Source organism: Ceratotherium simum, chromosome 10 (assembly GCF_057802395.1).
Source record: "Ceratotherium simum simum isolate JZ-2026a chromosome 10, ASM5780239v1, whole genome shotgun sequence".
In the NCBI taxonomy this organism is placed as follows: Eukaryota; Metazoa; Chordata; class Mammalia; order Perissodactyla; family Rhinocerotidae; genus Ceratotherium; species Ceratotherium simum.
In genome coordinates, this window is record NC_141909.1 from 38,132,858 (window position 1) to 38,264,791 (window position 131,934).

General features: G+C 36.5%; 1 long non-coding RNA gene and 1 pseudogene across 1 annotated transcript; one reads left to right on the forward strand and one right to left on the reverse strand.

The window, feature by feature from the left end:
- Positions 1 to 14,364: 14,364 nt before the first annotated feature.
- LOC147916096 (uncharacterized) lies at positions 14,365 to 67,556 on the forward strand. Its single transcript, XR_015553345.1, has 3 exons — positions 14,365 to 14,678; positions 38,036 to 38,183; positions 66,140 to 67,556. It is a non-coding gene; the product is annotated as an uncharacterized LOC147916096 (long non-coding RNA).
- Positions 24,413 to 25,233, reverse strand: LOC101395568 (AP-1 complex subunit sigma-1A pseudogene; annotated as a pseudogene).
- Positions 67,557 to 131,934: the final 64,378 nt, after the last annotated feature.

Here is a 131,934-nt window from a genome sequence, read left to right on the forward strand (position 1 = left end):
TGGGTTGGTAGTTTTTGTTGTTGAGATGCATGAGTTCTTTATATATTTTGGAGATTAAGCCCTTATCAGATGTATGGTTTGCAAATATCTTCTCCCAATTGTTAGGTTGTCTTTTCGTTTTGTTGATGGTTTCCTTTGCTGTGCAGAAGCTTTTAGTTTGATGTAGTCCCATTTGTTTATTTTTCTATTGTTTCTCTTGCCCGGTCAGATGTGGTGTTTGAAAAGATGTTGCTAAGACTGATGTCGAAGAGCGTACTGCCTATGTTTTCTTCTAGAACTTTCACAGTTTCAGGTCTTACATTCAAGTCTTTAATCCATTTGGAGTTAATTTTTGTGTATGGTGTAAGGTAAGGGTCTACTTTCATTTTTGCATATGGCTATCCAGTTTTCCCAACACCATTTGTTGAAGAGACTTTCTTTTCCCCATTGTATGTTCTTGGCTCCTTTGTCAAAGATTAGCTGTCCATAGATGTGTGGGTTTATTTCTGGGCTTTCGATTCTATTCCATTGATCTGTGTGTCTGTTTTTGTGCCAGTACCATGCTGTTTTGGTTACTATAGCTTTGTAGTATATTTTGAAATCAGGGAGTGTGATACCTCCAGCTTTGTTCTTTTTTCTCAGGATTCCTTTAGCTATTCGGGGTCTTTTGTTGTTCCATATAAATTTTAGGATTCTTTGTTCTATTTCTGTGAAAAATGTTGTTGGAACTTTGATAGGGATTGCATTGAATCTATAGATGGCTTTAGGAAGTATGGACATCTTAACTATGTTAATTCTTCCAATCCAAGAGCACGGAATATCTTTCCATTTCTTTGTGTCTTCTTCAATTTCTTTCAGAAATCTTTTATAGTTTTCGGTGTACAGATCTTTCACCTCTTTGGTTAAGTTTATTCCTAGGTATTTTATTCTTTTTGTTGCAATTGTAAATGGGATGGTATTCTTAATTTCTCTTTCTGCTACCTCGTTGTTAGTGTACAGAAATGCAACTGATTTTTGTATGTTGATTTTGTATCCTGCAACTTTCCCATATTCGTTTATTACTTCTAAAAGTTTTCTGGTGGATTCTTTAGGGTTTTCTATATATAAAATCATGTCATCTGCAAATAGTGACAGTTTCACTTCTTCCTTTCCAATCTGGATCCCTTTTATTTCTTTCTCTTGCCTGATTGCTCTGGCTAGGACTTCCAGTACTATGTTAAATAGGAGTGGTGACAGTGGGCATCCTTGTCTGGTTCCTGTTCTTAGAGGGATAGCTTTCAGTTTTTCACCATTGAGGATGATATTAGCTGTGGGTTTCTCATATATGGTCTTTATTATGTTGAGGTACTTTCCTTCTATACCCATTTTATTCAGAGTTTTAATCATAAATGGATGCTGGATCTTGTCAAATGCTTTCTCTGCATCTATTGAGATGATCATGTGATTTTTGTTCTTCATTTTATTAATGTGGTGTATTACGTTGATTGATTTGCGAATGTTAAACCATCCCTGCATACCTGGAATAAATCCCACTTGATCATGGTGTATAATCTTTTAACGTATTGTTGTATGCGATTTGCTAGTATTTTGTTGAGGATTTTCGCATCGATGTTCATCAGTGATATTGGCCTGTAATTTTCTTTTTTGTGTTGTCCTTGTCTGGTTTTGGTATCAGGGTAATGTCAGCTTCGTAGAATGAGTTAGGAGCTTCCCCCTCCTCAATTGTTTGGAAGAGTTTGAGAAGGATAGGTATTAAGTCTTCTTTGAATGTTTGGTAGAATTCACCAGGGAAGCCGTCTGGTCCTGGACTTTTATTTTTGGGGAGGTTTTTGATTACTGTTTCGATCTCCTTACTGGTGATTGGTCTATTCAAATTCTCTACTTCTTCTTGATCCAGTTTTGGAAGGTTGTATGATTCTAAGAATTTATCCATTTCTTCCAGATTGTCGAATTGGTTGGCATATAGTTTTTCATAGTATTCTCTTATAATCTTTTGTATTTCTGAGGTGTCTGTTGTAACCTCTCCTCTTTCATTTCTGATTTTACTTATTTGTGCCTTCTCTCTTTTTTCTTGGTGAGTCTAGCTAAAGGTTTGTCTATTTTGTTGATCTTTTCAAAGAACCAGCTCTTGGTTTTATTAATTTTTTCTATTGTTTTTTTGGTCTCTATTTCATTTATTTCTGCTCTGATTTTTATTATTTCCCTTCTTCTACTGATTTGGGGCTTTGTTTGTTCTTCTTTTTCCAGTTCCTTTAGGTGCATTGTTAGATTGTTTATTTGAGATTTTTCTTGTTTGTTGAGATAGGCCTGTATTGCTATAAACTTCCCTCTTAGAACCGCTTTTGCTGTATCCCATAAATTCTGGCATGACGTATTTTCATTTTCATTTGTCTCCAGGTATTTTTTGATTTCTTCTTTGATTTCTTCATTAACCCAGTCGTTGTTCAGTAGCATTTTGTTTAATCTCCATGTATTTGTGGCTTTTCTGATTTTCTTCCTATAGTTGATTTCTAGTTTCATACCTTTGTGGTCAGAAAAGATGCTTGGTATTATTTCAATCTTCTTAAATTTATGGAGACTTGTTTTGTGGCCTAATATGTGATCAATCCTGGAGAATGTTCCATGTGCATTTGAAAAGAACGTGTATTCTTCGGTTTTTGGATGGAATGCTCTGTATATATCTACTAGGTCCATCTGTTCTAGTGTGTCGTTTAAGGCCAATGTTTCCTTATTGATCTTCTGTTTGGATGATCTATCCGTTGGTGTAAGTGGAGTGTTAAAGTCCCCTACTATTATTGTGTTACTGTCTATTTCTGTTTTTATGTCTGTTAATAATTGCTTTATATATTTAGGTGCACCTACATTGGAGTGCGTAGATATTTACAAGTGTTATATCCTCTTGTTGGATTGTTCCCTTGATCATTATGTAATGCCCTTCTTTGTCTCGTTTTACAGTTTTTGTTTTAAAGTCTATTTTGTCTGATATGAGTACTGCTACCCCAGCTTTCTTTTCATTGCCATTTGCGTGGAGTATCTTTTTCCATCCCTTCACTTTCAGTTTGTGAGTGTCTTTAGGTCTGAAGTGTGTCTCTTGTATGCAGCATATATATGGGTCTTGTTTTTTTATCCAGTCAGCCACCCTATGCCTTTTAATTGGAGCATTTAGTCCATTGACGTTTAAAGTAGCTATTGATAAGTATGTACTTACTGCCATTTTTTAACTTTTTTTTTTTTTTTTTCCTCAGTGTTTTAGTAGTCCTTCTCTGTTCCTTACTTCTTCTATACAGAATTGATGGTCACTTTAGTTTGACCTCTGTCTGAAAGCTGTACTCTTTAACTACCCTCCTCCCTCCTTTTATGTTTTTGATATCATATCCAACCTCTTTTTTGTGCATTTGTATCCATTACGTTCTAATCGTGGAAATAGATAATTTTTCCTATTTGTGGTCTTCTCTTTTCCCCTTAAATCAGTCCCTTTAACATTTCTTGTAACACTGGTTTCTTGGTGACAAACTCCTTTAATTTTTGCTTGTCTGGGAAAATTTTGATCTCTCCTTCCATTTTGAACGATAACCTTGCTGGGTAGAGTATTCTTGGCTGTAAGTTTTTTCCTTTTAGCACTTTAAATATATCATGCCATTCTCTTCTAGCCTGTAAGGTTTCTGCTGAGAAGTCAGCTGATAGCCTTATGGGGTTTCCTTTGTATGTAACTTGACATTCTCTTGCGGCTTTTAGGATTCTCTCTTTATCTTTAATTCTGGACATTTTGATTATGATGTGTCTTGGTGTGGGCCTCTTTGGGTTTATCTTGTTTGGGGCTCTCTGTGCCTCCTGTACCTGGATGTCTGTTTCCTTCCTTAGGTTAGGGAAGTTTTCATCTATTATTTCTTGAAATAGATTCTCTGCCCCCTTGTCTCGCTCTTCTCCTTCCGGGACACCTATAACACGGATGTTAGTGCGCTTTGATGTTGTCCCAGAGGTCCCTTAGACTGTCCTCACTCTTTTAATTCTTTTCTCTTTTACCTGTTCACCTTGGGTAATTTCTTCTAGTCTTTCTTCCAGCTCACAGATCCGTTCTTCTGTATCCTCTACTCTGCTTTTGAGTCCCTCTAATGAGTTTTTCATTTCCAGTATTGTATTCTTCATTTCTGATTGGTTCTTTTTTATATCTTCCATTTCTTTGTTGACATTCTCACTGAGTCCATCTATTCTTCTCCCCAGATCAGTGAGCATCCTTAACACTCTTAGTTTGAACTCTCTGTCGGGGAGGTTGCTCATTTCTGTTTCACTAAGTTCCTTTTCTGGGGTTTTGTCCTGTTCCCTTACTTGGAATGTATTCTTTTGCCTCTTCATTTTGCCTCTTTCCCTGTGCTTGTGTCTACGTATTAGGTAGGTCAGCTACGTCTCCTGCTCTTGGATAGGTGACCTTATGTAAGTGATGGCTTAGGAGGCTTCCAGTGTGCTTCCCTCAGTTCTCAATGTTCCAGGGTGACCCCTATGTGGGCTATGTGTATCCTTCTGCTGTGGCCTGTTTGCTCTCCCTGTAGGCGCCCAGGAGGCTGAGTTATGCTCCTGGCCAGCTGTTGTAATGCTCAGCTGCTTGTAGTTGTTGTGGGCCCTTCAGTCTCTTTATCAGCTGTGGGGAGCCCCAGCACAGTTGGCTGCAAGTTCTAATACCACATTTGTGTTGCAGTATTTCTTTTAAGTGAGTAGGCCCCCACCGTGGCAGGTTGTTAGGCTCAGGGCCTTACAATTGCTGTAAGCCTCTAGCCTATTAGGTCTCTTGTCAGCTCTCTGAGGATTGCAGCTGGGTGGGACTGGCCTCAGGCACAGGAGCACCCAATTGTTTCAGGTTTTGGAAGGTGGAGCAAACCTCCTATGTGGGTCTTTGAGAAGTACAAGTCTTCTGTGGCTGAGAAGCCCTGCCGCCCACAGGTCCACACACACAGTCAACACAGTCCTGCCCCGTGTGAGCGCCCCGACCCCCCCAAGCGGACCCAGTCTCTCCACGGCGGGAGCCCCACACACTCCGCCACCGCCCCACACTCTCCACCCGCTCCCCGCGCACACCCTGCCCCGCTCAAGTCAGCCCAGTTGCCAGGCTGCAGAGAATCCAGTCACCAATCTATGCAGGCCCGCACGTTGCCTGAGGGCTTGTTGTTGGGTGGGGCTAGTCTCTAGGGTGGGCTGCCTGCCCTGGCTGAGCCGGATCAAATCGGCGCTCCAGCGGGTGGAGCAGACCCCGGGCCAGCAGGTCTCAGGGAGAACTCCAATGGCGTCCGTGTCAGCACGCTCACACCAGGCCACAACAATGGCTGCCGCCAATGTCCCAGTCCCTGGGGAGGTCTCACCCCTCACCGAGATGCACTCAGGGCCTATTAGGTGAGTCTCTTGTCACCGAAGCACTGTGCACCTTTCTTTCTGGTGATTTTAGGATGCTTTCTGGAACGGGTGAGTTTGTGCATGGGCCCTTTAAGAGCCAGTTTTAGTTTCTTTGTGAACCGGGTTTTCTGGGGGTGCTACCCAATGCTTTAGTAGCAGGCAAAGTCAGATATTATGCTGCTGGTCTCAATTGTGCTGGGTCCACAAAATGCCCACAGCGGGGCTCCCGGCCCAGGGCCCCGCGCCTCCAGGGAGGCTGCGTGCCTGTGAGCTGCTCCCGGCGGCCGTGAAGCTGGCGGCTTGTGAAGGTGGCGTTTTTCCTCTCCAGAAGGGAGTCTCTGCCTCTTCTACCCCAGTTAGGATTGTCCGTTGTTGCAGGAGTTCCTCTTATCCAGTTTTCAGTTCTGTCTCAGGGGTAATTTTTCCACGAGTAGTTGGAGATTGTCTGTGGTCACGGGGGGAGGTCAGTTCAGAGTCTGCCCTCGCCGCCATCTTGACTCCGCCCTCTGAAAAAGTGACTTCTTTAGCAGGTTTTTCTTTGACTTATTTGTTTTTGATTTATTTGGGTCTTGGAGACCATGGCTCCAAAGTGCACTTCAAACATTGTGAATTATCCTGCTTATTATAATCATAATAATCTCCCTGGTACATTGTATCTTCTCAAAAGTTTTTTTTTTAAATGATTGAATTTTATTTTATTTTATTTATTTGTGTGTGTGTGTGTGTGGAAGATCAGCCCTGAGCTAACATCCGTGCTAATCCTCCTCTTTGCTGAGGAAGACCGGCCCTGAGCTAACAACTATTGCCAATCCTCCTCCTTTTTTTTTCCCCAAAGCCCCAGTAGATAGTTGTGTGTCATAGTTGCACGTCCTTCTAGTTGCTGTATGAGGGACACGGCCTCAGCATGGCCAGAGAAGCAGCACCCGGGATCCTAACCTGGGCCACCAGTAGCAGAGCGCGTGCATTTAACGGCTAAGCCACGGGGCCAGCCCTCAAAAGTTTTAAATATATGTTTGCAGCTGCTAATCACCAAGCAAACGATCTCCCTGAGACTGGAATGTCAGAAAAGCAGCAAAGAGAATGACTGACTTAAGGATTGTAAGGCTGGAGCCATAACCTGTGGCTGTCACAGGAGTAAGGAAAAAAGTCATGACCTATGGATACCACACAAAGGAACAAGAGCTGCAAGTAGTAGCTGAGAGTGGTGCTAATGCCTTAAATATTTATCACATCTCTCAGTTAAACTGAAAGTCTGATCAAAAGGGCATAATTGTTGGGGCCAGCCTGGTAGTGTAGTGCTTAAATTCTCGTGCTCTGCTTTGGCGGCCCAGGGTTTGCAGGTTTGGATCCTGGGCACGGACCTATGCACTACTTATTAAGCCATGCTGTCCCATATAAAGTAGAGGAAAATGGGCACAGATGTTAGCCCAGGGCCAATCTTCCTCAGCAAAGAAGAGGAGGATTGGCAACAGATGATAGCTCAGGGCTAATCTTCCTCAAAAATAAAAGGCGGGGGAGAATTATTAAAAAAGAAGCCACAGGCCCAAAATGAAGTCACTTGTGCTAGTCCCCACCTCAGCAAACCAAGACTTAATACCTAACTTAATTGCAATTACAAGCTTCCCCAGGAACGTAGTCTTAACTGATCAGTCTGGAATTTTCTGCTCATCACCAATGAGGTAATCTACCACACAGACCCTTTCTATCCCCCAAAGGAAGATGAGGTAATCTGCTCTTTCTTTATCCTTTCTCCCTTCTACCTTTAAATGCCCTCCATATTGTACAGCTCCTCAGAGCTCCTTTCTACTTGCTAGATGGGACGCAGCCTGATTCACGAATTTTCAATAAACCCAATTAGATCTTTAATACTTACTTGGTTGAATTTTTGTTATTTAACACTCAGGAACAGCCAGATGGAAGAGATGCATAGGGTAAGATACGGAGAAAGAGCATGGAGCTTCAAGTATACAAGGTCCTCTCCAAATATACGATTTTCCCCAAATCTCCACATGGTCACCAATGTGGAGGGTCTCTGAACTCCATCCTACAGGACTTTTATGGAAATTTCATTACATAGGCATGATTGATTAAATCATTGGCCATCATAGATTGAACTCAATCTCCAGTTCCTCTCCCCTACCCGGAGGTCTGGAGGTAGGGCTGAAAGTTCCAACCCTCTAATCACAAGACCGGCTCCGCTGGCATCCAATGCCCATCTTTAGGGGTTTCCAAAAGTCACCTCATTAAGATAACAAAAGATGCTTTTTTTGCTCTCATCACAGGAAATTCCAAGGGTTTTAGGAGCTCTGTGCCAGAAATTGGAACAAAGACCAAATATATACTTCTTATTATACATCACGATATCACAGTACTTTTCAAACTTCATAGAAGTCTACTTTATTTGAATACATCTTGGGACTTAATTTCAAAAGACATCCCTTTTAAAAAACAATGACCTATAAAAATGCTTCTCATCTTTTGTGACTGTAGAATCAAACCTGAAATGGAGTCACTTATGTGGGGGACAAAATGGAGCTAGCCAAAGCACATGCAGTAAAGAAAAACAAAACTTAACCTTACCTAACAACTAACCCTTGCCTAACCTGCAATAAATTGCAGGAATTTACAGCTCCTCTCAGAAATCAGCAGAAGACATCAGCCAAACCCCAAATGCCTAGTCTGTTCAAACTTGGGACAGCTCATTGGTCAACTCCTCTGAATTTGCACCATCAAATTAGAAAGGACCTACCAGTAGACATTCATGAGTCAGAATTTGCTTCCTTTGGTAGGGCCATATTTCCCTGGTTAGGAGTAAATGTAAATGAGAATATGATCAGAAAACTCCCTTAAACCTTGAACATATTGCAGAATCTGTTGCTAAGACAATAGCTGCCCAAGAAAGATCCTTAGATTCTCTGGCCAAAGTTGTTCCTGACAATAGGATAGCCCTTATCTTTTAGCTGAGCATGGATGTGTCTGTGCCATGGCCAACACCACCTACTGCACCTCGATTAACACTTCCATGGAAGTTGAAACTCAGTTACATACAATTACTGAAAAAGCCACTTGGCTGAAAAAGTGACTTCTTTTTTTTTTTTTTTTTTTTAATTTTTTGTTTATTGCAGTAACATTGGTTTATAACATTGTAAAAATTTCAGGTGTACATCATTGTACTTCTATTTCTTCATAGATTACATCATGTTCACCACCAAAATACTAATTACAACCCATCACCACACACATGTACCCAATTATCCCTTTCACCCTCCTCCCTCCCACCTTCCCCTCTGGTAACCACCAATCCAATCTCTGTCCCTATGTGTTTGTTTATTGTTGTTATTATCTACTACTTAATGAAGGAAATCATACGGTATTTGACCTTCTCCCTCTGACTTATTTCACTTTGCATCATGCCCTCAATGTCCATCCATGTTGTCACAAATGGCTGGATTTCATCGTTTCTTATGGCTGAGTAGTATTCCATTGTGTATATATACCACAGCTTTTTTATCCATTCGTCCCTTGATGGGCACTTAGGTTGCTTCCAAGTCTTGGCTATCGTGAATAAGGCTGCAATGAACACAGGGGTGCATGTACCTTTGCAAATTGGTGTTTTCAAGTTCTTTGGATAAATACCCAACAGTGGAATAGCTGGATCATATGGTAGTTCTATCGTTGATTTTTTGAGGAATCTCCATCCTGTTTTCCATAGTGGCTGCACCAGTTTGCACTCCCACCAGCAGTGTATGAGTGTTCCCTTCTCTCCACAACCTCTCCAACACATGTTGTTTCCTGTCTTGTTAATTATAGCCATTCTGACAGGCGTGAGGTGATATCTCATTGTAGTTTTGATTTGCATTTCCCTGATAGTTAGTGATTTTGAACATCTTTTCATGTGTCTGTTGGCCATCTGTATATCTTCTTTGGAGAAATGTCTGTTCAGGTCTTTTGCCCATTTTTTAATTGGGTTGGTAGTTTTTTGTTGTTGAGATGCATGAGTTCTTTATATATTTTGGAGATTAACCCCTTATCAGATATATGGTTTGCAAATATCTTCTCCCAATTGTTAGGTTGTCTTTTCGTTTTGTTGCTGGTTTCCTTTGCTGTGCAGAAGCTTTTAGTTTGATGTAGTCCCATTTGTTTATTTTTTCTATTGTTTCTCTTGCCCGGTCAGATGTGGTGTTTGAAAAGATGTTGCTAAGACTGATGTCGAAGAGCGTACTGCCTATGTTTTCTTCTAGAACTTTCACAGTTTCAGGTCTTACATTCAAGTCTTTAATCCATTTGGAGTTAATTTTTGTGTATGGTGTAAGGTAAGGGTCTACTTTCATTTTTTGCATATGGCTATCCAGTTTTCCCAACACCATTTGTTGAAGAGACTTTCTTTTCCCCATTGTATGTTCTTGGCTCCTTTGTCAAAGATTAGCTGTCCATAGATGTGTGGGTTTATTTCTGGGCTTTCGATTCTATTCCATTGATCTGTGTGTCTGTTTTTGTGCCAGTACCATGCTGTTTTGGTTACTATAGCTTTGTAGTATATTTTGAAATCAGGGAGTGTGATACCTCCAGCTTTGTTCTTTTTCTCAGGATTCCTTTAGCTATTCGGGTCTTTTGTTGTTCCATATAAATTTTAGGATTCTTTGTTCTATTTCTGTGAAAAATGTTGTTGGAACTTTGATAGGGATTGCATTGAATCTATAGATGGCTTTAGGAAGTATGGACATCTTAACTATGTTAATTCTTCCAATCCAAGAGCACGGAATATCTTTCCATTTCTTTGTGTCTTCTTCAATTTCTTTCAGAAATCTTTTATAGTTTTCGTGTTCAGATCTTTCACCTCTTTGGTTAACTTTATTCCTAGGTATTTTATTCTTTTTGTTGCAATTGTAAATGGGATGGTATTCTTAATTTCTCTTTCTGCTACCTCGTTGTTAGTGTACAGAAATGCAACTGATTTTTGTATGTTGATTTTGTATCCTGCAACTTTCCCATATTCGTTTATTACTTCTAAAAGTTTTCTGGTGGATTCTTTAGGGTTTTCTATATATAAAATCATGTCATCTGCAAATAGTGACAGTTTCACTTCTTCCTTTCCAATCTGGATCCCTTTTATTTCTTTCTCTTGCCTGATTGCTCTGGCTAGGACTTCCAGTACTATGTTAAATAGGAGTGGTGACAGTGGGCATCCTTGTCTGGTTCCTGTTCTTAGAGGGATAGCTTTCAGTTTTTCACCATTGAGGATGATATTAGCTGTGGGTTTCTCATATATGGTCTTTATTATGTTGAGGTACTTTCCTTCTATACCCATTTTATTCAGAGTTTTAATCATAAATGGATGCTGGATCTTGTCAAATGCTTTCTCTGCATCTATTGAGATGATCATGTGATTTTTGTTCTTCATTTTATTAATGTGGTGTATTACGTTGATTGATTTGCGAATGTTAAACCATCCCTGCATACCTGGAATAAATCCCACTTGATCATGGTGTATAATCTTTTAACGTATTGTTGTATGCGATTTGCTAGTATTTTGTTGAGGATTTTCGCATCGATGTTCATCAGTGATATTGGCCTGTAATTTTCTTTTTGTGTTGTCCTTGTCTGGTTTTGGTATCAGGGTAATGTCAGCTTCGTAGAATGAGTTAGGAGCTTCCCCCTCCTCAATTGTTTGGAAGAGTTTGAGAAGGATAGGTATTAAGTCTTCTTTGAATGTTTGGTAGAATTCACCAGGGAAGCCGTCTGGTCCTGGACTTTTATTTTTGGGGAGGTTTTTGATTACTGTTTCGATCTCCTTACTGGTGATTGGTCTATTCAAATTCTCTACTTCTTCTTGATCCAGTTTTGGAAGGTTGTATGATTCTAAGAATTTATCCATTTCTTCCAGATTGTCGAATTGGTTGGCATATAGTTTTTCATAGTATTCTCTTATAATCTTTTGTATTTCTGAGGTGTCTGTTGTAACCTCTCCTCTTTCATTTCTGATTTTACTTATTTGTGCCTTCTCTCTTTTTTTCTTGGTGAGTCTAGCTAAAGGTTTGTCTATTTTGTTGATCTTTTCAAAGAACCAGCTCTTGGTTTTATTAATTTTTTCTATTTTTTTTTGGTCTCTATTTCATTTTATTTCTGCTCTGCTTTTTATTATTTCCCTTCTTCTACTGATTTGGGGCTTTGTTTGTTCTTCTTTTTCCAGTTCCTTTAGGTGCATTGTTAGATTGTTTATTTGAGATTTTTCTTGTTTGTTGAGATAGGCCTGTATTGCTATAAACTTCCCTCTTAGAACCGCTTTTGCTGTATCCCATAAATTCTGGCATGACGTATTTTCATTTTCATTTGTCTCCAGGTATTTTTTGATTTCTTCTTTGATTTCTTCATTAACCCAGTCGTTGTTCAGTAGCATTTTGTTTAATCTCCATGTATTTGTGGCTTTTCTGATTTTCTTCCTATAGTTGATTTCTAGTTTCATACCTTTGTGGTCAGAAAAGATGCTTGGTATTATTTCAATCTTCTTAAATTTATGGAGACTTGTTTTGTGGCCTAATATGTGATCAATCCTGGAGAATGTTCCATGTGCATTTGAAAAGAACGTGTATTCTTCGGTTTTTGGATGGAATGCTCTGTATATATCTACTAGGTCCATCTGTTCTAGTGTGTCGTTTAAGGCCAATGTTTCCTTATTGATCTTCTGTTTGGATGATCTATCCGTTGGTGTAAGTGGAGTGTTAAAGTCCCCTACTATTATTGTGTTACTGTCTATTTCTGTTTTTATGTCTGTTAATAATTGCTTTATATATTTAGGTGCACCTACATTGGGTGCGTAGATATTTACAAGTGTTATATCCTCTTGTTGGATTGTTCCCTTGATCATTATGTAATGCCCTTCTTTGTCTCGTTTTACAGTTTTTGTTTTAAAGTCTATTTTGTCTGATATGAGTACTGCTACCCCAGCTTTCTTTTCATTGCCATTTGCGTGGAGTATCTTTTTCCATCCCTTCACTTTCAGTTTGTGAGTGTCTTTAGGTCTGAAGTGTGTCTCTTGTATGCAGCATATATATGGGTCTTGTTTTTATCCAGTCAGCCACCCTATGCCTTTTAATTGGAGCATTTAGTCCATTGACGTTTAAAGTAGCTATTGATAAGTATGTACTTACTGCCATTTTTTAACTTTTTTTTTTTTTTTTTCCTCAGTGTTTTAGTAGTCCTTCTCTGTTCCTTACTTCTTCTATACAGAATTGATGGTCACTTTAGTTTGACCTCTGTCTGAAAGCTGTACTCTTTAACTACCCTCCGCCCTCCGTTGATGTTTTTGATATCATATCCAACGTCTTTTTGTGCATTTGTATCCATTACGTTCTAATCGTGGAAATAGATAATTTTTCCTATTTGTGGTCTTCTCTTTTCCCCTTAAATCAGTCCCTTTAACATTTCTTGTAACACTGGTTTCTTGGTGACAAACTCCTTTAATTTTTGCTTGTCTGGGAAAATTTTGATCTCTCCTTCCATTTTGAACGATAACCTTGCTGGGTAGAGTATTCTTGGCTGTAAGTTTTTTCCTTTTAGCACTTTAAATATATCATGCCATTCTCTTCTAGCCTGTAAGGTTTCTGCTGAGAAGTCAGCTGATAGCCTTATGGGGTTTCCTTTGTATGTAACTTGACATTCTCTTGCGGCTTTTAGGATTCTCTCTTTATCTTTAATTCTGGACATTTTGATTATGATGTGTCTTGGTGTGGGCCTCTTTGGGTTTATCTTGTTTGGGGCTCTCTGTGCCTCCTGTACCTGGATGTCTGTTTCCTTCCTTAGGTTAGGAAGTTTTCATCTATTATTTCTTGAAATAGATTCTCTGCCCCCTTGTCTCGCTCTTCTCCTTCCGGGACACCTATAACACGGATGTTAGTGCGCTTGATGTTGTCCCAGAGGTCCCTTAGACTGTCCTCACTCTTTTTAATTCTTTTCTCTTTTACCTGTTCACCTTGGGTAATTTCTTCTAGTCTTTCTTCCAGCTCACAGATCCGTTCTTCTGTATCCTCTACTCTGCTTTTGAGTCCCTCTAATGAGTTTTTCATTTCCAGTATTGTATTCTTCATTTCTGATTGGTTCTTTTTATATCTTCCATTTCTTTGTTGACATTCTCACTGAGTCCATCTATTCTTCTCCCCAGATCAGTGAGCATCCTTAACACTCTTAGTTTGAACTCTCTGTCGGGAGGTTGCTCATTTCTGTTTCACTAAGTTCCTTTTCTGGGGTTTTGTCCTGTTCCCTTACTTGGAATGTATTCTTTTGCCTCTTCATTTTGCCTCTTTCCCTGTGCTTGTGTCTACGATTAGGTAGGTCAGCTACGCCTCCTGCTCTTGGATAGGTGACCTTATGTAAGTGATGGCTTAGGAGGCTTCCAGTGTGCTTCCCTCAGTTCTCAATGTTCCAGGGTGACCCCTATGTGGGCTATGTGTATCCTTCTGCTGTGGCCTGTTTGCTCTCCCTGTAGGCGCCCAGGAGGCTGAGTTATGCTCCTGGCCAGCTGTTGTAATGCTCAGCTGCTTGTAGTTGTTGTGGGCCCTTCAGTCTCTTTATCAGCTGTGGGGAGCCCCAGCACAGTTGGCTGCAAGTTCTAATACCACATTTGTGTTGCAGTATTTCTTTTAAGTGAGTAGGCCCCCACCGTGGCAGGTTGTTAGGCTCAGGGCCTTACAATTGCTGTAAGCCTCTAGCCTATTAGGTCTCTTGTCAGCTCTCTGAGGATTGCAGCTGGGTGGGACTGGCCTCAGGCACAGGAGCACCCAATTGTTTCAGGTTTTGGAAGGTGGAGCAAACCTCCTATGTGGGTCTTTGAGAAGTACAAGTCTTCTGTGGCTGAGAAGCCCTGCCGCCCACAGGTCCACACACACAGTCAACACAGTCCTGCCCCGTGTGAGCGCCCCGACCCCCCCAAGCGGACCCAGTCTCTCCACGGCGGGAGCCCCACACACTCCGCCACCGCCCCCCACTCCCCACCCGCCTCAAGCGCACACCCTGCCCCGCTCAAGTCAGCCCAGTTGCCAGGCTGCAGAGAATCCAGTCACCAATCTATGCAGGCCCGCACGTTGCCTGAGGGCTTGTTGTTGGGTGGGGCTAGTCTCTAGGGTGGGCTGCCTGCCCTGGCTGAGCCGGATCAAATCGGCGCTCCAGCGGGTGGAGCAGACCCCGGGCCAGCAGGTCTCAGGGAGAACTCCAATGGCGTCCGTGTCAGCACGCTCACACCAGGCCACAACAATGGCTGCCGCCAATGTCCCAGTCCCTGGGGAGGTCTCACCCCTCACCGAGATGCACTCAGGGCCTATTAGGTGAGTCTCTTGTCACCGAAGCACTGTGCACCTTTCTTTCTGGTGATTTTAGGATGCTTTCTGGAACGGGTGAGTTTGTGCATGGGCCCTTTAAGAGCCAGTTTTAGTTTCTTTGTGAACCGGGTTTTCTGGGGGTGCTACCCAATGCTTTAGTAGCAGGCAAAGTCAGATATTATGCTGCTGGTCTCAATTGTGCTGGGTCCACAAAATGCCCACAGCGGGGGCGCTCCCCGGCTCAGGGCCCCGCGCCTCCAGGGAGGCTGCGTACCTGTGAGCTGCTCCCGGCGGCCGTGAAGCTGGCGGCTTGTGAAGGTGGCGTTTTTCCTCTCCAGAAGGGAGTCTCTGCCTCTTCTACCCCAGTTAGGATTGTCCGTTGTTGCAGGAGTTCCTCTTATCCAGTTTTCAGTTCTGTCTCAGGGGTAATTTTTCCACGAGTAGTTGTAAATTGGCTGTGTCCACGGGAGGAGGTGAGTTCAGAGTCTGCCTACGCCGCCATCTTGACTCCGCCCTCTGAAAAAGTGACTTCTTTAGCAGGTTTTTTCTTTGACTTATTTGATTTTGATTTATTTGGGTCTTGGAGACCATGGCTCCAAAGTGCACTTCAAACATTGTGAATTATCCTGCTTATTATAATCATAATAATCTCCCTGGTACATTGTATCTTCTCAAAAGTTTTTTTTTTAAATGATTGAATTTTATTTTATTTTATTTATTTGTGTGTGTGTGTGTGAGGAAGATCAGCCCTGAGCTAACATCCGTGCTAATCCTCCTCTTTTTGCTGAGGAAGACCGGCCCTGAGCTAACAACTATTGCCAATCCTCCTCCTTTTTTTTTCCCCAAAGCCCCAGTAGATAGTTGTGTGTCATAGTTGCACGTCCTTCTAGTTGCTGTATGAGGGACACGGCCTCAGCATGGCCAGAGAAGCAGCACCCGGGATCCTAACCTGGGCCACCAGTAGCAGAGCGCGTGCATTTAACGGCTAAGCCACGGGGCCAGCCCTCAAAAGTTTTAAATATATGTTTGCAGCTGCTAATCACCAAGCAAACGATCTCCCTGAGACTGGAATGTCAGAAAAGCAGCAAAGAGAATGACTGACTTAAGGATTGTAAGGCTGGAGCCATAACCTGTGGCTGTCACAGGAGTAAGGAAAAAAGTCATGACCTATGGATACCACACAAAGGAACAAGAGCTGCAAGTAGTAGCTGAGAGTGGTGCTAATGCCTTAAATATTTATCACATCTCTCAGTTAAACTGAAAGTCTGATCAAAAGGGCATAATTGTTGGGGCCAGCCTGGTAGTGTAGTGCTTAAATTCTCGTGCTCTGCTTTGGCGGCCCAGGGTTTGCAGGTTTGGATCCTGGGCACGGACCTATGCACTACTTATTAAGCCATGCTGTCCCATATAAAGTAGAGGAAAATGGGCACAGATGTTAGCCCAGGGCCAATCTTCCTCAGCAAAGAAGAGGAGGATTGGCAACAGATGATAGCTCAGGGCTAATCTTCCTCAAAAATAAAAGGCGGGGGAGAATTATTAAAAAAGAAGCCACAGGCCCAAAATGAAGTCACTTGTGCTAGTCCCCACCTCAGCAAACCAAGACTTAATACCTAACTTAATTGCAATTACAAGCTTCCCCAGGAACGTAGTCTTAACTGATCAGTCTGGAATTTTCTGCTCATCACCAATGAGGTAATCTACCACACAGACCCTTTCTATCCCCCAAAGGAAGATGAGGTAATCTGCTCTTTCTTTATCCTTTCTCCCTTCTACCTTTAAATGCCCTCCATATTGTACAGCTCCTCAGAGCTCCTTTCTACTTGCTAGATGGGACGCAGCCTGATTCACGAATTTTCAATAAACCCAATTAGATCTTTAATACTTACTTGGTTGAATTTTTGTTATTTAACACTCAGGAACAGCCAGATGGAAGAGATGCATAGGGTAAGATACGGAGAAAGAGCATGGAGCTTCAAGTATACAAGGTCCTCTCCAAATATACGATTTTCCCCAAATCTCCACATGGTCACCAATGTGGAGGGTCTCTGAACTCCATCCTACAGGACTTTTATGGAAATTTCATTACATAGGCATGATTGATTAAATCATTGGCCATCATAGATTGAACTCAATCTCCAGTTCCTCTCCCCTACCCGGAGGTCTGGAGGTAGGGCTGAAAGTTCCAACCCTCTAATCACAAGACTGCTCCGCTGGCATCCAATGCCCATCTTTAGGGGTTTCCAAAGTCACCTCATTAAGATAACAAAAGATGCTTTTGCTCTCATCACAGGAAATTCCAAGGGTTTTAGGAGCTCTGTGCCAGAAATTGGAACAAAGACCAAATATATACTTCTTATTATACATCACGATATCACAGTACTTTTCAAACTTCATAGAAGTCTACTTTATTTGAATACATCTTGGGACTTAATTTCAAAAGACATCCCTTTTAAAAAACAATGACCTATAAAAATGCTTCTCATCTTTTGTGACTGTAGAATCAAACCTGAAATGGAGTCACTTATGTGGGGGACAAAATGGAGCTAGCCAAAGCACATGCAGTAAAGAAAAACAAAACTTAACCTTACCTAACAACTAACCCTTGCCTAACCTGCAATAAGTTGCAGGAATTTACAGCTCCTCTCAGAAATCAGCAGAAGACATCAGCCAAACCCCAAATGCCTAGTCTGTTCATGCCGTCTTTGGACTTCCTTGTTCCCCTGACTCAGCTACCTTTATTCAAATAAGGAAGAGGACCACTAGGCAACCAATTAGCTGAAAAAGCCAAAGAACTTCCGTGTTTACCCCATAAAAACCCTTTAGTCTGTGAGCAACTTGGAACTCACTTCTCCCATAGTCTGAGTTTCCTGGCTTGCAGGTCACAACCCTTGCAATAAACTCATCTTTCTGCTCTGTTTTATTCAGTGTGCAGAGTTTGGTTCTTGACATGACAGTGACATTTAAAAATGCCAAAAAAAAATTTTTAGTCTTATAGGACATGGTCTCTGGAATTTAGTATACAGTAATTTGGTAGAGGAAATAAGTATTGAAAAGACAAAACCTTCTATGAAGTTGGGACTTTTGGGAGGAAAACATTATTTTATTAATCTAAAAACTAAGGGTTTTTTTGATAATTGAGAGTATTAGCCTTTAGGATAACACTTCTCATTGAGTCTGAGAATTAAAGCTATTTTATTTTTACATTAAATTATTTGAAAAATATAATTTGTTTTTCTTCATAGATAAAAGACTTATTTTGAATCACTTTGAAATAATTACTTATTTTTAATTAAGAATTTATAAACATCCTTAAATAAATTTCCTCACATACATTTTCATAGCAGTTAAAATGTGTTATTTCTATTTTCAATTTTTACTGACTTCTCCTTGCCTTTCAGGAATCTTCCTTTATGTCCATTACATTTTGTAAGAGGTAGGGAACAGCAAAACTATAATTTATATCAAAGCAAAATTCTCAGAATTTTTTTGAAGATTTTAGACTTTTAAAACATGGCTTATCTTTGAAAAATCAAGTAACACTGCTGTTACTCAGAAGCACTGCCTGTCAGAATTAAATGTGGCAAAAATGTTAAAAATCCATCTCATTTTATGAAGTACTTTATTTCAATCTCCCTGTTCAGGACACTGATTGACCAAAGCTACTTTAAGCGGCAAATATGGAGACACCAACACCATACAACTAACTAAGTTTTCTCTCTCATCTTCCAACATTAAAATTATTACCCTAAGCACACACATATTCAGGAAAATATTTCTATACGTACCTATCTCCTGTTACCTCTTCTTGATTCTTTGTTCTCACTGTTCATTCCTACTTTAGTTCCTAGTTTCTATTATTCAACCTCAGTCCAGACATTTGTTCCTTAGAAAACAATAAAACAGAATCTTTCCTAGAGGTCATTCTGTTTTTATTGTGTTCAGAACCCAGCTTCCCTCCTAATTTTCTATGCTGGAGGCTTACCCTAAATATCCATACATACCCAGGGATGTTTCTTTTGTCATTAATTTTATGGCTGACAGCAGAAATAGAGTTGTTTCCTTCCCAGCATGCATTCATCCTGCCCACTGTGGGCAGCAATGCAGTTGAGATGAGTTCGACCATACTGTTAGCTTTAGTTTGCTCTGTAATCTCATCCCATTTGCCTCTGTGATTGATTTAAACCATGCCTATCTCAATTAGACTGAATAAGCCTGGAGATCTGTGGTAGGCTGAATAATGGCCTCTCAAAGATGTCCATGGCCTAAACCCCTGAAGCTGTGATTGTTATTTTATATAGCAAAATGGACTTTCCATAGGTGATTAAATGGACTTTCCATAGGTGATTAAATTAAGGATTTGAGGAACAGAGATTACCCTGGATTATTCTTTTGGGCCCTAATGTAATCACATGGGTCTTTATCAGAGGACTAAGGAGAAGTGAGAGACAGAGGACAAAGTGATGTGATGATGAAAGTAGAGATTGGCGTGATAGACTCTGAACATGGAGAGAGGGGTCACAAGTTGAGGAATACAGTCACTGGAAGGAGCCACTAGAAACTGAAAAAGGCAAGGAAACAGATTCTCTCCTCAAACTTCTCGAAGCCACCAGTCCTGCGGACATCTTGACTTTAACCAAGTGAAAGTGATTTCCAGAACTTCTGATTTCCAGAACTGTAAGAGACTAAATTTGTGCTATTTTAAGCCACTGAATGTGTGGTAATTTGTTACAGCAGCAGTAGAAAGCCAATATAAGATTAGGATCCAATCAATGAGCTTTTCTTGTGTAGTTGGTTACAAAAGAAATTTCATCTTTTCTGTATGGTATATAGAACAGAAAAGAAGTATGAAACTATTTTAGCTATTAACCACTATGATCGAGGTCACCTTGAATTTGAAATTGACAAACATAGGAGAGTAAAACTAAAAAAATTACAGAGAAACACAAGCATAGCCCTGATCAAAACATGCTTGAAACCTGCGATGATTCAGGACTCTTGTAGTTTCATAAGCTTATAGATTCCCCTTATTATTGAGAAGAGTTTTCAATTACTTGCAGTGGGAAGCAACCTAATTGACATAACGATTTTGCACAAAACTTAAAAATTTAAAGACAACATCTAATATGATTTCATAGTTGGATGAAGCAAGAAGGAAGCTGTCCTGATTTGGACCAGTGTAACTGAATAATAAGAATCATGAATGCAGGCATGGTATTATGGTCCCTGTCTTGTTCACTGCCATATCCTTACTGTCTAGCACTGTTCAACGAATATAAACAGGTGCTTGATAAATATTTTTGGAATAGGTTGATGATTGAATACAAAAAGTACACAGTATAACTATAGTACCATTATCAGCTAATATTGCCTTAAAAATGTGTTTTGTACTATGAGAGACTGAATATACAAACACACAAAGGCCAGACAATAAATGGCAACATAACTCTGACCCACAGCCTCTGTAGCAACCAGTCAGGAAGCAATTGTCTTCCACAGCAGTCGTCCCCAAACAGTCAGAATTTGGTCAATGACTGCCAGCTTCCCTATTTTTGCCCTATGATTCCAACTCAGGATCAACCAAAGAAAGCCAAATATGCTCCTGAAACCAATTACATAAGAAGTCTAGCTTCTAGCTAGCCTGCCTCTAGCTTCCCCTTGCCAGCAACCACCAATCAGAACACACCTGAAGCCTTCTCTTTTTCCACTATAAAGCTTTTTTATTCCCCTGCCTGCCTCTGAGTCTCTGACAAACACAGGTGATGGTGGCTGACTCCTTGGCTACAGAAAACTTTGAATAAGTAGCTTCTGTTTCTTTTCATGCGGGTTGTCTTCATTTATTTCCACAGCTATACGAATGAGACTGACAATAATCTTTCTTCAGGTTGTCCATCGTCTTAATTACTTATGTCTAAGAAACAGTTTCTGTGAAAAGGTATCTTCTCAATAAAATTTCATCAAATAAATGTATCGAACAAATTTTTTTTAAGTGTAAAGTAAATAGATGGGCATTAAACAGTTCTTCTTGTCCAGAAATGATCTTCCACCGATCTATACTTTGCTTAAAGGTTGACCACTGGGGTTTCATTTAAATTATTTATTAATTTTAAAAAAATGTATGCAGAAATTAAAACTTCCAGGAATTGGGCTAAGTACAAAGGCACAGTGATGATCACACAGATCTGCTCCTGACCTCAGGGAGTTTATGTTCCAGATGGACAAAGAAGACACTGAATGGCATGTTTACATGATTATATATTTAATTATAATTTTAGTAAGGGGCAATGCTGGAAGATAAAAGGATATGGTACAAGGGTTCCAGGCTTGATGCCAGGGACCAAGAAGGGCTTTATGAAGTAGTGGTGGAGGATCAAATTGCCCTTCCCTTTAATTAACTTATAAAACTTTAGAAATTAGTCATGATTCCAGGAAGATTTTGAAACTCAATGACTGTAACTGAATTCCCATCATTCTGGCAGAATGGGGCATAAAAATAGAAATCATTTTGGCTTATTGGAAAATAAAGTTACATTTCTTACATTAGGAGAGATTTTGGACTCTGATTCAACTCTGATTCATACCTGCTATTCTTACACACCCTAAGGTGTTAAAATTGATTATGTCAGATTCATTTATTTCCCTTGTTGAAATATCTGTGTTTTTGTGGAGAACTAGACATTTGAAAACAAGTGAGTAAAGACTGATTGAAAACCCTGTGGCTTTTGTTTCCTGCAAAATATAGGGCAGACTCCTTAGTGGAGTCATTAGGAATGCTCTTCATAAATTATCCCCAAACCTGTCTTCCCCTACTTTCCCATGACTATTCATCACTCCTTTTGACACCCTTAGTATTTTCAACATGCCAAGCTTCTATGCCTTATACATGAAACCTGTTTTCATAGCTCCATTTTTCTGTTCATGTGCTTTAGTCAACCTCAATTGTCTTGTTTTTTTCCTTACTTGTACATTTACTACATATACCCAGGCTAAAGATGATCTCCTCTGTGAGGCTTTTTCCAACCAACCCACCTCAAATAAACTGTTATAATGTAGCACATTTTCTAATCACTAATTTAGTATTCTGAAGTATTAAGGAAAGTATCTGGAGAAGAAAACCATACCTCTAGTTGTTTTCATTAACAACATTTACTCCATGGTTGTTCAAATTTCTATTTGACATTTTTTACCTATATCTAATTTATTATGAAACTAATTTAACTTAAAACAATATAATGCTTCATATAACTGAAGTGTAGTCCCAAAGATATAGATTATTATTTCAATAATATTTACGATTTTGGAAAACCATTTATTTGGAGAAGTTAATGGAGCAGTTATGAGCATTAATTTGTAACATTTAAGAGGCCAGTTTCTGAGATCAGACTGTTTCAACTCAACTTTTAGATCTGCTACTTACAGCTGTGTGACCGTGAGCAAATGACTTCAACTTTTTGTGTCTCTATTTCCTGATCTCTCAAATGGGGAGATTTAGAGTACCTGACATAGAGTGTTACAGTGAGTTATAAATGGATGAAAAGAAGTTAGAACAGTGTCTGGCACTTGGTAATCTCTTCACACATTTTACCTATGAATTCTATTAGTAGTCATGCTTGTAGCCGTAGGAGGAGGAGGCGAGGGATCAGTGTTGATGTTAGTATGTGCCAGACAATATGCTAGTTATTCTTCCATCAAGGAGTTATAGTCTACTGAGGGGACAAAAACATTAGCAGATCAATGCACACCACTGTGATCGGTGCCACAACAGAGAAGGCACATAGGAGATCGGGCACGTTGTGGGAGAAGCACTAGAGAAAAAGAAACATCTGGAGTGAGTTATGGAGTTCTAATAGAAGTTAGCCAGAAAGAAATGGAGAAGCAAGGTCCCTGGCACATGCAGGCACACATGAATGCAGAGGGCCTGGGAGACCACAGTACACTGAGCCTTTGCCTGTAGTATTTCAGTGGTAGTCTACACCGTGGTCAACAGAGAAGGATAGATTTTAGATTGAGAAAGGGTTTGTGTTCCATTCGACGATGTCTGGATTTTTCATAGAAGGTGTAGGAAAAAAAAATTTAACCATGGGAATTTTATTTTTTGGTGATTAATTTAACAATATTACTTACCATTAGTGTGGACAATGGGCTGGGAGATGATGAGATAGGAGCAGATAAGTCAGGTAGAAAGTTATAGCACTAATTCAGAAATAACCAGGGAAGCTCTGGAGAGAAGTAGGAGCAGTATATGGAGTAGGGACATACCATTTGAAAAATATCAAGAAAGTTGAGAAGAGTGGAGAAGCTAGAGGTGGAAATGGGAGTTTATAAGGTTTGGGAATGTTTGCATAAATTGACTATAGTTAAGAGGAAGTTTAAATTGAAAAAAGATAAGAGGGAATATATATCTGGCTACATGGTACTGAATGTTAAGTATTTTCTTGCTTAAAGTAGTTTTGGTCAGTCAACTTGTGTCCCAGACTTGGAGACCACACTAAGTTAATACAATAAGAGCGAGATAAATATCTGTCACTGACATTATGAGGACATTGAGGATATAACTTATGACCTATTATAAATTATAATTTATATAACTTATTTTGGGAATTAAAATAGGAGGTAAACAAATACATAAACTCATTATTTTCCTGGCATTGTGTTGATTATTTTACACACACAACACAAGAACAATCTTATGAAATGGGTATCAATATCCAATTTTATATATAAGGAATATGAAGTTAAAAACATTTAAATCATTTCTTTAAGGTCAGAGAAGAAGTGAAAGAGCCAAGATTAAAATCTTAATCAATCAAACTCTACATATTTTATTCATAAACCACCTCATTACACTCCTGACAAAGTAAAAAATAAAAAAAAAGACTAGATATACAGCGAATCCAGTTTTGTATAGGAAGGCTACATTTCTTCTATATGAGAGGAGGAAATGTTCCTTTAGTATTAGCACATTAATATTGTGCTCCTAATAACATGCTGGCATTGTGATAAGAGTCAGACTTTATTTTTAAAATATGAAAATTATAGTCTTTGCATGTGAGAAACATAGTCTTTTGAGGCTTAGACCTCAAAGAACATTTAGAGAACACTACTGAAAGTATAAGAAGGCAGACAAGTGGAGCTAAAATGGTGACACAATACTTAACCAAGAGCACAATTTTACATAGTCTGAACTTACTTTCAGCTGTATAAAGATAAATAGGATGTATCTCAGGTTTTAGCTTAGGAGATTTAGATTATTATGAAGAAATCAAAGAGACCCTAATGGCTTTTCCACTTGACATCCTTTACATATCAACTTTTCCTTTCTCCCAGAAATCCTTTCCTTTTATTTCAGAGGAAAGGGAATAAAGTCAGACACTTCCTCCACCCCACCTCCGAAACTCTTGCCTCACCCAGAACATGGAGCAAAGGACGGACAGGGCCCAGTCTCCCATAAAGCCTGCAATTTCCCCAACCCTCTCTTCTCTCAAAGTGGCAAGGTTAGGAAAAAAGTGAACTATGTTGTTCCTCCCCTGTCACTGGACAGAGGTCCCACTGCAGCCAAAGAGGAAGGCGAGGGGGCAGATGAGGGAAAAGGAATTCCCTCTCACTACACAGAAGACCTCCTCCCAGGCAGAGAAGCTGCCCTGGTTGTCTGGGGGGAGAAATGGAGGTAGCTTATGGGGCAGGGAGGAGAAAAGAGTGGGAAAATCTTTTCCTTTTAACCTCACGTATTTGTATATTTACAGTTATAAGGGCAGGGAGGAAGTTTGGGGTAGCATTAGTTCTTCAAAGGCAGAGAATGAGAGCCAAATAGCACCCCTATTTTGGTCACATTTTCCTGCCTCCCATCTCCTAAAACCTTCAGTGGGAAAAGAAGAAACAGGAGATGTGGGTAGAGGGAGGGAATGTTTGAGAGTTTCCAGCCCACAGCTCACTCCAATAGAAGGTGAGGCAGCCGCGGAAGGGCAGCTGAATTCCACCAAGCAAAGAGCCCTCAGAGAGACATGTGAGAATCGGTCACTCGTGCCCTGCCTTTCCACCAGCTCCCCACATCTCCACCCGGCCCAGTGGGGGCGTTCTACCAGACGCATCTCCTCCAGCACACCGAGCAGCGACTCATCCTCCTCCCGCAGCAGGCCTGCCTGCTCGACAGCCTTCAGCACACACTTCTTGAAGGTGTCTTGGACATCACCTCCCATCAAAAACGCATCCCAGATGAAGCAGGCCTTCTCAAAGTTGGAAATGATGTCCAGCTTGCACATGCTGTGGAAGTATTTGTCCAGAAGCTCCACATATCGGTGGGTCAGCTCCAGCGTGATGAGCTCCTAGTCGGGACACTCGATGGCGCAGCAGAAGTAGAGGCTGGCATATCTCTTATAGACGACTTTGAGGTCCCTCCTCTCCAGGAAGCTGCACATCTTGGGCTTGCAAGTCAGAATGGCCTGTATAAGTTCCTGAACCATCTTCGTTCGCTGCTTGTCTGACATGGCCAGGTACCACTTTGCAGCCGCAACTTCCCCTGCTAGCTGAACAGCAGCACGTATCGCATCATGTCACAGCCTCCCGCTCTGCGCGTCCCTCCTCAGGCACCGTGGGAGCCAGCTCCACTCGCTTCCTTGTCTTTTTCCTCCTTCCCTCCCTCTTGCTTGAAGCCTCGCTGGTGCCCAGAAGCTTCCAAGACGTCTGGCTCTAAATGATGAAAGATGAGAGGGGTATCTCCTTGCGGTGAGCACCTTAGGGGCCAACAGTCTTTTGACAAGGCTAACTGGTCCCCTGCTGCCTTTATCCAGAGTGCACAAGTCAGACTGCTTGGGTCTTTGACGTTCAGGGATCAGTTCTTACTGAGGACATCTGACATTTGAGTTTTGCCCATGAACTTAACTACTTGGTGAACTTGAGACATGATTTTTATTCTGCGGTAAAGTTGTTATAGAGAGAGAGAGAGAAAATTCGAAGCAGCAACAATTTGTTATGTATGTAGACATCTTATGAATAAGCACATACATCTTTTATCCAGTTTTCCAAGACATTTTAGAACTGACTTAAGATAATGGTAATTTAATTTGAATTGCTTTTGAATGAAATACAAAGTCTTTCTTTACTCATGATTACTTGATTCTAGGTTTCCAATTTGTCTTTGCATATAATTACAATCTCGCAAGTTTCTTTCACAAATGAAATACCAGGTGGATTCTGTAAAGTTTGTATAAAATATAATTGAACAATTTACACTATCAAGTATCTGTTCTTCCAGTTAATCAAGGTTTTAAATAGTGAACAAACTAAAACTTCAGTGGTAAAACAAAATCTTGTGCTATCTCTAGAAGAATGGAAGCTATGTAATAATATGAAGTTGAGCATGTAAGTTTTGGCGCTAGAATGCCTGAGTTGAAATGCTGGCTTTACAACTTACTAGGTGTGGGACTTTGGAAAATCATTTCACTTAATTGTGCCTCAATTTCTTTATCAATAAAAATGTACTTTCATCATAGTATTGTTGTAGGTATTAAATGACTTAAAGAGGTATTGCATCTGAAGCATTTAGCATATTACTTGGCATATAGTTAGCATTCAATAAACATTATTATTTATTTATTCCATTCCAACAGGGAGATTTAGGGAGGAGGTGGGCCACCTAGTTCAGTGAGTTTCTCGCTTTATTTTTCTTATTGCCAAAAATAACCTGATAGGTCCAGTGGGATACTGAAGCTGACTGCTAATGGGAGAACTGATTGTGAAATTTTCAGGAAATTTGGGAGTTGGTTAATATTATGTTGATAGCTTGAAACTGGCTATGATGGGAGTATTTATACCAATCATTCCTGGAAGGCAGTTGCTAAAACTTTACCAGAATGGTACTGAAGGTAGCTTTGTTATCGAAGTCTATAGTTTTCTCCTACTCTGATCTACTGGTCAAATGTAAAGGATCTTTAGACAGATTATAGAAAATATTTCATTCATTTAAAAAAAAGAAATTAGAAATTTAGCAGTTTCTTATACTGTTAAATGTTTACCTACATGACCCAGAAATTCTACTCCAAAACATTCACCCAAGAGAAATGAAAGCATATGTCCACAGAAAGAATTGTTCAAGAATTCTCTAGCAACATTATTCATAATGACCAAAAACAGAGTTCTCTCAACAGGAGAGTATATAAATAAGTTATGTTATGTTTGTACAAATGAATACTATACAATAATAAAAAAATGAATCATTGATGCATAAAACAAAGTGAAAGAATATCACAGAAATAGAGTTGATTGAAAGAAGCCAGACAAAAAGAAGAGTGTGTAGCATATGACTTTATTTATATAAAGATTAAGACCCCGGACAAAGATCACCTATGGTGAGAGCAATTCAAAGAATTGTTGCCTTTGGAGGGTGGGTGGTGGTGGTGATGGTGATGGTGGTAGTGGTGATGATTGACTGGAAAGGAGCGTAACAGAAGTTTCTGGGGTGATGAAAATGTTTTCTATCTTGAAATGGGTGTTGGCTACATGGGCACACACATTTATCATATCTTATCAAAGTGTACACTAAAGATCTGTACATTTTACTCTCCACAAATTATATCTCAGCAAAGAAAAATAAAGCAATATTGTTGAGAAGAAATGCTGATTGATGATAGATATGGGTGATGATCAAATTTGATAATTAGAAAATAAAGTTAAGAATAATAAAGTTAACTTTGTTAGAAAATAAAGTTAATTAGAAAATGAAGTTAAGATAATAAAATAAAGATAATTAGAAAATAAACTTTTCTTTTTGAAAAGAAAAAACAGTAACGGTTAGGTGTACAATTTGTCTAATCCATCTTTCAGTCACTATAATTTTTTGAATTGTGTGATGTTGGACAACTTAATCTTATGAATATTTTAGTTTATATTACTCTAAAATGGGTTTAAATATAATATCTTCCTCAAAAGATAGTTGGCTGGACTAAATGAAATAATTCATCAAAAGAATTTAAGATGCCTGGCATTTAGTAAATACTTATAAAGTGATTTTATAGCTATTTTTATTATTAGAAAATAAAAATATAAAATAAAAGATAAAAGTCAAAGAGAATATGCCCTGAATTTCCAACTCCATCTCATGAAAGTGCTGGAAAGAATGGAGCAGGTAAAATAAAGAGCTAATAGACTAAATTTCCCCAGGGCTGAACACAGAATCTTCAGATTGAAATGATCCAGGAAGTGGATCAGCACCAAGAAGAAGGATCATCTTCTAAATAAGAAGAAACAAACTTAATCAGCCTTGCTGCAGTTTCGATTTTCAGTTAAAAAGAGACAGTATTACCGCAAAAGGGAGAGTGATATGGCTACTTTCAAATAGGTGAGAGACAGACAAATTGTCATCATCCTTCTAACTAGCAATAATGTATATTCCAGAAAACAATGGATTTGTGCCTTCTAATGCACATGGAAAATAATTTTAAACCTAGACTTAAACGTAGGAATAGAATAAAAATTTACATGTAAGTACTCAGAAATTCACTTCTGACATCCTTTCATTTTCTAGGAAATAAAAAATCTTTACTATTTTATATTTAACATTAGTAATAATGAAGATGAGAATGGGATAAGCTTTGGGGGAGGGAGGGGGGTTAATTTATTTCACTGTATTCTTCTCAAAAATCACTTTTACTTTGATTACATGTTACTTTCATAATTTCAAATAGGTATTTAGATAGGTTAAATGAAGGCATCATGTAAGTATCATCTCCTTTCATTGATTATCGTAAATTTAGTATGTAGTATCATAATTTATCTCTTTTTTTTTCAATTTTTTATTTATTGCAGTAACATTAGTTTATAACATTGTATAAATTTCAGGTATACATCATTATACTTCTATTTCTGCATAGATTACATCATGTTCACCACTCAAATAACAATTACAACCCATCACCACACACATGTGCCGACTTATCCCTTTCGCCCTCCCCCCAGCCCACTTCCCCTCTGGTAACCACCAATCCAATCTCTGTCTCTATGTGTTTGTTTATTGTTGTTATTATCTACTACTTAATGGAGGAAATCATACAGTATTTGATGTTCTCCCTCTGACTTATTTCACTTTGCATGATACCCTCAGTGTCTATCCATGTTGTCACAAATGGCTGGATTTCATCGTTTCTTATGGCTGAGTGGTATTCCATTGTGTATATATACCACATCTTCTTTATCCATTAGTACCTTGATGGGCACTTAGGTTGCTTCCAAGTCTTGGCTATTGTGAATAACGCTACAATGAACACAGGGGTGCATGTATCTTTATGCAATGGTGTTTTCAAGTTCTTTGGATAAATACCCAGCAGTGGAATAGCTGGATCATATGGTAGTTCTATCCTTGATTTTTTGAGGAATCTCCATACTGTTTTCCATAGTGGCTGCACCAGTTAGCACTCCCACCAGCAGTGTATGAGTGTTCCCTTCTCTCCACATCCTCTCCAACACATGTTGTTTCCTGTCTTGTTAATTATAGCCATTCTGACGGGCGTGAGATGATATCTCTTTCTAGTTTTGATTTGCATTTCCCTGATAGTTAATGATTTTGAACATCTTTTCCTGTGTCTGTTGGCCATCTGTATGTCTTCTTTGGAGAGATGTCTGTTCAGGTCTTTTGCCCATTTTTTAATTGGGTTGTTAGTTTTTTTGTTGTTGAGATGCATGAGTTCTTTATATATTTTGGAGATTAAGCCCTTATCAGATGTATGGTTTGCAAATATCTTCTCCCAATTGTTAGGTTGTCTTTTCGTTTTGTTGATGGTTTCCTTTGCTGTGCAGAAGCTTTTTAGTTTGATGTAGTCCCATTTGTTTATTTTTTCTATTGTTTCACTTGCCTGGTCAGACATGGTGCTTGAAAATATGTTGCTAAGACTGATGTCGAAGAACGTACTGCCTATGTTTTCTTCTAGAAGTTTCATAGTTTCAGGTCTTACATTCAAGTCTTTAATCCATTTGGAGTTACTTTTTGTGTATGGTGTAAGGTAAGGGTCTACTTTCGTGTTTTTGCATGTGGCTATCCAGTTTTCCCAACACCATTTGTTGAAGAGACTTTCTTTTCCCCATTGTATGTTCTTGGCTCCTTTGTCAAAGATTAGCTGTCCATAGATGTGTGGATTTATTTCTGGGCTTTCGATTCTATTCCATTGATCTGTGTGTCTGTTTTTGTGCCAGCACCATGCTGTTTTGGTTACTATAGCTTTGTAGTATATTTTGAAATCAGGGAGTGTGATACCTCCAGCTTTGTTCTTTTTTCTCTGGATTCATTTAGCTATTTGGGGTCTTTTGTTGTTCCATATAAATTTTAGGATTCTTTGTTCTATTTCTGTGAAAAATGTTGTTGAAACTTTGATAGGGATTGCATTGAATCTATAGATGGCTTTAGGAAGTATGGACATCTTAACTATGTTAATTCTTCCAATCCAAGAGCACAGAATATCTTTCCATTTCTTTGTGTCTTCTTCAATTTCTTTCAGCAATGTCGTATAGTTTTTGGTGTACAGCTCTTTCACCTCTTTGGTTAAGTTTATTCCTAGGTATTTTATTCTTTTTCTTGCAATTGTAAATGGGATGGTATTCTTAATTTATCTTTCTGCTACTTTATTGTTAGTGTATAGAAAGGCAACTGATTTTGGTATGTTGATTGTGTATCCTGCAACTTTACCATATTCGTTTATTACTTCTAAAAATTTCTGGTGGATTCTTTAGGGTTTTCTATATACAAAATCATGTCACCTGCAAATAGTGACAGTTTCACTTCTTCCTTTCCAATTTGGATCCCTTTATGTCTTTCTCTTGCCTGATTGCTCTGGCTAGGACTTCCAGTACTATGTTAAATAGGAGTGGTGACAGTGGGCATCCTTGTCTGGTTCCCGTTCTTAGAGGGGTAGCTTTCAGTTTTTCATCATTGAGGATGATATTAGCTGTGGGTTTGTCATATATGGTCTTTATTATGTTGAGGTACTTTCCTTCTATACCCATTTTATTCAGAGTTTTTATCATAAATGGATGCTGTATCTTGTGAAATGCTTTCTCTGCATCTATTGAGATGATCATGTGATTTTTATTCTTCATTTTATTAATGTGGTGGATTACGTTGATTGATTTGTAAATGTTAAACCATCCCTGCATCCCTGGAATAAATCCCACTTGATCATGGTGTATAATCTTTTTAACGTATTGTTGTATGCGATTTGCTAGTATTTTGTTGAGGATTTTTGCATCGATGTTCATCAGTGATATTGGCCTGTAATTTTCTTTTTTTGTGTTGTCCTTGTCTGGTTTTGGTATCAGGGTAATGTCAGCTTCGTAGAATGAGTTAGGGAGCTTTTCCTCCTCCTCAATTCTTTGGAGGAGTTTCAGAAGAATAGGTATTACCTCTTCTTTGAATGTTTGGTAGAATTCACCAGGGAAGCCGTCTGGTCCTGGATTTTTATTTTTGGGGAGATTTTTGATTACTGTTTCGATCTCCTTACTGGTGATTGGTTTATTCAAATTCTCTACTTCTTCTTGATCCAGTTTTGGAAGGTTGTGTGAGTCTAAGAATTTATCCATTTCTTCCAGATTGTCGAATTGGTTGGCATATAGCTTTTCATAGTATTCTCTTATAATCTTTTGTATTTCTGAGGTGTCTGTTGTAATTTCTTCTCTTTCATTTTTTATTTTCCTTATTTGTGCCTTCTCTCTTTTTTTCTTGGTGAGTCTAGCTAAAGGTTTGTCAATTTTGTTGATCTTTTCAAAGAACCAGCTCTTGGTTCTATTAATTTTTTCCATTGTTTTTTTGGTCTCTATTTCATTTGTTTCTGCTCTAATTTTTATTATTTCCCTTCTTCTACTGATTTTGGGCTTTGTTTGTTCTCCTTTTTCCAGTTCCTTTAGGTGCATTGTTAGATTGTTTATTTGAGATTTTTCTTATTTGTTGAGATAGACCTGTATTGCTATAAACTTCTCTCTTAGAACAGCTTTTGCTGTATCCCATAAATTCTGGCATGTCGTATTTTCATTTTCATTTGTGTCCAGGTATTTTTTGATTTCTTCTTTGATTTCTTCATTGACCCAGTCATTGTTCAGTAGCATTTTGTTTAATCTCCACGTATCTGTGGCTTTTCTTATTTTCTTCCTATAGTTGATTTCTAGTTTCATACCACTGTGGTCAGAAAAGATACTTGGTGTTATTTCAATCTTCTTAAATTTATGGAGACTTGTTTTGTGACCTAATATGTGATCAATCCTGGAGAACGTTCCATGTGCATTTGAAAAGAACGTGTATTCTTCGGTTTTTGGATGGAATGCTCTGTATATATCTACTAGGTCCGTCTGTTTTAGTGTGGCATTTAAGGCCAACGTTTCCTTATTAATCTTCTGTTTGGATAACCTATCCATTGGTGTAAGTGGAGTGTTAAAGTCCCCTACTATTATTGTGTTACTGTCTATTTCTGTTTTTATGTCTGTTAATAATTGCTTTATATATTTAGGTGCACCTACATTGGGTGCGTAGATATTTACAAGTGTTATATCCTCTTGTTGGATTGTTCCCTTGATCATTATGTAATGCCCTTCTTTGTCTCTTTTTACAGTTTTTGTTTTAAAGTCTATTTTGTCTGATACGAGTACTGCTACACCAGCTTTCTTTTCATTGCCATTTGCGTGGAGTATCTTTTTCCATCCCTTCACTTTCAGTTTGTGAGTGTCTTTAGGTCTGAAGTGTGTCTCTTGTATGCAGCATATATATGGGTCTTGTTTTTTTATCCAATCAGCCACCCTATGCCTTTTAATTGGAGCATTTAGTCCATTGACGTTTAAAGTAGCTATTGATAAGTATGTACTTACTGCCATTTTTTAACTTTTTTTTTCTCGGTGTTTTAGTAGTCCTTCTCTGTTCCTTTCTTCTTCCATAAAGAATTGATGGTCTCTTTAGTTTGACCTCTGTCTGAAAGCTCTACTCTTTAACTCCTCTCCTCCCTCCTTTTATGTTTTTGATGTCATATCAAGTCTCTTTTTTGTGCATTTATATCCATTACGTTCTTATCATGGAAATAGATAATTTTTCCTATTTGTGGTCTTCTCTTTTCCCCTTAAATCAGTCCCTTTAACATTTCTTGTAGCACTGGTTTCCTGTTGACGTTCTCCTTTAATTTTTGCTTCTCTGGGAAATTTTTAATCTCTCCTTCCATTTTGAATGATAACCTTGCTGGGTAAAGTATTCTTGGCTGTAAGTTTTTTCCTTTTAGCACTTTAAATATATTGTGCCACTCTCTTCTAGCCTGTAAGGTTTCTGCTGAGAAGTCAGCTGATAGCCTTATGGGGTTTCCTTTGTATGTAACTTGACTTTCTCTTGTGGCTTTTAGGATTCTCTCTTTATCTTTAATTCTGGACATTTTGACTATGATGTGTCTTGGTGTGGACCTCTTTGGGTTTATCTTGTTTGGGGCTCTCTGTGCTTCCTGTACCTGGATGTCTGTTTCCTTCCTTAGGTTAGGGAAGTTTTCATCTATTATTTCTTGGAATAGATTCTCTGCCCCTTTGTCTCTCTCTTCTCCTTCTGGGACACCTATAACACGGATGTTAGTGCGCTTCATGTTGTCCCAGAGGTCCCTTAGACTCCCCTCACTCTTTGTAATTCTTTTCTCTTTAACTGTTCAGCTTGGGTAATTTCTTCTAGTCTTTCATCCAGCTTGCAGATCCGTTCTTCTGTATCCTCTACTCTGCTTTTGAGTCCCTCTAGTGAATTTTTCATTTCCAGTATTGTATTCTTCATTTCTGATTGGTTCTTTTTTATATCTTCCATTTCTTTGTTGACATTCTCACTGAGTCCATCTATTCTTCTCCCCATATCAGTGAGCATCTTGAACACTCTTTGTTTGAACTCTCTGTCAGGTAAGTTGCTCATTTCTGTTTCACTTAGTTCCTTTTCTGGGGTTTTGTCTTGTTCCCTTACTTGCAATGTATTCTTTTGCCTCCTCATTTTGCCTCTTTCCCTGTGCTTGTGTCTATGTATTAGGTAGGTCCGCTACGTCTCCTGTTCTTGGATAGGTGACCTTATGTAAGTGATGGCTTAAGAGGCCTGCAATGTGCTTCCCTCAGTTCTCAATGTTCCAGGGGTGACCCCTATGTGGGCTACATGTGTACTTCTGTTGTGGCCTGTTTGCTCTCCCTGTAGGCGCCCAGGGAGGCCGAGTTCTGCTCCTGGCCAGCTGTTGTAATGCTCAGCTGCTTGTAGTTGTTGTGGGCCCTTCAGTCTCTTTATCAGGTGTGGGGAGCCCCAGCACAGTTGGCTGCAAGTTCTAATACCACATTTGTGTTGCAGTATTTCTTTTAAGTGAGTGGGCCCCCAGTGTGGCAGGTTGTTAGGCTCAGGGCCTTACAATTGCTATAAGCCTCAAGCCTTTAGGTCTCTTGTCAGCTCTCTGAGGATTGCAACTGGGAGGGGCTGGCCTCAGGCACAGGAGCACCCAATTGTTTCAGGCTTTGGAAGGTGGGGCAAACCCCCTCTATGGGTCTTTGAGAAGCACAAGTCTTCTGCAGCTGACAAGCCCTGCTGCCCACAGGTCCACACACAGTCAACACAGTCCTGCCCCATGTGTGAGCCCCGACCTCCTGAAGCGGACCCAGTCTCTCCACGGCGGGAGCCCCACACACTCCACCACTGCCCACACTCTCCACCTGCTCCTTGTGCACATACTGCCCCGCTGAAGTCGGCTCAGTTGCTAGGCTGCAGAGAATCCAGTCACCAATCTCTGTAGGCCCACAAGTTGCCTGAGGGCTTGTTGTTGACTAGGGCCAGTCCCTAGGGTGGGCTGCCTGCCCTGGCTGAGCTGGATTAAATCCGTGCTCTAGCGGGTGGGGCAGACCCTGGGCTAGCAGGCCTCAGGGAGAACTCCAATGGCATCTGTGTCAGCACGCCCACACCAGGCCACAATGATGGCCGCCGCCAATGTCCCAGTCCCTGGAGAAGTCTCACACCTCACCGAGATGCAATCAGGGCCTATTAGGTGAGTCTCTTTTCACCACAGCACTATGTACCTTTCTTTCTGGTGATTTTAGGATGCTGTCTGAAACGGGTGAGTTTGCGGGTGGGCCCTTTAAGAGCCAGTTTTAATTTCTTTGTGAACCAGCTTCCCTGGGGGCACTCCCCAATGTTCCAGCAGCAGGCAAAGTCAGACCTTACGCCACTCGTCTCGATTGTGCTGGTCCACAAAATGCCCACAGTGGGGGCGCTCCCCAGCTCAGGGCTCTGCGCCTCCAGGGACCGCTGCGTACCTGTGGGCGGTTCCCAGGCAGCCGAGAAGCGCTGCGGCTTGTGTAGGCGGCGCTTTTCCTCTCCAGCAGGGAGCCTCTGCCTCTTCCACCTCAATTAGGATTGTCCCCTGTTGCAGGAGTTCCCCTTATCCAGTCCTCAGTCCTGTCTCAGGGGTAATTTTTCCAGGAGTAGTTGTAAATTGGCTGTGTCTACAGGAGGAGGTGAGTTCAGAGTCTGCCTACGCCGCCGTCTTGACTTCCCTCCATAATTTATCTCTTATGCCTTGAGGAACACGAATCACAGTTAGTGCTGCCACTATATTTTACATTCATATTTTGATAGAGTTAAAAATTAACATATTGAGAAAATATATTGTTCTTAGGTGGTCAGTTTCATATTTATTGACCATTGTATACACCTCTGTAGCTATCACATACAACAAGATATAGAAAATTTCCATTGCCCCTAAAATTTCTTTTTGTCTCCCATATCTCGTTCCTCCACACCTCACTTCCTGCAGCCCCTGATCTGATTTCTATCACTAAAGACTAGTTTTGCCTATTACTTGACTTTCATAAATCTTATATACAATATGTATTGTTTTGTTTCTGTCTTCTTAGCCTGTTTTTGAAAAAAGATTTATCCGTGTTGTTTTGAGTACCAGTAGTTTATTCTTTTTTTATGGTTAAGTAATAAGCCATTGTTTGAATATACCACGAGTTGTTATCCATTTATGCATTTCTCTGTTAATGAGCATTTGAGGTGTTTCAAGTTTTTGGCTGTTATAAATAAGGTTTGTCTAAAAATCCTTGTACAAGTTTTTTGAGAACATATATTTTCATTGCTCTTGGGTAAATGTCTAAGAGTGGAATTTCTGGCTCATAAGATAGATATATATATACGCTTGTTGTTATGTAATAACAATATGTTATTTTGTTATACTGTTAAGAAATGCCAAACTATTCTCCAAAATATTTGTACCACTCACCACTCCCACCAGCAGTATGTGAGAGTTCCAGTTGCTCCACAACTTCACCAACATTCTGTTAGACTTTTTAACTTTATGCATTCTAATAAGTGGGAAATGGTGGCTCATTGTGGGGTCAATTTGCATTATTTTGATGATCAAAGACGTTGAGCACTTTTTTATAGGTTTATCAGTCATTTGTATATCTCATTTTGTGAGGTTTCAGTTCAAGTTTTTGCCCCTATTTATCGTATTTTTTTTGCTTTCTTTTTTTATTGTTGATTTGTAAGAGTCTTTTATGTATTGTGGATATATATTCAGAATATGAGTCATTCGTCAGATATATGTAAGGAAAATAGTTGGTTTTTTTTTCCTTCTTTGGCTTGTCTCTTCCTTTTCTTAATGGTATTTTTTTAATTAACTGTAATTTCTAATTTTGGTGAAGTTCAATTTTTCACTTTTTCCTTTTTTTGTGACCTGTCTAATAAATCTTTGTCTACCTAGCAAAGATTTATTTCTTAAACCTCTGATTTTGGTGGAAATATTCTACCACCTTAATTATCTTTCATTTCTTACTGATTGTCCACAACCACCTTCTGATTCAAAGAATGATATGTGACAACATGAACTAACCAGTGAAAGCACCTTGCTACTAGAAGTTGCTAAATAAACCTGGTTGCTCTAAAAGATTATTAAAATTCTGAAGTACCACAATGTTTCCGTAAGTTATGTTTTTGTGGAGGACATTATATTTGAGCTATTTCTCTCAGAGAGGGAGAGGAAAAAAATCACATTTTAAGTCAAATTTTAAGCAAACCATTTTATGTGGATATAAAACCCCAAATACACATCTCATTGGCTGAGTAACTCTTTCAACTTCACAGGCTAATGATGTAATTAAAAGTTACAGAAATTCTAATCTACAAAGTGTTTTAAGGCAACGATTATACAAATGCAAACTCATGTCTATTTTGCAGAATACATAGAGTTACTACAGATGGATTTAAATCCACACTAAAATATAAAAGCACAGACTTTCTTGGCAATGTTGTTTTTTTCTAAGTATCAAAGAGAGATAGTTATGTATAGTCATAAGCATTTTTGCAGGAAAACATCCTGCACTTTCAAAGTGATGCTTGATTGTGTAACACAAATAAAACAACATATGAATTCGTAATTCAAAATGGCATTGCTCTTTAGCACATCTTTATACTCTCAACTGATCATCAGATAATGCAAAGAAGAGACTTTAAAAGAGTAATCAGTGCCCCAAAACTTAAGAAAATCTTTGTGCAAATGTTTATCTTTCTTATGATTAAAAACTCTGGAAGTAAAATACCATTCTTTCCCTCCTATATCATCTGTATTTTTAATATGCATAAACTCACACTTTGTACGTATGTTTACCGTATTTTGAAATATATATGAATAAATAAAACACAGACAGATGATCATGCTTTATTGTTCTGCCCCTAATTTCTGAAAAGCAATCAAGTAGCATGTCACCCCAAGATCAGGACTGTTAAACTAATATTTTTGCCCCAAATGAACTAAAATCTATAATTACTGATGTACTTAAAGTTAGCTCACAGGATTCCTAAACAGGATGTGTGGTCCCTGGTTTCTGGGTTTTTTTTGATCCTGGAATTCAAAGCCGTATTTTTTTATTTCCACTTTACTTGTTGTAATTGCGTTTCACAGTTACTTACTGAAAATTTCTATTCATTAGTTTGTATGTTTAGAAAGCTAAGCAAATTCAAGATCTTATATGTGTTCAATAAATCATTACAGGCTTTTCAAAGCTTGGATTATTACTAGAGGTAGATCTTGATCAAGGACCCCTATATGGAGTAAGTTAGGTACCCCAATAAGAGTACAGAAAATAAAGGCAGTTGATGAAATAACTTTTGTTTGTGAGCTGGTTGAAAACATTATGTTTTTTAATTTCTTTATTGTAGGCCAGGAATGGCATATGCTGAAACATGGCACAGGTAAACCACAAAACCTTATATAGTTTACTCTTGGCTCTGGATGTATCAGTTTTCATAAGTTTTTCCCTTTGAACATGAAATGCTCGGGTTTTTTTTGTGTGTGTGTGTGTGAGGAAGATTAACCCATGGCTAACATCTGTGCCCATGTTCCTCTACTTTATAGGGGACGCCGCCACAGCATGGCTTGACAAGCAGTGCTTCGGTCTGTACCTGGGATCCGAACCTGCGAACCCCAGGCCGCTGAAACAGAGTGCACAAACTTAACCGCTATGCCACCAGGCTGGCCCCCATGAAATGCTCAATTTTTAAAGGTATTTTCAAAAGCATAATATTTAACCAATTTTGCACACCACAAAGCAAGAAAGAATATGAGCAACCACCTTAATTTTCAGGTGTGTGTACCATGTAGCATAGTATATAAATTATTTGGTTAGAATGTTGTCATAGTTACACTAAAAATAAGAAATTATACCAGAAACATAGACCAAATATTAACTTTATATTATTAAATAGTGCAAGAGTGGGGAAGATATGGCAAGGTTTAGTTTTATTTGCCAGGTTCAAAAGTATATTCTACATATCTTGATTTTAGTTACTTATTTCACCACATCCCACTCTTTTTCATCTCTTAGAGCATAAAGGAGAAATAGCAGACAGTATATAAATTGAACACACATGCAAGGAAGAAACAAAGAGTGCCTGAGGACGTTAGGAAAGATTTCAGAGAGCCTTGAGTTATGACCAGAAGGACAGCAGCTTTTTCCAGATGGACAATGCAGTTGTAATTCTTCTTCTTTTTTTTTTTTTCTTTTTTGGTGAGGGAGATCAGCCCGGAGCTAACATCCCATGCTGATCCTCCTTTTTTTATGCTGAGGAAGATTAGCCCTGGGCTAACATCCATGCCCCATCTTCCTCTACTTTATATGGGATGCCGCCACAGCATGGCTTTGACAAGCGGTGCGTCAGTGCACGCCTGGGATCTGAATCCGCAGCCCAGCGCCGCCAAAGCAGAGCGTGTGCGGTTAACCACTTGCGCCACCGGGCCGGCCCCCTGTGATTATTCTTTAGACTCTTTCCTCCAGCTGTTTTCTTTGTGATTTTTGTTGAAAGTGTTGATTCTGATACTTGTAATATTTTTTCCTCTGGGCACACTGTGCGTTTGGGAAAATGGTTACTGTATCAGTTCTGCCTTGGTTACTCCAGATGCCCAAAGGGCGCAGCCGTGAGGAATTTATGGAGGCTTTTTCTCTTAGCATGGCACAGGAAAGTTTATTCCTATAAACTTTCTCAAGCTCATTTGGCAAAACACCTCTCTCTCTCTTATTGTTGTTAAATCTCCAGTGACCGTTTATTATACATGCAAGGGCATAAGGAAATAAGCATCATTTTCATGTTTGGTCTAGCTAATCTAGTGTCTAAAGAAATAGTTTCTTATATTCTTTCTACAGCTATAAGGAGACAGAAAAAAATTCTGTAAAATATCCATTTCAGGAATTTTCCTGAGGCATAGTAGTAAGTAGCTAAATCATCACCCCACCACTTATTTTTGTGCACTTACTCAGCTCTCGGTGTAATCTGATTCAATTCTTCTTCAGCCTTAATTGCCATCTCTTTTTCCAATGGTTAAGTTATATATTAAGATTTGTGCAATTTGTAATGAACTACACAGAAAGAGAACTGTTAATGTATCTAGTATTAAGACTCTAGAAAAAAAATGTAACATTTCCTAAATCTTAATATGGAGAAAAAGTACATATTAAATACTTGTTTTAACGTGTATTAAATATAACCTTCCTGTAAGATGTAAATGACTCAATTTCAGCAAATCATGTTCATGGAAAAAGTAATATGAGAGTTAAAAGATGAAATAGGACTATTAACTTGCAACTCATTTATGTGCTATATTTCATGTGCTTTTTTGTAAGCAGTTTTAATCACAGAGCATATAAAATTATTTCTAACCAACTGACAAAGAATCTAAAATTTAAGGTAGAAGAAAGAATTTTTACTTAATGGATTTGCTTTTAAGATTATTGTGTTTCCTAAGGAGGGCATTATACCTAATCATCTGATTTATATGCTAATTTTACAGACAAGATGCATGTTTTTGCAAATTGTAGGAGAAAAAGTAAACTAAGGAAAGTTTTCCATTTTTAATCTTACGGTAAATATTTAGTAACTACTTGTGTATTGATTGCATGGAATGCAGTTCACCTTATGAAATATATGACTTGGTTTAAGCATCCAATGACTAAGAGTTTAATTAAGAATACAAATTAACTTGTTTTTGTTGTTAGTTGACTCTCTATTTCAATTGGCTTAGCTTTCCCCTAACAATGTCGAACTTTACCTGAAACATGGGCTTGTGGACAATAACAACAGTTAAGAAATGCCCTCCTCACCCCAGCCCCCTGGATCACCCCCGCCCATTTTGTGTTCTAGGAAATGGCCTACTGCAAAGAACTAACCTCATGTTACTTAGATAAGATTCATAGGTGGACCCTCTTGTTTATATACAACAAGGCTAGACACAGACACTCCGAATTCCCATTCTTTGGTTCATAAATGAGTAGCTAAACTGGTTGTACCACTGACTAGCATGGACAAAATGCCCAGTAACCTGACTTGACCCAAATTTAGTCAGTTTTCCCCAGACCTCTGAACTTTGGTCCCTCTTTTATGAGTCCCTCCTGAGAATCAGCTGACCTCACCGAAAAACATTCCTGATCAACCATCTGATCACACGACCTGCTCATCCCACTCTGCCACAATAGGTTCTTTCTAGCCTTGTTTACTCATCCCTATAAATGAATTCATTTCTGCCTGACCTTTGAAAGGTTTATGGATCTTTTAAGTTCAGAGTATCCTCCCTATTGTCACAGTCCCCCTCCCCCTATTGCAATAGTCTTTTCTTCTTACCTGAGTCTGGATTTGGTTTTAATTGATAATCTTGTTTTAAATTATGATCAATTTCTGAATTGAGAAAAATTGTTATGGACAATAATTCATGCAAACCCATCTGTACAAATCAGAAATAGAATTAGGATCACTCTCAAATTTTGAGAGTTTAACTTACATATTTTTAGGAAGAAGGAGAATCAGAATAATTTAGTCTTCATTTTAATGCTGGCCCAGGTTTCAAAACACTTAATTATATCCAATTTACTATTATAACTAAATGAAAAAATGAAGCAAGTATCATAAAATTGAAGTAGAAAATGAAGCAAGCTCAAGACTTAGACTTGGCTAGGATAGGATAGGGATGTTAGGGTAGAATTCCGGTTTAAATGTCGACCTTGGGAAAGCAAACGTGCTTTACTTGTTCAGAGGAAAGTTTTAGTTCTAATCAAAGGCCCATCTGTGTATAGGGTGTAGCAAGTCAGAGAAGAAGACAGGAAGCCATCAAGTATACTTGGACAATTTATTATATTATATCCCAAGAACCTAGCCCAAGGCATGGCACATAGTGTATACTGACTCAGTATTTATAGAATAAATTTATAATATCTTTTTTGACACAAGCAGACTTGCTTATTTTACTTCACTCAAAAAGCATGATGTTGGGGCCGGCCCCGTGGTGTAGCGGTTAAGTGCGCGCACTCCGCTGCTGGCGGCCCGGGTTCAGCTCCTGGGCGTGCACTCGACGCACCACTTGTCAGGCCATGCTGTGGCAGCGTCCCACATAAAGTGGAGGAAGATGGGCATGGATGTTAGCTCAGGGCCAGTCTTTCTCAGCAAAAAGAGGAGGATTGGCATAGATGTTAGCTCAGGGCTGATCTTCCTCTCAAAAAGAAAAAAAGAGCATGATGTTGTGGCTGGCCCAATGGCCCAGTGGTTAAGTTTGGTTCGCTCTGGTTTGGCAGCCCAGATTTGGTTCCTGGGCATGGACCTACACCACTTGTCTGCAGCCATGCTGTGGTGGTGACCCACATACAAAATAAAGGAAGACTGGTGCAGGTGTTAGCTCAGGGTGAATCCTCCTCAAGCAAAAAGAGGAAGATTGGCAACAGATGTTAGCTCAGGGCGAATCTTCCTCAGCAAAAAAAAAAGCATGATGTCAGTTCTTAGAATAAGATTGACAAAAGGGAGAATGTACGTATTTATTTATTGAGGAGAGGAAAGGGGCTGTTAGGGAAATTGGAAAGTGACAAGTATATGTCTTTATATCACTCATTTTCAAGTTTAATCAGCAACTCTAAATTTTATGCTTAGTCACCTTGAGATGAAGTTTTGCATGGCATTATGTATCTTCTGCCATTTGTATTTTGAATTTATAAACTGATGTTATGATAGTGTTTTGTGAACTAGTAAATATGAGTCCAAAAGTCCAATCAAATATGACTAACAAATTCAAAATCAGAGTCAAAATCAATTTGTTTAGAATCACAATCTTGACCCTGTAATAGTTCTCACCAAAAAAGTAATATGATAAGGTCATTGTCAGTCGTAGTACTGGCCACTCTTGTGTCCTCCCCATTGCAATATTCATCCTTCATTTATATTGTCAAATTATAGAAAATAGGCACCTTTTATGATATTATTTATGTATGGAAATTTATTCTGAATGTTATGCACATACTTATCCTACAAAAGACCTTTCTCCCTCTAACCCTTTTCTTATTCCATCCCACACTATACTGGGTTGACAGTGTTGCTTCAAAATTGTTGTCCATTAGGAACCTCAGAATGTGACCTTCTTTAGAAATAGGGTCTTTGCAGATGTAATCAAGTTAGATGAAGTCATACTGAATTAGGGTGAGCCCTAAATCCAATATGACTCTTGTCCTGATAAGAAGTTGGATGCAGAAACACAAACATGTGTCAGGAAAACCATGGATTCTCGGACTGGAAGCTTGAAGAGGCAAGGAAGGATTCTTCTCTTGACACTTAGGAGGGAGTATGACACCTTGATCTGGACTTCTCACCTCCAGAACTGTGAGAGAATAAATGTCTGTTGTTTTAAGCCACCGAGTTTGTGATACTTTGTTACAACAGCCAAAGGAAACTAATATACACCCCACACCCAAAAGAACCCTTGTGCAGGGGGTTAAGGAAAGGGAATTTGTGAATAAAAGGAGAGAGCTCTAGGAACTCTCATCACTCACAGAGGGTCGTATGCTTCTAAGCGCTGACAGTGAGTGATTTTTGGCTCTGAAGGGTGGCATCATTGATTACTTCTATTAAAGAAAAACAGAGTTTTCTATTTTTTTAATAGAGTCTCATGTAGGTAAGGTAACAATAGTTGCTGTAACACATCAAAAAATATTTAATGGGTATAAAATGATAAAAACAATACTTCTCACTCATGTAACTGCTCAAAGCAAGTATTCCTGATTGGAAGCCAATTCTCCTCCAAATGTAAATTCAATAACCAAGGGTCCTTCTCCTGCTTTGCTCTAACATCATCAACACATTGCTTCAAATTCAATATGGAAGGGGAAAGAATGACAGTGTGGGAAGTTTTTGGTGGGTCATATCTGAAGGTGATACACATTTTAGTAATTGTATTTCATAGCCAGAACTCAGATTGCGTTGTTACAACTAGGGATCCAGTAAGGGACCTGGAGAATTGTAGTCCATATCTTACACCCAGGAAGTAGAGAAGGGAGGTTTGGTGAAGCATTAGCTAGTCTCTGCCACAGGATCAATTCATTTCAATCAACAATTACTGAGTAATTATGATGAGCCGGGAACCTGTGCTGTCAGTCTGTAACTAAGGAGTTATTGGGGATTGTCTATAATCAGAATTCATAATAATTTAAGCAAAGTTTAAATTATTCTTACTATATTAACTATTAAACATAAGATTGATGTCATACTACATTTTCTATTTTCTATTAGTATTTAGGTTTTAAATTTTAATTTAGCTTCACTGGTATATTCTTGATATTGAAAGTTATTCCACTTTTATTCATTTATAAACATTTTTTAATTCTCTCCATACAGACTTTCTGAAATTTTTAAAATAAAAATCACCCTAGTGTGAATACAAGAGAGAGATTAAGCAATATTTAAATGTATAGTCACTTCCGACCCATAATCACACCAGTCATATTAAATTTTGATTCAAAATTGGAAAAGCAGGGGTAAAGGAAATGGGAATTTCAAGTCTCTGGGAGCTAACTGAAAGAACCTCAATGTCAGCTGCGACATTTGAAAACATTGTTTATAAGACTCTCTCTAGGTAACATTACAAGAAAGTATCCTTTTGCAATATCTGGTGATCTTAGCATAGGATTGAATACTCTTGAACATCAAAAGCATCCCTTTTTTTTTTCAGGAAATACTTTTTGTCCCAGTGATGGGCATAGTATTTGTAGACTAAATCGTCTCTTGGTTTATGAAAGTTAAGGCTGTTGACAATGTTCTCAGTAGTTTATACTCTTCCATTTTAGCACAGAGGGCGTCAGATAGGTTTCTGCACTCTTCAGCTGAGCCGGTACCAACAGGTGCTGAGAAGGCAGCCCCTGCAGTATTTGGACATAAAGTGTGGAGAAAGAATTAACTCAGCAGGGCCTTGATACACAGTGACACTATTGTCATTTCAATCTCTTGCACTTAAATTAAGAGTTTAATAAAGAGGCTACAGAGTTTATTTTCAAAGTATTTTGATCAATGGACTTATTTCTGGCTGTCCTGGGACAAAAATGCCTGGAACAAAATGTGTATTTCTCTCTCTCTCTTTCTGTCTCTGAAAATTGTCTTTCCAGCTCTTTATCTTAGAAAAGTTATATTTTATATGGAAGTGAAAAGCTGAAGAATTTATTGTTGTATATTAGTTTCATGTTTATAATAGAAAGTAAAACATCTTTTATTAAAACTGTAATTGAAGGCTGAGTTGAGTTTGTGATTAAAGAAGAAACAACCCTGAAGTAAATGGCAATTATACACAAAAAATTAAAAAAAAAAACAGTATATCTAAGAAATGTAGTATGTACAGTGGGTAAAAAAATGTTACCACTATCCTATTTCAGGCTAATTATTAGCTGTCAGTACCTATCCTAACTGATGCTGAAATTGGTATCATGAAATAAGCAAGTGGCAGAGTCTAAAACTGAGATTGCCTAGGTGGAAGTAGTTTGAGAGACAATAGGAATCACAATAACCCCAAGCAGGGAAGTTGCAATTCTTATTTTCTGTTATCAAACAGGTGGAAAAATTCTCTTTGTTGTATTTTGTAATATAAACCATGTATCTAACATGATTGTACATTGTGAGATTTGGTAGGGAAAATTCAGGAGGTTAGAGGGTTGTTAGCTTTTGCCCTTCTTACAGATTCAGTAATATCCTATAATAAAGATACAGACTTGGGTTGAAACTGACTCATCGGAAAGAAAAGGCATTACTTTTTGCCTCTGGCCAAGCTCCAAGGATGGTTGAGAGTGTAATAACCTGGAGCCTTGTTGGTATGAAAAAGCTAAATTATTTAACAAAAAGCTTGTTAGTGTTAGCAGAGTTAAAGATGCCAGAACCAAAATTGGCAGTAAGATTGAGATATGGGAGAAGCCTGATTCCCACAGGCCCTTTCCATGAATCTCCTGTTATATACTACCAGGCAGACACAGGAGACAATTATTTTTATGGTATAAGTACAGATGGCAGGGACAAATGCAGGTTAACTATGCCTCCCCATCCCAAGCCATTGTCTCAAATCTTCCAGAGCAGATGCCTCAGTGTAGATCATTAAATTGAAGGCTAGGGAAGTGAGTGTATAACTGAGAATTGTTGCTAGGAAACAGATACTCCAAGTTCCAGCCCTAAAATCAGGAAACGTGGCTCAACGCAATATCTGGCTTTAAGGGAGTTGCTTTCCCAGTGTCTAGGATTAAGAGATTGTGATTAGTCTTTCACTTAGCAATTTCAACACCCCATTCACAGTTGTTCTCACATACAAATGAAGACACGTGTGTGCACACAAACCTGCAAGAAGTGAGATAAATAGAATCAGCACCCAGAACATGCATCCTTTCCAATTCTCATCTCAGATGTGGTTGTGGATAACACTAAATAAGGAACTCCTCTCAGAGGTCAAAACCAAGAGGCATGGCGGGCGGGGTAGGAGTAATGGACAAAGAACCTCCTTCCAGAAAAATATCTAGGATTCATCCCACTACTAGGGTGAAAATTTTGTACTGTTCTTTCGAACAAGATATGAGCTGTGAAGCAATGTGCACTTTGCTTTGTTTCCAAATAATACCTTTCTCCAATGATTTTTTTTTTTACTGTTGTATAATTTTTATCCTCCTTTTCATGTTGTATTAATTGGGGGTAATTAATATTTATTGATCTCCAGATCACATGGAGACACATACTGAGTTGACTTGAAAAGATCATACCTTACCTGGAGAGGGAGATAGATGCAGTGTCAAGGTGAAACTTTGAGGAGGGGATTAATGGTTTTTACATCGTCAGGAACATTTTTGGAAACACGTGTATGGGAAGGAGGATATATTTGGATGTCGGTTCTAAAGTATAATTTTCAAAAAATGTTAAACCATAGTTCTCCAGTAACTATAAACAAATATTTCAAAAAAATTATTCGACATATCAATTAATGAGGCACAGTAAGATATTAACATAGATCCAAAGAGCATTTCAGATATTACAGACAATTAAATAAAGGAATGTCAGCACAAGATTGCTGAGCTTGGTATAACACTGGTCAGTGTCCTACGGAGTCATAAACTATAGTCTTTGCTTTTGCCACCAGACAGGAGTTATTTACATCTCTATTGGGCAAAGTCTACAACTTAACATGCTATTTTACTAAATCTGGGACCCGTGATCAGCAGTAAACAATGAGTGAAAAAGTACATTTCCCACTTTAAATATCTTACAGTTTTATTTGTCAATTATACCTCAATACAGCTGGGGGAAAAAAAGTGAAAAGAAAAAGTACATTCCCCTGAGACTTAGGTTGGGATCCCTGTATGATCTTGAAAAAACAGACCACCTGTTTTGGGGGCTTTATTTACAGGTTTCGGGGGATTTTATCATCATTGTGTGGATCAAAGATTTTTGATTAGCTGATTTTAGCCAAATTACATTATATTATCTTTGTTTTAATAATGATATCCTTATTTTCCTTATGAGAATCAACCCTTACCCACTTTCTATCCATGTGGCTTCAGGGACTGAACCAACCATGAGGACCAGAGTGGACATAAAACTAAGAGAAAAAGAGCATCACTTTCTTTAGGCCAAGTGACTTGTTCAGGGGTATGGAAACCAACTAGATTCAATTGTCCATCCAGAAGAGGTGTAGTTATTACTATTATTATTATTATTAGTCCTAGAACTTAGAGTTTTGAAAATTTCTGAAGCATATTGCTGCCAAGAGAGATGAGCCTGTTTAATAATAGAGTCAACTCAAGGAAGTGGATCTGAGCATTAGAAAACTAACTTGTATGTGGTGATATTATTGGAGCTTTGTGGCAAACCATGCTCGAATCTAGAAATATCTGGACTTTGCAGTTGTGTGAAATAAAATATCTCCTTAATTTTCAATCAAAGTATACTAGCTTTTCTTTTAACTGATATTAAAAACTTCCTTAGAATGGATACGTGGAAATTTTCCTTTCTAATCTTTGTGTTTTAGAGAATATCTATATTTTGTCTTCCGACTTAATTGAGAGTTTAGTAACATCCTCTGATCAAAATTATGTTCTTCTGAATTTTAAAGACATTTGTAACTGGTCTGGAAATGTAGGGAGATATCTGATTCAAATTTAATTGTTCCAGTATAGAGGACCTGCTTTAAAAAAAATCTGGAAGGCTTTTGCATTTTTTTTGTCCTCCTTGAAATTCTGAAATAAACTTCTCAGTAATGAATTGTTTACACTCATCCTGCTTGGCCTTCTGTATGCCATTGGAAATTAAAGACCCCTGTTTTCTTTCAGTTTGGAGAAATTCTTGATTAAAAAAAAATTCCTTTATTTGTTTTCTGGTTTTGGTCTCACTTTCTGAATTATATATTTTAATTTCTGGTTTGACTCTCTCTTGCCTTTTCTTTCTTTGTGACCTCACCCCTTTTCTTTTTGCAATATTTTCTGGGAGATCTCTGCAAATTCACAGTTCAAATCATTCTATCAACTACTTCATTCTTTTTTCGAATGACAGTTAAATATTTTTATCTTCCCTTAAATTACATTTTCTATTCCAGCTTGCTGAACCACTCACCTTGTTTCTCCCAGTACAAGATTTAGCCTGTGCAACAACCTGTGTATAAAATGCTCTTCTACCTGCTTTTACATAATTAATTCCTACTTATCCATCATAGTTCAAATAATACAGCACATTCTCAGGAAATTCTTTTTTAATTCCAAGGACATTTTTGCTGTTGTTAAATCTGATACTTTATCTTCATTGCATATAACTCTTTCTAAATGTTTTTATGGGGTTATTTAATGATTTTTCTTCAACTAATTTTGCACTTCAGAAGAAAAATGACATGTCTGATTACAGACTATTGTAATACCAGTGTGGAATGTTATAGATATGTGTGGAATGAATGAATTAATGAATTATGACATGGGGAAGAAAGTTCCTTTTTTATTTCAGCCTCTTGTCCAGTTCTTGTTCCCTTCTTCTTAAAATAGTCATTAGGGATCTCTTGGGGCCGGCGCTGTGGCATAGCGGTTAAGTGCATGCGCTCCACTGCTGTTGGCACAGGGTTCAGATCCCAGGCGCGCACTGACGCACCGCTTGTCAGGCCATGCTGTGGCAGCGTCCCATATAAAGTAGAGGAAGATGGGCACAGATATTAGCCCAGGGCCAGTCTTCCTCAGCAAAAAAGAGGAGGATTGGTGTGGATGTTAGCTCAGGGCTGATCTTCCTCACCAAAAAAAAAAAAAAAAAAAAAAACTCTTTAGGGATCTCTGTCATTATCATGGTTACTGATTAATTTCTTAAGCTGCCAGCTCCACCGTCCCCATTAATGGAATGTTTTTATTTTTATTTTTTAATGCTGAGACATTTGCTCGGTAGCTATTTTAAGAATCTTATCTGGATTTTCTTTGTATTCCAAACTATGATCACAGTATTATTCTTGTTATCATTTTTAGTTTCTCTCTCTTTCCTCTAAGCATGGTATGCCTAACTCCATCTTTCCACAAATGCTGCAAGGAATTCTTCACTGGCCATTCTTATAGTAGCTATATCATCATACAGTCAAATTTCAATCTGAGAACATCCTCTTGATCATCTGTTATGACACTTACAGTAGCACATCTCCTCCTTTGTAGAATGTGCAGCTGCCGTTTGCACATTTCTGAATTCTGACTGCATCTTGCAACATGTGCATTTGTTGATTCCATATATCTTTTGATATGTTGTACATCTCATGTAAGCCTCTCAGCAATGAGGAATCTGAAATTCAGAGAATTTAAGCAAACTTCTCAATATCCCTCAGTTAATAAGTGACTGAGCTAGCTTACTCTCATGCAAGTCTCTTTAGTATGGAAATCAATTTTAAAATCAAAATTTGCCTTGCTTAAAGATTAAGTCTAAATTCTTAAGCATGATACATAAGCCCTTTTATGACTGGCCCTTTTTTATAGATCCTGCTTCATTTCTTTCTATTTTATACCACAAACTTCTTACAAAGTGCTCCACACAATATATCATTTCACAGTTCCATTATTTTATTCATACAGTTTCTTTTGACAGAAATGCCGGCTCTACATTTTCTTTAACCTTTATAGTTCTCTTTCTTCAAGTCTCAGCTCATTTCTGCTCTTGATGCTTTCTGAGAATACCTGGATGATTTAAGTGTTCTTCTTCTGTGCTCTCCAGTGCTCTGAATGTTTGCCATCTTATGTTTACTATCCTATGTAGAAATCAGCGATATTTTGTCCTTGTCTACTGCACCAGGATTGTAAACTACTTGAGAGGAGCACCTTTATTTTTATTATTTCAGCATTACTATTTCACCATGCCTGTTATGTAATTGATGTGAAATAAATAATATATTGAACTAAATTTTTTAATAAAACCTGAGTCAAGGAAGGGATGACAAGGTCTGTCTAGGGGAAAAAGGGATCCGATTATATTTAGCATGAGTATAGTTAATTTATATGTTAATCAGATGTGGAGGGTCCTATTTTCAAAATTTTCAAGAAAATGATCAATTTTAAAGTGACGTAATACTGATGATGACTGATTATGATGATGATAACTTTTACTTAATACTTACTTCTTCTGGGCTAAGCTTGGTAATACATTGAATAATGTATTTCTTACAAGAGCCATGCAACAGAGGCACAATGAGTATCCTGGTTTTCAAGCGAGGAAGTTGAAGAACGGAAACGTTAAGAAAATTGCCAAATGATGATCATTTAATAAATGATGAAAATGGAGACCAAAGTACTATAGCTGGCCCCACACTCCATGAACATAACCACAGCACTGGAGCTTTAGTGTCTCAGTTTACATATAAGAGTAACTTTAACAGAGATTCATAGCGTGATGACAATAACTTGAAGTCAGATAAGAATAGTGCTTCCAGTAATCAAAGCAAAACTGAAATGAACAGTTCCAAAAGTTTTAAACTCTGTTCAAAAAATTTATTACAACTGAGGACTGTATGCGTTCATAGAATATTAAGAGAATTGTTATAACAAATGTAACCACAAGAGGGCATTTTCATAGTCCAATGGAGTTCTTGTTGGAGAATGGACTTAGTTTTGGAAGTCAGTAGGAAGTAAGAATATTGGAGGTGAGTGTGAGTCTTATTTATTATTTGGTTGCTTAGCAATTGAACCTTCTTAGAACTAGTAAATTCCCATTTTCTAAATCTTGGCTGGTTACAAAGCCTCTTACTCTTAAGGCTAAAAATACTTGCTTTCCTGGATGCTAAGGCATGGGCTCATGGCATTGGCTTGAGCAATCAGATCCAGGTAGTTAAATTTGGTGATAGTGACAGAAGGAATTAAGAAGAATTGAGAATTTTTTCTAATAGTAGTAGCCTTTCCTTTAGGGGAAGTAATGGATGTGATACCAGTTCTTTGCTGAAGTATCAGCTATAGAAGTGACAGTATGCAGCCTTCAGTGGTAGCAACTCACTGGTTTGGTTCCACTGTATGACTAGAGTTGTGATTCTGTTTGTATAATCTTTTTTTATGCGCATATTCTGAATTTTTTCTACTCTACTATGATATTTTGTGATTTAATATTACTTTAATTAATTCACTTGCTTCGAAAATCAGTCTGAATTTATTACCACTGCTAGTGAAGAAGAACCTTGACTGACATAGATACCTAGACTAACAGATTCTCCAGGAAACTGGGGAATCAAGGACTGATTTTCTAGTTTGCGTAAGAATAAAGGAAGTAAAACAATCTAGCCAATATTTTAGCTGGGGCTCTGACAGCCGATGGCCAAGTATATAATTAAAATACAACTTGTTACCAGGCATGACATTAAACTTTTGGGGAATTGAGTTGTTACTGGCATAAAACATGAAAGGCATAGGGACAGATGACTGCTTCTAATGTCACCTGATGACTTAAAGAAAGAAGATGAATTTAAATTCTTAACCATACACCCCAGGGCATGAAGTGAGTTTCAGGATTTTATGATTGTGCTAAAATAACTTGATCCTCTTGCAACTATTTGTCAGAGATAACTGGCATTCAAAACAAAACAAACAAACAAACCTTCAAAATGTGACCCTAGAGGTTGCTATATCTCTGGGTCAGTCAGGAAAAAAGAAATCACTTCACTTATTTTCCCGGAGAATGATTATAAGAGATCAATATATAGGTATTACAAAGTGAACAAGAGATCTTGACTAGACATAGAACTCATAAGTACATGAAGGAGCCATCACCACTAGGGCTGGAAGAACAAAGGGAAGATGCTGGGGTTATTAAAACCTAGACGCTTGTAGTAGAAGCCCCTACAAAGGAAGAACTCTAACCTCTGAACAGGAGCTGGTGCCTCGGGAGGGCAAGAAGACAGTCTCCTTGAAGCTGAGACTTGGGCAGAAGCTGATTCTGGCAGAGTAGAAACAACTAGAAACTGAAACAAAATGCAGTTGCCCAGTAAAAAACCATGAAGACGATGCTGATGGGAAGGAACAAAACTCTTCAACTACTGTCTTGTCTTTTCTAGTCTCCCACCAGCACCACGTATTGATGAAACCTACCGTGGAATCAGTTGGGGAAAAAAAATTCAGTTTGAATTTCCAGTACCACAAAGTAGAGTACAAAAAGGTGGATGTGGAATTGTGAGACCGTAGCTGAGTAGACAGCACACATAATAACTTACAGTGTTGATTGAATTTGTCGGTTCTTGAATGTGAAAATTTAATTGATCACTAAAGAATAGAGATCTAAGAACTAGAATGTAGAAAATGTGTGGATTTATGGAACTCCTCCCCTTAGCTTTTGGCATTTTTGGATATGAAAGGTGTAATATAACTTATTTAAGTATGCTTCTCCTGTTCATTTATCAGGTGGTCCAAAAGTCTACCAAGCCTGAGTATTGCCAAGGATGAGAAAACAATCTCCACCTGGTCCAAAATGCAAAGCAAGCCACTCTTAAGAGGTATTGGAAATATCTATGGCAGAATGGACTGCTTTATGGAAGATATAACAGGCCTCATTCTTAAAATCATAGAGAAGTCTCTGCGGAGAAATACTCTTTGACTTGACTTTCTTCTGAGCTCCAGAAGATAATGACAAAATATGAAAGGACAATAATTGATTAGGCAAAACTTTCATGAAATTTTCTGATCAGCTAAGCAGTTGCTAGAAGCCTTGCATTTCATATTGGAAGTGGGATTTTGGAAACAAGACAGGTACAGGCTCTCAAGGGAAAAGGAATTTGCGTGAGCTGTTGGATCCCATCCAGAATTCCCCAAACTGTTTATCCCTGCATTTCTCTCAATGCACACCTATAAAGCGAGAAGGTCATTGTGGCTAGAAGGAAGTAAAGCAAGAGAAGGATAGGAAGACTTTTTAGCTGAGTCCATGATATCCAGTATTTGTTCTGGCCAGGGACCATTATACAATTCTCTTGATTCAGTTAGTTTATGAAACAGATCAAATGTAAATTTGTTTTTAGAGAAATCTCAAAACAGACTGTTAAACAAAGAGCTGTAATTGTTCACCTCCTTAGCCAATCTCTGGGCCTTTAAACTTGTATTAATAAAAAGAAAGTTGCTTAATTAGTACAGTTCCCAAAATGAGACATCTTTTCCTGTTCTCCTCTCCACTGCCATGAAGGACAGTGGACCAGGGAAATCTCCCTGAGAGCAGAGCTGGGGCAGCATGATTGGCTAATCAATAAATTATTCCAATACCAAATGAGGAAGATTTTTACAAAAATACTTATTTGTAAGGAATACTTTACTACTTGTATGATATAACCATCTTTCCTTTCTCTCCTTTTTTCAAAATTGTACCATTGTAATGGTTTAATGCGGTTGATAAATTTATCCACTGGATATGTGCCTTAGTTTCTTCTTGTGTCATCATTTTTAGTCAGTTGAACAAGAGATGTACTTTGGATTTGGGGCATCTTGGCTGAGGCCTTTTTAGCTAACCAGCTTCTCCATGGATGGGGTTAGGATTGCAATGAGGATTAAATGTAATAGAGCATTTATCATAGTTTCTGATCAGTAGTAAGCGGTAAGTTAATGATAGTTAGAAAAAAAATAAAGTATATATATACCCCCAGCTCTTCAATTTAGTCCCCTTTTTAACACATGGCTTATCATCTACCATAACAGCATTCTCTGATATCTATGTCTCTCTTCTGTAGTTCTACTACCTGACTTTTCTCTCTTACTTAAGCTATCAGTAAGCAGGGAAATCAAACTTCAGTTTACCTTGTACATGGGACTGCTGATTCCTTGATATCTGAGTCAATGTCCCAATATCATATCTCATTTTTATCATGCCCACCCATTATCCTCATCATATGGGCTTCTTTTCTAATATCCTGACATAATTCTTTCCATAGCCTTCACAATTTATTACACTGAGGACAAAGGAGACTCTGCATGAAGGAACAAAGCATGCAGCAGGGGTATCAGTGGAGATAAAGCCTGGTCACCAAAATACCTTAACAATAGGATTTTAGCAAACAAGCAGTAAAAATGGGTATGAGGAGGGATAAGAAAGAAGGAGGAGGGAGAAACATTTAGCGGATCATATAAAAAGGAGTACTTTACATAAGCGTAAAATGAGGCTCCTGATTAAGAAATATTGCCATCTAGTGTGAGCTAATTCCATGTGCACCACTTTTGCCAGGGAATGTGACTGCTAAACTTTATGAAAGATCTGGAGGCCTGCATCTGCAGAATGTAGATTTGTCGTTAAATTCCATACGCTTTAAAAAAATGCTCACTGATATAATCCCATATGCTTTTAGCCAAATTGAGTATTTCCACGTAATATCATGAACAAAAGAGCATAAAATGCAATACTTTAGTAATTAAATGATAAAATCTCAACCCACAGACTCAATTTATTATTTTTGTGATTTTACTCGAGATTTTCCTGTTTTCTCCCTTTAATGATTTAGGTACAAATCCTGCTCTGATTCTTCAATGTTACATTCATGAAAGTGTTTTCAACTGCAGTGAAAAAGAAGCATGTGTGTTTTATATTATATTCTTTTCTTTTTCTACCATTATGCTAAATAGAATAAAAGAAATGTTTGAAAGTAACTATTTTTGCAATCTATTCTGTAAAGAAAAAATCAATGGCTTTTTTCTTAAAAGTGAGAAATAGAGTGCTGAAATTCTTTATGTGACACATTAGAGTGGATTATTGGTATAAACCAATAATTCCCTTTTTGTTTTAAGACATTTCTTTGGAAGTAGAGAGATACATGGTATGAATAAAATAAAATTGCATTTTCTCTGCTTGTATAAGAGTTGCAACTAGCTCACAATTCTCAATTACTAAAGATATGGATTTAAGATATACTACTTTTAATACTGAGCTAACGTATTATGTTTAGATGAATTTTTAAAAATTATAAAATTTTTGAAGCAAAATCATTTTCAAAGAAAAGTAATGTGATGTCATTGCTTCTTCCATCCTCATATTTCCTTTTGCATTTAATTTCTTTTGGAAGCACATTTTAAAATAATTCCTTCAGAGAAGGTTTTCAAATTTTTTTCATTGAAATATCAATATTAAATTATTAATATTGAAGAACATTTAGCAGATAAAATTCTTTATTTGATATCATATTGAAGATATTATTCTATTTTTATCTGGTCTCTGTTTCTACAAAAATATCCGCTTTGACCCAACTTGTTGATCTATTTTAGGAAATAAATCTTTTCTTTCTAGTAGATTCTAAAATTTTCTCTTCGTCTTTCGTATTCTGCAGTTTCACTACCATATGCCTACAAATTGATTTCTTTTTTGTTTATCCAGATCAGAACTTAGTGTGATACTTCAGTCTCTGCAATCTGAGTATTAAGCATGACTTGATGGCTGAAAATGTCGTGATGGGTTCGCTTGCTCATCCTAGAATCCCCCACCCTCATCCTACACACGGAAGATAAAGATCTTTGAAAGCTTCTATATGAAATTTAGGTTTCAATATTTGATATAATCGTGAGAGATTTGTAAGGTAGGGGTAAAGTGGAGGTCATCTACCTGTTCGTTTTGGTTCCTTTTATTAATGAGCAAGATGAAGAAAATGTTAGTTAACACTACAATTTTATTCAAGTGTTCCTTCCCAGCTTTCTGGATGTCAAGAGGCAGTTGCATTTGGCAATTCTGGTACCTGCAGCTTCTTAATTTTGACTTCCTTATCTCTTGATTTCCACTACATAGCGTTCTTCTCTTGTAACACAGTGCTGTATAAGAAGGTGTCCCAGGCCTTCTTGTTACCCTATGTGAACCGAGACTTGGGGAATTTACACAAATGCTGAGACTCTGCTGCTGCTATTGCTGTGAGTAATAAAGTCCTTTGTCCCCAAACCAGTAGTCTTGTGTCTTCTGCCACTATTTAAGAAACTGAAAGGCTAATTTGTTAACTTGCAAGTACAGTAAAATCTCAGACATTTCGCCTTTATTTACGTATGGATGTGTTTTGATCTCAATGTTGCCAGTATTGATCTTAGAGACTGTATTGTTCCTTGCTTTAAATCCTGATATATTTTTAAGATATGTTTTATTCCCCAACTTTCATTCTAACTGATTTAATATCTTTTAGCAATTCTAGAAATTTCTTATCAAAATATTATTTTGAATATTACATTTGCTCCATCTTCTTTATTATTACTTTTTGGAACTCTTTTTATACATATATTGACACATTTATCTTATCTTCCAGGTCTCTTAAATTCTCTTAATTATCATCCATCTTTTCAATTCCACATGTTATGTTTTATAGTACCCTCGGTTTTGTCTCCTAGTTTATCATTTCCCTCTTGCTCTGTATATATTTTTAAATTAACCTGCCCAAGGGGTTTTACATTTGGAAGTCTGTGTTTTTCTTTAATAGAAATAAAATTTTGGTTCTTTTTCACATCTGCTTATATTTTTTTCATATTATATTATCTCATTCTTTTTATGTCTCTAATCCTTTAAACTTTTAATTATTTTACATATACTCACTTTTAAATATTTTCTTTCAGATTATAATACTATTAGCTCAAGATCTTGGAGTTTTAATCTTTTTTGTTATGTCTGCTTATTGTAAATTATGGTTAATTGCTTCCTCACATTTTGTAATTTTGAATTACTCGTACTTTGGAAGGTCTGTGTTATCTTTTGCAACCTGATTTAAGGAAGCCTCCTTCTGAAACAGTTATGTGGATTCATCTTTTCTCCTTGTATAGGCATTCCACTCCAGGGCCTAATTTTATAGACCCAACATCTCTGCCATAGAAGCCACACCATATACTTCCCTTAGTAGCAAACAGCATCACTTGCTGTTTCTGGTGTCTCAAAGCCCCTCTCAAGTTAATTGATCAGCTAGAATGACTCACAAGACTCAGTAGCATGTTATAGTGGTAGCTAAGATTTATTACATCAAAAGATACGGAGCAAGATCAATATGGAAGAAATATGCATCAAGTGGAATCCGGAGAGGTCAGGTGCAGGCTTCCAAGTCATTCCCCTACCAAATCTCACAGAACATATTTTTCTCTCTTGTAGCAAGCTATAGGGACACATGCAAAATGCCTCGGTTCAAGGAAGCCCATTTGAATCTCAGGATCCAAGTCTTTTATGGATGACTGGTCACATGGACACGTTCTACTACACAACGGGCCATCATGGTAAAACCTCAGGATCCCAACAGTGAAAGCAGATGCATCATTAATCTTGATGTTTGCACACAAGTCTTCCTCACGTGTCCTGAGAATCTGGTACAGCATACCCCTTTGCTCTGGGTGTACAAAACTACCCTCAATCAGTAACATAAGAATACTCTCAAGATCATATTTCCAGGGTTTGGCCGGAGTCAATCTTGGTTCCGAGTAACGGTAGAGACAAGAAAGGACTGAGAAACCAAATCTGCCATGTTAATCTCTTCTCACCAGCTTTTGGCTCAGTTTTTCACCTACTTCTTTAATTCTGTTATTTGGGCATTTTACTTTCTTGCTTATAAATACTCCAAATATTACTTTATTTTATTTAACGTTTATAAGTGCTTTTAGAAGAAGTATTTTTTATTTTTCTTATTTCTCCATCTTTCCTTGTGTATAGTTCTTTGTATGAAGGGCTCCTATTTTAGATTAAACAATTATTTATGCATACCTGCATGACTCAGCTTTTCTCAGAGTGGTTATAGAGATCTGAATGTGCTGAAGTTTGCTTACAGAGTATATTCAGTACAAATATTTTAATAATAACATTTTTACATATCTATCTATCATCTATCTGCCTATCTATCTATCTATCTATCTATCTTTCACTTGTTAAGAAGTTGTGATGAAAAAGTTGTAGTTCCCAAAGTGAAAGAATTAACTAAGATATTAAAAAAAACCAAATTAAAATTTGATGTATACTCTTTTACAATTTTATCTCTTGCATCACAAATCATTCTAGTTCAAGAGAAGAGAGGAATATTTCAAAAAGATGAAATATCTTTTCTACACCGTCACAGAGTCACAAATTCTTCCTTAGAATAGATATCATTTGAATTTTCAATGGCGATATTACTATCTTTGGAAAAGTTTTATGTTATGTTTCTCATACCTCAATATCGCTTTAGTATTGAGTCTATATTTCATATCTTTCGCATTTATCTTTTTTGCTTAAATGTATTAATTTTGAATTTATAGAATTTTCACTAATAGTCATTAAGCTGTGTTTTCCATATATTCCCTTCCTCAGTTGTAACTGCAGTTCCTCTAAAAGTGTTAGTGTAGCTTTCTTCTTATTAACTGGATCCTTATTTACCCTGGTTCCTTACTTTGTATCAAGTGGGACCTTAATAAAACTCTGTAACTTTCCAATTCCATAATTGCTGGCAAATATGTTTCTAAATATCTATTTAAAATACAATTAGAATTAAGGTATAACAGCCCCAGGTGAATTACCAGGACTAATACTGAAAATTTACTTGTCTCATTTGTTCATTTTTTCATTAAACACATATTTATTGGGCAACTACTATGTGGCCAGCATGAGCATGCTGTCCTAAACACTGGGGATACAGAGTTGAGCAAAACAAATAAAAACGTCTTCATGGAGATGACTCTATCATACATTTTAGGTCTACTCTTGGAGAATATTATCATGCAACGTTAGTGTAATATTACTGTGCAGGAAGCAATTATCACCTTTTGCATGAATTTATGGAGTATTGTCTTCCTTTGACCCACTTTATCCATTGTAAGGCCAAAAATTGACCTGTTGGGAAAAAATGGATATTAATACACACCTAAAAGAAGATTATTCTCATGGAAATTAATTCTTGACCAAAAATCAGATTTTGCTTCAGATTAGGATGACTTTTCAGGCCAAAACAATTAAAAATGGTACAATCACCCTTTCAACTATTTCTGAAAGGCTGTTTACCTCTGGAAAGAAGAGCTTGGATTATTGCTTTTCTGCTGGGAATACTCTTCCTGTTCTTTATAACACAATGCATTCTTTTTTTTTTTTTTTTTTTTTTTAATTTTTTGTTTATTGCAGTAACATTGGTTTATAACATTGTAAAAATTTCAGGTGTACATCATTGTACTTCTATTTCTGCATAGATTACATCATGTTCACCACCAAAATACTAATTACAACCCATCACCACACACATGTACCCAATTATCCCTTTCACCCTCCCCTCTCCCCCCTTCCCCTCTGGTAACCACCAATCCAATCTCTGTCCCTATGTGTTTGTTTATTGTTGTTATTATCTACTACTTAATGAAGGAAATCATATGGTATTTGACCTTCTCCCTCTGACTTATTTCACTTTGCATCATGCCCTCAATGTCCATCCATGTTGTCACAAATGGCTGGATTTCATCGTTTCTTATGGCTGAGTAGTATTCCATTGTATATATATACCACAGCTTTTTTATCCATTCGTCCCTTGATGGGCACTTAGGTTGCTTCCAAGTCTTGGCTATCGTGAATAAGGCTGCAATGAACACAGGGGTGCATGTACCTTTGCAAATTGGTGTTTTCAAGTTCTTTGGATAAATACCCAACAGTGGAATAGCTGGATCATATGGTAGTTCTATCGTTGATTTTTGAGGAATCTCCATACTGTTTTCCATAGTGGCTGCACCAGTTTGCACTCCCACCAGCAGTGTATGAGAGTTCCCTTCTCTCCACAACCTCTCCAACACATGTTGTTTCCTGTCTTGTTAATTATAGCCATTCTGACGGGCGTGAGGTGATATCTCATTGTAGTTTTGATTTGCATTTCCCTGATAGTTAGTGATTTTGAACATCTTTTCATGTGTCTGTTGGCCATCTGTATATCTTCTTTGGAGAAATGTCTGTTCAGGTCTTTTGCCCATTTTTTAATTGGGTTGGTAGTTTTTTTGTTGTTGAGATGCATGAGTTCTTTATATATTTTGGAGATTAAGCCCTTATCAGATGTATGGTTTGCAAATATCTTCTCCCAATTGTTAGGTTGTCTTTTCGTTTTGTTGATGGTTTCCTTTGCTGTGCAGAAGCTTTTTAGTTTGATGTAGTCCCATTTGTTTATTTTTTCTATTGTTTCTCTTGCCCGGTCAGATGTGGTGTTTGAAAAGATGTTGCTAAGACTGATGTCGAAGAGCGTACTGCCTATGTTTTCTTCTAGAACTTTCACAGTTTCAGGTCTTACATTGCAGTCTTTAACCCATTTTGAGTTAATTTTTGTGTATGGTGTAAGGTAAGGGTCTACTTTCGTGTTTTTGCATGTGGCTATCCAGTTTTCCCAACACCATTTGTTGAAGAGACTTTCTTTTCTCCATTGTATGTTCTTGGCTCCATTGTCAAAGATATGCTATCCATAGATGTGTGGGTTTATTTCTGGGCTTTCGATTCTATTCCATTGATCTGTGTGTCTGTTTTTTGTGCCAGTACCATGTTGTTTTGGTTACTATAGCTTTGTAGTATATTTCGAAATCAGGGAGTGTGATACCTCCAGCTGTGTTCTTTTTACTCAGGATTTCTTTACCTCTTTGGGGTCGTTTGTTGTTCCATATAAATTTTAGGATTCTTTGTTCTATTTCTGTGAAAAATGTTATTGGAACTTTGATAGAGATTGCATTGAATCTATAGATTGCTTTAGGAAGTATGGACATCTTAACTATGTTAATGCTTCTAATCCAAGACCACGGAATATCATTCCATTTCTTTGTGTCTTCTTCAATTTCTTTCAGCAATGTTTTATAGTTTTCTGTGTACAGATCTTTCACCTCTTTGGTTAACTTTATTCCTAGGTATTTTATTCTTTTTGTTGCAATTGTAAATGGGATGGTATTCTTAATTTCTCTTTCTGCTACTTCGTTGTTAGTGTACAGAAATGCAACTGATTTTTGTATGTTGATTTTATATCCTGCAACTTTACCATATTCGTTTATTACTTCTAAAAGTTTTCTGGTGGATTCTTTAGGGTTTTCTATATATAAAATCATGTCATCTGCAAATAGTGACAGTTTCACTTCTTCCTTTCCAATTTGGATCCCTTTTATTTCTTTTTCTTGCCTGATTTCTCTGGCTAGTACTTCCAGTACTATGTTAAATAGGAGTGGTGACAGTGGGCATCCTTGTCTGGTTCCTGTTCTTAGAGGGATAGGTGTCAGTTTTTCACCATTGAGGATGATATTAGCTGTGGGTTTGTCATATATGGCCTTTATTATGTTGAGGTACTTTCCTTCTATACTCATTTTATTCAGAGATTTTATCATAAATGGATGCTGTGTCTTGTCAAATGCTTTCTCTGCATCTATTGAGATGATCATGTGATTTTTATTCTTCATTTTATTAATGTGGTGTATCACGTTGATTGATTTGCGAATGTTAAACCATCCTTGCATACCTGGAATAAATCCCACTTGATCATGGTGTATAATCTTTTTAATGTATGGTTGTATGCGATTTCCTAGTATTTTGTTGAGGATTTTTGCATCAATGTACATCAGTGATATTGGCCTGTAATTTTCTTTTTTTGTGCTGTCCTTGTCTGGTTTTGGTATCAGGGTAATGTCACCCTGGTAGAATGAGTTAGGGAGCTTCCCCCCCTCCTCAATTTTTTGGAAGAGTTTGAGAAGGATAAGTATTAAGTCTTCTTTGAATGTTTGGTAGAATTCACCAGGGAAGTCGTCTGGTCCTGGACTTTTATTTTTGGGGAGATTTTTGATTACTGATTCGATCTCCTTTCTGGTGATTGGTCTATTCAAATTCTCTACTTCTTCTTGATCCAGTTTTGGAAGGTTGTATGATTATAAGAATTGACCCATTTCTTCCAGATTATTGAATTTTTTGGCATATAGCTTTTCATACTATTTTCCTATAATCTTTTGTATTTCTGAGGTGTCTGTTGTAACTTCTCCTCTTTCATTTCTTATTTTCCTTATTTGTGCCTTCTCTCTTTTTTTCTTGGTGAGTCTAGCTAAAGGTTTGTCAATTTTGTTGATCTTTTCAAAGAACCAGTTCTTGGTTTTATTAATTTTTTCTATTTTTTTTTAGTCTCTATTTCATTTATTTCTGATCTGACTTTTATTATTTCCCTTCTTCTACTGATTTGGGGCTTTGTTTGTTCTTCTTTTTCCAGTTCCTTTAGGTGCATTGTTAGATTGTTTATTTGAGAGTTTTCTTGTCTGTTGAGATAGGCCTGTATCGCTATCAACTTCCCTCTTAGAACCGCTTTTGCTGTATACCATAAATTCTGGCATGTTGTATTTTCATTTTCATTTGTCTCCAGGTATTTTTTGATTTCTTCTTTGATTTCTTCATTAACCCAGTCGTTGTTCAGTAGCATTTTGTTTAATCTCCACATATTTGTGGCTTTTCTGATTTTCTTCCTATAGTTGATTTCTAGTTTCACACCGTTGTGGTCAGAAAAGATGCTTGATATTATTTCAATCTTCTTAAATTTATGGAGACTTGTTTTGTGGCCTAATATGTGATCAATCCTGGAGAATGTTCCATGTGCATTTGAAAAGAACGTGTATTCTTCGGTTTTTGGACGGAATGCTCTGTATATATCTACTAGGTCCATCTGTTCTCATGTGTCATTTAAGGCCAATGTTTCCTTATTGATCTTCGGTTTGGATGATCTATCCATTGGAGTAGGTGGAGTGTTAAAGTCCCCTACTATTATTGTGTTACTGTCTACTTCTCTTTTTATGTCTGTTGATAATTGCTTTATATATTTAGGTGCACCTACATTGGGTGCGTAGATATTTACAAGTGTTATATCTTCTTGTTGGATTGTTCCCTTGATCATTATGTAATGCCTTTCTTTGTCTCTTTTTACAGTTTTTGTTTTAAAGTCTATTTTGTCTGATATGAGTACTGCTACCCCAGCTTTCTTTTCATTGCCATTTGCGTGGACTACCTTTTTCCATCCCTTCACTTTCAGTTTGTGAGTGTCTTTAGGTCTGAAGTGTGTCTCTTGTATGCAGCATATATATGGATCTTGTTGTTTTATCCAATCAGCCACCCTATGCCTTTTAATTGGAGCATTTAGTCCATTGACGTTTAAAGTAGCTATTCATAAGTATGTACTTACTGCCATTTTTTAACTTTTTTTTTCTCAGTGTTTTAGTAGTCCTTCTCTGTTCCTTTCTTCTTCCATAAAGAATTGATGGTCTCTTCAGTTTGACCTCTGTCTGAAAGCTCTACTCTTTAACTCCCCTCCTCCCTCCTTTTATTTTTTGGTACCATAACAAACCTCTTTTTTGTGTATTTGTATCCATTATGTTCTTATCACGGAAATAGATAATTTTTCCTATTTTTGGTCTTCTCTTTTCCCCTTAAATCAGTCCCTTTAACATTTCTTGTAACACTGGTTTCTTGGTGACAAACTCCTTTAATTTTTGCTTGTCTGGGAAATTTTTGATCTCTCCTTCCATTTTGAATGATAGCCTTGCTGGGTAGAGTATTCTTGGCTGTAAGTTTTTTCCTTTTAGCACTTTAAATATATCATGCCACTCTCTTCTCCTGTGAGGTTTCTGCTGAGAAGTCAGCTGATAGCCTTATGGGGCTTCCTTTGTATGTAACTTGTCTTTCTTTTGCGGCTTTTAGGATTCTCTCTTTATCTTTAATTCTGGACATTTTTATTATGATGTGTCTTGGGGTGGGCCTCTTTGGGTTTATCTTGTTTGGGGCTCTCTGTGCTTCCTGTACCTGGATGTCTGTTTCCTTCCTTAGGTTAGGGAAGTTTTCATCTATTATTTCTTGAGATAGATTCTCTGCCCCTTTGTCTTGCTCTTCTCCTTCCAGAACACCTATAACATGGATGTTAGTGTGCTTGATGTTGTCCCAGAGGTCCCTTAGACTCTCCTCACTCTTTTTAATTCTTTTCTCTTTTACCTGTTCAGCTTGGGTAATTTCTTCTGGTCTTTTGTCCAGCTCGCACATCCGTTCTTCTGTATCCTCTACTCTGCTTTTGAGTCCCTCTAGTGAATTTTTCATTTCCAGTATTCTATTCTTCATTTCTGATTGGTTCTTTTTTATATCTTCCATTTCTTTGTTGACATTCTCACTGAGTTCATCTATTCTTCTCCCCAGATCAGTGACCATCCTCAACACTCTTAGTTTAAACTCTCTGTTGGGTAGGTTGCTCATTTCTGTTTCACTTAGTTCCTTTTCTGGGGTTTTGTCCTGTTCCCTTACTTGGAATGTATTCCTTTGCCTCCTGATTTCGCCTCTTTCCCTCTGCTTGTGTCTACGTATTAGGTAGGTCAGCTACGTCTCCTGTTCTTGGATAGGTGACCTTATGTACGTGATGGCTTAGGAGGCCTGCAATGTCCTTCCCTCAGTTCTCAATGTTCCAGGGGTGACCCCTATGTGGGCTACGTGTGTCCTTCTGTTATGGCCTGTTTGCTCTCCCTGTATGTGCCCAGATAGGCCAAGTTATGCTCCTGGCCAGCTGTCGTAATGCTCAGCTGCTTGTAGTTGTTGTGGGCCCTTCAGTCTCTTTATCAGGTGTGGGGAGCCCCAGCACAGTTGGCTGCAAGTTCTAATACCACATTTGTGTTGCAGTATTTCTTTTAAGTGAGCAGGCCCCCAGTGTGGCAGGTTGTTAGGTTCAGGGCCTTACAATTGCTATAAGCCTCCAGACTTTAGGTCTCTTATCAGCATTCTGAGGATTGCAGCTGGGTGGGGCTGGCCTCAGGCACAGGAGCACCCAATTGTTTCAGGCTTTGGAAGGTGGGGCAAACCCCCTATGTGGATCTTTGAGAAGCACAAGGCTTCTGCAGCTGACAAGCCCTGCTGCCCACAGGTCCAGACACACAGTCAACACAGTCCTGCCCCATGTGCGTGCCCCGACCTCCCGAAGCAGACCCAGTCTCTCCACAGCAGGAGCCCCACACACTCCACCACCACCCCACACTCTCCACCTGCTCCTTGTGCACGCCCTGCCCCACTGAAGTGGGCTCAGTTGCCAGGCTGCAGAGAATCCAGTCACCAATCTATGCAGGCCCACAAGTTGCCTGAGGGCTTGTTGTTGGGTGGGGCCAGTCTCTAGGGTGGGCTGCCTGCCCTGGCTGAGCTGGATTAGATCGGTGCTCTAGCAGGTGGGGCAGACCCTGGGCTAGCAGGCCCCAGGGAGAACTGCAATGGCGTCTGCCAGCATCTGTGTCAGCATGCCCACACCAGGCCACAGCAATGGCTGCCGCCAATGTCCCAGTCCCTGGAGAGGTCTCACCTCTCACCGAGATCCACTCAGGGCCTATTAGGTGAGTCTCTTTTCACCACAGCACTGTGCACCTTTCTTTCTGGTAATTTTAGGTTGCTTTCTGAAACGGGTAAGTTTGCACATGGGCCCTTTAAGAGCCAGTTTTAATTTCTTTGTGAACCAGCTTTACTGGGGGTTTTAATAGCAGGCAAAGTCAGATATTCTGCCGCTCGTCTCGATTGTGCTGGGTCCACAAAATGCCCACAGCGGGGTCGCTCCCCAGCTCAGAGCCCTGCTCCTCCAGGGAGGCTGTGGACCTGTGAGCTGCTCCCGGCGTCCGTGAAGCTGGTGGCTTGTGAAAGTGGCATTTTTCCTCTCCAGAAGGGAGTCTCTGCCTCTTCCACCTCAGTTAGGATTGTCCGTTGTTGCAGGAGTTCCTCTTATCCAGTTTTCAGTTCTGTCTCAGGGGTAATTTTTCCACGAGTAGTTGTAAATTGGCTGTGTCCACGGGAGGAGGTGAGTTCAGAGTTGCTTACGCCGCCATCTTGACTTTTGAAGTTATAATTTTATTCTGTAATGGAATATAGTTGAGTTTTTTAGAATTTTTTTTTTTGTATAAAACTGAGTGTTATGTTGAAATTATATAATCCTTCTACTGAAAACAACATGTGTCTTATTACTGGGAACTAGAATTGAATAATTGTGTCCTAGATAGATTGTTATAAAGGCTCCTTCTCTTGGTAGAATTTAAATGTCTAAATTCTTCACCAGTGAGGGATATCAAAGATAAGATGGGAGGTAAGATGTAAATGACACAGGGTAGGACATTTTTATTTTTTAAACTTGGCCGCTTGCATGAGATAAACACATTAGTTGCTGTGTACAAGTTGTACTTTAAAAACCAGCTTCTTAAATACTTTACACCATTCACTTGGTAATGTTTATTATTATCATTCTTGAGTAAGCTTTCCTAAAAATTCCTCTTCTTTTCAACCCTTCCAGGAGGAAGAAAGGAAAAGTTTTTATCCATGCTTGATTCTCTGTGCACTGCTGCTGGAGTGGTGTTGGCATGGAGTAAGAGACCCCCAATGAGACATTCAGGAACTGATGATCAAGGTCGTGTGGACCATAAGCCCCTCCCTATCAGGAGATTCATCTTGCAAGATGAGTTTGGAGTCTCTGGTGTTTTCTCAATTCGAGAATGTGAAAGCTCTTTAATTCTTGGTTTGGAATCCCACCCACACCCAGACCTTTTAAAAATTGAGTGTCTGTCTACAATGTGCAGAGGTGTACTTACTGATGAATATCAGCTCTTCCAGAAAAATTGTCAGAGCAGATGATTTGCTCACCAAGAATTGCACACACATCCATAAGAGGACTGAGAGCCAGAACTGACAAGATTTGTTTATTGTCATAAGTGATTATTAATTAACAATTTAGTTGAGTAGAACTCACCATGACAAGCAATAAGGGCTAAATGTAGAAATATTACTAAACTATTCTTTTAGAATAATCTGGGAGTTTCTAAATGATACTAATGGATCTAGCTGACATTTTCAAAATATTGATATTTTTTGTAAGCTATATCATAAAAACAATAAAAAAATAAAAAATTTAAAAATATTATAATGATAATAGTTTTCCTATTTCATTAAGTGTATTTTCTGTTAAACTACCAAATGAATTTATGCTTGTGTTTAAACTTATTCTATTTTTCTAATAATGTTGGACATGGCTTAGCTTAGAGAAAATAGACGCTGTTTCCTTGGTATCCATGATCATGCTGTCCTTAAAGCTCTCTTTTTCACTGTATATTAGTTAGAGCTTGTGTTTCACAAGAGAGACTTGATTACAGTTTAGTTCAAGCAAATAAGGATTTATTTATCTCACACAAAAGGAAATCTACAAGTGCTATTGTAAGACTGAAATTCTTTCTCAATAATAACAGGGAATAGTCTCCTTCTATCTTTTGCTACACTTTCCTTAGCAATGGCTAGTGCGCTCCCAGTTTGCACCAGCATTCTAGAAAGGAGAAAGGAAAAACCATCAAAACACCAGTTGACCTCTCCTTTCATTTTGAAGGCCAGAAGTGATTCACATGAACAGTCTTAGGTTCAAAGGGGTTTAAAAAAATGTAGGGGGTTTAAAAAATTTTTCCAGCCTCTATTTTAGAGACAGAGTGAAAAGCCATTTGCTGTTGAGTGAGCCAACCTACAGTATCTGTCACATTTTCTTCTGAAATGTCACTGTATTGTTATCACCCCCAGCCTATGGCTGACTTTTCTTATTCTATGTTTATATTTATATTTATATATATATTTGTATATATTCTATATTTACTGATGTCTCTGCATTAAAATTCATTTAAATGCTATCACTTTGTAGTTGCAATGGTAATGTATATTACTAACATTCTCAATTAAATACCCAGTGAATTAAACAAAAACTTAAAAAAATGACCATTGAGATAAATGATAAGACGGTATATTTTAGAAAAAGTTTACCAGTGGCAGGCTCTGTGATGGTTGAGAAACTCATTTTCAGCCTATGCACTCTCTGCCATGTGGGGAAAAAAAGCAGCATTAATGACTGTAAAGAAAATATAAAGAATGTTTTATTCATTGTCTCTTCACTACAGTATTGGCTCCCTCTAATGCAGATCCCATCTTTTGCTGAGTATGACCTAAGGCAGCCAGATTTTTTATCTTGTCGGTGAGTTCTTATTTTTCTGCATCTGTTCATAGAGTACAAAGGGTATGTAATATGACTGGGGATAGTGGGAAATGGACAGCGCCAATTCCGTAGTGTCACGTATAGTAGTTATTTGTCAAGAAGCATTATGTGGAAGGTGAGGTCAGTGTGACCACAGTGAGCAATAAATGCTAGTGATTTATTCTTTCTTATACTATACTAGTAAAAAAATTAACTATAAAATCATCTTTAAGCACTACCATACTCAGAGATCCTGGCAGCAGGATGCTCCAGTACCTCGTTTCAGAGGACCTGCATTAGGTGAGTGCCAGGGCCTGGGCATTTCCTAGGGAGTGTTCACATTGCACTCTAGAGAAATGCCACTAAAGAGTGGAATATATGTGTGGCTAAGAACCATCTATACATCTGGCTTTCTGCTAGACACTGACCTGGAAATATGACTTTCCAAATAAAGCTATATAAAAGCAGATCTTTATGGCTTATACAAGTCATAGTACTAATCTAGAACTGAAAACTCAAATACATTTATGGTTAGACAGTAAATTTCTCATTTTATCAAGGGAACAAGGAAAAGTTACTTTTTAAAAAATTTTGTTGTGATAAATGAAGAAGTAACATTTAAAGTTTTAAGTCTCTGACAGAATATCTAGAAAGAGAAATTAGATTTCTTGTTTCTCATCTGTAAACTTCACATGATAGAGAAAACACATCCTTCCTCCATCTCCAGTAACATTAAAAGAGTTTGGTGTCCTAAATGTTCCTCCATTCCATTCTGTCAGGAGATTATTAAGAGATATTTGTTTTTGAAAGTCATAAGTTGGTCATAAATTGACAACCAAGAAATCACACATGGCCCATACACTTATTTGATCTGTGTAATGTAAAAAAATGAGCCAACATTTTGATTTTAAAAGATGTCAAATAAAAATCCACATTTCTGATTTCTCTTTCAGAACCGGTAGCTGACTATGCTAGTGCCATGTTTCTGCACGGCAGTGTTAGCTGTACTTGAGCAGTCCCGGTCCCCTGCAGATTAACATGCATTTAATCACACAGGTTGCTTCAATCCTTTCTATTACCTGCCTGGCCTCTGCAGAAGCATACCTGAATATGAAAAATAGAAATTAAAAAGAGAGATAAATAAGATGGACTAATACAAGTTTGGATTATCCCAAAACTACACAGGGAAGGGGTGGTTTGATTAGTCAGACTATTTTTCAAGATATTCAGTAGATTGGAATTAAAAAGAGTACAATATTAATGAAATCAGGCTATGAGTCAACGAAGACACAAAATTCTGTCCAAGAGAACTTAAAAAAAATATGGTCTTGTTTTATTTGTTCTCTTCCTCTCTTTGTGCGTGTATATGTACTTATAGATATTCTGCCATTGATATGCATTTGAATATTATATATATCTCTGTATAAAATCTTAGGTCTTTATTTCTTTACAGTATCAGTTCTATACTGTAAGAAATAATCATATAAGTGTATATAATGGTTAATTTCTATAATTATAAATTATAATTTATATATGATTATACATAAATTATATATATATATATATATATATGACTAGGCCGTAGTACCTAGTTTTTGGTCAAACATCAATCCAGATGGTCTTACAAAGGTATATGTAGATGTAATTAACATTTAAATCAGTAGACTTTGAGTAAAGCATGTTACCCTCCATAATGTGGGTGAGCCTCACCCAGTCGGTTGACAGCCTTTGGAGAAAAGATTGAGAGCTCTCAAGGAAAAAGAAATTTCGTTTTCCAATGTAGAAAATATCACAATGTGTTTGTCTATTCTTTCTGAACACCCTGGTTGCTTCCAGTTTCTGCCTGCTATGTAAATAACTATTATTTTTATCTACATTTTTATACACATCTTTTTATAAACATCTTTCTTCATTTCTCATTAGTAAATTTCTAGCTGGGAAATCATAGCATCATAGGACATGTAAAGTTCCAAGATAATTAAAAAAAAAAAAAACTGCAAGTTTTTCCAAAATAGCTATAGTATACTTCCACTCTCACGTATGGGCATTCCAGTTGCTCCACAGTCACTATGCTTCCAACAGTAAATACTCTGAGCCATCAAAAAGGCATATATTTCCATTTATTTCAGGCTTCTTTAATTTCTTTAAACAATATTTTGTAGTTTTAGGTGTAAATATCTTGCACTTCTTTTTTAAAATTTATTCCTAGCTATTTTATAATTTTTGCTGTTATTAGAATCGAATTTTTAAATTTCATTTTTTATTATTTATTAAAGGGGTAGAGAAATACAGTTAATATGTGTGTATTAATCTTGTATCTTTCAACCTTGCTGAACTTGTTTATTAGTTCTAATATTTTTCTAGTGTATTTCTTAAGATTTCTATATATAAGAGCACGCCATGTATAAATAGAGATGATTTTACTTCTTCCTTTTTAATCTGAATGCCTTTATTTATCTATCTTGGATAGTTGCTCTGGCTAGAATCTAAAGTATATTGTTGATTAGAAGTGGCCAGAGCTGACACTTGTTCCTTGTCTTGTTCTTGATCTTAAGGGGGGTAAACTCTGTCTTTACCCATTATGTATGATGTTTGTCGTGGGTTTTTCATAGATTCCCTTTATCAAGTTAAGGAAATTCCTTTCTATTACTAAATTGTTGAGCATTTCTGTCATGAAAAGGCATTATATCTTGTCAGATTCTCTATCTGAGATGAGATCTTTGTTGAGATGATCAAGCGGTTTTTGATCTTTGTTCTTGTAATATAGTATATTATTACATTGATTAATTTTACTATGTTTTGCCACCTTGCATTCCTGGAATAAATCCCATTTTGTCATGTTGTATAATTCTTTTTATATGTTGCTGTATTTGGTTAGCTAATATTTTGTTGAGAATTTTTGTGTTTATATGTACGAGGGATATTGGTCTGCAGTTTTCTTTTCATGTGATGTCTATGCTTGGTTTTAGTATCAGGGTAATACTGGCCTCATAGCATGAGTTGGAAAGTGTTCTCCCTCCTTTTATTTTTGGAATAGTTTATCAAAGAGTTGGAGTAATTCTATTTTAAATGTTAGTATATTTTATGAATGAAGCTATGTACACTTGGAATTTTCTTTGTTGGAAGTTTTTAAATTACTAATTCAATTTTTCTGCTTGCTATAGATCTATTCAGATTATCTGTTTTTTCTTCACCCATTTCAGTAGTTTACGTTTTTCTAGAAATTTGTTCATTTTGTCTAAGTTTCTAATTTGTTGGCATACAGTTGTTCATAGTTTTCTCTTATAATTTTTTTTTTGTGTCTATAAAGTCTGCAGTGATATCTTTTCTCTCATACCTGATTTTACTAATTTGTGTCTCTGGAGATTTTTTTGGTCAAGTACTAAATGTTTTTTCTATTTTTATATCTTTGTATGTTTATATCTTTCTGATGCATTGACCTTCTTATCATTAAAAAGGTCTTTCTTGGTCTCTAGTAACAATTTTTTGTCCTTAAGCCTATTTTTGTCTTTAAATCCAGTTGCAATAACAATTGCTACTCCACTCTCTTTGGCTTAACGTTTTGCATAGTATATTTTTTTCTGTCCTTTCACTTTCAGTCTATTTGTATCTTTGAATGTAAAATATGTCTCTTGTAGACAGCATATAGTTTGGATCATATGTTTTTTTAAAATTTGTTTTATAAGTCTGACATTTGATTGGGTGTTTTAATCCATTTACGTTCAATGTAATTTCTAGTAAGATAGGATTAACATCTGAAATTTAGGTATAATTTTCTATGTGTTTTATGTCATCGTTGTGCCAAAACTGGGTTTGCTGACGAGAACTATTCATTTTCTAAAGTTCCTTGTCTTTGAGCTATATGCAGTAACTGATGGACTGCTGGAGTTATTGTTTACTTAATTTAATTTAGACAGACCAAGAGAATAAGGAAAAAACTTAATTATAAAAATTATAAAGAAATGTAATACTGTATAAGTGGTCCTCAATTATTTTTTAGAGTTGCTCAAGACTTAACATACATGAAATAAAATAAATTTTAAATCTAATTATAGCATTAAGATTTTTGATTTTCAAATTGCTGTGCATGCTTACAGCATCTTTTGTATTGCGAAGTAGAAGGGAATTCGATTTTGTTCTATTTCTATATTGGGATAATAATCAGTGGAGTTATAATCAAATCAGTTTAAAGGAACAGATTTTTTCCACATTCATTGTGATGAATTATAAAGCATGAAAGAAAGATGCAACTTTAATTCAGCTCTCTCATGGTTGAGCTTTTAAATCAACATAGCCACAGGGTGTCTAATTTTCTCCTTTTGGTATGATTCTTTTCTGCATTCAATAACAATTGCAATTGGTAATGGTTATGATAATAGAGGCTATATTTATTGAATCTGTAAGCTATCCAGGCTCTAAGCTATTAGTGTCATATTCTTATATGTTTGTATGCCTGCTTTTCTTAATATCTCTCTCTCTGTCTCTCTTCTCCCTAAACTCAGCCTCTTCATTCAACCAGAAGAGCTGCAGGTTTATGAATGTTCCTCAATCATTGATAAGATTTGCTTGCAGAAAAAAAAAAGGCAGTCATAAAGTAGTGTGGGATGGAGTTTGAGAATCATTCAGTAGAAGCAAACTTGGACTGTGTTATTAGCCAGTGTTCTCCAAAGAAACAGAACCAATAAGATGTGTGTGTGTGTATAAAGAGGTTTATTTTAGGAAATTGGCTTATGCTTTTGTAAAGGCTGGCAAGTCCAAAATCTGCAGTGGGCTGGCAGGCTGGAATCCAGGGCAGAGCCAAAGCTGTAGTTCAAATCCAAAGGCAGTCAGGCTGAAGATACAGGGAAGAGCCAGTGTTGTGGTTCAAGTCCAAAGGCCGTCTGCTTGCAGAATTCCATCTTGCTTGGGGAGGTCAGTCTTTTGTTCTCAGACCTTCAACTGATTTCATTAGGCCTACTCACATTGTGGAGAGCAGCCTGCTTCACTCAAAGTCCACCAACTTAAATGTTAATCACATCCAAAGACATCTTCACAGAAACATCCAGAATAATGTTTGACCACATATTTGGACACCGTGGCCCAGCATCCCCTGTCAACTTGGCACCCAACTGCATCTCCGTAAACCATATTTAATGTTTAAATAAAGATAATAGCAAAGTCACACTTCCACCTAACATGATACAACTATTCTGCATTCAACAGAAAACATACTGTTTGCCCAGAAAAGGATGAAAAATCCTTCAATGATGTTTACTCTTGATATCCCATAACTCAAATACTATGATGTAAAGTTAACAATACTTAATACTGTGATATAAAGTTAATACACTTTATGTTACATGATGGGGGATAAGAGAGGGAAGAAAACAAAGAGATATATATATATATAAAATACATATCACATATATATATCACTCTCACACACAAACACAGACACACATACATATCATACAGACATGTTCATAATAAAATAAGGAAGAAATACTCATAACAATTTCAGTCCTCATTTCTGTAACTGGTCATGTGATCATGGCTGGTATTTGTAACTATATTCTTCCACTACCCAGTCCCTATTCCCTCTACCTCAGCAAGCACCTCCACTGGTCATGGTTCTTTACCTCCTGGGGTGACCCAAACCTTCATTCCTAAGGGTCTGGGCTACTAGTAGACCTGAATGGATTGGACTGTTATAGTTTTCCATTGACTTTAGTCACAGGGCGTAGTAATACTAAGAGACACTCTAAGGGATCTCCTATATTTCAGACATATTACTTCTTATCTCTGTTGTGAAATAGCAGTCCAATTTCCCCTTGATAGTCAAGGATTATTGACCCCAGCCAACACCGTAACCCCCTTTTTGCCTGTTGAGTCAGAGGCATGAAAATTCCAAAGTGGCCGGGTGGCAGTGGTAACTTCTAGTTCAATGGAATCATTGGTGTGTCTCCTGGTAGAAGCGTTCCTCCCTCTCTATATCTAAGACCTCTAGGCCAGCAGAGAATAAGGTTGTAGGGACAGGAAGCAAACATTTTGCTAGTGGGGCGCTAGGGGTAATAATAAGTGATGCAGCTTCCATTTTCACTCTTTCATTTCTTACCTGTGAATTCTGACTAAGAAACAGCACCATATATTGAATGCTGACTCAGAGCGTGTACAGCCTCTTGGAGAACCTTGCCCCAGTCCTGCAAGGTCTTGTCACCTAGCTGGCACTATAACTGTGTCTTAAAAAGGCCATTCCACATTAATAATTCCGTTAAGTAATATTAATTTCATCCAAAAACAGCCTCACAGAAACATCCAGAATATTATTTGACCACATTATCTGGGCTCTGTGGCCTAGCCGTGTTGACATATAAAATTAACCATCACAATGGATATAATTATTTCAGACTTTAAACTGAAATAGTAATAATCTTCCATCAGTTAAGTGATTGTGATGTGAAGAGTGGAGAGGGTGCTATCCACCATCACATACTGAAAGTGATATTTTAGGTATCCTAGTCTACTTACTATATTTAGAAAGTTATTCTAATGAGCTTAAATCATCATGTCTTGAAGATGTTTTCTTCCTCATACAACATATTTAAAACCACATAATTTCCATTATCCCTCAACCTTCCTTAACACCAACTTCTGAACTAATTATGAGTTTCATGTTGTGCAAACTTCCTCTCTTTTCTATGAACAGAGCACCTCATCTGTGCAGCGAGCTATCCTCCAAGAAAACTTGCATTCTGCGTAGTGCCGATCTTATACCCAACATATAAAATGCCTTGAGGCATTTTAGTTGTATGTGGCATGGCTGCCCTCAGAGCCTGTTACTCTGAAATTTCTTCAACTTATTAAATGTGCTTAAATAAAAGCTTCTCTCATATCCCCACATTTGTTTCAATTAGAGATTCACTTACCACTGATTTCTGCACTGAAGCAATTATTTATGTTTCCAGAGGCAGTGCTCAGAAGTCCCAGGGAGGACCAATAACTCTGTTTAATTTTCTCCCACACATTCCTTTCTCCAGCTTTGGAATTTTTCTGTCCTTGCATAACTTTACTATTTCAATGGCAGCACTTGTCTCTCCTTCTAATCACTCTTTTACTGTTGTCAAAGGATATGAAAAGTTCCCAATTCTATGTGATTATGCATTACATCATTGAATGGTTATTGAGCATATAGCATGTTCTGGCACCCTTCCACCAGTTGGAGTTCATCAGTGACCAAAATACATGGGGTTCTCTACCCTCATGGAGCTCTTCAAGTTCTTTCTGCTCCATTCAGATTAGTTCAGCTGAACATTTTAACATTTTAGTCTTATTTTTAATTGTTCACTTTTCTTTTCTACCATATGTTGATCTTTTGAGAACAATGGAAATGTAAAGATGTTTTCGTGAAAACAAAGGTAGAGGGTTTATCAGCAACAGAATTTCACTTCAGGAAGAAGGGAAACTATCACAGAAGAAAGGCCTAAAATACAAGAAAAAACTGGTGGACATAAACATTAGTAAAAAAAGAAAAAAATGTAATATAAAAATTATCCATATAAAATTTAAAAATTATGATGATAATAATGTATAATTACAAATAATGTATAATTTGAAGGAATAGAAAAGTTCAGACCAAAATACTGGACAATATTAGCGTGAAAATCAGCAAGAGGTCAATTGGCATTAAAATTCTCTAAGGTATTTGCATTGATAAGAAAAAGAATAAATTTAATTAACATTAGACTCTAAAGTCAAAATAGTAGAATTTTAAGTGTAATCATTAAAAGAGGAAACAAGAAGAATAAAACAGGAAATTTGGGAGCTATAGGAAAAGAAGAGAAAATAAAGTAGTCATTAGAAAAGCGAAATAGATAAAAAGCATAATAAATGAGATAAATGGAAAGGATAAAGTTAGATGATATGAAAAAAATTTTTAAATCTCAACAACCAAAGCAAATATGAATTTATTATGCCACCAGTCCAAATAAATATTTTTCATATTGGATTAAAAATCCAGCTATAAACAGAGACTTTCTTGAGTAAGATTGAAAATTAAAGAGTGGATAAAAGTCATAGAAGTAAACCAATAATCTAAAGGAAGCTGGCATAGCTATAAAATATTAACAAAACAGTGCTGGAGAAAATAAGAATGTGTAATTATGAAATGGGTTACTATATAATATCACAGGCTTAAACTGTTAGGAAAATATAATTAAAAACAGAATATTCTCCTAACCCAGAAATCCTCTCCACAAAAGTAGTAGAGAAAGAAAACACTTTTATTATTGAATAAGCATTAAACCAGAATGTGTTGCCCATCATGGGCAATCCACTAAAGAGATTGCACAGACAAAGAAATTTCACCCTGTTATGTAGCCAAATAGATAGTGCCCATTATGTACATGTTCTCAAGATAAACAATAACTAGTCCTCAAGTAAGAGGACTGGAGAGCACCATTTGTCACACATAGTTCGTCCTAACTTTACCTTGTAATTGGGTAATCATCTGTGTTAGCTAACTGACTTTATTCAGAGGAAAAACAAACTTGACATATCTTTACGACAGGGAGTAGTTTTGCAACTTGGAGCAAGGCACCTGGAAGTTGGGCTCCAACCCTCCCACATAAAGTGAGAAAAATTTGTTCCATTTCCTTTGATGTTTACATTTCAAAGAGGTGGTTCCCAGGTCTTCTAGAAAGACATTCCTGGGTCATATAGGTGACAAAAGGTCTATCTGGTCTTCAAAGAGATTTATAAAATTTTTAAAGAGAGGAGAAAGTACTTAGAATTAAAAGTTTATAAAGTAAGGGCCAGCCCAGTGGCATAGCAGTTGGGTTCCTCTTCAGTGGCCGAAGTTCACTGGTTTGGATTCTGGGCACAGACCTGCTCACCGCTCATCAAGCCATGCTGAGGCAGTGTCCCACATAGAGGAGCTACAACGCTACAACTATGATATACAACTATGTACTGGGGCTTGGGAAGAAAAAAGAAAAAAAGAGGAAGGTTGGCAACAGATGTTAGTGCAGGACCAATCTTCCTCAAAAAAAAAAAAAAGTTTCTAAAGTAAATACTCTGAAAAAGATGAGAGGGAAATATCTTCCCTTATTTTCAACAGGGAGAATTAAGGCATCTTATGTATAATTTGTTCTTGTCCTCGCAGTATTCACCAGGATAATACAAAAAATGAAACTTGTATGCATCTAATAAAACAACCTCAAAATATAAAAAGCAACAATTGATAAAATAAAAGAATATGATAACTCCACAATGGCATTAAAATGTCCCAGTATACCTCTCTTTAATATTAATAGATAAAGCAAATAAAAATAATAATATTAATCAAAATGTAGAGATTTTAACACAATATACAAGATAGATTTAGTGGAATTGCTGTGAAATCTGTTCCAGCATTAGTAGACTAGGTGTTTTTAATCACCCAGATTCTGCTCTGTAGAATGGAGAAGACATTCTAAGAGTACGTGTAAAAAGAAAATGATGGCCAATTGTAAGATTCTAATTATTATTGTACTGTTGATCCTGACCTAAGACAAAACAATTAATGATGAAATGAATAATAGAAAGAAATAAGCCTACCTACATTAGTCTTTTGGGGCTGTTATAACAAAATGAAATAGATTGAGTGGCTTAAACAACAAAAATTTATTTTCTCACAGTTCTGGAGGCTAGAAGTCCCATATTAACGTCATTTTTGGTTTCTGGTGAGGAATCTCTTCCTGGCTTACAGGTGACTGCCTCCTTGCTTTGTCTTCACATCGCCTTTTCACGGCCTGTGCATATGTAAAAAGAGAAAGAGAACCCACTGGCATCTCTTCTTATAAAAACACTAATCCTAATGCATCAGGGCCCAACTTTTATGATCTCATTCACTCTTTTAATTGTAATTACTTTCTTAAAAGCTCCATCTTCAGATATAGCCACATTTGGTTGTGGCTTCAACATATGAATTTTGGGGGAACACAAAAATTAAGTCCATACTCTGGCATTATCTCATATTATACAATTTGCCCCACTTATATCAATTGATAGATCATCCAGACAGAAAATCAATAAGGAAACATTGGCCTTAAATGACACATTAGACCAGATGGATTTGATAGATATATGCAGAACATTCCATCACAAACCAGCAGAATACATATTCTTTTCAAGTGCACATGGAACATTCTCCAGGATAGATCACATGTTAAGCCACAAAACAACTCTCAATAAATTTAAGGAGATTGAAATCATATCAAGCATCTTTTCTGACCACAATGGTATGAGACTAGAAATCAACCACAAGAAGAAAACTGGAAAAACTGCAAACATGTGGAGTCTAAACTACACCTACTAAACAAAAAATGAGTTATTGAAGAAATCAAAGAGGAAATCAAAAAATACCTTGAGACAAATGAAAATGGAAACACAACATTCCAAAACCTATGGAACACAGCAAAAACAGTTCTAAGAAGGAAGTTTATAGTGATACAGACCCACCTCAGGAAACAGGAAAAATCTCAAATAAACAATCTAACTTTACACCTAGAGGAAATAGAAAAAGAAGAACAAACAAAGCCCGAACTTAGTAGAAGAAAGAAAGTAAAAAAGATCAGAGTAGAAATAGATGAAATAGAGACTAAAAAACCAATAGAAAAGACAAATGAAATGAAAAGCTGGTTCTTTGAAAAGATAAACAAAATTGATAAACCGTTAGTCAGACCCATAATGAAAAAAGGAGAGAGGGCCCAAATAAATAAAACCAGAAACAAAAGAGAAGTTATAACTGACACCACAGAAATACAAATGATCGTAAGACATTACTATGAGCAATTAGATGCCAACAAATTGGACAACCTAGAAGAAATGGATAAATTCCTAGAAACATACAATCTTCCAAGATTAAATCAGAAAGAAATAGAAAATCTGAACAGACTGATTCCTAATGATGAAATTGATAATCAAATCAATAATCAAAAAACTCCCAAAAAACAGAAGTCCAGGACCAGACAGCTTCACAGGTGAATTCTACCAAACATTTAAAGAAGAGTTAGCACTTATCCTTCTCAAACTATTCCAAAAAATTGAAGAGGAAGGAATGCTTCCAAACTCAGGCCAGCATTATGCTGATATCAAAACCAGACAAAGACACTCCAATAAAGAAACTTATAGGCCAGTATTTCTGATGAACATAAATGCAAAAATCCTCTATGAAGTATTAGCAAACCAGATTCAATAATACATCAAAAGGATCATACACCATGATCAAGTGAGATTTATTCTAGGGATGCATGGATGGTTCAATATCCAAAAATCAATCAACAAGATTCACCACATTAATAAAATGAAGGATAAAAATCATGTGATCATAGTGTATAATTTGCCATATTGAAAACAGAAAATAATTTATACTCTATATGGTTAATAAGAGAGTATATAAAAGTTGCTGAAAAATTAATACAAAACACTACTTCCAGTGACTACAAATATATATATGATTCATCAAAACTTTAGGCAAATGGAGAAAATTCCATGTTCATTTTAGAAATAGAATTTAAAATATCACTTCTCCAAATTATCTATGTAGTTAACATCATTCCAATCATACTTTCTAAGGGATTTCCCAAGTAACTTGTTAAGCTGATACTACATAGAAAACACAATTCTCCAAAAGAACCTCAAAATACTCATTACAAGAAGAAATATGTTAGGGTACTTTTATCGTTGGGTATCAATATTTTTTACAAAGGTACAGTGAATACGGCTGTGTGAATTAGCAAAAAACAACAAACAAAACAAACCAAGTAAACCCAAATTGAATCTAATGATCCAGAACAAGGAGTCTCAAAACAGCACATGATTAGGGAAACTTGACATATGGCAGAGGTTATATTAAGATCACTAAGGAAAGAAAATTTAAATCATTAAAAGTGGGAAAATGGAAAAAAAATAGAATTTGGGCACTTATTCTATCATTCACAAAAATCAGTTCTCAATGGATTAAAGAAGTATGAATGACAAAATTGAAGAAAAGTAAAGTAAATAAAGGAAAATATCATTATAACATTGGAAAAGACTGAAAATCAGACTGCATTAAAATGAAAGCATTTTGTTTAGCAAAAGAAAACAAAATAAAAATGATAAATTTTAACATAAGCATTTTAACACTACACTTAAAAAAATTCATAAAAATAATCTATAATGACATCAAAGTCAACTAGATAAACAAAATTAAACAAAATGCAATAAGACCCAGTATAAAAATAAGCAAAATAAAAAAACAAATTTCCTGGATTTAAAGTACAAAAAAAATTTCTTTAGTAATCAATAAAATGCAAATTAAGACATCAATGATGTTAGATTTTATATCTAATGAGAGTAGAAAAAGTTAAAAAGTTGGAAAATATAAATTAGCGAGATTATGGAACAAGAAAAACTCATATGCTGTTGGCTGGTCATTTGAAAAATTACAAACACTTTAAAAAATAATTTGGCATTATCTTATAAATTTCAACATACACGCCTTTCAGTCAAGCAATTCCATTCCAAGGTATAAAGTCTTGCACATGGACATGAAGAGAAATATTAAAGAATTTCAATAAGCAAAATGATTCATACTAGCAAAAAATCTGGAAATAATATCAACATAAATTGTGATATATTCACAAAATGGAACATTATAAAGGTTGAAAATAAATTAATTGGATTTGTAAGGATGACACGGATTAGTTTTAGAAACAAAATTTAGTAAAAAACAAGTCACAAAATGGTACTTTCAGTATGACGTTATTTCGTGAGGCTCTAAAACAAGGAAAATGCTTGATGCATTAATTAGAGATGTATACACATGTACATAGCCACACATACTATGAAATAGTGAAAGAAGGCAAGCAAATGACACATGAAAAATTCAGGCAGAGAGATGAGGTTAAGGCAATACACAGATATAACTTTTTTATTTGGCAATGTTTTGTTCTTGTGTGTACTGAATTTAAAGGTGTTCATTTTATTATGTTGTGTCATGACTTACATGTACAATACAGGGGTTCTTTTTGTGGTCCACATATTACATAAGGAACTGTTTCCTAGAAAAACATTAAAAATACAATGAAAAGACATAGAATTTGAAAGAGGTGGTCTAGTGTTCCTTATTCACGCCTGGCATTAATAGCTTAAAGGCCAAAACGTGACACGGTGTTTTGTAGCCTGTACCATTATTAGCCTGTTTGTGGTTTTAACCTAAGACTATGGTCCTGGCTGAGAAAGAAAATGAAATAAATGAAACGTATTCGACACACCAGGGCCTGAAATTCCCATACACTGAAACTCTCTCTTTTGTAGTGAGCCTTGTCTTGCATTAAACTCTTTTTCTAATCAGCAGAATGCTGCCTTGTCTACCCCCCGGACCTGTGGAACCAGCTGTGGCCAAGTGCTGAGGTTCATTGAACACAGAGGTCTGCACAGTCTGTTCACCCCTCCCATACAGCTTGCATCGATCAAGCCTGCACCTGTTACAGAGCATTCACCTGCCTGCACACACCTGCTGCGACAGCTGCGTCAAGAGGCTGGTTCTCACCGTGGAGAGTTTTCTTCCCAAATTGTCACTCCTTTTGCCAATTTCTCAAGGTTTCCTTGCCAAAGCCCCATGTGTTAGAATGTGAAGGTAATAATTTTGCATATACATCTAAAATCCAAATTTTGAAACAATTAGGAAGTAGGTGTAAAATAAAATAGAGATCAAAATATACATGCTATGTTATGTTATATTGTGTTGTGTTGTGGTGTTGTTATTAGCAGACGGCAGCTAATGCCTGAGACCAAAATGATCTTTTATAATACTTCCTTCACCAACACCCTAGACCTTTGGACCCGTTGAATGAGATGTGCAGTTTTCTGGCCAGCTTTACAAAGGATTGCCTCTTCCTTGGATAAGATTGTTAAAGATGTGGAGCACAAGTCAGTCATATTTTATTGGTGATAGTGTAAATTGCTAGAAACATTTTGAAAAATTATTTGGTATTATCTTATAAACTTAAACATGCATGCTTCCTGTATAATGCGAGAAACGTGAGGACGTTCATAGCAAAATTATACACAAATACACATGGACACACAACTACATGAATACTCCTATATACCACCCACTATAAATAAATATATACCAGAAGTATAGCCAAGTGTGTATGTGTATATATATATATAATGGGCAATTTGTAGAGAAGTTGACAATGACACTTCTTAAATTGTTATTTTTTATATGCACTAGTTTATTATATAATTATTGGAAAAAGTTATCAAGTGTATAACAATTCTCATTTTGTACCGGGCAACATGGTATGTGCTGTTCTTATGTTCATCAGCTGTATCTTTATAATATTTTATGTGAACAGAAGATTTGCCCAATCTAGATTGGGATCAGCATGATTTACTGTCAGTGTGAGCTGAGACTCAAGCTCTAAATGTTATCTAACGACTTAAATGTGCCCCACATGTTTGAGGGCTATAAAAAAAATTAGAGATGTAGAGACATAGATACTGCTTTGAAGAAGCTTGCTGACAAATAGAGAAGGACATGAAAAAAAGGCAATGAAGTTTTATATGTGCTATGGTATAAATTTTTATAGGATTTACTAGGGGTAGAAAAGGTGATAGGGACAACTTCTATTTGAGAATATTGTGTCAGGAATGGCTTTTAAAATGCAATATAATTTGAACAGAGTCACAAACAAGAAGATGATTTTCCTGGGCAGACTGATGTGTAAAAAGATTTTCCAGAGAGGAGATCAGAGGAATCAACGATTCCAGAAAATTTATATAATCAAAAGCCCTGAAAGCCATATTTATAGAAACACAAAAGTGTTTTACTTCACAGATATCTTTAAGGAAAGAACAATCAGAAGTATAGCCAAGTAATTCATATTTCTTTAATATCAGAAAGGAAAATAGCCTGGGCTGGCCCTGTGGCGTAGCAGTTAAGTGCACGTGCTCCGCTACTGGCGGCCCCGGTTCCCATCCCGGGCGTGGACCCACGCACCGCTTCTCCGGCCATGCTGAGATCACGTCCCACATACAGCAACTAGAAGGATGTGCAACTATGACATACAACTATCTACTGGGGCTTTGGGGAAAAAAAAGGAGGAGGATTGGCAATAGATGTTAGCTCAGGGCAGGTCTTCCTCAGCAAAAAGAGGAGGATTAGCACAGATATTAGCTCAGGGCTAATTTTCCTCACCAAAAAAAAAAAAAGAAAAAAAGAAAGGAAAATAGCCTGAAATAGAAAAGTGACTTTATTTGAACTTTACATTAAAAGGATTTAAAATGTTAAATCTTATATATTAACAGCAAATTAAAATTCATCTGTTCACTTTTTCTTAGGCGTGTACAAATACTGGGGAATTTCATTATGGCTGAGAGAAAAATCTCATCATTTTGTACTCTTTTAAATCAGATGACCTTTATTTTAATTTTCAAAGCCATTTCGAATTTCATGCATTCTAGCTACAAGTGTTGCCCATTTGTAGGAAATATTTTTCTTGGTATTAGTGTATAATATCACCGTTGAGGTAGAACTTGACACTCTGTAATGAAACTATTAGTGTTTAGCATATCTAGCCAGACCCACAAGCTAATATGTCCTTTTCATGGGAACAAAATAAATATTTAAAATATGATTATTTCATTATTATCTATATATTAATAGTTTCAAGATAAAACAGCAAGCCATTTATACTTACAAGGTGGGCGTGAGAAAATATGATTTCATATACAATACTCAACATCATGTAGTGGAATATTTAACAACTTCAAACACAAAATAAACATAATATAGAGAACAATAATATAATCTTTGAGAAGAAAGGAGTACAGGCCTCGCAAAGCCCATGTATTTTACTCAGCAGTGTTTCCTTTTCATCTAGCAGCTTGTGTAATATTTATAAAGCTGATTGAAGAAGTTTGATTTCTGGCTCCCATTTGCATCACACGGTGCATCTCTGAATAAAAGTTACCCACTGAGAAGGAGGGTTGGGTTTGTGCGACACATCAGTAGTGAGAAGTGAACAGTCTTACAGAGAAGCAACATTTACTTGAAAAATCTAACCAAGCTGTAGTAAAGAAAACCAAAAATGTTTCACCAATTATAACAATCCTAAAGCACAAGGGTAGTTGAGTTGCGTTACATATTTTGTGTTTACTAAAGCAATACATTAAGAAAACACTCTGATTCATTAATTTTTCAAATTGCAACCAGAATAATCTCTTCAAAGATGAAGATTGATTATGCAACTTTACTGCTTTAGATTTTTTAGTAACTTCCCATTGCTCTTGGAAGTTAATCTCTGGCATTCAGATACTTTTCTTTTTGTTGCTGGAACATTTTGCCTCTAATTTCAGTAGCAATCTCACTTCCTCAAGATATCTCCCTGAACCTTTCTAGATTAGGTAATTTCTCCCTATCACAAAATCTCAGAGTACCTCTTTTTGCCTTTTGAAACATTCATCAATTATAGATACTTGTTCAATGACTGTCGTCTTACTGAGACTGTAAACTCCCTGAGGTCAGATACAATGCTTGTTTTAATCAAATTGCTATTTAATGAGTGAATTATTACTAAATGATGAGATAAACAATTTTTATACCTTTAATTTAAAATATCACCCAACTAGAAAAACTTGACATGTTCTTAGAAACATATGAAGAAAAACAAACGAGTACTATAGAGACCAAAATGAAACTTCTACTAAAGAAAACAAAATAAGTTTGGAGTATTGACAGTTAAATTGTTGCTCAACTCTCAGAACAATTTTCATTAACTCTCCGACTAATGGAGCTGTTATGAACAGAATAAATGACCTAACCACACTCAGAAGCAGCATGGTGATGCTCACACCTAAAAATTTACTCAGAGATATTTCATATCTTTCCCAATGTTTGACAGCTTCTTTAGAACTGTAAAACTAGACAGGAAACAACTTAAAAAGTCTTCTTTATGCTATTTGAAGGCTGTGTTTCAAGACACCTGAATTAATTTCCTATTACTGCTGTAACAAATTAGAAACCAATTTAGTGGCTTAAAACAACATGAAACTATTATCTTATAGTTCTTGAGCTCAGAAGTCTAAAATGGGTAAGCAGAGCTGTGTTCCTTCTAGAAGCTTGAAGGGAGAGTCCATTTCTTTGCTTTTTATAGAGACTGCCGGCATTCCTCGGCTTGTGTTTATACATTCCTTTGAACTCTGCTTTCCTCGTAACGTTTGCTTCTCTGACTCTGACTCCCCTACCTCCCTCTTTTCCTTATAACGACCTTTGGGGTTACATTGGGTCCATTTGGATAATGCAGCATAATCTCCCCATTTTAAGATCCTTAATTTAGTCACACAAGCAAAATCCCTTTTGCCATGTTAAGGTAACATTCATAGGTTCTGCGGATTAAGACATGGATATCTTTAGAGGTCATTCAGCCCACCACACCCCCGGAATATTGTGTCTTTTAAACAGTCGTAAGCATCTTTCTTTCTCCATCTATTTGGAGAATAATATAAGGGAGGCAAGTTTTTTTCCTCTTCTCATCTTAGGTTTCCATAACAAAAGACAGATTAACATGAGACCAGATTTACATGACATGGAGCCCTCATAAAGAAATGAAGACCCAAAGAAGTCGCACAGCCTAGAGTAACTAGTAATGTGGAGAGACTAAAGGAAGATAAGAACTATTTCTCTTGGCCTCAACTTCCCATTCTTGATAAAAATCTATGGCCCAGAGGCAAAACTTGATCACACTCTGCTCTTAGCTGTTCTTCTAAACCATACCAGAAAACTTCCTTTTAATCTCAGTGGCTTTTCCCTATAATTTATGTGGGTATGTGGACTTGTGTGTGTTATGACAACTTAAAAATCTAACCAACCAACCAACCAATCTCTCTCCAACCTCGGTCACCTGAGGCTCTTCAGTTCTGGCTCTTCCTAATAAAAAGGCTAAACTATTTATGAGAGTGAAAAGCTACCAAAATATTTCCTAACAAAGTATTTTATTTTTCTCCCCAAAAGTAGATTAACTTAGACTTGCGCAATTAATTTTTGTCTGGCCTAGGATATTTTATAACTAACATTGAATAACTTGAATCATGTTTCCTCCCCTTCACCGGTAAGAATCACATATCCAGTCAGCGCAAATCCCCTTCATGTGAGGTCCTTTTTCATTGTCTGATTGCTTCTGTAAAATCAGTCAGCATAGATGAGTAAATGAGTAAATATATTGGAGGTAATGGGATCCAGCTTTCTCATTGTTGGAGAAACAAGTTACCAATAAGGAATGGGGCGTGGGGGCAGGGGGGCTGGGATAGATGGATGGGCAGGGAGTGTAGAATGAGCCCTGTGGTGCTGGACTGAAGTCAATGGGAATCCGTGTGAATTCGTGATTTAATATACTGTTATTGCTTTCATATATATTAGACATAGAAATAAATACAGATGTGTATACATGGAGTTAACATAGATACATATATTTCCTAGCTTTACCCACTGAAAGGGGCTAGATGCAGTGTCACCTCAGTAGCAATGAGCACATCTAGCATCCAGATCTTGATTTCTAATACCGTTCTCCAAAAAAGTGAACCAGGGCTCCTTGGAGAAGTCGATGATTCCCAGCAGACATAGAGAGTATGCAATTTGAGTCTGGAGCAACTTGCAGTGACAGAAAAGAAGTGCTAAAAAAATAAAAATAAAAATTGCACTATATTGAAAGGGCACACGAGCCAAATTAAAAGTGCTCCCAATAGCCAAAGCTGAAAAAATTTGAGCAACAAAGTAAATAATAATAGTATTTGATTATAATCAACTAATAAAGTCAATATCTAGGAGTTCACACTGATATCAATAAATAACTCAGTAGAAAAATAAATGTGGAAGAAGGGATACCTCTTCCTTATGGAAGAATTCCAATTAATAAATAAATATAAAAAGAATGAATGAAATAAAGTCATCATTAGAACACTTGCTACAGGCAAGCTCCCCTAATGGATGCTAAAATTAGTGGCTAAATATAAGGAGGAACAGGATATTTGCAGTCTCAAAATGCCTCCCCCAAAACAAGTCTTTACTAATTATAAATGGAAAAACAGTAATTTTACAGTGGGGAAACCTGGCCACAAAAAATCTTCAGTAAATATGGGGATGATTAAGTAATAACTACTCATTAAGATAAATCCAATTTATCTTTAATAACTTTTTAAAAAAATGATTTTCTCTGCTTAATGGAAATCTGAACAACACTTTTATCAATTTTTCTTTAAGTCATAAATTTTCTGCATGAGTATGGAAACATCTGTTCAATCAGAAAAAATAGAATATATATATATAATATATGGAATCATGATATTCATATTTGTGTAAAATATTTATCACATAAACACTGGAAAAAGAGACTAAGAACAAATAGTGGATGAGAAAATAAAGATTATGGAGGTATTATGAAATGAAAAAGGAAGATATAATAATTCTAAGGTATATCTAAGGTAGTGATAAATGTGTGTATGTGTGTGTCTGTGGATGTTGAGATTGGAAAATTTAGTATATTTTTCTTCCTTGAGAAGACTTCTCTTGTTACGAGAAACACAGAAAATGAAAGGACCAGGATTAAATGGCCTGCACAGTTTTTCAGAAGTGTTGAGAGAAGCTAAAGCTATGATACATGTGGAAATGTCTGCTTTAGCAAAAAGAAAGCATCTTTTTCCTGGCATAGAGGGTAAGGAAGAGACGATAGGTGAAGACAGACTGTGAATGGAAAAGGAAGTGGTAGTGAAAAACCATAGAGGATACACAATCCCAGAAATATTGAGGCTAAGCCATTGCACATTACAGGCTAGTAGTCATGAGATTGAAGACTAGGGAAAATATTTAAGAAAATATTTCCATTAAACGTGGTAAATACTTAGGTTTGGAAAAAGTTTAAGTTCTGAACTGGAAAAGTTTGGCTGGTTCTCTATACCGTTTCCTCAGTCTGAATACATCGCCCATAAATACTGTCAATCCCAATGCAGAGATGCCTATTTTGTGCACAGATATTTACTGAGTTTTGGCACAGTTCTTGACACATAGTGGGAACTCCACATACAAGTTTGCTTGAAAAACTAACTGAATCACACAAGATGAATTAAGGTGTTACCACAGATTGAGTAGCAAAAGTTTTGCTTAGGGGGCCAGCCTGGTGACACAAGCGGTTAAGTGTGTGTGCTCTGCTGCGGCAGCCCGGGGTTCACCGGTTCAGATCCCGGGCACGCACGAACGTACCGCTTGGCGAGCCATGCTGTGGCGGCATCCCATATAAAGTAGAGGAAGGTGGGCACAGATGTTAGCCCAGGGCCAGTCTTCCTCAGCAAAAAAGAGGAGGATTGGCATTGGATGTTAGCTCAGGGCTGGTCTTTCTCACAAAAAAAAAAAAAAAAAGGTTTTGCTTAGAAAAATTCCAGTGTCCTAAAATCTTGCTGCTTTTTGATTGGTGCCTGAAGATGATGAATACAGTGACTTCTAAAATCCAGAGAGGATAACTTCATTTTTTTTTTTTCTATAATAATGAAAAGCTATCATTTCATTCAATTATCTATTCTTATTTTTACCACGATTACAGCCTTTATTTCCTTGATCTCTTCACATTCTTTCTCCTTAATAATTTCGTTCTTCACTATATTAAATTGTTATAAGTTGTGAACATGTATATTTATTATATTATACTGTAATTTACTTTAAAAACTGTATTTTTCTCTTCTTCATGTTTTGCTAACTCCTGTTTTCACTAAAACAGGACTCCTTAGCATTTTTTTTTTTATTTTTTGCAGGGAAAGATTCACCTGGAGCTAATGTCTGTTGCCAATCTTTTTTTTGTGAGGAAGATTAGCCCTGAGCCAACATCTGTTGCCAATCCTCCTCTTTTTGCTGAGGAAGATTGGCCCTAGGCTAACATCCGTGCCCCTTTTCCTCTACTTTATATGGTATGCTGCCACAGCATAGCTTGATAAGTGGTGCATTGGTCCGTGCCCGGGATCCAAAGCCATGAACCCTGGGCCACCGAAGTGGAGTGTGTGAACTTAACCACTATGCCATCAGGCCTGGCCCTCTTTTTATTTTTTTTGCTCCCCAAATCTCCAGTACATAGTTGTATATGCTAGTTGTAAGTTGTTCTAGTTCCTCTATGTGAGCCCCCGCCACAGCATGGCGGCTGACAGATGGGTGGTGTGGTTCTGCTACCAGGAAGTGAACCCGGGCCGCCAAAGTGGTAAGCGCCAAACTTTAATCACTAGACCATAAGGGTTGGCTCCTTAGCTTTTTTAATTTTTTCAATTTTAAGCTTATAAAACAGCAGTTTGCATAAAAATAGAAAATGATGAAAGCAGTATGCCTCTAGAAAATCAACATTGCAATAATTTTCCTAAATATACTTCCAGAACATAACTTCAGGTTATATTTATTTACTCTTATGAAACTTAGTCATGTTTATTTACTTATTTTTATGGCAGGTCAGTTATCTTAAAAATATTTATTGAATAATAAATATTTTATTCATTGATTTGATACACACATTTGTCATATACTAAACCAGACTTTTCATTTTGGTAAATTTTTGGATTATACCTATTTCCATTCAAGAGTTTCTTCCTCAATACTTACTTTTTAAAAAATAATTATAGCTTTATAAGAAATTCTAGTAACTGTAGGTTTAAACCTTTCTTAAAAACATAATTTTGTATAATCTTAGTGAACAATCCTCATAATATCTAATTGGTATGCCATTAAAGACACAGACTAATCTAGGGAGAATAGCATTTTTTCCCACAGTGATTCATCCTTTCTTAGAATTATTTTTTTTAGTACTGTTTAATGTTTTCTAATAAAGTTTTCAATTACTCCTCAGGTATAACACACCTCTCTTTTTTCTCTTACATATCTGTTTTTTTCTTTTTATAATGAAATATTTTCTTTCATTTTCTGTTTTTCCCAGTACATGTATAGGAAAATTAACACATTTTTTATCCTATAATTATGTAGTTGATCATCTTATAGAATAATCTTATTGTTTTGACTCGATTTTCAAATTATTCTCTGTAAATTTCCACATGTACAATTTTATTAGCTAAAAGTTTTAGATTCATTTCTATAAAGAATTTCAACTGAATATTGTCTAGCTATGTTTCTTTTTTTCTTTTTTTTTTGTGAGGAAGATCAGCCCTGAGCTAACATCCATGCTAATCCTCCTCTTTTTGCTGAGGAAGACTGGCTCTGAGCTAATATCTATTGCCGATCCTCCTCCTTTTTTTCCCTAAAGCCCCAGTAGATAGTTGTATGTGATAGTTGCACATCCTTCTAGTTAACTATGTTTCTTAAGTAAATACTTTCATAAAATTCTAGAAAAAAATTCAAATTAACAAAATAAAGTATCATATTTGGCCAGAATAAAAACTTCAGAGATGATTTTCAATGATCTATGAATAGAGTGTAGACGATTAAAGAATTGTAATTTTTCAAAGAAAAGGCATTCACTTTATATTTCTTATAAGAGTACGTTTTAATAAAAGATTTGACTCAACTTTTTGCTAGCACTTTCTTTTCCAAGTAAAACATTTGCACGCATATACTGACATCTGGTGGATATTCAGTTTACGATCTGGTGGATCTTCAGTATAGTATTTCTAATGTAAAGTGAAGGAAAGTGAATAAAATGTGCAATAATAATGTAAAATGTACAATAATAATAAGAACAAAACTCTAAATAAATTTATAAAGATAGTAAAAACAATTTGTCTTTATATTTTTGGGAATCTAAATATATGAAAAATGTATACAGTTTTATTAGACTTAGTAAACTTATTCTGAACTGTGTTTTCAGTTTGTAGCATGTATAGAAAATTATTTATAACTCATCATATCCTAGTGTGTAACATCATGTTTTGTACATTGTAGATGCTTTGTGATTATGGTATTTGCATAAATGGTATTCTATATCTCAGGACAGCTAAAATTGTTACTAGGCCCACACATCTTTAGATAGACTGAATAAATGGGGATGCTACATGTCTAGCAGTGTTTTATTATATTAGGAAAATCTTGAGAGGTGGGGAGAGAATGGGCAATGGAGTTTCACTAAAGTATGGTATTCTAGAAGCAAGAGTATCTTTTTTGTTATTTAACTTTGAAGAAGCAGACTATATAAAACAAAGCACTTCATTTTGGGATGGCTAGTTCTGCTGCATGAAGATCTCAGGTGGGCTCAGAAGCCCATCAAGTTGCTGCTTAACCCAATGTGCTTAGAACGGTTGTGCACCTCGGTTTCGGCACTATGGTATAGCAAGGATTTATTAGTCAAGGCTGGATCTTAAGCTTAGGGTTTAATTATATCTTTTTATGATCATAATCCAGACACTTAAATGCTGAATGACCCCTCCCCATCCTAAAAGGGAATAATCCTGAAGTTGTAGGCTTCTCCAACCTTGAAGTTTTCACATTCCCCAGGATGCGAACAGGAACCTTCCTGTTCATCCACAGCATCTTATTTCTTGATTTTGTGTTTGTCACATTGTGTATTTGTGAACTAAAAAAAAAAAAAAAAAAAAATCAAATCAAATTCAAGTCATAATTCTTGCCTGTCTTCAGATATGAACTGATTTTGTGCCCTGGCCTATCTCTCGCATCTGATTCTGAGTATTGAATTTATTAAATTTACTAGGTCCCAGATTTATTAGTCTGAAAATATAGGCAAACTCGAGAACCATTTATGTAAACTCACCTATAGGTTATGCTTCAGTTTCATCCTATGTAGGAAGGGGTGTAGGGCCAATGTAGTAATTCATATATTCTTAATATCTATTATTCTTATATTCTAACATCTATTGTCAATTCAATTGTCAATTCAAATTAATTCCTACTCCTTAAAAGTCTTTTAAAGGATATTTTCTTACCCTTCTTTCAATTTGCTTTTGAATATTTTGAATAAGTTTTATCTCTCTTTTTTATTGCTGTTTTCTTCCTTTTCTCTCCCTCTTTCTTTTCATACCTATCTCTGTCCAGCTCTGATTTTACACCCTCTCTTCTCCTTCTCCTTTCCACTGTTGTTCTATGTGGCAGGCAATGAGATTAAGAAAGATGATGTTTGACAAATTGGCCATAGTTGAGATTTTAGAATTATTTACTTCAGCACTGAAAATCACCATAAAGTTTATCTAGTTCTACTTTATTTTTAATACATTTATGAAGATTTACATGCAAAAAGATCAAGTAATTGGGCCAAGGCCATTTGGAAAGTTGTCCACAGAACTAGATTTATCATCTAATTTGCCCAGCAGCCTGCCCCATTTGCCACCCTTTCTTAGTTAGTCCAGCCTAGTAAAACCATAATTGAACAATTTTTTATGACTTAGAAAATTATTTTCATTCACAATTCAAAGTGAGGATTGTCATCACGGATTCCTATTTTAAGGATGGTGAATTTGAATTCCTCTGTTTAGTAATTTCCTTGATTTTAAATGTTCCTTTCTTTGAATCAACTTATTTCTAACTGTGAGAATGGTAAGTACTTAAACAGATCTTATCTTTTTAACTTTTATTTCTGAAGATTTTCCCCCAAAATACTTTCTTTCTCTGGTTTGCAAATCTGAAAATAGATTTAAGGGGTTAAGGTAGTTTTAAAGCAGATGGAGTAGAGACAAAATAGATACATTCATAATTTTCTTAGCTTCCCTATTAGGAAGCACTACTAGACTCTGATCTTCCTCAATCATTGAATCCATTGGTCCTTGCATTTGAAATTTTTTATCTAAATTTTTATCTTTATTTTTATCCCTTCTCTTCTACCCATTCATTTTACCAACTTTGTGCTAAGAGTGTACTATTTGCCAGCTTGTGTGCTAGGACCTGACAGAGCAAAGGTCAAGGCAGCACTGTTGCCCTTAAGAAGCTCACAGTCAAATTTGGAAGATCTCTCGTTTTTGAAATTTTTCACTCCCTCAGCTTTCCTGATGGAGAAAACTCTTGATTATTCTTCCCATTTTTGAAAGTTCCTAGTGTCTCTGTCTCTGTCTGTCTCCCTCAAGAATTTCTCTTTATTCATCCTAAAATTTGGTTCCACGAACACTGCTTTTCTTTCTTCACATTTCCTTTGGGTGATTTCATTGACTCTCATTGTTTCAACTACTAATTATATGCCTCTTTTTTCCAAATTTATTTGTCATTCTAGACCTCTCTTTGCAGTCTAAGATTAATTAATCAAAGCATTTGCTTGCTGTACAAACATAGGCAACACATAGGGGCTTAAAAAGGTCAAAATTGAACAAATATTCTTTCTCCCAGGGCCCGTTTCTTCTGTATTTTCTCTCTCTGCTGGCAGCACTGTGTTCGATCTATTAACACAACCTAAGACCTAGAAGTCATTCTTGACTTCTATTTTTCCCTTATCTCCACCTGTGATTAATCATCAATTTCCCTGGTTGTACTCTCTGTGTATTTTTATAATCAATCCATCTCCTCTAACCTTATTACTTTTGCCCTCCTTCAGATCCCAATTCTCTCATAACTAAAAAAACCGTAATAACTGTTGCCTCCTTTGTTTGTTCTCCTCACATCTGCCCATCTCACACATGTCAGAACGGCATATGAAGTGCAATTTTAAGTAACTACCTAAACACTTTAATGGCTCCCCATTTTTATTGGATAAATCTCAATCTCCACATACATAATATGGAATATTTTACAAAGCGGTGTGTTACACTTTACACTCCAATAATGTTAAATTGATTTTAGTATTATATACTTATTGTCTGTATCACATATTTACATCTAAATGCCTCTGAGTGTCTTCAGTTCACTTGCCTCACTCCTGTTTATACGTTAAGACATCCACCAGCAAGCCTAAACTGACATTCCATATTTGGCTGGGGTTATTCTTCTGTAATTTCCTAGTACTGTCTGTGTGTTGCTATCTTTGTCCTTCCATCGTGCATCATAATCAGCTTTTATCTATATCCTTGTGCCTTCCTTCTCCTATATCCATTTCTAATAGACTATAAAATCTGTGAGGATGGGAATGTCCAGTACACAAACATGCAAGACAGTCTATCAACTATTCCATGAATTAAAATTTGAAATAATATTACATTATAGTTGGTAAAGATTTATTATGTATATATTTAAAATATCGATCTGATCACGCCACTTAACTGCTTAAAATTCTCTTATCAGCTCCTGACTATACTTATCTTGTGTGCCTTAAGAATCTCCTTCCTCCGTTTTTTTTTTCCCCCGAGGAAGATTAGCCCTGAGCTAACATCTGTTGCCAATCTGCCTCTTCTTTGCTGAGGAAGATTGGCCCTGGGCTAACATCTGTGCCCATCTTCCTCTACTTTATATGGGATGCCTCCACAGCATGGCTTGATAAACAGTGCATATGACCGCGCCCGTGATCCGAACCTGCAAATTCCGGCCCCCGAAGTGGAGCACCCGATCTTAACTGCTATGCTACTATGCCAGCCCTGTCCTTGCTACAATTTTTAAGAGCCTTAGTGTTTCTATGCATTAGAATATTCTTCTCCCAAATCTGCATGGCTTACTCCTTCATTTCCTTCTGACCTGTGTTCAAATTTTACCTTATCAGAAAAGTCTTGGGCCGGCGCCATGGCTTAGCAGTTATGTACGTGTGCTCCGCTGCTGGCAGCCCAGGTTCGGATCCCAGCGCACACTGACACACTGCTTCTCTGGCCATGCTGAGGCTGCGTCCTACATACAACAACTAGGAGGATGTGCAACTATGACATACAACCATCTACTGGGGCTATGGGGAAAAAAAAAAAGGAGGAGGATTGGCAATGGATGTTAGCTCAGAGCTGGTCTTCCTCAGCAAAAAGAGGAGGATTAGCATGGATGTTAGCTCAGGGCTGATCTTAATCAAAAAAAAAAAAAGAAAAGTCTTTATCAAGCTTGGTCATATTCTATTTTTTCCCCATGCTTTATTTTGTTCATAGTTTAATGCAGCCTGATAGATATTAAATAGCTTATTTTATTTATTTATGCATCCTCCTTAGTTTATCAGACTATATTTCCATAAAAACTGGGATTTTTTTTTTTTGTGAGGATGACCTGCCCTGAGCTAACATCCATCTCTGTGCTCATCTTCCTCTACTTTATATAGGACGCCGCCACAGCATGGCCCGACACATGGTGCATCGGTGCACACCCAGGATCCAAACCTGCGAACCCTGGGCTGCCACAGTGGAGCACACGCACTTAACCTCAGCACCACCAGGCTGGCCCCCCAAAAACTGAGACTTTATATATTTTGTCCACTGCTATATTCACAGCACCCAGAGTACTATGGATTTATTGTGATAAATGTATGAAAAAATAGAGTCATCTTTGAGTTTCTCTCCCAGATTAAAAAAATATGATTTCTGAAAACTTTTTAGAGAAAATATCTTAACTCAATGAATTCACTTTGATGTTGGGATGTAAGATTCTGGTATCTTAGGGAAGAGTTAGGGAAGAGTTGTTTGAAGCATTTGGGCCGATATGGTAGTCCCTAAAAATATCCATATTAATTTGCATATGTCATAAACTTATATATAGGATTTTTCCTACTTAAAGAGTAACAAGATTATGTGGAGCTTTGAATATAAGACTGAGGCTGTTAATAAAACCAAGAGTTACCACATGGAATAAGAAATAGTCCATGCTCTTGTTAGATCTACTATGACTTGAGAGGTAGGATGTATGTACAAATAGATGTCAGAAGAGATTTAATATTTACCAAATAGTACATAGTTGGGATTTACATACCTTATTATATTCTTAATTTTGCTACTACTTTCTATGTTAAGTATTATTATACTCATTCTAACTTTGAGTATCAAAACCAAGGTTCAAAGAGATTTGGAAACAAATTAAGACCCTATGGCTCATAAATAGCAAAGTAAGGTCAAAAAATGGAACATATAATACAAAATCACTGAACACATTGCTTGGCATATAGGACATTTGGGATTATCCACTTATCTTTGGGGAATTTAGATTCAGAACACTAACTTAAAGCAATATTTTACCCCATTATTATTATTAATTATTATTATTTGTGCTAGAGCTACCCAGTTACCTCCATAAAAACTGGGATTTTATTTAATACCTCCATTTCCTTCTTCTGGAAATTATTTTCAATAATCCTCTAGATGGCACGTATAAAATAACTAAAGAAAAATGAGTATCAACAGAGATTTAAGGCAAGGCTGATTCCCTAAAACAATAAGAATTAGAGAAAAAAATAAACAATTATAAAATAATAGATTAAAATTAGCCTATTATTAGTATTTATCTGTTATTTGATACATTTATGTGTGGATAATCAGAAGTAGATTATATGTAGACTAATATCAATGTCAACTGATTTAACTAATGAGAAAACATGCCAAATTTATTCTAATTCTTTTCCTAGATGCTTTTTAATTATAGAGATATTGATTTTTTTTTTTCTTTTGCTGAGGAAGTTTTGCCTTGAGCTAATATCTGCTGCCAATCTTCCCCTATTTTGTATTTGGGTCGCTGCTACAGCATGGCTGCTGATGAGTGGTATAGGGCTGTGCCTGGAAACCAAAGTCGCAAACCTGGGCCGCCGAAACGGAGCACGACAAACCCAACCACTACGCCGTGGGGCCGGCCCAATGGAGATATTGATTTTATGTTCAAGGACATGTGGAAATAATCTTAATTTAAACTGTTTTTGAACATAATATATATTTGGAAGAATAAGATACATTTAAAAGCTCTTTGGTCATTAAACACAAGTCATTTGCCATAGGCAAAAAAATAGATATAATGCCAGGTAAGGAAAGATATAACATTGTTTTCTTATTTGAGGAGGGGATACTCTGAAATAATCCATACAGTTTAGAGCTTCCACGTTTAATAACTATGTTAATTAGCTACATATTTGAATAACTATTTAGAACATTTGACTATCATTTAAAGATTAATATCAGCATCAATGTAATCATTCTCAGATATAGTTTACCAAAGACAATATTTTCCTTAAAAGTAATCTTTCTTTATCCAGGGTGCTTGGGGCTTACTCCAATTAAATTGTCTATCAACACCTTACATTAAAGTAGTCATATGAAGAAACCTTGTTTTAGACCCTCAAGAGAAGTTCTTTTTCAGCAGCCTAACATTGAAAATTAACATTTTTATTGTCTTGAAAGCACAGATTCCTGGAATCTCCTTTCTTGAAAGTTTTAGTACTTAATTCAAAGTTGATGGAGTTAAAAAACAAAATTCAACTGAGTAAATTTTAAGGATTTTATTGGCTTTATTCAATGATTCATGAATTGGGCAGCATCCAATCTAGCAGATAGAAAGGAGTTTTGAGAAGCTGTACAAAATAAAGAGTTTTATAGGCAGAAGAGAGTGGGAACAAGGAAGTTATACTAGGCAAAAAAGCGGGCTGGTTACTGCAAAATTACTTTCTTTTAGAGGATTGCAGGGGTCTATCAGGCAGATTACCTAACTAGCGCTGATCAGGCGATTCCTGATTGACTGGTTTAAGATTCCATTTCTGGGAGAGCTGAAACTATAATTAAGTCTTGACTTGGTGATGGGGGCTTAGAATAAGTGACTCCATTTTGGGTCTCTTGTCTTCTTTTTAATAAGTAGGGACTGCTTAGATATCGGTAATGCCTCATTGAAGTAGGCCTACAATCATGCAGAACGTAACATTTCAGTCAACGACGGACTGCATTTACTATGGTGGTCCCATAACATTACTATCATAAAGCCTAGGTTGTATAGTAGGCTATACCATCTAGGTTTGTGTTAGTATACTCTATGATGTTCACACAATGACAAAATTGTCTAACAAAGCATTTCTCAGAACATCTACCCATCGTTAAGCGACGCATGACTGTATTTGAATTCCCTCATTCTCTTAAGATTAGGATTAAAATCAAGCTATAGTTGTTATCACTACTGCTGCAAGTACAGGGGTGTGAAATTGTAAGTGGAGACAGTAGGTGATATGCAGACAAACAATGGTCATAGAGGATGAACACAATAGAAGACCAAAATGAATCTAAAACTTCTATTGCAATGCCACAGAGGGAGGTTGTTTTGAACAAGTTGATTTTGCATGCTGTAGAATAGGGATATAAATCCAGGGAAGGTGGCATGGTGGGTAAGATACTTACACTTGGAAAATGGGTTGGGAAAATGTGCTATCCTTGGTGTTCATGACCAACTGGTTTAGTGAATCATGAAGGAATAGCAGTTCAGCATGTTTCAGTATATCATAGTCTGCATATGTCTGCCTTCTGGCATAGACTGAAATCCTGCATTTCTCAGAAACATTCTTTTCTTTGTCTTCTCCCCTAATTAATCCCTCCTCAGGAATTTTAAATAGCTATTACTGGGATAAATGCAGTTCTGCTCTGGTCAGTCACCCTTCCCATGGCCAGCTGCTTCAACAGAATGATCAATTTTGTTTGGAAGCTACATAATCCAAAGAACCAAATTTCAGTTATTTTTGGCTCTTTGAAATGCAGTGTAGTTAATTTGATCGATTGCAGAGAAATATATTGTTAACATGACTCCAGAATCCTAATAATCCAAGTTCTTGCTGATCTGGGTATGTCAGCATGAGGTATAAATATTAGTTTATGTACAGAAAGCTAAATGAACATTTTAATATTGTATTTACAATGAAACAAAAATAGGCTCACTTATCATCTATTATTTATGTTATTTTTCAGGTGAGGTCAGTGTAACATAAGTTCTAAAATGATTTTCAGTAAACCGATAATTCAGATGGTTCACAGGAGAAAAAAAAAAAACATTTGCAAATGCTCTTTTTAAAGAGAAACTATTTTCTAACCGATTAAATGAATGTGCCTGTATATATGAAATTGAAATATGTCAATATATAATTAAAGGTTTGGGGAGTTTTCTAGATGATACCTAAAATTATATGCCAGATACTGTACCCTGTTTTATCTCCTTAAATCTTCTCATTAACTCTAAGAGGCAAAAGTTTAGATAGGAATCTGTGGCTCAGAATCACCAGCGATGCATTCCTTCTAGGAAAAAATGCATCTAAAAACGATGTCATGCCTTCCTGTTAGAAATGACCCAATATAATCTACATTTTTACGAAGGATTTAAGACAAGTAGTCTTTCTTTAGTGGTGACATTTCTGACATTTCATAACTGGCTGGAGATATCCCAAGAAAAGAAATCTTCTTAAAACATCAGAAAACAGAAAATAGAGTGAACTCTATCTGATCTCCCCTGTCATTTTTCTCATGTACATATTATGAGGTTAAAACTCTAAATTCAACTCATCTAATAACATCTGATGCTAGAAAATCTTGGTTGCATTCACCAACCAACATTTGGTGTCGTCGTGCTGTGTTAACCTGGTCTCTCAAGATTGTAGTTACAGGATATACATTCTCCAAATTTAAACTATTTACTTAGAATTTTTTAAAAATTTTGCAGATTTTAGCAATTTCTTTTTTATTCCCTTATATGACCAGGACACAACAAAATTGATCATTTTTCTTTGTCACTACCCCAAACACATCTTCATTTTATAAATTTTGCTTTCATTTTTAAAAAATTTTTTCATAATAGTATCTACCATCTACAGTCATCTAAGCTAAAAAACTGGGTTTTGTTCCCAATCTTTCCTTTTCCCATTCCTTCATTCCCTTAATTATCTAAATCTCTAATTCTTTTTTCAGATACCTGAAAAATTCTTCTTCTTTTTATTGTTCTCCCAACCCTGATAGTTAATGTCCTATCGTTGTTTTCCTAGGATCCATTATCTTCTCTGTCTAGTACATAATTGACATTATATTCAAATCTGATGATGTTTTTTCACTAAAAATACAATAACAGAACAAACAAAAAACCCCAACGAACCCCAAATGGTCCTCTACTAATTAAATAATTGAAAAGCATAGAGGCCAAAATTCTTAGTGAAGCCCTCAAGAAATTTCATGATCTACCCCTGTTTTATCATTTAAACCTATTCCCACTTTTCATTTAACGGACATCTATAGATCTCCATACTATGTACCAAGTACTTTTCTAAATGTAAGAAATACAGCAATGAATGCAATAGACAAAACTTTATCATTTGTATCCTATAGTTTAGTCCCACCAAAGACTAAATGACTATATCAAGGCTCTAACAGTCAACATTGTTTATCATTGTGTTGTAGAAGTATTCTTAAGTCCTCCTCTCTTTCTTTTTCTGACAAACTTCTCCTTGAGCTTCAAAATTCAGAACATATGTAACCATTCCTCAGGAACCTTCCTTGATTTTCCTATGTAGAGCTAGTTATTATTATAGTCTTTCATTTATACTGGTATTTTAAAATATCAAGTATTATGTACTTTGTAATTATTTGCTTATCACACTTGAAGTTTTACTGCCTAATTCATGACTTGAGAGTCACTGACATCTTTGAATGGCTGATGAAAACTATAAACCCTCTCTCATGAAAACTGAACATATGTATAAAATCAAGTTGAATATAATTTCAAGGGATTCCAAATTTGTTGAAGCTTGTTAATGTAACGCAAGGTTAGCACCACACCATGCATTTCTTGAAAGCACTGAGTATGTTCTATTTATTTTGAATTGCCATTGTATAGTGACTATTTCTTGAAGAAATGGAGGAACTTGTCAAATAAAGGCTACTGGGAATTTTAGGCACTAATACCATATGCTTCCTAGGAACAAAATCTTCAACCAAACTTTTCATGCATGTCTTTCTGAAATTTTATAAAATTAAATCTAATGACTAAAAAGTAGACTAATAAATAGTGACACATAAAGCACGTACTTTAAAAATATTTTTGGTACGTTATTGTTTCATAAGTTGCATGATAAACATTTATTGTTTATAACTATTTCTAAGATCTGCTTTATTGTTTTCAATCAGGTTTGCAAGTTAGAGGAAAAGTTAAGTTCTGAAAGGGCATTTAGTGGAGCCTACATCGCACCTCTATTTTTAAGGTGCATCGGTAAGTCTGCATTTGGAAGCTTGCGTTCCTGCTGTATGAGCTCAGTCTCTTTTGTGAATGACAGCAGCATTTGCAATTTAAGTCCATCTGGAACACCTCAAGCATTCAGTTCATTTATTAACTTATTACCAAGCTTGGCATATGAATCCTCAGACTATCAGTGAGGCAGAAAGCTTAAATGAAATTAGATAAACAGACTTTAATAGAACAGTATGTGTATTAGAGATATTGAAAAGAGCTTCCTGTATTTCATTTTTAGGAGTGTCCGTCTATTTATCTCTTTGATGCCAGATTAGTATAAATTAGCTTTGCCCAAACTTTGCAGCAAATTTTGACCACTGCTGATAAAAAGAAATGAAATAATTCATGTGGCCAGAAGATGGAGATCTTGTAAAAATATTTGTAGGACAAGTTTATAGGAATTTTGAGATTTACACTTAGATCAGTAAAAAAAAAAGATTAACATTTCAGAAGTTTAACTTTCAGAAAGTTAATACTTTCTATAATTAGATCATTTCATTTTGAAAAATACTTCTTGGGAAAATGGGGTATAGCAATGTGCTTTATCCAAACTTTCATATATAAAGTATTTATTAGTAATTTTTTTAATAATAAAAATTTGACATATTAAAAATGAAACTGAATATTATTAATAAATGCTATTGGTCTTATTTATGGGGATTTGTTTTTATTTCCTTTGAATTCACTTATTTGAATTTAAATCCTTTTTATCATTAATTATCTATAATGAACATATCTAAAACTAACACAGTGGCGTATAAGGAACAGCAGTTTTAACACTGAGTATTAATCTATAAGAATCAAATGTAAGATAGATAGCCCAAATATATACACTTATTTGGGCACCTATTTGGGCTACTATATCCATTTTCTTTCTATCACACACCTACACACACACACTCACATGTGTGTATACATATATATGCATATATATGTGTATTACAATGTGAAACTATTTATCTTTGCCTCTCTTGATAGTTTTCAAATATATAAAAACAATCACAGATGGGGCATCCATTAGAGAGCTTTACTTGATAAATTTGTGACATGGTATGAGAAGTTTGTCACTGATTATCATTAATGTTTTCCCACAATCAATTCGTAAAACCTAGGAAATGGCATTTCTTTTGTCCTGAGTACCACCAGTACCACCTGTAAATTTCCATAGGTACTACCAAAATGTATGCCTCTCTGTTTTGTACAGGTTCTGATGCAAAAGAATATTGATATTATCACCAAATATATGTTCAGTTGTTGCCCTGTGTACCGTCATGCACCGCATAACAGTGTTCTGGTCAACAATGGACGGTGGTCCCATAAGATTAGTACCATATAGCCTAGGTGTGTAGTAGGCTATACCATGTAGGTTTGTGTAAGTACACTCTATGATGTTCTCACAGTGATGAAATTACCTGGTGACGTATTTCTCAGAATGTATCCCCATCGTTAAGCAACGTGTGACTATATATGAGTACATTTAACAAAGCTGAATGATACATTTCATTAGCTGAATTATTAGATCCAGCCCTTACTGGCTCTTTATTTCAGAACCAGCATGCTGCATTCCTCTTAATCTCAAGTTAGTACCCATAACTCCCGATCAAGACCAGCAATACATGTTGCCTTGGCCAAACTTCTTTACATTCTTTATACTTCTTTATACTGGAGAAGGCTGCAGATACTTATTTGCTTGTGATACTGCACTCCTTCAACTTCTTGGTGCAGGAGCCCATTGTCAAAATCTGTAAATGAAATACTGATTGGAGACTATGTAGTTCTGGAATCTATGTTGCCTTCCTCCCTACCTACCAAATCTCAGCTTTCTCTACAGAGAAGCAATGTGTTGAAATTTTCCTGATGGGGCTCTTAGGCTGTGACAATAGACTTTCTTTCATACAGTTTAATTTAGTCTTCACTGAATCATCCTAAAATACACATCTGTACATCATTAAAGCATTTCGCAAACTTCCTCTAAAAAATGATTTGTATATTTTTCTATCATTGAATGTGAAGGGCTCTCCTTATTTTCAATGACATATGTTTAATTTTCAAAGTAAAGCAGTAAGTATTTATTTCTGTAGAAAAAAATCATGAGAATACAGGACAGAAATATAAAATTTAAGAATTAATACTTTTGATAGCAAATGTGGGTGGCCTAGCTAAAATCCATTTCCTCTCTCTGGTGGAAGGAGAGGGAAGTAGCAGGAGCATGCAGCAGCGAGCCACTGATATAATGTTACCATACGCAGCACAATACCACACAGTGAGTAGGGACAGATACAGATGTAATAAAAGCATAAAAGCATAAATGAGGTTGATGAACCACATAATCAGCATACTAGCCATCTCACAGAGAGTTTCAACTCCACTTGTAGCATTTAGTTTTGTAAGCTAGAAGGTGGATACAGAGGTATTCAGAGTGCTTTATACTTAGTTTGTGTCCTAAAAGTTACATAATGAATATAATTAGGATTTTTATCTATAACTTGAGACATTACCTCCTCTATTTCTTGCAGTTGTCCTCAATTGGCATGCAAAATTTACTTTTGCGTTTTCGAGATCCATTTAAGGGGATCCCAGTAAAAAGTAATGGTCCCCAGTCTGTGAATTGGGAGTTATAGCTCCTTTGTCCAGCTTATTTTGGCAAATAAGGAAAGAACAATACAAAGACGGAAGAACAGCAGTCTTGATCATTCTATTGCAGAAGAAAAGACACAATGCTACTTTTTGAAAAATGGACCTTCTTTGTCTATAGTCATTTTAAAGATGTTTATCCAAAAAAATTACTCAGTCTCACCGAGCCATCTGTGTCAATACCTCTGTTTAGCTAATAGAATAAAATGAGCCATCCTATTGTCCTAAAAATCATAATTAGTTGTGATCTCTGTTTTAAAAATATATTATCATGGAGATTCCACAGGATTTATTAGAAGCCTCTAATGATGATTGTTTTTTTTTCTACTTGAGAAATAGTCTTTAGCTGCTACATCTGCCAGTCATATTAATTATAACTCCAAAGGCTAGCACAGTTTCTTCTGGTTAAGGAACATGTATGTCAGTTCCAGAGTCTGGCGACTTGTAAACCTCTGTACGTGCTTTAGTGTACGTCTGTGTGTGTGTATGCATATGTCTATGTGTAAAACTTAGTTTTATAATTTGTTGAAGCAAATTCTTTTTTTTTTTTTTTGAGAGAGTAAATCTTTTTTTTTTTAGAGGAAGATTGGCCCTGAGCTAACATCTGTTGCCAAAGTTCCTCTTGTTTTCCTTTTTTTTCCTCTCCCCAAAGCCCCAGTAGTTAGTTGTATGTCATAGTTGTACATCCTTCTAGTGGATCTCTGTGGGCCACTGCCTCAGCATGGCTTGACGAGCGGTGCGTATGTCCATGCCCAGGATCCGAACTGGCGAACCCTGGGCCACCAAAACAGAGCATGCGAGCTTAACCTCTATGCCATTGGGCTGGCCCCTAAATTCTACTTTCTATGGTCCTTGCTCCTTCCCTCTTGGCTAGTTTTGGCAGGCATTGTAATTTTTGTCCTCCAGTAACTACAAATCTGAGTGGTGGCTGTGAAGTTTAGCTAGTTTCAAATTAGTGCCAGTAAGGGGAATAAATCATTAATTACTTGTAATAATAACCTAGTATTACAATCAGGTTATGAGGAGGGGTGATCTAATTAGATACACAAGAACTGAGCAGTAAAATAACATATTTTATTATGTTATTTTTTATTAACACTCTTCTTCCTTTATCTCACATATCAGCTAAAATTCAAAACCAGTGTTTTTCTAGTGTAGGACACACTGCCTAGATGGAAAAGTAGAGTGTGTGACAATTGTTCCATGAAGAAAAGCCTCATTGGCAGACTGTGTGTGTGTGTGTGTGTGTGTGTGTGTGTTAGCCCTGTGATTGACCCATCTGAAAACTGGGTAGCTTTCTAAGATGATATAATAAGAGATCAAATGTATAGCAAGTGAAAGAAAAGTATCTTTTATTTATAAATTCTCTTCACTAATTTTTAGCGCCACGAATATCTTCATAGTTAGTTGTTCACCCTCTTAGTTTATAGCAAATTGCTTCAAAAAGCAATTTTAAGTTCAGCTTTATAAGTAATTGTTTTATTTCTCAAATTAATTTTATTCAGCATAGAATTCACTAGCATTCCCAAAAAGTTTTTTTCTCAAGATTGTGTGACCCTACTGGCTCTAGGTTTGCCATTAATAAAAGATGCTATATTTTAGTGGAAAGAAAAATTGTCTGAGTGAAAAGACTTATGCCTTAGTCCTTCCTGATTTAATACCTACCAGCCATCAGACTTGGAAGGAGTCCATTTATATCTTTGTACTTCTGGTCCATCGTTAGAACTAATTTGGCCATAGTTCCCATTTTTATTTCTTAATTGTCAAAGTATGCATTCAGGCACATTAAAACAGCAACAACAAAAAAACTATACAAATATGAATTGGATGGTACAAAACAATGCATGAATTTCATTAAAAGCAAAATTTTGGACTCTAATGTAGGAGATTCTAACTAAACAGATAGAGACGTGAACATTTACTCATCATTTATAGCACAGACAAAAAAGGAGAGAATGAAAGAAAAAAATGAAAACCAACGAATTCCTAAATTAACTTAATAAGGTTCTATATCATTGTAAAGTTAAAGAAAATCACACAGTGAATTTGACCCAAGATTATGTTTGGAACAACTCCTGATTCTCATTCTTACTTTCTATACTTCTTACCTTCTGTTTTCTCTCTTTTTATGTATTGAATAATTTATTTTTTTACTCTTAATTTTTGTCACAACTACCTCAATTCTCTCCTTTTCCTGAGTGCAGAAAATACAGAGAAAGTATCATTTTTTAACGTGCTCAATTATATTTTAAAATATTTCTTGTTTTTGGCATTATAATTTATTTTAGATTTATAAATAATAGTGGTAACTATAATGCAGCCAACCATTTGGCCTAAAGTTACTTAAATTCTACCATCTGCCTCTTTGTGTGTGTTTATAAAAGTTTATTGTTAATGCTAACAGTTTAATTTTCAACATTCATTAATTTTAGTATGTGTATTAAATTTGACAGGTGGTATTTGTATACCTAGGAAAATTATCTGTATATTCTTATTTCTAACCCAATATGCCATGAAAGGCATTTAAAAGAGAAACAATATCTAACAGAATTGTCAATACGGTTTATCTTTTTTTTTTCATTTTTCTTCTCTGTCAGACAATATTCTGGTTTTGAATAATACTGTATCAGCTGGGGTTATTTAATTACAACATTATCTATTTAATGTTTGCATGATTAATATCATTTAATGGGAAAGGAATAAATTTAAATCAACATAGGAAAATGTATGGCCAATATGAAAGTTTAATGTAAAATTAAGGTATTATGCTGGTTTTGCTTAATGGTGATAGACCAAATATCAATATCCATGTCTAAATATATAGCTACAGCCATCTATATCTGTATCTATATCCATATCAGTCTAAACACTTTTTAATCTAATATCAGTTGTATCATAATCAATTTTAAAGCAAGAAAAAGAAAAAAAAGAACCCACAATAGTAACCATTATTGAAAACCTATTATGTGCCATGCAGAATAATCAGTGAAAAACAACTGACTGTATTGCCTATAAAAAAATCCAGATTTCTTGCACCCAACCAAGACTTAGCAGACCTTCATTTTTGAGTGCTCTTGATTGTTCTGATGTAGGTGTTCCACAGATCATACTTTAGAAACAATGAACTATTATAGTACATAGAGACTGTGTACATTCACACAAATTGACTCATTTAATACTCATAACAATACATCTTTAAGTTGATTATTAGTATCCTACTTTTTACAGATAAGCAAACTGAGAATATATTATTTTGAGCATTTGCCTGCAATCACAGACCTGGAAATGGTTGATCCATGACTTCAAATAAAGTCAATTTGACTTCATATTGGATAGTTTTTAAACTATACAAAGTATATATATATATATATATTTTTTTTTCCGCATAGAGACAAATTGAAGCATTCTATTAAAATAAAAATCAGTTGATAGACTTGAAGTTTCAAAGGCAATGTGGTAATAACAAGGAAAGTAATATGTTATGAACGAGTGGATGGTAGTTTATTGGAGCTAGATGTACATGTGCATCTTCTTTTGTTTTACAGAGAAAAGTTTTACATAGGAAGAGTTATTTAAGCCCTTAAAAAAATGTAAGTTAAGGTGGCCCAAGTATAACAATGTTAACAGAGCCACCAGAGGAAGAATTTAGACCACACTGCTTCATCATTTTCCATTTATTCATCCTCTCCTAACTCTCTATATTGCACCCCCCTCATTGACTATTCCAAACGGTTTCCATTCTTTCAGTTAATTTCCCAAATGAATCTTCAATACAGAGATGATTCTACACAAAAGGCCTTTATTTCTGTTTCTTCTTGCTCCATTTTTTAAATCCTTCTTTGAATAAATAATATTTTTCTTCACCACCTAAGATATGACATCTGTATTCCTGATGCTATTGATTTTTATTACCCCTGTTTTTGGTATATTATTTGCATTTCTAATTTTTTCTCTCTGTCTTGCTTTATTTCGGTCTAAAAACATACAGTCACTCTTAGGATTAGGATTACTGCAAATAACACCGACCTCAAAACAGAGGCTTAAATAAGCTAAAAATTCTTACAGAAATCTGTAGTTAGGCAGTCGTGGCTGTTAAAGCCACTCTAACATGTCTGGGACTCAGGCTCCTTCTTTCCTCTTGGTCTGATGTGCATGACTTGTTTTCCCAAGGTCACATTATGTTCAGAATAGCTCCTGGTACTTGAGACATTGCATTTACATTCCAGGTAGTATGACAAAGAAAGAGGAGAGAAGGCACTCCCATCTTTTTAAGATGTTCTAGAGGTACAAATGTCACTCAATAACATCTCGTTGGTGATAACTGGGCACATGGCCACAGAGGTAGTGGGTTGTGTGATGCAAGCATTTAGCCAGGTTTTCGAGTGCTAAGTTTAACATCTGTTTCTTTACTAAGGAGAAATGGAAGAATGGTTATTGAGGGGAAAGTTCCAAGTATCTAACCATACTTTCCAATTTGTGGGAAGAAAATGTGAAATCTCTTAATTGGTTGTGATCTCAATCCCTTTCTTCCATTCCCAACTTTTCCAAGTTTGTAAGTACTTTCTTCTCTTACTCATTGTGCATACTCTCCTTAACCCCTTGCAATATTTTGTGAAGAAAAGAACTCCCAAAACTATTCAGAAAATTAATTATTTTATAAATTAATTTAGAAATGATTCCTGGTTTTTGTTGAATTTTTCACAATTGAAGAAAGAGTTAAAAGAAAAAAGATGATATTAGTTTATTATTTGAACTAAATCACTTTGGTAGTGGATTACAATTGAAACATCAACAGTTGAAATAGCAACTCCTTCCATAATTTGAACCATTGATTAACCCTTCTACTAGGATAATGTTAATACTTGGTGTAGAGTTTAAAGTAGAAGAATTTAAAATTTTCTTTTAACTCTAAAAGTCTTATGATGTCAACAGGTTCATTTTATAACTTTTCTTAAAAACATTAATCATTAATATGTTTTATGATTTTTTGTAATTTTTGACTTTTTCCAAAATTTCATCACTCGTTATCAGTTATACTTTTGTATTCAGGCCATCAATTTTAAATAAGTTATAATTTCTGTCAGCTAAATAAATACTTGAACTTTAGTGTAGCATAGGGGTTACCATTGCATCAAGTATTTCACAGTGACAAGTAGGTGCATATTGTCCACATAACTCAAAGCTGATAAACATGACTATCGATTTATTTAATAATTATGTTAATAATCATGAGCTCAAAAACAGCCCGTGCATATATTTTTTACTATCTTTTGGAACCTAAAGTGATGTAGTTGTTGGGGGAAAATATCTTGAATATTTTTCAGTTTTAAAAATGAACTATTTTTTTCTTTCTGTTAATTAGTAAATGATATATTATAATAAACAACTAAATGAATTTTTCTTTGAAACCTAAGGTATGTTTATGCAAGCTACAAGAATCTTAGCAACTATGCTGTATTGATGAATTTTACATTATATATGTGTCTTAAAATAATAGAAGTTTTCTTGTAAAAGATGGTGAATTAAAGTCATTTTTAAAGAATTCTACCTCCCACCTTGAAACCTATAAAACAAAACAAAACCTGAAGAATACAGAATACTATTTTTATCTGCTTCTATTCTACATCCGTAACCTCTCCATGAGTTTCTGAATTCATGAACAAATTTCTCAACATCCTCCCTTCTATTGTTTCATTTTTCAAATTTGCCTTTCATTATTTATAATGTATTGTTTTCTTGTGCTTTTATTTCTTCTATGTCCTTAATTTTACACATATTAATTTTAGAACTATGCAGCAATCAGATGATATGACATATTGGATGATCTAACGCTGCTTTTGGTTTTGTCATGTAACTTTCCTTCCTGGTGGATTGTTTCCCAGTATTTTTTAACCATTTACTGTGAAATCCTCTTCAACAAAATTTTGTCCATGACAGCCTGGATGAAGGAGTTTCCCTCTAAGAAAGTTTTGCATTTATCTTTATAAGATTCTCCCCTCAGAGGTATCATCAACTAACCAAATTTTCGTATTATTTATTTCACTGAGGTTTTCTTCATTCCAAAGTCATTTCAGGTCCATTTCTTATTTTCAAGGCATGTTGTCAGGATTTAAGTGGTCACCAATTTAGTCGGAGTCCAATAAGTCACACATAACCTTTTAATGTTTCTTACTAAGTTCATTTTTGTTTATTTCCAGAAAATACTACATTTATTTTTTAATTGGCTTAAATATGATATATTTATCTTTATATCTTCTTAGAAGACTAAGAATAACTTAAATGGGTCATATCTCAACAGCTTCAGCAACTTCTTGATATTTTGACAGTCTCTATCTCTGAATCTAAGGAAATTACTATACTATTTAATAATAATGTTAATAGTTGATTACTGTTAATAATGTTAATATTAATAAATGTTGATAATTTTGTTTTCAAAGATCTTTAGTGATGAAGACTATATATTTTCTGGAACGTTTTTGAAATCAGACAGAACAAATTTTAAACACTTTTCCTCATTTTTGAATATTTCTATAGATGGAAAAAAATCATCTTGCAACTCTAACTCTTCCCTTCTAAAGTTGGCTTTGTGGTGCAGGGTCTGTAACTTGGCAAACTATATTTTTCCTTTGTCACCTTGTTTCCTGTTAGGCCCTTCCAGTACGGTGTTCTGGAAAGAAGACTGCAAGGCTGGAGGAGAGAGGGATAGGTTTCTTTCTGTTGGAATTTTCTTCCTGTTTGTGCTTCCTATTCCTGTCAGTGTCACCAGTCTTGCTTTTTCACCCCCCAAACCAGCAGTTTGTTACACACAGCAGTTTTCTCACTTCTCAGAGTAGTCTCCTTGTGCCCCCTCTGAGACATCAGCACCAGACGGCTAGTGTCCTGTTCCCTGAGGTTTGGTCCAACTCCGTGGGGCCCTCCTCTCATCTCAGAGTCATGAGCACAGTCAAGCAACACTGCTTTCTCAAATGTGGGAGTGTTAGCTCCACAGGACCCTTCCTTCAGGCCTCTAAATCTTAATAATCAGAACCTCTTCCCTCTCCTCCCTAACCCTAGGGATATAGTTGCTTCTTGTATTTTCTACTTCTGTTATACTTCAGTGCTTCCTTTTTGTCTTTTCAGTTCTTCAATATCTAGAATCCTTTATAGTAAATTCTCTCTGTTAAACTAACTGATGCAAATATCTATCTCTGGACTATATCCTGAGTTATTTCAATATTTCATATCTTATAATAAGAATTTGGTGCACAATATTTTAATTAGTAAAGCTTGTGTTTTACATATATGTGATTCTTATTTATTATTATTTTTATTATTAAAGACATGACACTCAAACTCAACCTTTCTTCTTATACTTCAAGGCAAAATATGATCAGCAAAGTAAAAAATGAAAAACTCCCATGACATGTGTAGTGGGAGTTCAGAAGAGGAAGAAGATATTTCTTGTTGGAAAGTTGGATCTGGTAGATTTTAATGTGTGAATAGAATTGCTCTGAACAGAGATTCTGGAATGATGGGAGGATATTCAAATGAGAAGCAGCAGGATGAACAAAAAGGTACAATGTGAGAGATATTTGGGGGGAATACCAATCAAAACAATTTTTTTTTTTTTTTTGGTGAAGAAGATTGACCCTGAGCTAACATCTATGGCAATCCTCCTCTATTTTGTATGTGGGATGCTGCCACAGCATGGCTTGATGAGTGGTGTGCAGGTCCACACCCAGGATCTGAACCTGTGAACCCTGGACTGCCAAAGCAGAGCACACAAACTTAACCACTACGCCACTGGGCCAGCCCCAATCAAAACATTTTGGTTATAGAATGTAGAAACTCAAAAAACATGGGATGTGGACCCATGTGAACCATAAAATAGTGGTATCTATAAAAGCACAGAATCAAAATAGTGAGAAAATTTCTGAATAATAAAGTTTTAAAGATTATAAAACTAATTGGTTATTAAGTATATAATTGAAAATAACATGTAACCTGTAGAAATAGATCTAGAATTAAGGTGAAAAAGTGCCTCAGATTATAGTTTTGAGAATCATAGACAGAATGATGTTAGTCACAAATGAAACTTTGTTTTATAGAATTTCTTAATGTGCAGTAGGTGACATTTGAAGAAATGGTCTAAATCAGTATAGGTCTCTGCCACACTGACTTTGGGTTTGGTCATAAGTTGTTTCAGCTGGTGAGGGTGGGTAGATGTGTTGAGAGCCGAGGCTGAAACATGCTTATCTGGTTTATATTGTTCTCTGCTACTCGTGAGATTTGCCACAAGGAAAATATACCTGGATAGCAGCTGGAGCAAGAAGAATGTGGAGACATGTGGAGCAGACATGAACCTCACCCAAAGACTAGAACCAAGTACGGCTCGTATCTGGCCTGAAACAGAACTATTCCAGCTGATTTGCAAACCCTTGAGCAAGAAAAATAAATGCTTATTGTAGGCCGCTGAGTTCTGGGGTAATTTGTTATGAAGCATTGTTGTAGCAATAGTTGACAAGTACATGTAATAGTTTATGATTTTTTGGGGGGTGAAAACAATCAAGGCGAATAGCTTAATTAAAACTCAGTATGCAAACTCCAATTTTCTTTAACTTAGAGCACAGGCAGTAAGAGATTTCCCCAGAACTTTATAAATTTCTCTAATAAATTTTCATAATAGATTATCATTTATAATTTATCAAAATACATAAAATCAGATAGCTACAAAAATAAATGAAAGATCACCAAGATATCTTCAGGTTAGAACAGAATTGTAGACCATTGTATGGGCACATAGTATGCTATGTAAATATAGTGAAAAGACAGTGTCCGTACAAAAAAAAAAGCCTTCATAATAATGCTCAACTTTTTCTTTCTCAACACTCTAGATTTATCATCCAAGTACATGGTAGCAAGTATGTCATCTATTTCCCATAAGAATTTTTGACACGAGTCCACATTGGGCAGTAAGTTAACTTTTTGCCATGGGTTAGCCAATTTTATTTCCCATGTCATAGTTTAACAAGATAGATTTCTCAGTATAGCTCATGTGAAATTGTCCGGTGAATCCAATAGAACAATTAAAATAACTCAAACGTATATAAACTATCTCCCCCAAAGTTACCTGAGAATAAAATGCCAAGTTAAATTCCCATTGAAATTGAATTCCCAAAATTCAGTTTGAAGTTTCAATTTAATTCAATCTAAAATTCAGATATTTTCCCTGTTTTTTTGGTTTATTTGTTTTGTTTTGTTTTTGCTTCATGAAGCAGCCACAAAGGTCTTACGTGGGTGCTTGTGAGATTTCTGGGTACTTTCTATTGTCTTTCTAAGAATAACACTTCAAAAATTTGAATTAAACTAACTTCAAGTTCCTCATGTCTCTCATGCTCCAAAATTCTAAAAGGACAACACCATTCCTCCAAAATTAACCTCATTGTAACCTCTGTAATATATTTCCAAGAAAAGTGAAAATTCAGTGTTACTCAGAAGTGGGAATCAGCGAAAAATATGAAAAAGAAGAGACTAATCATTTAGGCTTCAGCTTTCACAAAATGCCAGTCGGCATCAGTTGTTCAAAATTTACAATCCATTTGGAAAAAGTCACCCATCAAAAAGTTAGTTATGACGTCTTGCTTAAAAAGTCATACATCCATACTCGCTTTCTTTCTCAGCATTTGAAACGGTTCTGTCTTTGCCCAGTCGTTTGTCAACTTTTGCAAGGGTGACTGTTCTTATCTCCTGTGCTTTCTTGAAGTTCTGCATTCCCTTGGTTTTCACCTCATATATTTACAAACCTGTACTTCTAAATAGTCCTTTATACCCTGAGTTCAAGGCACTGCACAGTTGAAATAAATATGAGAATTCCGTAGGGAAATAGACTGTGTTTAATTCTACTAGCAAGATGCCCCAATATGAAACATAAAACTAGTACTCCTCAAAGTCCCAATGCCGTCTTCTACCCAGGTTTTTCCGTATTCTTTTCCTCTAGAAAGATCCCACATCAATTTTGTTTTGTGTCCACATTGACGAGTTAGCTACAGATTCTTAAAGGATAATTCCAGGTTCAAGATTCCCGCTTCCAAAGTTATTTTCCTCCTGATCTAATCATTTCTCTGTTTGAGAATCACCCTCAACACCGTTCCCAATTAAAATTGCTGGGGTTCAGAATCTTGAGGGAGCAAGAGTCTAATGAGAACCTCTATAGGTTAACCTGTAATATGCACAACAAAATATTTTCAGTATTTGCTTTTTTAATTTCACAAGACTTGAGTAATTTGAGCTATTTCAAAGTCATCAGAAACATTCCTATCTGTTACATTTTTTTCTGTTGTTATCGGTTGAATAGTATGCTCTCAAAAGATGTTGAAGTCCTAACCACTAGTACTGTGAATGTGGCCTTCCTTGGAAATAGGGTCTTTGCAAATGATCAAGTTAAAATGAGGTCATTAGGATGGGTTCTAATACAATATGACTGGTGTCCTTATAAAAAAGGGAAATTTAGACACAGAGATGTAGATGTTCGGAGGGAAGACAATATACAGACACAGGGAGAATGCCATTCACAAGCCAAGGAGTGCTTGAGGCTACCAGCAGATAGGAGAGAGGCGTGGAGCAGATTTCCCCTCACAACCCTCAGAAGGAACCAACCCTTCTGACACTTTAATTTCAGACTTCCAGTAGCTGCCAGAACTGTGAGACAATAAATTTGTATTGTTTAAGCCAATAAGCTTGTGGTATTTTGATACGGCACCTGCAGGAAGCTAATATACCTGTGAATAGATGCTTTGTGTCTTCCATTTACTTCTATTAGTCTCCCACACCTTTCAAGCAGGACCTGACAAAATTTTAAAAAATAATTTAATCTTTTAGCTCTGTTCCTTCTCTATTTGATGCAGGGAAAACACCATTTGCTGTTGAGGGATCATCTTTCCCTCTGCTTTGAGTCCAGATGTTTGTTTTGTTAATGTATTCTTCCTGATTCTGCTTTATAAATCTCTTGGAGTGAGAGATCTTATTTTTGAATTCTGAGTGTGAAAAACCATCTACTTCTTTTAAAAAAAAATCCTTCATTTCCCCAAATAGGGTAATTCCACTAAGAGGGTCATAAACTACTTGTCTAGAATTCCAAAACCTGGATTTAATTTATTGTTTCATGTTTTGCTTAACTTTGGCATTTCGTCGTCCAAAAAGCCCCACTTATACTCTGATGTTTTCTTACAGCACAAGAATGACCTGATTTCCCACTTAGGATTCTATTTTTATTTTACTTTATGTAGGACTTTATTTATTTAATCAAGAAATTCAATAAATGCTTGAATTTCATACCGATATTCTCAAACTTTCTTTCTGAAATGTGTCTATTACATTACCTAATAAACTAGTGCAATTGTCCCAACAAACAAAGGACACTCTTAGAGGATATAATTCTATGCTTTTCTGCTCCCATCTTTCTTATGGAAGGCTTCCAATTCTTTTTTTTCAATTTTGCTAACATCTTGACTCTTTCTTACTATATGAAGTCTCTTTGAATCCTGATCCAGGAAGAAAGTAGCTTCAGCTTTGTTAATTTTGATTTCAAAAACAGTTGTGTGGGCATTATTATCTTTCTTCTTCCCTATTTTGTAGATTTCTATTTAAGATCTTCACATTTTTCTAAGCAAATTTCTTTTCTTCTCTTGCTAAATCAACGTGCCTTCCTTTGCTTTTTTTTTCATTTTGAACGCAGTTCCAATTCTGACTAAAAATATGAACTGCTTTTTAAACTCATTTCATTCTTCACTATGTCTCTGTGCAATCTTAAATCCAACTGACAAAGTGTTACAAGAACAGTATTTTTAAACTATCACTTAGCCCTTGGGTTTATAATAATTACAATGATTTTTTTTTCTCTATTTCATCTTAGTGGTATGATATCTTATGGTATCAAATCTCTGTTCTGCATTATCTGCACACTGAGCAAATCCACCCCACTGTGATGTTGATTTATCCACAGACTGAGTTCCTGAAATATCCAACTATAATCTGGATGTATGTCAGAGCTGGTTCGAAAACATGGAGAGGGAGGTGACTACAGGAGCTTCTGGGAATCCCACGAGGACTTACGAGGTTACTCTTATGACAGTTTCTTCCTTGAATGTTGTTCAAAGACACAAAGAAAAACAACGTGGAGCAGGCCAGGCCCCTTGCTGACGCCAATCATTGTCTTAAACTTGATATATCCCCAAAGTCACATATTAGTACTCTCTGCTTTTTTTATTTGTTTTATTGTTTGTTTTTATTTAAAAAAAATAAAATATTTTATTCTCATTTGCAAATTCTCATATTCTCATTTTGCAAAACTGGGTGAGAAAAATAGAAACAGAGTTAGCCAAAAAACTATTCTACTCACCGCTGTCACAGAATCTGCCTATATTTGCCTCTTCTGGGATCAGCCTTATTGGAATGAAAATGTTTTTGCCAATAATGCTGCAACAGACTTGCTAATGATACCACCTCTGCCACATCAGAATCTTCAGGCTCTTCTCAAAAAACTTTGTTCCGAAGTTAATTTCTTTTTAAATACACTCATATGGTCCCAAATCAACCCCTGATATGTAAATGGTTCAGATGGGATATGATGTCCTGATCTTTGTAATTTCCATTCTTTCCTGTCAAGAGGAAAACAAACTATGATTTTTAAGGGCTTTGGAAAACTTTGAATCTTCTTTCCTATGCATGTCACACCTCCCCCCATAATTTCATGATTTCTCTGGATTGAGTTGGCCAGTAGGAAGCCTCTTATTTTCACTCATTGAATTCCAGCATTTTTAACTCTCCAAACTAAAGATAAATTTATACTACTGCAATAAATGAAAAGGGCAATCTTATGTACATCCCTAGTAAGAAAGTATATAACAAGAAAGGCATATTTCCCTCACTTCAGGAGTTAAGTTGTCTTAGGTAGCCTAGTCCCTGACTCCTGGACTGGTGTACTTAGCTCAGAACCTGACAGTGGCTAAGCCTAATATTAATGTGGGGAAATGAGGAAATGGCCAGGACATAGCAGAACAAATTGTGAAAGTATACGGTCACTTACTTGGATCAACAAATTTGGAAATAGGGAAGTTGAAGAGCCATGAGGAATGTTACCATGTCTCTAAGGCACCATAATTCTGTTTGCTGTCTTAGCTGCTGAATATAAATAGAATCTCCTGGGTTATGGGACAGTAAGAGCAACAAAAAGTATGGGTAGCAATGTTTGTTCTTCCATATGAGGAGAGGGGACAAAAAGTGACCACCTTACTCTCCTAAAAATTTATTTTTGCAAACCAAAGAATATTTTATACCTATCAGTCAAATTGATGTTATTGAACTTACCAATGGAATTCATCACATACCAGGAAAAATGATGGATAGATGGAAAAAAAGATGGATAGATGATCACATAGGTGATCATCTATCAAAAGATACAAAAACAATTCACTTAATAAAATTCTATCTCTATTCTCAATAATAATATATTATAAAGTTGGCTTCTGAAGTATAGTAGAAAAAAAGTCACTGACATTCAGAATCTGAAATAATTGCGGTTGTATTCAAGTTAAATAACTTCCAACTCTATTACCTTGTATAAATTGCTGAATCTCTCTTATTCTTAGTTTCTTCATTGGTAAATTGAGAATAATAAAATTACCTATCTCAAAGGTTCATCATGAGGACAACAAAAAAATAGCTCCTGTGAAAAATGTATTACAGTGTTTTGTATATATTTGGTGTTCTATGCATATTATTTACTTTTAGATAGTGTTATATATGCCTTAAATTCAGAGTACCAATGGGGGAAAATGTAACCATAATATATAACAGCATACTCTCCAGATGTGTCAAGTTCTTTGTTGCTATTAATATATACTTCCATAGTCTTCCTCCCCTCGTATTCCTTAACCTTTTGTTTCAATAAGACCAAAGAAGGAGGTCAGAGGTAGTTTCTTATTTCTAGGCAGAGGTAAATACATTGATTCCATAGTACAGTGTCTAGTTAGCAAAAGCTAGGAAAAATGATGGGTAGGAGATGTGCTGGTAAATGGTTAATGTTCCTCTATCAAGAAAAAAAAAACTAATTTATAGTGTTTGACCTTTTACATTGTGCAAATACTCCCATCATGTCCAATTTCAAATGACTAAAAGGATGTTACTGAACACAGAATTGGCAAGAGATGTACAAAATTAGCTCTCATGAGTTGGTACAAACATCTTCAGCACACGACTGCACGTATTTGGGAATAGAGAAATAGAAACTCTATTACATGCTCCTTGTGCTCAGCACGGTAGCCTCTCAATATACCTTTCCTTTAGCTATTGCTGCACAATGTCTCAACCAAGTGCAACTTGACAGAACCTAACCTCAGCTCTAGCCTGTGTCTCTTGCTTTCTGCACGGAAGCTTCTCAGAGGCCTCAACCTGGGATGCCTGTGAGAACTGCTAGTTTTCTGTGTATGCACCAACTGGACTGTGAGGGTGGTAATATGCGATGAGTCAACTTTGACCAATGGGCAATGGATACTGGCAGATAAATGATCCTCATTCCTCCCTACAGCAGATAATTTAGAGTCACATTTTACATGGATCATTATGGGGGAGGGTGCGTATACTTGCTCCATAATGCAATCTCATATTAGTTGTCACTATGTTCCTTGTTTCACTTATCACATTAACAACATGCACAAAAACATTTTCTTAGGCTCTGCTTTCTGAAGAAAACAGCCTGATACCCCAATATCTTCCTGAAATTCAGTTATTCAAGTCCATGGGGGTAAACTAAGGTGACATCGAACCAGCCCCTGGCAACTACTTATCTACTTTCTTTCTCTATAGATTTGCCTATTCTGAATATTTTATATAAATGGTATCATATAATATGTGGCATTTTGTGACTGGCTTCTTGCATTTAGCATGATGTTTTAAAGGATCATCCATGTTATAGCATGTTTTAGTACTTCGTTCCTTCTTATGGCTGAATAATCTTCCATTCCTTGAATGTACCACATTTTGTTTATCCGTTTATCAGTTGATGGACATTTGGATTGTTTCCATCTTGTGATTATTATGAATAATGCTTCTATGAACATTTGTGTATGTATTTTTATGTGGACATAAGTTTTCAATGCTCTTGGGCATATAACTAGTAGTGAAATATCTGGTAACTCTTTAACATTTTGAAGAAGATCCAAATTGTTTTTCAAAGTGGCTGAACAGTTTTACAATATTATCATCAATGTAAGTGGATTCTAGTTTTTCCACATCTTTACCAATTCTTGTTATTTTCTGTATTTTTTTATTTTAGCCATCCAAGTGGGTGTGAAATAAAATCTCATTATGGTTTTCAATTCCATTTCCCTAATGACTAATGATATTGAGGATTATTTCATGTATGTATTGCCCATTTGTTTACCTTCTTTGGACAAATTAGATATATCTATTTTTCCTTTGTTGCTTGTGTGAGTATAAGAGAATTCATATTTTTCTTAATTCTAACTGTGGTAGTAGTGGAGGAATTTTTTTTTTTTAAATGGATTTTGTAAAGCATTTGGTTATAGCCTTCAGAACAGCAGGGAAGACCTAGTGAGATTATGCAATAATAATAAGATCAATTCCAGCTCTTTATTATTTGAATATGTTTTCCATATTAAGAAGGATGGTGGGACAAATTCATTACTGGCTTCTGAGAGCTAATATCCAGGCCCTATAGCTCTGTTCTTTTACAGAGAAGGCAATTAGCTGAAGATATGTGGCTTGCCTAAGACCACTCAGCAAGTTATTGGCATAGTAGGAATGTGAACACATGGACTCTCAGTTTCCCATCTGTTGCCTAGTTCATTTGGCTGCTTTGTTAGGAGTGGGTGTATGTATGTATATTTATGTAGTGTTTCAGGAATGAGCAAAGGAAAGTGAGGTGGTTTGTGCATGCGTTGTTTCAGATAGACACAGGGAAGTGGCATGGTAGCAATTTTCTTTCTTTATCCTCTAAGAAATATATTGAAGGTGCTTCTAACACTCTGAGAGAGAAGTAGGATGGCATTGTAAATCATCACACCCTATTTCAAGCATTTGGATATGTGATTATGTATTACTTTAAATATATTTTAATAAAGTTGTGCTTACTAATTTTATGCCTATAACTTCAATTCTTATGAACATTACACACATGTACATATTTGAAGGTGAAGATAGATAAACTAAACAATGAACCCATTTTGTTTCCTAACATGCTAATTTTGATTTACCAAAGCCTTGGGATATGTTAAAATGTAGACACTATGTGTTATACATCATAATGAAAGCATTGGCTGTACTATAATAGGTATTATAATAGTGTTATGTATAGCAGGAAGAGAAAAAAATTGTGCCTATCCTGGATGGGGAGAAGATTGAAAATAGAATCTCCTTATTCAGCATCTACAGAACACATTATACTAAACAAAGCTGAATATACAGTGAAGGGACAGTTGGAAAACAGGGAAACCATAACGGGGAGTTACAATTAGAGAGAGGAAGAGAGGAAGGATAAAAAAAGATGATGCTGAATAAACCAACAAGAGGGGAAAAAATGGGAGAAAAGATCAATATATTTGCATGTGTTCATTTCTGCAGCTTAGAAATAGTACTCAATGTTTTGTTTTGTTCTTTTCCTTAACTTCTCTTGGGAAGAGAACCTTATGCAGTAATGTGGAATAAGAAGACTAAGTTATGTGAACATTGGTGGCATGGTCCTCAGTTGTACCTTTAAGAAAATGATCAGCATAGATATGTATATGGATTATGTGTGTGTCACTCAGACATCCTCATCTTCTACCACTCCCTTCTAGTACTGAGAGTGGGTAGACAAATAAGGAAGAAGATTATGGTCATCTCATCTATGCAGAATATTCTCTTACCTCTCCAAGTGATGTTCCTCTCCCACCAGCAACATGAAGACCACAAGTGGAAGAATGATAATCATATTAATCATATTGTACAAATAGAATAACATGATCTAAAACCAGAGCACCTAAAGAAATATATTATAGATGCTGTTTTTGTGTTTTTTGGGTTTTTTTTTTTGTGAGGAAGATCAGCCCTATGCTAACATCTGCCAATCCTCCTCTTTTTTTTTTTTTTTTTGGCTGAGGAAGATTGGGTCTGGGCTAACATCTGTGCCCATCTTCCTCTACTTTATAGGGGAAGCCGCCACAGCATGGCTGGCCAAGTGGTGCATCAGTGCACGCCAGGGATTCGAACCAGCAAGCCCTGGGCCGCTGCAGCGGAACGCGTGCACTTAACTGCTTGCGCCACCAGGCCGGCCCCTCCTCTTGTGTTTTTAAGAGAGATCATTACATTCGTTTCCCACTACTTTCTTCCTTTTTTTTTTTTTTTTAATTTTTGTTTATTGCAGTAACAGTGATTTATAACATTGTATAAATTTCAGGTATACATCATTATACTTCTATTTCTGCATAGATTACATCATGTTCACCACTCAAATACCAATTACAACCCATCACCACACACATGTGCCGAATTATCTGTTTCGTCCTCCTCCCTCCCCCCTTCCCCTCTGGTAACCACCAATCCAATCTCTGTCTCTATGTGTTTGTTTATTGTTGTTATTATCTACTACTTAATGGAGGAAATCATACAGTATTTGATGTTCTCCCTCTGACTTATTTCACTTTCCATGATACCCTCAATGTCCATCCATGTTCTCACAAATGGCTGGATTTCATCGTTTCTTATGGCGGAGTAGTATTCCATTGTGTATATATACCACAGCTTCTTTATCCATTAGTACCTTGATGGGCACTTAGGTTGCTTCCAAGTCTTGGCTATTGTGAATAACGCTGCAATGTACACAGGGGTACATGTGTCTTTAGGCATTGGTGTTTTCATGTTCTTTGGATAAATACCCAGTAGTAGAATAGCTGGATCATATGGTAGTTCTAGCCTTGATTTTTTGAGGAATCTCCATACTATTTTCCATAGTGGCTGCACCAGTTTGTACTCCCACCAGCAGTGTATGAGAGTTCCCTTCTCTCCACATCCTCTCCAACACATGTTGTTTCCTGTCTTGTTAATTATAGCCATTCTGACGGGCGTGAGGTGATATCTCATTGTAGTTTTGATTTGCATTTCCCTGATAGTTAATGATTTTGAACATCTTTTCATGTGTCTGTTGGCCATCTGTATGTCTTCTTTGGAGAAACGTCTGTTCAGGTCTTTTGCCCATTTTTTAATTGGGTTGGTCGTTTTTTTGTTGTTGAGATGCATGAGTTCTTTATATATTTTGGAGATTAAACCCTTATCAGATGTATGGTTTGCAAATATCTTCTCCCAATTGTTAGGTTGTCTTTTCGTTTTGTTGATGGTTTCCTTTGCTGTGCAGAAGCTTTTTAGTTTGATGTAGTCCCATTTGTTTATTTTTTCTATTGTTTCTCTTGCCCGGTCAGACATGGTGCTTGAAAATGTGTTGCTAAGACCGATGTTGAAGAGCGTACTGCCTATGTTTTCTTCTAGAAGTTTCATAGTTTCAGGTCTTACATTGAAGTCTTTAACCCATTTGGAGTTAATTTTTGTGTATGGTGTAAGGTAAGGGTCTACTTTCATTTTTTTGCATGTGGCTGTCCAGTTTTCCCAACACCATTTGTTGAAGAGACTTTCTTTTTCCATTGTATGTTCTTGGCTCCTTTGTCAAAGATTAGCTGTCCATAGATGTGTGGGTTTATTTCTGGGCTTTTGATTCTATTCCATTGATCTCTGTGTCTGTTTTTGTGCCAGTGCCATGCTGTTTTGGTTACTATAGCTTTGTAGTCTATTTTGAAATCAGGGAGTGTTATACCTACAGCTTTGTTCTTTTTTCTCAGGATTCCTTTAGCTATTCGAGGTCTTTTGTTGTTCCATATAAATTTTAGGATTCTTTGTTCTATGTCTGTGAAAAATGTTGTTGGAACTTTGATAGGGATTGTATTGAATCTATAGATTACTTTAGGGAGTATGGACATCTTAACTATGCTAATTCTTCCAATCCAAGAGCATGGAATATCTTTCCATAACTTTGTGTCTTCTTCAATTTCTTTCAGCAATGTTATATAGTTTTCGGTGTACAGATCTTTCACCTCTTTGGTTAAGTTTATTCCTAGGTATTTTATTCTTTTTGTTGCAATTGTAAATAAGGTTGTATTCTTAATTTCTCTTTCTGCTACTTTGTTGTTAGTGTATAGAAATGCAACTGATTTTTGTATGTTGATTTTGTATCCTGCAACCTTACCGTATGCGTTTATTACTTGTAAAAGATTTTTGGTGGATTCTTTAGGGTTTTCTATATATAAAATCATGTCATCTGCAAATAGTGACAATTTCACTTCTTCCTTTCCAATTTGGATCCCTTTTATTTCTTTTTCTTGCCTGATTGCTCTAGCTAGAACTTCCAGTACTATGTTAAATAGGAGTGGTGACAGTGGGCATCCTTGTCTGGTTCCTGTTCTTAGAGGGATAGGTGTCAGTTTTTCATCATTGAGGATGATATTCGCTGTGGGTTTGTCATATATGGCCTTTATTATGTTGAGGTACTTTCCTTCTATACCCATTTTATTCAGAGTTTTTATCATAAATGGATGCTGGATCTTGTCAAATGCTTTCTCTGCATTTATTGAGATGATCATGTGATTTTTATTCTTCATTGTATTAACGTGGTGTATTACGTTGATTAATTTGCGAATGTTGAACCATCCCTGCATACCTGGAATAAATCCCACTTGATCATGGTGTATAATCTTTTTAACGTATTGTTGTATGCGATTTGCTAGTATTTTGTTGAGGATTTTTGCATCGATGTTCATCAGTGATATTGGCCTGTAATTTTCTTTTTTTGTGTTGTCCTTGTCTGGTTTTGGTATCAGGGTAATGTCAGCTTCATAGAATGAGTTAGGGATCTTCCCCTCCTCCTCAGTTTCTTGGAAGAGTTTGAGAAGGATAGATATTAAGTCTTCTTTGAATGTTTGATAGAATTCCCCAGGGAAGCCGTCTGGTCCTGGACTTTTATTTTTCGGGAGGTTTTAGATTACTGTTTCAATCTCCTTACTGGTGATTGGTCTATTCAAATTCTCTACTTCTCCTTGATCCAGTTTTGGAAGGTTGTATGATTCTAAGAATTTATCCATTTCTTCCAGATTGTCGAATTTCTTGGCATATATCTTTTCATAGTATTGTCCTATAAACTTTTGTATTTCTGAGGTGTCTGTTGTAATTTCTCCTTATTCATATCTGATTTTACTTATTTGTGCCTTCTCTCTTTTTTCTTTGGTGAGTCTAGCTAAAGGTTTGTCAATTTTGTTTATCTTTTCAAAGAACCAGCTCTTGGTTTTATTAATTTTTTCTATTGTTTTTTTAGTCTCTATTTCATTTATTTCTTCTCTGACTTTTATTATTTCCCTTCTTCTACTCATTTTGGCTTTGTTTGTTTTTCTTTTTCCAGTTCCTTTAGGTGTATTGTTAGATTGTTTATTTGAGATTTTTCTTATTTGTTGAAATAGGCCTGTATTGCTATAAACTTCCCTCTTAGAACCACTTTCACTGTATCCCATAAATTCTGGCATGTCGTATTTTCATTTTCATTTATCTCCAGGTATTTTTTTATTTCTTCTTTGATTTCTTCATCGACCCAGTCATTGTTCAGTAGCATTTTGTTTAATCTCCACTTATTTGTGGCTTTTCTGATTTTCTTCCTGTAGTTGATTTCCAATTTCATACTGTTGTGGTCAGAAAAGATGCTTGGTATTATTTCAATCTTCTTAAATTTATGAAGACTTGTTTTGTGGCCTAATATGTGATCAATCCTGGAGAATGTTCCATGTGCATTTGAAAAAAACGTGTATTCTTCGGTTTTTGAATGGAACGCTCTGTATATATCTACTAGGTCCATCTGTTCTCGTGTGTCTTTTAAGGCCAATGTTTCCTTATTGATCTTCTGTTTGGATGATCTATCCGTTGGAGTAGGAGGAGTGTTAAAGTCCCCTACTATTATTGTGTTACTGTCTACTTCTCTTTTTATGTTTGTTAATAATTGCTTTATATATTTAGGTGCACCTGCATTGGGTGCATAGATATTTACAAGTGTTATATCCTATTCTTGGATTTTTCCCTTGATCATGATGTGATGCCCTTCTTTGTCTCCTTTTACAGTTTTTGTTTTAAAGTCTATTTTCTCTGATATGAGTACTGCTACCCCAGCTTTCTTTTCATTGCCATTTGCGTGGAGTACCTTTTTCCATCCCTTCACTTTCAGTTTGTGTGTGTCCTTAGGTCTGAAGTGTGTCTCTTCAGCATATATATGGGTCTTGTTGTTTTATCCAATCAGTCACCTTATGCCTTTTAATTGGAGCATTTAGTCCACTGATGTTTAAAGTAGCTATTGATAAGTATGTACTTACAGCCATTTTTTAACTTTTTTTTCTCTGTGTTTTAGTAGTCCTTCTTTGTTCCTTTCTCCTTTTATACAGAATTGATGGTCTCTTTAGTTTGACCTCTGTCTGAAAGCTCTACTCTTTAACTCTCCTCCTCCCTCATTTTATGTTTTTGATACATATCTAACCTCTTTTTTGTGCATTTGTACCCATTACCCTCTTATCATGGAAATAGATAATTTTTCCTATTTGTGGTCTTCTCTTTTCCCCTTAAATCAGTCCCTTTAACATTTCTTGTAGCACTGGTTTCTTGGTGACAAACTCCTTTAATTTTTGCTTGTCTGGGAAATCTTTGATCTCTCCTTCCATTTTGAATGATAACCTTGCTGGGTAGAGTATTCTTGGCTGTCAGTTTTTTCCTTTTAGCACTTTTTAAATATATCGTGCCACTCTCTTCTAGCCTGTAAGCTTTCTGCTGAGAAGTCAGCTGATAGCCTTATGGGGTTTCCTTTGTATGTAACTTGTCTTTCTCTTGCAGCTTTTAGGATTCTCTCTTTATCTTTAACTCTGGACATTTTGATTATGATGTGTCTTGGGGTGGGGGTCTTTGGGTTTATCTTGTTTGGGGCTCTCTGTGATTCCTGTACCTGGATGTCTGTTTCCTTCCTTAGGTTAGGGAAGTTTTCATCTAGTATTTCTTGAAATAGATTCTCTGACCCTTTGTCTCGCTCTTCTCCTTCCGGGACACCTATAACACGGATGTTAGTGCGCTTGATGTTGTCCCAGATGTCCCTTAGACTGTCCTCATTCTTTTTAATTCTTTTCTCTTTTACCTGTTCAGCTTGGGTAATTTCTTCCAGTCTTTCATCCAGCTCACAGATCCTTTCTTCTGTATCCTCTACTCTGCTTTTGAGTCCCTCTAGTGAATTTTTCATTTTCAGTATCATATTCTTCATTTCTGATTGGTTCTTTTTTATATCTTCCATTTCTTTGTTGACATTCTCACTGAGTTCATCTATTCTTCTCCCCATATCAGTGAGCATCCTTAACACTCTTAGTTTGAACTCTCTGTTGGGTAGGTTGTTCATTTCTGTTTCATTTAGTTCCTTTTCTGGGGTTTTGTCCTGTTCCCTTACTTGGAATGTATTCCTTTGCCTCCTCATTTTGCCTCTTTCCCTGTGCTTGTGTCTATATATTAGGTAGGTCAGCTACGTCTCCTGTTCTTGGATAGGTGAATTTATATAAGTGATGCCTTAGGAGGCCTGCAGTGTGCTTTCCTCAGTTCTCAATGTTCCAGGGGTGACTCCTATGTGGGCTACATGTGTCCTTCTGTTGTGGCCTGTTTGCTCTCCCTGTAGGCGCACAGGGAGGCCGAGTTCTGCTCCTGGTCAGCTGTTGTAATGCTCAGCTGTTTGTAGTTGTTGTGGGCCCTTCAGTCTCTTTATCAGGTGTGGGGAGCCCCAGCACAGTTGGCTGCAAGTTCTAATACCACATTTGTGTTGCAGTATTTCTTTTAAGTGAGTAGGCCCCCAGTGTGGCAGGTTTTTAGGCTCAGGGGCTTACTATTGCTATAAGCCTCCAGCCTTTTAGTCTCTTGTCAGCTCTCTGAGGGTGTCAGCTGGGTGGGGCTGGCCTCAGGCACGGGAGTACCCAATTGTTTCAGGCTTTGGAAGGTGGGGCAAACCCCCTATGTGGGTCTTTGAGAAGCACAAGGCTTCTGCAGCTGACAAGCCCTGCTGCCCACAGGTCCACACACATAGTCAACACAGTCCTGCCCTGTGTGTGCGCCCCAACCTCCTGAAGTGGACCCAGTCTCTCCACGGTGGGAGCCCCACACACTCCACCACTGCCCCACACTCTCCACCTGCTCCTTGTGCATGCCCTGCCCCACTGAAGTGGGCTCAGTTGCCAGGCTGCAGAGAATCCAGTCACCAATCTATGCAGGCCCACAAGTTGCCTGAGGGCTTGTTGTTGGGTGGGGCCAGTCTCTAGGGTGGGCTTCCCGCCCTGGCTGAGCTGGATTGAATCGGTGCTCTAGCAGGTGGGGCAGACCTGGGCTAGCAGGCCCCAGGGAGAACTCCAATGATGTCTGTGTCAGCACGCCCACACCACGCCACAATAATGGCCGCCGCCCATGTCCCAGTCCCTGGAGAGGTCTCACCTCTCACCGAGATGCACCCAAGGCCTATCAGGTGAGTCTCTTTTCACCAAATCACTATACACCTTTCTTTCTGGTGATTTTCGGTCGCTTTCTGAAACGGGTGAGTTTGCGTGTGTGCCCTTTAAGAGCCGGTTGTAATTTCTTTGTGAACCAGCTTTTCTGGGGGTACTCCCCAATGTTTTAGTAGCAGGCAAAGTCAGATATTATGCTGCTGGTCTGGATTGTGCTGGGTCAACAAAATGCCCACAGTTGGAGCACTCCCCGGCTCAGGGCCCCACTCCTCCAGGGAGGGCTGCGGACCTGTGGGCTGTTCGCGGGCAGCCGGTGGCCATGAAGCTGGCGGCTTGTGAAGGCGGCGTTTTTCCTCTCCAGAAGGGAGTTTCTGCCTCTTCCTCCTCAATTAGGATTGTCCTTTGTTGCAGGAGTTCCTCTTATCCAGTTTTCAGTTCTGTCTCAGGGGTAATTTTTCCACAAGTAGTTGTAAATTGGCTGTGTCCATGGGAGGAGGTGAGTTCAGAGTCTGCTTACGCTGCCATCTTGACTTCGATCTCCCACTACTTTCTTTAGAGGCAAAATACATTCAGTAATAGGACCATCAGGATAGAATAAGGTACTGATTCATACAAAATCACGGCAACTACATTCAGTGTTAATAAGTTCTTCTTAATTTAATATACCCCAAAGTGAGAAGTTTTAAAGGGAGAAAATATGAGTGTTATTTATGCTGATTATTCAGAATATATTGTAATTTTCTATTAATGCACCAATTAATTTTAAATGTTTTAATTATTTTTATTAGAAGTGCTTTATTTTAGAAGTGAATTGAAAAAGCTAGCACTACGTTATAAGTCAAATTACAGTCTATTGGGAATTTCATAGTTAATTTTCATTTACTAATCGTTGCCAATGACCAGATATAAAATTAGAAATGTTTAAATAAATACTTACCAGTTTAATATCCGAAAATTAGAATTGAAGAATTTTCTTGATACACTTATACATCATACAGTACATCTTGATATAGGCTACAATGTATCCTTCTCTATAAAGAAACATCATAACTATAAGGAAACTGGATTTAAAAAAGAAAAAAAAACCTCCATGTAGTTATCTAGCCAACATGTCAATCTCCTTGATTTTTTACTAAAAAACAAAATAGAAAAGTTATCATTACCTCTAATCTTTCTAATTATTTAAGGAATAAATTGTTGTGCTAATAATCAAAATATAAGCAAATTGATAACATAACTTGGGGAAATCTGATATACACACTAGACATAAAAATCACAGCAGTACAACCCCAAAATTAATATTTGCTATTGGACTCTAAAGAATATTATTTTATGTAAAGAACTATATTCATTTGAATTAAGAACCCAGACTAATTTGTTGGAGGTCTTAGCATGAACCCAGTATGTTCTCTGGACCAACTTTGTCATTGGTATGTATCCTCCAGAGAATGCCAACTACCTAAGGTATTCCTTAACAATCTCCTTGTTATATTGTGTAGTTTCTATTTTTACAATATATGTGTCAACTTCAAGGATTTTAAGGTGATTCAAAAACTTTAAATTAACAGGGTGAGTACAAATTCCAAAAACATGCCAAAGGGTAGAAATGAACACTTATTTTTGTTGAGTTGTAGCATCATGCACAAAAGAGTGATTTGGCAGCAGTGACAAGTGACTTAGCATGTGACACTTTGAGGGCAAACAGCTTCTAGGGAAAGTAGGATGCCAATTTTTATTCCTTCTAGATTGGGGACTGTGGTGCCTCAGATAAGTAACTTTCAAGCCTCAGGCAGCTAAAACTCAAGGAAACAGAAGATAAGTGGGGTTGGCAATGATGCCAGATAAAAGAGTACAGTTGAACTTATGGTAGCCTATTTTTATCTATCCCACTGTCTGCTGTTCCTCCCCAGAGATCTACTTTCTTTTTCTCTACCATTTTCTATCCAAGAGAGTTAATGGAACATACAACATCAATAACACAACTAATCTGTGAAGTAGACATGAAAAGTCTCTCCTAACTGAGGTCTAGAATTAAAGCACTGTAAAATAGAAATCAAAAGTATAGACTCCAGTCTTAACTATTTTTTCCAGGGATAGTCACTCAATATGATTTTTTTTAAATGGGAGAGTTGTAGTATTTGATACATAACATAACTCTTATCTCTACAATTCCATTGTTCTATCTCCTTTAATTTGTCATAATTTTCTATAGTTCTTGTCATTGTATATGTTAACACTTTTTTCACCTTTCTTTGCCATCAGCTGTCATCTTTACATTAGTTCTTCTAGATATAACAAATCCCCAAAATTATACTCTATATATTTGCATATATTGGAACTATATACTTCTTTCCATGTAGATGCCAGATGTTTTTATTAAAGTATACACTCTAATTTTCTAGTTATTTATACATAAAATGCATTCATATGATATACTTCCAAGGATTACAAATAAATATTTTCCTGCAATCACATACAGCCTGGAAATCCACATCAAATATGAAAACTAGTAGTTCTGAAATTTATGGAGGGTATTTACTGAGTTTATACAAGAAATCCTTATGTAAAATCCCTACATAACAGCTCATGGAACAAAATATTTTACTCAATAAATCCCTCCTGCTGCCTTCCTCTAATCCTGACACTCCAATGTTCCCTAGACTGAAACTCTGCAGAATTTTATGATGAACTATTCTGTTATTAACTCCTACTAAATATGAAAACATAAGACTGCTACCCTTGTCTGTTCTAAGTTTCAAAATTATATCCTTTGCTTATCTTTATAGCATAGTTGCTATTATTTAAATGAACTTTATAAGTGTATCAGTTGCTTATATGCTTCTAAATTCAACAGCCAATTATCAGTGATTTTACTGCAACAAAATTCCACATTGTTTTGGCATGTTATAGTCTCTCAACTTGTATCTAAAATTATTCTTGTACTTCAAAACATTTATTATCATGTGTTGCTTAGATTGCAAAATCCATCTCATTTTATTTTTATTATTCATAGAAATTAAGTGAACTTTTATATCTTCATTCTCATTACTTTTCTGGGAACCTTCAAAAGTATTCTTTTTAAAGAAAGACAAATGATAGTAAAGCAGTCATAGAATCCAAGTGTTTTATGATGCAAATAACTGCTGAGAACTATTCGATAATATTACTTAAGCTATGTCTATAAATTTGGAAACATAGTTAATATAGATGCATTTCTTCACTTGTAAAATGCTAAAATTGGCAGTGGAAGAAATAGAAACATTGAAAGGAGGAATAACCATTATATAAATGAAAATGTTAGAAAAAATACTTCTACAACCCCAAAAATCCCAGTCCCATCGGCTTTTATAAATGAGTTTTGCTATACTTTGAATGAATACATAATCACTATTTTATAGAAATTTTCAAAAATATTGGAGAAGAGGAGAAATTTTGCAGCACATTTTACCAAGGTAAGGCAAAGGCAAACCAAGTAAAGAGAATTATAGGCTAATTTCATATATTGACACAGATGCAAAATATGTAAATGCAACAAATCCCTTGATCTAAGGAGAAATCGAAACTAATTGGCTATGATCAAGGGAAGTTTATCCCCAAAATGCAAAATTATTTCATTATCAAAAATTTTATCAATATATTTCAACAAAAAGTGGACTATATCATATAAATCAAATATCATGCAAATGAGAGTAAATGGCCAACTAGTGCACAAACTGGACCTGTTTGAGCATCATTTAATAAACTCATTACTTTATATCTCATTTCATAACCTTCTAAAAGCCTATGAAAACAGGAGTAATAGCAGTTGTGTGGTTCCTCTTTGTCCACTGCATTCTACAGTAAAACACGGAATCTCTAAGGGGTCTGGATATGGCATTCCAGGAGAAAACTTCAATCCTTGGGTTATAAGTCTGTTAAGATGCGTGACTGACCAGGAAGAGTCAAAATCTTACGGTTAAACAAACTTTATTGCTTTAAGCACTGGATTGTGGTTGTTTTCCTCCATTCTTTCAGGAGGGCAAAGCCTTTATTTGGAGGTCAGCATGCAATGAATCACTGTGAATGAGTTAATACCTTCAACGCAAAATATTTTTTTGATAAATTTCAACAATTTATTACCATTTTTTAAAATTAGACTTTATCCAAGGACATCTTGGTTGCTTCCATGTGTTGACAATGATGAATAATGGTACTATAAACATCCTTGTGCAGCATTTTGTGTGGATGTAATTTTTTAACTTCTTTGGGTAAATTGCAAGGAACACGATTGCTGAATCACATGGTAAGAGTGTGTTCAGTTTTGTAAGAAACTGCCAAACTGTCTTCCAAAATGGCTGTACCATTTTGCATTCCCACCAGCAATGAATGAGAGTTCCTGTTGCCCCACATCCTTGCCAACATTTGGATGTTATTAGTGTTCTGGATTTTGGCCATTCTAATGGCCAAATGGAATTCTAATCAGTGCATAGTAGTATCTCATTGTTGTTTTTTTTTTTTAAACAGTTTTATTTATTTATTTATTTATTTATTTATTTATTTATTTATTTATTTATTTGTGAGGAAGATCAGCCCTGAGATAACATCCATGCTAATCCTCTTCTTTTTGCTGAGGAAGACCAGCTCTGAGCTAACATCTATTGCCAATCCTCCTACTTTTTTTTTTTCCCCAAAGCCACAGTAGATAGTTGTATGTCATAGTTGCACATCCTTCTAGTTGCTGTATGTGGGATGCGGCCTCAGCACGGCCGGAGAAGCGGTGCATTGGTGCGCGCCAGAATCCAAACCCGTGCCGCCAGTAGCAGAGCATGAGCACTTAACCACTAAGCCACGGGGCC